Below are 117,213 nucleotides of genomic sequence, written 5' to 3' on the forward strand. Positions count from 1 at the left end.
AGTGAATAGTCTTGGGAAGGTCTCAGTTCAAACTCAGTCCAAACCTCAGACACTTATTAGCTGTCTAATTCTAGGCAAATCACTTAACCTCTATCTACATCAGTTTCCTGAACTGTAAAATGGGGATCATAAGAGCAACCAAGGGCTGTTGCATGGATCAAATGAGATGTATCTGTGATAGCCTAGTGCCTGGCACATGGTAGACATTATATAAATGCTTGCTCCCTTCTTCTCCAGTGTGAGCAAAGTAGATTTTTATTCTATAGACTTGGTAAATTTTCATTCTTGTTTTCAAAGACTTATGAGAGTTTGAGCTGGATATAATCTGCCAGGAATTACAAAGCTGAAATATTCCAAGTTCAAGAAGCTATTGGATTATGAGTAAAACATAAACCTTTTACTATGGGGCAGTTAAGTGGTGCAGTGGCTTGAGTGCCAGGCCTGGAGTCAGAAAGATTCCTCTTCCTGAGTTTAAATCCAGCCTCACATACTTACTATGTGACCCTTGGCATATCACTTAGCCTTGCATGACTCAGTTTCCTCATCTGTAAAATGAGTTGGAGAAGGAAATGGCAAACCACTCCAGCATCTTTGCCAAGAAAACCCCAAATGGAGTCACAAACAATTAGGACTGAATAACAACAAATTGATCCCTCAAACTTCCCACACGGCCTTCTCTCTCCACTAAGCTGAGGCCTTCACCTCACACTTTGCTGCAAAAACAGGCACCATTCATCCTGAACTCCCTCTTCTTCTTCCTTCTACATCTCAACACCTTTCGACATCATCTCCCACACTCTCCCCTCCTTTGCTCCAGTCTCTGACAGTGAACTGGCCTTTCTCCTCACCAAAGCCAACCCATCTATCTTGATTCCATCTCTTCCTAGCTTCTCCAGCAGAATTGCCCCCTCCATTATCCCTCTCCTCTTTAATCTTCAATCAATGTGTCTTCCCTGATGCTTTCAAATGTATTCAAGTCTCCCCCATCTTTAAAAAAACACATTTCCCTGCACTATAGCATGCCGTCAAGCTATTTCCCCAATATTTCCTGCCTCCCTTTCACAAATTCCTTTTTTTTAAAAAAGGGGGGAGGCTATCTATATTTGTCTCTATATCCTCTCCTCTTACTTACTCCTCAATCCTTTGCAATCTGGCTTCCAACCTCATTACCCAATTGAAACTACTCACTTCAAATTACCAATGATCTCTTAATTGTCAACTCTTTTTTCACTCCTAAACCTTCTTGACCCTTCCATAGTGGTTGAGGCTGTGGACTACTGTCTCCTCACTCTCTCTCCTCTGGGTTTTTTTTTGACACTGTTCTCTCTCCAGGTTCTGCTCCTACTTCTCTGGCCACTGCTTCTCTGTATTTTTTTTTCCCGGCTCATCATTCATATCATGCCCTTGAACTGTTGTTCACTTATCCTCAAGAGGCTATCCTGTCCTCTTTACTCTTTCTTTGTAATCTCTCATGACCTCATAAATTCCCATGGATTTAATTATCCTCTCTACACAGATAACTGCCAGAACTATATAGCCAATACCTTTTGTGAACTCCAGTCTTGCACCATCAGCTGTCTACTGGACATTAGAAACTGGATGTCACATAGATATCTCAAGCTCCACATAACCAAAACAGAACTAACTCATTATCCTTCTTGCCAAATCCACCCCTTTTCTGAACTTCCCTATTTCTGTTAAGAGTTATCACCATCCTTCCAGTTGCCCAGATTTGCAAACTGTAAATTATCTTTCATTCCCCAATTTCCCTCACCCTACATATTCAAAAAGTTGTTAAGTCTTGTATTTTATACCTCTACTACATTCTGAAAATAAATTCCTTCTCACTGGTCACTCCACCACTCCATTAGTTCAGGCCCTGATTATTTGCAAAAGGCAGGAGAACAATGGAAAAGGTTGGCTGCCAAGGGAAGCGTCTGAGGGAAGCCCCCAGAGAAAGGGCTAGAACTGAGTACCTAGTAGTATGGGCAAAGGATGAGTCCATAGCCTTGCCAGCCACCTTGTTATAAGACCCTCTGGACCACCAGAATTTACACGTGCCCTTGTGCTGCACCCTCCAGACCACTGCACCTTTCCATCCTCCCTGCAGCTAAACTACCCTATCTATACCTGTCCTCTCCTCCTTTCTGATGGAAGCTACTTGAGAACAAGGTAGTTTTCCATTTGTATACTTAGCCTAGTTCTTGGCATGTAGTAAGCACTTAATAAATGTTTATTCATTCATTCATTCATTCATTCATTCATTCATTCATTCATTCATTCATTCATTCATTCATTCTTGTCTGGACGATCACAGTAGTTTTCTGATTGGCTTTCCTGGCTCAAGTCTCTCCTTACTCCAATCCATCCTCCATATAGTTGCCACAATGACTTTGCTTCAGCACAGATCTGACCATGCCACTCTTCCTCTCCCTCCCCCCACACTGCTCAGTAAACTTCAGTCGTCTCCTGTCTGTAGGATAAAATATAAGCACCACTATTTGTCCTTTAAAGACCTTCACGACCTGGCTTCAACTTACCTTTCCAGCCTCATAATACAGTACTCCTCTTCCTGCCCTTTTTGCAGTTCCTCACACATCATACTCTATCTCCCACTTCTGTTCCTTTGTACTGGCTGTCCTCCATGCCTGAAATACATTCCCTTCCCACCACAGCCTCCTGGAATCACTTGTTTCCTTTAAAGCTTATCTCAAGCACCACCTTCTACATGAGGACTTTACTGCTCACTCTCTCCCAGCTCCTAGTATCCTCCCTCTCAAAACTACCTTGTATTTATTTTGCATATATTAAGTATTCGTGTATATGTATACACATATACATAACATTACATATTTACATATACACATGCATTTACAAATATACTTACAAATGTCTGCATACATATGTTGCATATAGTAAGTATATATGTGTGTGTATACACATACACATACACACATATGTTGTCTCCCCCAAAACAATGTAAACTCCTTTACAATACATAAACTCCCTGACATTTTTATCTTTGATTCCCTAGCACACAGCACAGTGCCCAGCACAGAGTGAGCACTTACTAAGTCCTTGTTCATTGATTATGGAAGTATGTATCTCTGAGAGTAGTATCACTAGTGGCACTGAGATTTTTTTTAATATCACACAATGATTTGTAACCATAATACAAAACTGAAGACGATCATCTCAAAAGCATCCCAAGGATTCAATAAAACCCAAAATGAGGTTATTTTCTGTTTTCTGTGTGAAAAGGCTGTGGGAAGAGTTTCAGAAGAAGCGAGATGGACTTGAGCTGAATACAAAGGAAATTGTGAACTTGATTTGGAGGTTTATGAAGAAAGTCAGAAGTTGGGTTAGGAGACATGTTTGGAGAAATTGGAGAGAAAATTTGAAAGGACACAGTCTCCAGATCCAGATTCTATTTCTGGCTCCTGTGAGAGAAGATTGCCGGAGGAGTCAAGTGAGAGAGCATGCATCTGAAAATTAGGATTCAAGGAAAAAGAAAATGAGAAGGCAGTTGGCAAGGCATGGCAAACGACAAAAGGCAAATAAATTGGTAAAGTAAATTGCTAAGCAAAACCAACTATTGAAACAAATAAGAATGTCACGAGTCCTTAAAAAGGAAGTAAGGCGCTGGCCATAAGTTGTTGAGATTGCTCCTTTAATAAAGGAAAAGAAGTTGAAGGGAGTTGCCAAGTTGTTAAGAGGTAATTAAAGATTATAAAAGTCTTACCCTAGGTGGTGAGGTGCTGTTGATATCTGGAAGCAGTTTAAAAATCAGCAGAGAATCTCAACAGTATGGAGAGGATGAATTTTGTATTCAGTATGAGATGTTTTTATTTCTGTGACAGTCAAGGGACTAATATTTATATTCCAAATCAAGGCTAGGATACCTCCTGGAGAAGGTATTCCTTAACCTCTCCACATTCCAGATTATTAGAGAAAGTATAGCTGTCTTTAATAAAAGTGGCAGAGAGAAATTTACTTTTGTTAGGATTAAAGAGAAAGGAAGAATTTCAGACAGAGAAGAAAAAAGACGAGCTAAAAACTTCACATTTGAGGTTCTTCCTAAAGAAGAGGGAGCTTGAGGCTGTAAAGAAGTAATTACCCTTGGCAAGTCACTTAACTCCATTTCCTAGCCAAAAAAAAAAAGAACTTCAAGGGTCAAAGGAAGAAAAGAAGGGTAATGGTACTTGGTGAATCTCTACTCAGAGGTACTGAGGTATCTATATGTTGACTGGTAACAGTGATAGAAAGGTCTCTTGTCTTCACAGGGCATGCATCCAAGACACAACAGAGAACCTAACAAAACTTGTCAAAATAGATGACTACTACCCACTCCTGACAATTCATGTGGGTGCAAATGATATTGCCAAAGGGGACCTAGAAAGCATTATGAAATATTACAAAGTCTTGGGCAAGAAACTGAAGGTTGTACTATGGTGGTAGTTTCATCATTGCTGCCCACTGACAGCAAGGGATACAGAGGAGAAAAACTGCTTTAGGAAGTGAATATCTGGCTAAGAAGGTTGTGTATAAGGATGGAATTAATCTGTGCTGGGCACTATGGTATATGCTGGAGAGTCAAAGATAAAAATGTCAAGGAGTTTACTTACGTCAAGGAGTTTACACTCTTTCAGGGGAGACAACATGTGTGTGTATATGTATACAAATATATATACTTAATACATGCAACATATGTATGCAGGTATATATGTAAATGTATGTGTATATGTAAATATGTATATATTCAGGACTATGGCTTAAAAGGATACAAGCAGTTTTCAAAAGAACTGCAAACTATAAATGACCATATGAAAGCATACTCTAAATCACTAATAGTAAGGGAAATAAAAATTAAAACAGCTTTGATGTCCCACTTTACACCATGGAGACTGCAACTTTATTTAGATGACAAAGATGGCAAAGGATGGAAATATTCAATGTTGGATGGGCTATAAGATAGACATTAATGTACTGTTGGTAGAGCTGTGGAATAGCACAACTTTTCTTTTATCAATTTGGATATTTATGCAATTTATGTAAGAAATCTGACTAAAATGTACATACTCCTTTGACCCAGTAATCCAAGTCAAAGTCAGAAGCAAAAGTTAAATATATACCACAATATTCACAGAAGCATTCTTTGTGGTAGCAAAGAACTTTATTCTCTCAATAAAGCCTATCAATTGGGTAATGGCTAAAAAAATTGATCTATGAATATAATGGAATAGTATTGTGCAGTAAAAAAAAAACTATGACAAGTTCCAAGAAACATGGGAAGATTAATATGAAGTAGTACAAAGCAAAATTAGACAAACCAAGAGAACAATACACATGACTATAATAATGTAAATGAGAAAAGATCACTAAAAAGAAGTCAAACTCTCAGTGAGGTCCTACAGAACAGATAAAGAAACACACCTTCCTTCTCATTGCAGAGACTACTAGTACAAAATATTGTATGCATTGTCAGATGAAGTTATTGTATCAGATGCTTTTTGCTTAATTGTTTTTCTTTGTCACAAAGGAAGGTGCAATTCAGGTGAGGTAAGATAGGGGTTTGAAATGATGGTGATGCACGATGTGCTCTAGACTAGACAGACACACAGAAAGGCAAGAAAGGGAAGCAGCTGTGAAGAGGAAACCTGAAATCCAGCAGAGTTGCTACACCCAAAGGGAGTTAGATGTGAATGATAGGAAGAGATTAAAGACTTCCAGGCCCTACAGTACCCTGAGTTGTGAACTGACTTTGCTACATGTGTATCCTACATTGTGATTCACTACCATTATATTCTAAGCTTGAGCTAACTGTTCCCATGCATACCATGTATTTGTAGGAAAGTATGTTCCAGGTTTATGAAGGTTTATGAAATTTTAGAAATATTGTTTTTACATCTTGGTAAATGCCTTTTCTAAGAGTGAATTATGCTTACTGTCTGATAGTTAATGGGATGCACACCCTGCATGGGCTTATGAATTATGATATTAGGAATAGAAACCCATAAGGTAGCTCTAGCGCCCCTTCCTCTCCCAATGGATCTAACCAATGAGTTCAAGTGCATGTTGGTGGAGTAACCTGGAGGACTACTGTATATTTTTGTTTTTGTAGAACACATCATGTCTTACTAAACTCACTTCCTTTTTTGACAGGGTTACTAAACTGGTCAATCAGGAGAAAGTTGCAAATATAGTTTACCTAAATTTTAGCAAATCATTTGTTAAAGTATCTGATGTGGAAAAGATGGAGAACTGTGAGCTAATGATAAAACAATTAGATCAATTCAACTGATCTGATGGTTGGACTCAAAAAGTAACCATTAATGATTCATTGTCAACTTGGCAGGAGGTCAACAAAGGAGTTCCCCAAGGATCTGTGCTTGGCTTTGTGCTATTTAATATTTTTTTTTATCAGTGACTTGGATAAAGGCATGAATAAATTCTTGTCATATTTGTAGGTGACACAAAGCTGGGAGGGATAGGTAACATACTGAAAGACAGAGTCAGTAATTTAAAAGGTACTGATAGATGAGCATTAGACTGAGCCTGAGAAAGAAATTCAATGGCAATAAATGTAAAGCGTTATACTTAGGCTCAAAAAGTCAATTTCATATGTAATTGTTGGATAAGCATTGTTGGACAGGATCTTATATTAAAAAAAATCGGGGGGAGGCAGAGTTTTAGAGGGCTGAAAGCTTAAAATAATTCAGTCATGTCATATGGTAGCCAAAAAAGCTAATGTGATCTCTAGCTGCATCAAGAAAGGCCTAGTTTCTAGGAATAAGGAGAGAATAGTCCCTCTGTACTTTGCCCTGGTCAGGCCACATTTAGGGTCTTGTACTCAGTTCTGGGTACCACAATTTAGGAAGAACATTGATAAGTTAGCATCTACAGGAGAGCAAACAGAATGGTAAGAACTTGGAGCCTCTGTCACATAAAAATAAGTCAAAAGAACTAGAAATATTTATCCTAAAGAAGAGACGACTGAGAGGGTGACATAAGAGTTATATTCAAGTACTTGAAGGGCTCTCACAAAGGGAATTAGACTCATGTTTGTCCCCAGAGGACAGAACCAGGAGTAATTCGTAGAAATTGCAAAAAGGTAAATTGAGGCTCTGACATTAGCCACCTTTTTTTCCCCCTTTTTTAGTATTAATAAGAGTATAAAAGGGCAGCTAAGTGGTACAGTGGATGCAGTGTCAACCCTGGATTTAGGAAGACCTGAATTCAAATCTAAACTCAGGTACTTATTAATTGCATGACCCTGGGAAAGTCACTTATCCCTGTTTGCCTCAGTTTCCTCATCTGTAAAATGAGCTGGAGATGGAAATGGCAAGCCACTCCAAGATCTTTGCTAAGTAAACCCCAAACAGGGTCACGAAAAGTCAGATGTGACTGAAGCGAGTGAACAAGAGTATGATTTTTTTTTCTAAGCCTTTACATCTTCCTTTCCTTCATAAACTTTGTGAAGTAATCCCTGAAAGTTCCAACAGCTGTTTTATCTCTAGGACCAATGAATCTCCTCTACATATACTTGATCTAATCCAGCTGCATGTCCTGTCTTTGTTGTCTTTACTGCCATTTTATTTGCTCTGTAAATTCATCTGGGATAGTGATGCTAGAGTTACTAATAGGGGACAGGTAGTCTTTCACAAATAATATTTCACAACAAGCCACATCTTTGCCATCATACATTTCACTTAAAGATGTAGATAATATAAGATCCCACTTTACTGTTTGTTAATTACACACACACACACACACACACACACACACACAAAAGGCACTTGATTCAACGGAGCAAAATGTCCACCTTAAAGATACTGTCACAAGACGAATCCAATACACACATCAAAATAATGAAAAGTTCCTTGAAAAGTCTAACAAACTTGTTTGAGGGATCCCCTGAGCAATAAAAGGAGGGGGACTCAGTGGAGGAGGCACCTCAAGGAGCCCTTCTCCAAACTTCCTACCAATGCCCTCTTGCGCCTTCCTTCTCCTAGCTGGACAATTACACCCCCATTCCTGCTCCTTTATGAGGGAATTCAGATCCCCAGCTCCACTTCAATTCTCAAACTCACTCTCAACTTTAAAGTAGTTGTGAATTGGTACCTCCAGCCCTACCACCGTACAGACATGGTCACTCACAGCACTTGGAGAAAAAGGAAATCATCACCCACAATCCTTCTGGCAAGATGACCCTGCCTCTGCATCTTCTGTCCACCAGGCCTCATAATCATCCTACCACCACATCATCTAGACCCCAAGCATTTTCATCTGAATTGCTAACGGACCACATGGACCTCTGAGACTTGCCATGCTGTGGCAACATACGACTCACCAGGCCTTCCTATCCACTCTGCATCTGAGCCTTCCTTTCTGTGTTACCTCTCTCAATTAGAATTCCTTAAGGTATAGTCTTTCTCACTCTTATTTGTATCTCCTTCACTTAGCTGTGGCTGGCACACATTAAGAGCTAAATAATTATTGGGTTTTTAAAAATTCATTCATTAATTCACTTAGGAATGCTTACCATGGGTCTTTACCACTGTCACGGAGAAGATCCAGGGTACAAATTGAAGAGGGATTCCTTACGCATTGTAAGATTTTTCAAATGATTCTGTTTGCAGATGACACTGAGTTTCCTACATCAAATTGCAAAATATTAGAACTTCTTGAACAATATCCATGGCCATTCATAAGATTTTGGCCTAATTTCCACACAGGAAAAAGTAAGTGGATGAAGAATACCTATTGCTTATATTGTGATTGCAATTGGTTCTTCATTCTGTTAAAGAGACTACCTACACAGCTCGTCCATCTGTGTGCCCTCTGTCCAAAGAGACTAACGATCTCTTAATTGTCTCTTCTCCATTCACATCCTTCTTTGACTTCTCTGACACGATCAACACCCTCTTCTCCTTGATACTTTCTTCTTCCTAGGTTTTTGTGACCCTGCTCTCTCCTGGCTCTCCTCCCACTTGTCTGACTCTTCCATCTCAGTCTCCTTTGCTCGCTCTCCATCAAGGTCATACTCATTAACTGTGGGTATTCCCAAAGTTTCAGTCTGGGGCCCTCTTTTCTTTTACCTCTATACTATTTCACTTGGTGATCTCATCAGTCCTATGGACTCAGCCATTATCTCTCCACCACCATCCCCCAGTCATCTGTGCTTACAATCTATTTGCTATTCTTGATGCCTCACTCTCTCTAACCCCATAGCCAATCAGTTATCAAGTCCTGTCATTTCTACTTTAATGACATTTCTTGTATATGCTCCCTTCTCTCTGACGCTGCAATAACCCTGGTGCTGGACTTCATTACCTCACTGTACTACAGTAATCTGCTGGTTGGTCTCCCAACCTCAAGTCAATTCCCATTCCAGTCCATTCTCCATTCACCGATCAAACTGATCTTACTAAAGCACAAGTCTGACCATGTCTATCAGCCTGTTTGATCAACTACAGGCTCCCGATTGCCTCCAGGATCAAATATAAAAATCTTGGTGGACTTATAAAGCCCTCTATAGCTTTAGTGTAGGCCCTCATCATCTCATACTTGGACTACTATAATAACCTGCTGATGGGTCTGCCTGCCTCAGGTCTCTCCCTACTCCAATCCATCTTCCCGTGATTTTCCTAAAGCACAGTTTCAACCACATCACTCTCTTCCTCTCCCCACCCCAGACAAACTCCAGGGACTCCCTATCATCTCTAGGATCAAATTGAACTTAGGAGTGCAAAGCCCTTCATAATCTAGCCCCCTCCTACCTTTACAGTTGTCATATTCCTTACTTCTCTCCCCTCACTCTGCCATCCAGTAATCCCACATGACAATCCATCTCCTGACTCAAAGTATTTTTTCTGGCTGTCCCCCATGTCTGGAACTCACTTCTCTCTTCCTCCTAGCTTTCCTGGCTTCCTCTGAACCTCAGCTAAAGTCCCACCTTCTTCAGGAAGCCTTTCCCAAGCCCCTGTAATGATGGTACCTTTTATTGATTATCTCCAATTTGTCTTCTATAAATCTTATATGTACATAGTTGTTTGCACATTGTCTTCTCCATGAGCAGGGACTCTGGCCTTTCTTTGAATTCTCAGCTCTTAGCACAATGTCTGGCACAAAGTAGGTGCTTAATAAGTGCTAGTTGACTGACTAAATGACTTAAACATTCAGCATTCCAGGCAACTCCTTAAAGCCATAAGTTACAGTTGAGTTGCTGATCAGCACTGGTGAAGGAGCTTCCACACTGGGAGCTCCCATCACCAATGAAATCAGAGGTCTGGACCAAATATCCCAGTCTACCATTCCATGTGAGTTTCTCCATGCTATGTGAATCTGCAGGCAGAGAGGCTGGTCCTCCCAGTCTGTGATCCTGGACTTTCCCTTCCTATAGCCAAGTGGAGAAGCTTCTGAGAGACTGGGGACCCTGATAAGGAAAGATAGCCTCGGGATTTATCCTTTCCATCTCCCTCCTCCCATCATCACCATAAGCATTACCACTGCAGCACAAATAAGCTGGAACAAAAGAAGAGCTGGGACCAGTCCTGGAGATCTGCGGCAGTCAGAATCTGAAGGTAGGAATAAATGAATTGTAACACAGTTCCAACTGGAGATAAGCAATACTGGCCAGGCACACCATCACACTCCTCAGTGTGATATCTGTGCTAATGTCCACCTAGCACTTCCCTCTCTCTATAACCCCATTTCCCCAAGATGAGCTAATCTTAGTTTCAAATCTATAATCCCTTCCAACCCTTCTTCCCATGTCCCAATCATTCAGAGGATGGAGAAGAGGACCAAAGGAATCCATAGCTCATTTACATTTACTATACCATGTTCCAATAAATCATATGTCTATTGAAATATAAATCGTCTAAGTCTTGAAAGTAGGGTCAGTACTGGGAGGTTTCTCTAAAGTGGGGTAGGGGCTCAGAATGGAACAGAGGTGATAAATGTGCCTATTTTTGTAATTCTTGAGTATATTCCAGGGTATGCTCCTAGATCTATATTAAACTCTGAGATGGCTACAGAAACCCTAAGGATGCAGGAGAGATCAAGACAATGGGAGGGGGAAGCAGTCTAGTGCCTAAGTGTTCTCAAGCAAAAGCACCCTCTATCTAAGAAAACGGAAGCATCTGCACTGAATGCTCTCTGATGTAGTCTCTGGCCTGGTGGCCTAACCATAGCACCACCTAGTGGCCAAAATATACTAAACTTTCTAGCTGGTTAATTAAAAAGAAATTAGCCTTTACTAATTTTTAATTATAAGGATGACACACCCTCATTCGATCCATATGTCAAGTGGTCACATGCCTCATATGGTACATGAAGCAGCTAAGGGAAAAGTGTAAGTTCCATAATATGAAGGAGTTGACACTCATTCTGTAGCGGATGAAAAGTTCAAGAGACATAATATCTGGGTAATCATTTTATTAATTGTGGCTAGTAAATAATTAACAAAAGGATTTATATTTGTTATGTGAACTTACTAATTGTATGATCTAGATTTAACTAAACTAAACTTCACAAAATGGATAACTGACTTTAAAAGATTTCTACAAAGAAACTTTGGGGTAAAGATAACTAATAATGCAAACATAGATGAACAAGAAAATGGCAGAACTGACAATTCTTCTGGTCATTATTAGCTCACACTGCAAGGTAAAAAATAACAGTCTAATAAGTTCTGACATGAAGTCAGCCAAAAAATTTTATCAAGATTATTTGAAATATGAATTTGGTCTTAGCAAATAGTAGCATGAAGCCATTACAATTAGCAAAACAATTAAAAACTAATTTCTGTTGCCCAAAACAAGGCCTTTCATCTATAAAAACTCTTATCTGCACACTTAAAAACTTGAAAAGCATAACTTTTTTTTAAAAAAATCTTCCAAATAAATTTAAGTGGGTTTTTAATCCACTTGTTAATTTAAAAAAAAAAACTCATATCTTTCAACAAAGTTAATAAGAAAAATTTATTGACATCAGGGAAGATGGAAATTTACTCGCTGAATTTCAACAAGAATCTTTGAATAATTATATGGGATTGAGAAATTGGTATCATTATTTAGTAAGGAGAGCCAATGGAGCACTTCATTCACTTTGATCTATAGTATCTTTGTGAGGGTTTCTTTTTAAGCTATTACAGCCATTTAAAACCAAGTACAGAAATACAATAAAATTAGAACCAGAACTTCAAATTTCTGTATCACAAAATAATGAAGATTTTTTTAAAATAATGAAATATATTCAATCACATGACTTGCACTAAAACATTATTAACAATAGTATTTTAGGGAGAGTGAAGGATTTTGCATCAACATATAAAAAAAATTTGAAATATTTCATCTTGATAGCCTAATTTTAATTTCCATTTTTGTGGATGTTTTATAATAGACATATTAGTATAATGACACAAGTAACATATAAATTAACATGTGTTGGGAATTCAAACTCAAATCTTTTATTTATTTATTTTGCTAATAGGAGAATGTGATCAATAAGGTTTTGAGACCACTCTTCTAAAGCCTAGCTACAATGCCACCTTCTCTAAAAAGGCTAACAACTGAACATCATCTCTCCTTTTTCTGAACTCAGTTTTCATGTCTTCTGGAAAAAAAGATATATAGAATCACGTAGATGATTTAAGCTAAGTTTACAACATAAAAAATTTAGCACATTCTGTTATACACTTGAGAATTCATTATATTTCCCTTCCTGCTTATTCATAAACAAGAAATATGAACTTTCAGGTTTTTTGATTCACAAATGTTTTTAAAGTAGTTTAGAGTTTGAAATTCCACAGTGTAATCCTGATCCTTCCACAGATGCCTTAGAGAGGCACAACAGGAAGAGATTAGACATGGGTGGGTCTCTAGAAAGGTTTCAGGGCCTTCTGATTTCCAAATGGCCTTGGGAAAAAAAAAAGATTAATGGAGAGAATTCAAATAGCCACATGGCCAGATGTGATTACTGCTCCAGGATTCCACATGGGGTGGCTGAGGTGGGAGCAGCTATGACCAGCTTATGTGAAGACAGTAGAAATGAGATAAAGCAAGTAAGACCTGGGCTGATCAGGACCAGTAGGGAACAGAGAGGAGATCAGGCCAAAACAGCAGATATATGGTAGGCAAGATGCCAAGATCCAGACCATATTTGCTTTTTCCCCCTTCCTTCCTTAGAAAGTCGCCAGGGGAAACCAGTGTCATTGATGCTGTTTTCCTGTCTGATGCCCTTACTTTCCATTTCCCCTTGGACCAGTGGGAGCATGTACAGCAAAAGATATTTATCCTCCTCTTTACTGGTAGGTACTGATGTTAGGAACTGGAAGCTTAATTCCTTTTCAAGGATAATTTACAATATACTTGAAGCTGCTCTTACATTACATGGCCATTTACTATGTGTTGGCTCAAACCTTTGATCAGCAAGTTCAAGGTCTAAAAAGAAGCTAAAGCAAAAGGAAAAAAAGATTTTTTTTTCCATCACAAGCTGGGGTGGGAGTGAATGAACTGATGAGACAGAGATAGCTATTTTAGTAATATTCCACAACAAATGTATGCGTGTACATCTATTTATGCCAACCAGACAGATTTGTTAACTCTGAGAGAAAAGCTAGTAAGAAAATGAGTCATAAGACAAACTGGGGGGGGGGGGAAGTGGTGAGGGCTGGTGCAATTTTTTGCCTGAGGGCCCCTTTGGTGCTCCTGTAGCTTAGTTAGCCTGGCCTGGAAGTATCTGTGATCCATTTCTTGAAAAAACGGATGCTGATATATCTGAAATGTATTTTGGTATACGTAATAGATGCAGAGCCACATAGAGGTCTCTTGATACCCTGTGTGTAAGAAAAAGAATATTATTAGATCACTGAAAAGAAAAAGATTTGGAGGATTGTAAAATAATTTATAGAAGGGTCAGTTCAGGAGAGACCATGCAGGAGGTCTTTTGGGATTTACCAGATACAATGAAACATTTAAACATTTCTGATGCTATGACAGCAGGAGATAGTACATAGAAACTGATTTCCAGATTTCTTCCTCCACCCCCTGAAGAGCTGATTGAGAGCTCACGTGGGCAGAGAAGGCTTGCCAGTAAAAACAAAACAACAACAAAAATAGAGGCATGATAAGTCAGGGGAAGAAAAAAAAACCTCAAACATAGGTAAGGCCAAGCCTAGAATTCCTCTACCAGAGGGATACTACAAGTTCAAGGTAGGACCCTTCTCAGTAAAGGAACCATGTCCATCTGAGTAAGAACCATGGGAAGTTTAGATTAGCCATATGACAGAATCATTACAGCATAGGCAGATAACTGAACTAAAAAGAGGAACGGCTTGTTAGAGGGCTTTAAAGGAACCACTTTGGGACTTGTTCAGGGCCTGAGGGTTGCCCATCCTAGAATTACATGACAGATATGTCTGTAAAAAGCAGAGGCAATTTGGTAGTGGTGGGATACTACAGGTATGCTACATTTCTCTATTCTACTATTCCATACAAACTTGTAATTTGGGTGAATGAGTTTGTGTTTTTGTTTTGTTTTTTTTTAAATAGATACAAATAGAAAGAGAACAAATAAAACTGGAAGAAGCAGCAGTGGTTAGAATGGAGCAAGAGAAGCAGAGGTATGATATATGGCCATAAGCTGCAGTTGTCTCTCACGAGTCTTGAATTACAGCAGAAGCTGCTCAATTTGGGCCACTTGATGGGAACAGTAAGATTAAGAGCAGATGAAGAGCAAAGAGAGATTGAACTCGGAAAGCAAAGCCTCAAGTAGGTCCAGTTTATCTTCTTATGTGTGGGTCACAGAAGCAAAACAATGGGGCTCTAGTGCAAAAACAGGAATCTACAGAAAACCTGTTGAGAGATGGCATCCTGGACAGTATCATTATACATTGAAAGACAAATGACAAGTCTGACTCAAAAGCATCACCAGCAGGATACAATATGGGAAATATAACTATCTTTTGCAACAGTTGTGGCCTGGATGGACACATGAAGGAACCATGTAACTCAGAGAGGACTGCAGAACTAGTGTGTTAGAGGCTAAATTCCAAAGACTGAGCATTAGGAAATGGAAATGGGCCAAGAAGGAAAAAACCTCCACCCCCAACAATGTAATCATCATCAGTTTCTTATAGATTCATTCCATCTGTACTCATAGGATTTGGCACAGAGGTGACAGTAAAGACCAAGAAGGTGTAATGAACTACGGTCCTAGACAAAGCAACCATTATAACCTAATCATGCTATGGGAGACATTTGAGGGAAGTATCTTTATAGTCAATGAAAGGCCTAGGACTTGGTGGACTAAGTCACAAAACTACCTAGATCTGGGATACATCAGAGTAAGCTTGAAGTCGCCTAAGGCAGTTGCTGCCAACAGGAAGGTGGATGCTGCGGCTCTGGTATGTCCAGCTATCATTGGTGTGTCAATCATAATTCCAATTCTATCCTGTTTAAAGTACTAGGCATGGTGGCACATACTTGTAAAATTCCTGCTCCTAAGGAGGCTGGCAGGTCTTGAGTCTGGGAGTTCTGAGCTACAATGGGCTAAGCTGATTGTGTGACCACACTAAATTCTGCATTAAGATAAGTGAACTCATGGCCCCTCCCACCCCAGGAGCAGGGAGCCACCATGTTGCTTGAAGAAGCAAGGGGGGATATAAACTGTCCTAATCAGAGATGAAGCAGGCCAAAGCTCCCATGCCAATCAGAATGAGATCAATCAGTCCTTGAGTAGTCCTTTCACTTCCAGCCAAGGCAAGACAGGGAGACCCAGTATTTATTATGATTATTAATCATCATCTTCAAATACTAGCAGAATACCACCAAGAAACAAACTGGGACCCAATACTGGCATGTTTTTGACCATCCATGCAGCCTATACAGAAGCTGATTGGAAAGAGGCAAGCAGTCAACATCATGAGAACACTGGCTCTTATAATTAAAAAATTAATCCCAGTAAGTTTTACTTTGGGAATTCCCTAGTACTGAAAGAATGTAAGGAATGGTTGAGGAGAAGCCCAGGAGAAGGACACACATGTTCTCACTGAATAAATGGGAAATGGGATGTGCCTGAGAAGCAACTCACAGAATCTACCTCACTGGCTCCCAACCATTCTGGGAATGATCTAGGAAGCTCCTTTTATCTGTGATGGAAGAACTCAGAAACTATCTCAAAGAACTGATGGTCAATGGTATCATCCCAGAATCCATCACCTACAGTGGTGACAAAGAAGAAAAGTGGAATAATACAAATATTTGTGGACTATCAAATGCTGAATGGGAAAACTAAAGTAGAACAGAATACCACGTCAAGAGATCTTGATGTTAGGCAGCCAGTGGTTCTCAGTATTGGGTTTATTCAGTAGATACATATTCCTGTGGCAGAGAAGGACAATGAGAAGACTATTTTCATACACCCAGATGGATTTTCTGCAGTTCAAATCTCTGTCCCAAGGCATTTCAGGGACACCTGCCACTTTTCAATGGCTAAAAGAGAATAATAATAATAATAATAATAATAATAATAATAATAATAATGATAGCACTTTAAGGTCCACAAAACACTTTACATAAGTTATCTCATTCAATCCCCACAAGACATAGATGACTGGTTTTAGAGTCAAAGGAGCTGGGTTCAAATGCTGTCTCTGTCACTCACTACCTGTGCAACCTTGGGCAAGTAACATTGTCTCTGGGCTTCAGCAGCCTCATCTGTAAAATCAGTGGGTTAGACCAGATGATCTTTGAGGACCCTTTAGACCTAAATCTATGATCCTATAATGCCATGAATGTGAGGAAAGACTGATGAAAGTATTGCATTGGCTAGAGATGACACTGACAAGTGCCAGCCTTCCATAGCCTCTGTGAAGGATATAGGTCACATCACGGTGCAGCAAGGCGTAAGTATCAAATCAGAGAAGACAGAAACATTCCTGAATTGGCTACATGACAGAACCTTCAAGTTCTAAGGATTTTTCTAGCATTTGATGGCTACCACTGGAAACTTTTAAAGACCTATGTTGCTATAGCTAAGCCACTAAATAATCTTGCTTTTAGATATGTAATGGAAGACAAAGAAAGCAAAAGGGCAAGAAAGGTAAATTTACTTGAAACCTTATGAAGCCATTTGGAGATCAATACACACGAGGGCAAATGTAAACAAGCTTTCAAGGACTTAGTTAACTGCCAGCACATTCATGCAAGCCTAGGAAAATCCAAGCAAGTCTTTTGTCCTCCTGCACACAGATGCTAATTTGTAGGACTGGGGAGCAATTCCGGACCACTAAAGCAATGGTCACCAGAAAGCAAATACATTCACACAGAGAGAACTTAAAAACAGTGAAAATCTATACTCCATTCAGGAATTTTTGGTTTTGAAAAAAAAAAAGTGAACAAGTTAAAAAACTATGTAAATGGCACTAAATTTCAAGCATGGATTCATAACAACCCACTGACTTATTTCCCAAGTGCCAAGTTAAATGTTGCTTAAAAAAAAATGAGTAGCAGCACTAGCCAACTATGAATTCATCATACATTACCAGCAAGGGAAGACTAATTTGGGACACAGAGACCCTGTCTCAAATGCCATGTGATGCCTGCGTTATGGTAGTCCCTAACTAAGGAGTAATTGCTATATATAATTATCCAGAGAGCTCGGATTCAATCATGTAGAAGTACAGTTGAGAATTTGGGATTTTTTTCTCAGTTGTCTGCGGACTGACAGAAATAACAAAGATGGCTGGTAAAAGACTTTGAAAAGCAATATAAGCCAAGAAACAAGGAAGTGAAGCTAAGGATCAGGCAGTTTACTATTGAAACAATGGCAGAAGTTGGAGCTATGCAAATGTTATATCAGACCACAATCCCAAACACTGGACCACAAAGCAATTGGTGCTGCCCAGTGCATATTACACAATACGCATATCACTAGAAGAAAGCACTACACAGTGACTTTGGACACATGGGTCAAGAAAGAACCTTAGATTTAGTAAGAAACAGATTTTACTGGTCTAAAATGGCAGCAGATGTCACTAAGAAATGTGAAACTTGCATCTGACGTATTTAAAGAGAAGTGCTACCAACTCCTGCTTGCCACACAAGCTCTACAAGCATAGAGTACAAGCACTAACAAACCTTCGTTAACACATCTTAATTCACTTTCTATCCCTGGAAGGGGACAGTAAGAATATGTACCATATCTAAGTGGTGAATGATCTTTTTCATCAGGCATGCACTGGCACACCCAACCAGAAACCAGAACACTCCCATGGTTGCTAAAGTGTTGTGGGAGAAATATTTTCCGATACGTAGATTTTCCTGCCAGAATCCATATTGACCAAGGCAGAATTTGAAAGCAAGCTACTCAAATAAATACTAGTGTCAGAGATCCAAGAGGTTTAGACTTGACCATTCCCAAGGAAATCCACTCCTTGAGGGTTCTGATCACACATTAATGAACTGGGGGGGGGAATCTCAGTGGAGTCAACATGTGACATTTCTAATATGCAGCCACAATTCCACCAGGAATGATGCCTTTATTCCACACTTATTGATATGTGGTTTAAGAGGTATGCCTTTTTTGTACTTCAGAGTCGAAGAAGATGCAAATATTCACAAGTACATAACTTAACTGAGAGAAGGGTTGAAGGAATGACTTCAGCTCAGAAGACCTCTGACAAAAATAAATAACAGTATGATGCTTCTATTCATTGTTAAGTTGCTCATCATGTATGACAAATGTTTCAAGGGGAAATCTTTGTATTCAGGAAACAAGTCAGTGACTCAATGCATTTAACTCTATTCCAAGCTGTTGAAAGACGTGTCTGCCTACAAAATAGCCCCAGAGAATGGACATGCTATGAAGACAATTCATCACAACCACTGCTTGCCTATAGGAATTGTGCTTTCTGATTGATGATCAGCAGGAAAAAAAGATGGTGAACAATTATATCAGTAAACCTGCAGAAGAGACCACCTACTAGTTATAGAAAGACAGACAGACAGCACATCAGAAGGTGAGCTTTCAAATAAAGACACTGTGTACCGTAACAATACCCAGCTACCCCATTTTACAGATGACATAATCTGAGACTATTTTAACAAAAATATAAAGTCCAAAATGAGTGAGATCACAACCACTATAATTGCCCCCAAACTACATTTGGAGTATTTTGTTGAATATCAGATGCCACATTTTAAGTGAGATATTGGCATACCAAAACTAAAGTACACACAGAAGAGGACAAGCATGGTTGGGAGGTCTCAAAATTATGCCCCCTGAGGACTAGTTAAGGGTCCTAGGAATGTTTTGCCTGGAGATAATGATTATAACAATAACAGTCGTAACATTTAAGTGGGGCTTTAAGGTTTTCCAAGTGCTTTAGATATGCTAGGAGGGACCATATCTTCAGATAGATGAAAGGCTATCAAGAGGGATTAGACATTTTCTCTGGAGACATTTTCTAAGGGCAGAACTAGTACCAGTAGTTGTTAGTAAGGGGTGATAAATTTTTAACATATTTGCAAGAAGCTCCTGAGCCATTCAAATATAGAAAAGGCTGACCTGTGAGGTGGCGACTTTGCTAACACTTGGGATGCCCAAGCAGAGGAGGACCTTCAACCACTAATATAGAACTTAATAGGGAGAATTTATATTTTGGGTAATGGTTAAGTAATGGTACTAGGTAACCTCAAGGTCCTGTTCAGCTAAGTAATTTTAGGCTTCTGTGAATTTTTGTAACACTGCATATTTGGAGACTAAAGATTTCCCAGTTTATGTTGATATATATTTAAATATATTGATCTATATCCACACATGGAACTATGTGATATATTTACATTATAAGTGTGTTTACATAAATTTAAGAAAATTTCATAAATTTCTGAGGGTGACAGACCATTTTCTTGCCAATGTTCTCAATATCAAAGTCAAACAAGTTGGCTACAACCTGAGCATCCAACAATTCATAATACCTATTCTAATAAATTTTCTGTTCTAACATTTATTCATTATTCCTCTTATTATTATTTGTATTATTATTCATCTGCTAGAATAGACTATTGACTCATATTGAGTTTGTAGTGAACTTAAACCCCTAGTTCTTTTTTCACATTAACTGCAGTCACGTTTAACACCTGCCAGGTTTAAACTTGACCTTCCTTAGAGTATCAGACAAGGGAATCTAACTAATTAAGTAATATCATTCTTAAGTTATGACAATAACAGAAAGTATTAAACTAATTACAAAGGATGCCTTTTGGTGTAATTTGTGAGTTGCTATCTATACAATGAAAATATTAGTGGATAATATTAGTGGATTAGTAGAAAATATTTGGAAAGAAGGGCAGTGACCTGTCCACAACTATATGAATTCAAGGTGAAGATTGCCAGCTCTACCAAGCCCCTCTAGTGTTACTAAATGAAGCTCCAAGATTACTTGTATTGATATTAGCTATCAAAGGTTTGATGGAAATAGAAAAAAAATTTACTCCTTCAACACAAGCAGCTAGCAAGCCTGGGGGAGTTCCTGCTGAGGGAATAGTAGGAAGGTGGTCAAAAAGAAAAACTTGACCTCCAGGACTCTGCTAAGCTCCCTCCATGTGACTTAGGTCACACTCACAAAAAGTCAGAACCGTTCAGGGCCCAGATTGAAGATCAGGCAGAGAAGGCTCCTAGAAGCAGTAATGCAAAGGTCCAGTAGATGGCGGCCTAGCAACGCTAGAGCGGGAACCCAGTTCTGAGAGTAGGAGGTGTCTTGAAATGAGGGCTCCCATACTAGTGCCATAGGATTCTGGGTGAGACTGTGCCCCTATGTGCATGTAAGGAATTCTCCTTGTCATTTAGCTTGCTATTCTATTCAATTAAGTGACTTGTGCTTTGAATTAATGTACCATCTAGTTTGCTCTGCTGAAAGGGAAACATGAGATTAAGGGCTCGGGAGAGGTGGATTTGAATGGACACTAACACAAAGAACATCTCAAACTTGGCTGTCACCTTTCTGGGTACCATGCCAAGTAGGAGGGCCTTGACCTATAAGCTGTTTTTTGCTTTGTGGGGTTTTTTTTAAAATTAGGGCAGACCTAATTAAATATTCATTTACTGGAACACGTTCTTTTCATTTCTTGTTCTTTTAATCTAACATACACAGAATAAATAATTCACATTTCTGTAGTCCTTTTAAATGTATATAATGCTGTTCTTTTAACAATCTCGTGAGGGAGATCATATATTATCTCTATTTTATGGCTAGAAAGGCAGTATGACAGAGTGAATAAAGAGCTGGCCTTGAAGCAAGCCTTGCCTGAGACATCCTGGCTTTGTGATCCTGGGCCAGTCACTCAACCTCTCAGTGTTCCAGGCAACTCTACTAAGACAAGGGGCAGCTAGGTGGCTCAGTGGACAGAGCTCCGGCCTCGGAGTCAGTTCAAATCCGACCTCAGACATTTGACACTTACCAGCTGAATGACCCTGGGCAATTACCTGCCAAGAAAAGGGCAAAAAACAAGACTATAAATTGCAGAAAAGGCAGCAACCTACATTGGTAGAGAGAGTGTTCTTATCTTGGAGATTCTTACACCAATGAAATCACAGATCAGGTCCCTATTCCCACTTAATGGACAATGAAGCTGAGGCTCAGAGATGAAATGATCTGCTCAGTTGCTCAGCTAGTGAGGATCAGACGGAGGATCCCATCCTCGGCTTGCCATTCCTCCTTACTTCGGTGTGACCTGGGCCTCAACTTCTTCAGCTGTAAAGTGAGGGGGCTGAACCAGATGATCCCTTCCAACTCAGCATCTGTGATCTTAGGATTCCACCAATGCTATTTGCACCATATTACATTGCCTCTAGGAAAGCAAATAAAGCATTCTTACTCTCTACTAATCACTTAAGTTAATTGATCTATCAGTCAAGAATACTGACCAAACACCCCTAATGTGCAAGTTACTGCACTACTCTGTAGGAAAACAGATTTTTGAAAGTCTTCAGTTGGTTTCCATTTGCAAAACCTTACAAGATCTTTCAATCTGAAAGACCAAATTCAGTTAGTTTTAATGTGCAAATAAAGAAATTAAGCAGATATGGATTTTAAAGAAGATCGTCTAGTTAGGAAGAGAAAGCAAGATTCTGTCCTAATATAGGAGAAAAACTCAAAACAGTTTGTTAATAGCTAAATATTTGTACTTATCAATGCCTGGCATGTATAAGTGCTTAATAAATGTTTTTTCTTTAGTTCATTCAAACTATACACAAAAACTAGTACAGTTATCCCTTCCACACTGTGACTGGGTTTCAATATATCATGTGGCAGCATAAGAAATTAAATGGGAATTTTGGGCGAGTTCTGTGGAAACCACAGATGACACACAAAGGCCAGCAGATGATACAGAGCCTATGAACAAATGCTTAACACAAATTTTACAATAATTACTATAAACACCCCATAAAAGAAAAAGAAAAATTCAAATTTCTCTGGTATAGAGGGCCAAAAAATTTTACGTGAATTCTCCACAGTGCTGCACCACTAACCCCCTCAATGTGGAAGGAATAACCATATAGTGGTGTTTCCATTTCAAAGCAGTAACTATACTAGTCTTTCAGACATAACTACGTAAGTGCCCAGAGAATGCCCAGCAGCTATGATGAAAGTGTATACTGGCTGTGTCCCAGTCTCCCCAGCCTTCTTCAAGACTCAGCTCAAATCCCACCTTCTGTCAGGAGGCCTTTATGGGTCTTATCTCCCCAGCTCCTAACGTCTTCCCTCTGGAACTGCCTTCCATTTCCACTATATAAATCTTGCACGTTATTTGCAGGTTGACTTCTCCATTAGAATGTCAGCATTTTGAGGGCAAGGACGCTGTTTTTCCCTTTCCTTGTATACTTACTACTTAGCATAGTGCTTAGAATATAGTAAGCACTTAATAAATCCTTGCTGACTGATTAACTATTCAAAAACCTTCGACTGTTCCACGATACTGCCTACCCAATAAACTTAATTCTGGCACTGAATGCCATCTAGTGTCTGGCTCTAATCTAGTTTCCAACCTTAGCTGAGGTTACTTCTCATCCTTACTCTGCTTTATAGACAAAACTAACTGGTCCCCATTCCCCATCATCATCCTGCCTCCTTGTCTCCTGTGCCTGTCCTTTCCCCATTTCAGAAGCTGAAATTCACTGGATGTCGACCGATCAGCAAGGCCTAAGGCTGGATCCCCCAAATGGAGCTAGCAATGGCAGGAAGGTAGATTCTAGACCCACGATACCAGAAGGACAGTGAGCTTAGAGAACTATATCTGGATCCTTTGCACTGTAGCAAAAAGCCTCCATTCTTAATAGGTGCCACTTCTATAAGGCCTACTTTCATTCATTCCTTCATTCATTCATTCATTCATTCATTCATTTATTTATTTATTTAGGCTAAGCAATGGGGTTAGGTGACTTGCCCAGGGTCACACAGCTAATAAGTGTTATGTGTCTGACGAAGGATTTGAACTCAGGTCCCTGAATCCAGGGCCAGTGCTCTATCCACTGCGCCACCTAGCTGCCCCAAGGCCTACTTTTATATATGAAGGCCATTCGTAACTAGGTATACTCAAACTAAGCCTGTTTAGGTCAAACATTCATTCTTATTTTTAAGCAGATTATAGTAGTGCTACATATTTGTTTTCTCACCAGAGAACTGAAAATATATGGGAATCAGGATTTATTACTATTGTTTATGTGGTTAAAAATTTATATTTCTTCCTTTGAAGTCCCCCAGGGTTCACAAAACACTCTCTGATTCACTTAACTATGACTTTGTAATGTAGTTAATTGTGTACACATCATAACCCCACTCAACTGTAAGCTCTACAAACAGGGGCCATGTCTTATCTAAACTCTGTACTGCCCCTAATACCTAGCATAGAGCTTTTCACTCAGGAGGTGTTTAATAAAAGTGGGTTGAGTTGAAAACTTATTTCTTCACTAAGGTTAAGTCTTCCCAAAAGCAAAAGGTAAAATATTCTTTAGGAGAGAAAATACAATATAGTATACTATAAAGGCACTTTACTGGTCCTTTAATGGACCACTTCAAAATAATATCAGAGACACAGCAGCCAGGGTGGTGCAGTGTATAGAGAACTGGGAGTAGTCAGGAAGACCTGAGTTCAAATCCAGCCTAAGATACATACTAGCTGTATGACTTTGGGTAGGTCACTTAACCTCTCTTTGCCTGTTTCTTCCACTGTAACATGGAGATGATAATAATAGAACCTACCTCTCAGGGTTGTTGTAAGGATAAAATGAGATATCTGTGAAGTGCTTAGCATAGTACCTGGCACATACTATGCACTATACAAATGCTAACTATCATTATCTTTTTTACTACTACATGTCAATGCAACAGAACAATATCACTCAACAGAGCATTAAAAGCATTGGCTAAATATCTCTGTGTAAATAACCATGAGCAAAAAGATCTCATTTCAAACCATGGTCATTCATCCAATTTCAGTTTTGATTACTTAATACCTATTACTACTGACCTTAGGCATTTGTCTAACCTGCCTACGCTACCCTTTTTAGCTATCTAATCACAATATTAATCTCTCAACTACAGGCAATATAGTTTCACAACCAATGGTTACCATTTTACCAGATTTTACTGGGATGATTCCCTATGTTGCTACAGGATGACCAAAATAATACCAAATAGCTTTTTTAAAAAGAGGATTGTGTTTATTAAGAACTGCTACCTTTAAAAATAACCCAAGTATCAAAAATTCAAAGGACTTGCCCTCAAATCACTAAGCACTTATTGTCTACTGTGTGAAAAGCACTGTGTCAAGACAGATCTATAGCCTAGTATTCTTAGAAAAATACAGAAGTGACCTACACTCATTTGTGAATCTATCCAGCTGCTTTTGAGACAGATGCAGTTTGTATCTTGACTCCTGCTCACAGAAATGTCTTTGGCAGGCAGAGTGATGTAAAAAAAGAGAGCCTTGGAGCATATTTCTACCACGTCACTATATCAAGAAATCAACTACCATGCATTTCTCATGCATGTGCATGGCACCGGGGACATAAAAATGAAATAGTCCCTGCTCTGAAGAGGCTCACTTCCTCTCAGGGGAAACAGCATGTACACAAATAATTAAACATAAGGTAATTTTGTGGGCAAGCATTTGAGCTACATGTTGAAAAAAGGCAGAATGAAGAAGCAATGTGTTTTGGACCAAGAGTATGCAAATGTAAGGGAACAGGAGACAGAACATTGTGTGAGAGCAGCAAACATGCAAGCGTGCATAGATCCTAGAGTGGTGCGAAAGGGAGTAACATGAAATGATAACGTGCCACGTGACATATATGTGTCTTATAATGTGTCAAAAGTCTGGGATGAAGAACTTTAAATGTCAAGGAATTTGCATTTTAACTCAGAGCAAGGATTTCCCACCCTTCTTCTGCCATAGGCCTCTTTGACAATCTGGTGAGACCTGCAGACTCCTTTTCAGAATAGTGTTTTTAAATAACTGAAGAAAGTGCTAAATCTCAGCTAAAGGTCAGTGAAAATAAAGACAGAAATGTTTTGCCATCTTCGTCTACAAATCCCCTGAAATCTATCCGTGGAGCCCTATGGCGAGCTCAGACCCCAAGTTAAGAACCGCTGCCCTAGAGGCAATAGGCCTCAGAGCTGAGGCGTGACAGGGTCAGACCTGTTCTTCAGGAAGGTCACTTTGGCAATTGTGTGGAGCATGAATTGGAAAGGAAGAACAACAGGTATTTGGACGTGTTATTTTGCCTCTATATTATCATGTGTAAACTTTACACATGTGGGGATTAGCGTCAATGGTCTCCAAGGTCTCTTCTACTTCTTGTTGTCCAACTCTTCATGACCCTATTTGGGGTTTTCTTTTCCTTCTCTAGCTCATTTTTTACGAATGAGGAAACCGAAGCAAACAGGGTTAAGTGACTTGACCAGGGTCACACAGCTAGTGTCTGAAGCCAGGTTTGAACTCAGGAAGATGAGTCTTCCTGATTGTAGGCCTGGTACTCTACCCACTGAGCCAACTAGCTCCTTCCAGTTCTAATATTCTATAATCTCATCTTATTACCTTCTGTGATTTGGAATGAGACTTTTTTTCCTTCAGGGAGATCAAATTTCTAGTCAAAATTTATAACCACTTCCTAGTGAATAGGGTTTTTGGAGTTTTTTGGACTGAAAGCCCCTAGGGCAAGGGCATCAACTGCATGAGTGACAAGAAGTCACTGATCGCTTCCTGACTCACTGGCAGCCCAAACACTTCTGCGTACGCTGATATTGACACCATTTTTATAAAATGAAAGTTTATTAAAAGTAGATGTTTCCATACAACCATTTTGAGCAAAAAAACCAAAGCAGTGGGAACTACAAGATGCTGCTTCCTTTGTTTGCAATAACCATGTACAGGCTATATGAAAAATGCACAAGAGCATATTTAATGAATAATGTACTGAGGGTATGATACCTACAAATAGTACTATTAGTATCTAACCACTGTACGTAACAAAGGAATAACTTTGCCCTTCCCGCCCTGAGATATGGGACCTTTTTCCCCCTGATGGCTGACAAGATAAAAAACAGGGACTAAGTATCCAGAATAGAATGGCTAAAGAGGCCCTGCTGCTATCTACCTACAGGGACAATCTTCTGTCAGGCTAATTCCCCAATCATCAGGCTTTGTTTTTCTTCCCCAAATTTACTGGCCTTTCCACTCTCACCACCTATTTCTTCTGACCAGGGGTTCTCACCTTATATATGTTGCAAAAGCATTGTACATAATGCCTGGAATGGTACCTGGCATGGTACCATGGTACCTGGTACTTAATAAATGCTTATTAATTAAAGAAACAGAGGGCAGTCTCCCCTATACAAATGTTTTAATGTTATCTAAGGGTTTTTGTTATTGTTGTTGCTTTTTACTAATAATGAAGGTTTGTTGGTATATTAGTAAATAAAAAGGAGGTCAGCCAGGGTATAATAAGCTTCTTCCCATAGGTATTCCCTCTTTGCTTTCTTCAAAGAACAGGTGTCTGGGTTAGGGGGAGAAGCTAGCCTAGAGGCTCTCTACTGCTAAGGTTAGTACTGAAACCAGGGGAGGTAATGGCAGTACCAGAAGCCAAGAGAAGAGCTGTGGAGGGAGGGTCACCTCCACTATCCCGTCACCTGACTCCACCCTGGACCACTCTTGAGTCAGGTGAAAAACAAAGAGTTGAGATCTAAATGAGAACAAGTCCAGGAAGGAGCGAGAGGAAGGGGAAGAGAGAGAAGAAAGAAGGAAGGCCCAAAGGCTTCCTCCTCGGAGTCATTCCACACCACACAATGATCAGAAGAAAGTCCCTAAGACAGGTTTACCTGTTCCACATTAGTTAAGGTGAAGCTGACTGTAATGAACACTGCCCAACTGCATTCTCAATGGTGTCAGTGTGCTTGACCCTTAGCACTTCGGCAAACCCATCACCAAACCAGCAAGTGATATGTGCCGTGTCCATCGAAAAATAGAAAAGACGGTCCTGACAATGTTTCCTTCGATACACAGATCGGGGATCAGCTGCTAGTACGTCAATAATGGCACACTTCGCCTCTTTCACTGATCGAAAATATTTAAATGAAGTTATATTGACACCTGAAATGTAAAGAACACATTAAAATTTTTTAAAAACTCATCTATACTTTGAAATCACATGTAGGTCAAATTTCATTGTAATGAACTTCAATTTTATTGTACTAAATAGCTCTCAAAATAAATGCGCTGCCATCTGGAGCTTAGATATCTTAATCACAGAGATTTTCCACTCAGTTCAACAGGCATCTATTACATGTGCCAGGCACTATGCTAGGCGCCTCTACAGACAACTGTACTCGCTGCTATGCAGTAATTATAGCCTTCTTCCCTGAAACAAAGCATGACATTTTCTTTTCTGAGTGATAAGATGGGGACTTTTATTTGTTGCTAGCCTTACAATACTAAATATCATACAACTAATAATAAATAGTTAGCATTTATATAGTGCTTTAAGGTTTTCAAGGCACTTTACAAATATTATCTCATTTCTGATCCAAGATAATTCCAAAGGACCCATGATGAAAAATGCTATCGACCTCCAGAGAGAGATTTCATGGAGTCTGACTGCAGATTGAGGCATACTTTTTTACATTTCTTGCTTTTCCTTATTTTTTTTCAACATGCCTAATATGGAAATATGTTTTGCATGATTTCACATGTACACCTGATAGCATATTCCTTGCCTTCTTAAGGGGTGGGGGAAGAGAGAGAGGGAGAGAATTTGGAACCCAAAATATTTTAAAATGAATGCCAAAATAAAGTATCCAAAAAAACCCAACTAAACAATGTTATCTCATTTTATTGTTACAAAAATCCTGGGAGGTAGGTCTTGTTATTATCCCCATGTTACAGATAAGGAAACTGAGAAAACACAGGTTAAGTGACTTGCCCAGAGTCACACAGTTAGTAAGGATCTGAGGATGGATTTTAATACAGGTCTTCCTGATTCCAGGTCTAGAGGTCTATCGTCTGCAATCAGCAGATGCCTACCAAAGACTACTGAACGAAACTCTCACCCAGTCATCCACTAGGACCTAATCAGTACGAGCATCTTGCCACCTGCCTGGCTACTGTTGGAAATAACCTCTGGTGCCCAAACAGACACAGTAAGTTAGACAGACTCAGGATGAGTGAAGCAGTTGAAACCTTTAATATGCTTCCTGCAGAAAGTGGGCTGGAACTTGAGATGAGCACATGTGCACACGTACACGTACACAGATACACACAAACACACACACTCTCACACTACAGAATTGAGAGCAAACCTTGTATCGCTATTCCTGGCTGCAAGTCCCTCCTAGCTGACTTTCATTGGTAGAAGTCACCACAGGTCAATGACTTCTCGAAATGCCTACCACATGTTCCCTTGGTATGTTTTTCCCACCTCTTCATACATCACATGTTTAGAAAACGGCATCTTAACCCCACCTGGAGGTGGAGAAGCTAGTATTCATGAGACTATTAAGCATGGGCACTCTAAGTAAAGCTTAACCTTTGTCCTACTTCCAGCCTCTTTAATCAAACAACCAGTTTCCACCCAATTTTAGCTAGTTCTTGAAGCTCCTGACCCAAGGCTACTTTCCTTTCAGTTTCCTTATATGGCACTTACTTCTCACACTACTGTGCCCTTGTCCCCAAACCAAAAACAGCTTCTATCCCTGATTTTCCGTCCCTGATAAGCTGAATCAATCCATTCAACTTTGGGACTCCTCCTCAGGGCAGAGTTGTCCAGTTTGGAATTTGAGCAAAAACTCATCTAATACCCTAGATTGAGGAGGCCCAAGATCACGCTTCATATCTCATCTAGTCATCCACGAAGACACCAAGGGCTTACTCAGCCCAGCATGGATGTACTCACCTGCCTCCAGCAGTCCTGTGAACAACAGTCAAAGTGAGTGACACTATTACTACAGAAAAACAAGTGATCATCCTAGTAGCTCCACCAGTGACTTTCCTGTGACTGCCCTGCTTCCCAAGCTATGAATTTTGTATTCTCTACCCCACCCCAACTAGAAGGCAAGCTCCCTGACGGCAAGGATGGGGGAAGAGGGAGTGCCATCATTTATTTCCCTAGCCCCAGAGCCAAGTATTCATTAAGCACTTAATAAAAGCTTGTTGATTGATTGCTTACAGCTGCCCTGACAATCCCTTAGGGCTTCCAGCAATAGGAATATATGGAATCCTAAACAGGGAAAGCAGCGGCCAGCATTTCAACAAATGCATATCCTAAAAGAATACTATACTACCCAATACTTCCATATTTTTCTTTCCAGAAAACCACATTGATAAATGCCTCAAACAAATTCCTTATAAAATGGACTCTAAAAATATTACCCTTTGGGGTTTTTTTTTTAACTTTTTAATTTTTTTTTTAAGGCAGTTGAGGTTAAGTGACTTGCCCAGAGTTACACAGTTGGTGTCAAGTGTTTGGTCTGAGGCTGGCTTTGAACTCAGGTCTTCCTAACTTCAGGACCAGTGCTCCATCCACTGCGCTACCTAGCTGCCCCTACTCTTTGTTATATGCCTAACAAAAACACTTCACAACTTTCAAAAGTGAGAAAAGGAGACCTGAAGGAACTAATTTTGTCCTAAGGAGATACATGGAGCAACTAGGTGGAGCAGTGGAGAGAACAACAGCCCTGGAGTAAGAAGGACCTGTGTTCAAATCTGGCCCCACACACTTACTAGCTGTGTGACCCTGGGCAAATCATTTACCCAACTGCCTCCAAAAAACAAACAGAAAAAGAAGAAGAACATACCTGTACTATCTTCTGAACTAAAGTGTTCAAGATCCATTTCCGCATGAGGTGTAAAGCGGACTTCTAAAGTAGTCACAGGAGAATCTTTCACCCAGGATGGAACACAACTGGCAGAGGACGAGACACCCATGCTAGAAGCATGCCGAGTCTCTGAGCTCTTTTCTTGTGTGGTTGCATCTCCTTCCACTACACTTAACCTGTCTCTACCTTCCTTTGGCCGAGGAAGGTCAATCTGGCCTCCATCTCTACTTGAACTCTGATTTGTTCTTGTTTCTAAAACACAATCTGCTGTTGTGCTCCTGCATTTACTTAATGGACATTTCATTTCTGCTGAGTCTTTATCTTTCAAATATTTTTCTTCTGCTGTCTGGTCTTCAGGTTGGTTCCCCTCTGTGGTGTGGTACTGAGGCCTGAAGCCCTCTGTTCCTTGCTGCGGCTCACAAAGACCAGCTGTGTGGACCGGGTGAGGCCACTCTCTCTGTTTCCTTTCTTGGAAGTTGAGCTCATCTAAAGGTTCCACCAGATCCTGCGGCGAGTCATAGTCAGCTATATATGGTTTTATGTCCAGAACAGGTGTACCATTTATCATGTCAACTCCAGAGAGGTATATGGCTCCTCCTAAGATGTTTTACAAAAAAAAAGGGGGGGGGAATCATCTTAAAATTTCCATAACTAAAGAAAAACAAATTGTCCATTCAAACAAATAGCAGTCAAAATCACATTTTTAAAGACGCTAATGCCCAAAAGAGCTCAAAATATTAATCAGAAAGCTAGTTACAACAGCAAAAAATTAAGTGCTGGTGACCAAACAATGCTTAGCATACTGTCCGGTGCACAGTAGGTGCTTAATAAATGCTAGCTGAATAACTGACTTACTGAGGAAGAGGGTATACTTGCAGCTTTCTCACCATTCACAACCACTCAAGCAGGGAATCTTCTACTACTAGTATTTAGCAGATAGGAAAATTCCATTCTCTCCTGTCCTCATGAGGACCTTAATTAAAAGGGAACCCAAAGAATCACAAATGTAAGAAGCTGAATTAATTTGACATTTGACAGGTGGTTCCTTTTGTTTCTGCCCTATTGATATCTAACAGATATTATCTGTGAATTAATTAAGAGATGTCAAGAATATAATTTAGAGCCTCTTACAGATATATCAGTGAATAGAGCATTGGGCCTGGAGTCAGAAAGACTCATCTTCCTGCGTTCATCTGGCCTCACGAGACACTTACTAGCTGTGTGACCCTGGGCAAGTCACTTCACCCTGTTTGCCTAGTATCCTCAATTGTAAAATAAGTTGGAGAAGGAAATGGCAAATCACCGCAGTATCTTTGTCAAGAAAACTCCAAATGAGGTTACAAAGAGTCAGACATAACTGAAAACAATAGAACAACGGTTTTCAGTCCCTTTCCTCGGCATATGCTATTGTCTCTCATCATTACTGTATTTCTTTTATTCAGCCTTGCCAAAAATAAAGCAGCTCTATTATTAAGATATTCAGACATGCCACTTATCCAGAGTGGACTAAGGAAAAAGTGTTAGCCCAAAGCAGATATGACCCACTAATGACCATCACGAAGTTGTATTTGATGTTACTTTCAAATTTCTGCTAAATGGCTTTAAGGACTGGTTTGCTTATTCTCCAAAATGATGATAATGATCTTTGGTTTTCACGAATACAGAGAGGGACTGGACCTGTGATTCCACTGCTGTAGGGAACTCCTGGTGAAAAACTCCTCTACCAACGTAAGGCAACACCTTCTTTGAAACTGAAGAGCCTCTGGGGCAGCTAGGTGGCGCAGTGGATAAAGCACCAACCCTGAAGTCAGGAGGACCTGAGTTCAAATCCAGCCTCTGACCAAATAGTTGACACTTACTAGCTGTGTGACCCTGGCAAGTCACTTAACCCCAACTGCCTTAAAAATAAAAAAAACTTAAGGGTCTCTGAGAGTTGCTGTGAACACTCAGATGGTAAGAAATTTGCTCAAGGTCAGACAGCCAGCATAGCAGAAGAGGACCCTGAGCCTGGGTGGTTTTAGTCCAAGGTCAGCTATCTACCCACTATGCCACCCTCCTCTTCATGCATTAAAAACACTATTTTTGACTCTATGGGAAAATCATCATTAGAGATGGAAAGAATTACAACTAGCAATCTACAAGTGCTACATGCTAGACCCAGAAAACTAAACAGTCCAGCTGTATTTTAATCTCTTTGTTTCTATAACTAGTTTCTGACATCAAAAGTTCACAGAGCAATCTGATATTTGAGAAAGAGGAAATAATATTCATTAGCTGTTCATTGCTAGATCTAGACCAGAAAGCTGCATTCCTACAAATTTACTCTCTTAGCTTCCCCAAAAGATACCTTCATTGAGTTAAGATTTGATTTTATACAAGTCCAAAATACAACACACACTCAAAGAACATTCAGTATCATTCACAAAAACAGAGTCGAAGACACCTCCCATTTTGTCCCCCAAGGCCTCTTATGTTACGTATCTACATGATAAACCCCTCACAGAAAATGCCAGGAAGCCCTCTAGTTGGTTGTCTGGTAAAGCCAAGGGACCCCTTTCAAAATAATGCTATAAAATGCACAGATTACAAAGGAAACCAATGATATTGAAATACAGTTCTAAGAATATCTATTTAAAAACAAAACAAGTTCATGGACGCAAGGTTAAGAAATCCTGCTTTTATGGAAACTTTTCTGACTTCTTTTATCAGATAATAAGAACTACATAAAACATAAACTATAAACGATATAAAATGCCTTTGCTTTTTTGCCTTAACTGGCAGGAAGCTCAGCAGCAGATTCAACAGTAGAATCTCATAAAAATGACAGATTTAGAAACAGAAGTGACCTTGGAAACCATCTAGTTCTGCCCTCCCCTCTTACACATAAGGTAGGGGAGGCCCAGAGAGATTCATCAACTCGCCGAGGTAATGCATGTAGTGACAGAAGTGGGGTTTGAACCGAGGCCCTCTGGTTCTAAAGTCAGCATTTTATTTCCCACTGAATTTCAGGTGCTCAGTATATACACTTCTCTTCTCCTTTGAAACTTTTTTTCTGTTTTTACCTTTAATTGTGTTTTATATGTGTTTAAACTTTCAAAGTTTCTCAAACTTTTTGGGAAGCAAACAGGGAATAAAAATATTATTAAACAAATAAAAATAGTCCCCAATAGTGTATGTCTCTCAGCATTTGTTACATTCTCAGCTACAGAAAACCTTATAACAATGAAGACATAAAATGTTATTGCTTCATACATGATCAACTCCTACAGAAAATGGCTTGTGTCCTGAAGAGAGAAAACAAGAGAACTCAAGCAGTAAAATTTAGGAAAAGATTAGCCAATTTTTTCCAATATGATAACATTAAAAATAAACTGGGTGATAATACATTACATTTTTATATATATAATATATATTTTAATATATATTATATATATATACATTTCCATAGTACTTTAAAGTTTAAAAAATGTTTTCCTTGCAACAACCTAATGAGATAAAAAATGAGAGTATCATAAGCCCCATTTTAAGGGTCTGAAAACTAAGCTGAGAGATTAAATGACCTGCCCATGATCCCACAGCTAGTAAGTGTCACGGTCGAATCCAAGTCTCCACTGCCTCCAAGTCCAGAGCTTGTTTTGTTACCCCACACCACCAAGAAGGATAAACACAACATGGTTTTGTCTTTAGAGCTAAACACAGAAGAAGACTGATATAATTATCTGTAAATTCAAGGCGTGTTTTAATTATGTAAATAAAATAAAGATTGCCCTTTTAGTTATTTGATTGTCTCAAAATTATGCTTATTGAGAAGTTAACTGGATATTGTTTTGACACGCTTCTTTCTGCTGGGATTAGGAATGTAAAAAAGAATTAAATGTCACCTTCCACTTTGTCCAGCTTGGCAAGAGTAAGTCCAATGGCATTAGGGCGATGGGGACTCCTTGTGGAGAAGATTCCAGTCTTTGTACCATTCAACCGAGGAGGCTGCACTTTCGCCTTACAACTCAAATGACCATTTTTATGAAAAACAAACAAAATCCTGCCGGAAAAGCCCAGAATCACTTAGCATGGAAAAAAAAGAAAGTAACGTTTTGAAAACATAAAACAAACACACAAATTACTCCCCAAATAATGATGTCATTAAGTGTAAAATTTAACATAGACTTTATAACTTACTTTTAGAGTGAGAATCACTGAAAAGTGACAATAGTATAAAAAAAGCAACTAAAAACATTTTCTTTTTAAAAGAAAGTAAATTTAAACTTTCAGAAGGAAAAGAATTTTTATTTAAGCTACAGTCTTCACCAATACTCACCCATCTAATTAATAGAGTCAGGCTATTAGGGAGAAGAGGGGAGGGAGGAGTAGATAGAGATGTCTCGGTCTAAATAACAGAGATAGATATTAGTATAATTTCTCGTGGAAGAGATGTGATCTTAAAGTATGATACAATTTGTTAAAAGTCAATGTACAGCCGAAGCTGTCCCAGCTCCCAGGACACACTTTGGTTGATTCAGCATTTTACATTCGGGGCATCCAAAATGACAAACCTAACTGGCTGAAAGTTATACCAACCTTGGGCACTACTGCAGGCCTGTGGGCCTTCCTCCTCCACCAACATGAAGAAGATATTTTAGAGTATGAAACAAGAAAAGGTCTAGAATAAATTATTTGAATCTGCTTCTTTCCTAATTGTGTGCTGTAAGAAGTGATGACAGCCAGTTTGTGGATCCATTGAATAATATATCAGAAAAACAACTTGTGTTAGGATTTCTGTATAGTATCACAGAACGTACAAATAAAAAGTTATCTAAAAAAGGATATCTGCCCACTTTTCAGGTTATATACATCCTATCAACTTGTAGAAAAGTCATTTTGGAACCAGTATTTAATCCAATTGTACAGATGAGAAGGACCTTACTTACATATGAAAGGCATTAACACAGATAAGCAAATTACAAATTTCAATAAAAACTAATAATAATGCCCCCCCTCAAAAACATAAAGTCAATGTATTTTCCAAAGTAACCAATTATTTATTCCCTAGCAAATTCTGGACATAAAAATCTACTACCAGTGATTAAACAACTTACCAAACATGTGAAAACTGTTCTAAGCCCAGGACGGAATGTTCAGGATTGTTAAAGACACTTTTTCTTATCCTCAAACAAGCACGTGATAAACTGCAAATGGTTGGCTGCCTCGGTGTACCATTCTTGGCCGAGAAACATGACTCTATGTAACCAATTGGTTCAGTCAAAATATTACCTAGAGAAACAAAACAGCAAAAACAATTTTCTAATTTGGTGAGACAGCTGGGAGTGTAGTAGTTAGGATGTTAGACCTGAGTCATGAAGACTTGAATTCAAATCCTGCCTCAGACGAGTACTAGCCTGTGAACCTGGGCAAGTCCCTTAACTTTCTTCATCATCAGTTTCTTCATCAATAAAATGGGGATAGCACCAGCACCTATCTCACAGAGTCGTGGTGAGTATAAAATCAGATAACATGCAAAGTGCTTTATAAAACCTTAAAATATTACATAAATGCTAGCTAGTATCATCTTCAATAATAATCTAATAATATTCAACTAAAGGATCATAACAATAATACATACTGCTTTCTTGAGTTTTTTGGTTATAGCCAACTTTACTGCTCATTTCACAGATGACAAAACAGAGGCAAACAGGGTTAAGTGACTTGCTCAGGGTCACACAGCTAGTAAGTGTCTGAGGCTAAATTTGAACTCAAGCCTTCCTGACTCTAGGCTCATTGCTTATCTACTGAGCCACCTGAAAAATCTAAAAGAAAATTATAAGTAGTATATTAAAGCACAATGGGGATCACAACACATTTTTTTTCCTTGTTGAAAAGGGCTTAAGGAACAAAAAATGTTGAGAACCACTGATCTAGTCCAACCCTTTCATTTGAAGAAACTAAGGCCCAGAAAGGTTAAGGTTAAAGAGGTGGTCCATTATACCTACCTCATTTTCCATGGAACTTCAGGTCTTCACCCTCTTCTCCCCACCCCCCATCCCCAACCCAGGATGCTCTTCCCCATCCCCCTTTTTCAGCTTCTTTTTATGTGTTGTTCTCTCCCATAAGGCTGTGAGCACCTTGAGATCACGACCTGTCTTTTGCCTTCTTTGTATCCCCAGTGCTTAACAAAATGCCTGGCACAGATCAGATGCATATTAAGTGTTTAATGACTGATTGAACGATTAAGTGACTTGCCCAATGTTACAACACTAAGACAAGAACTCAGATCCATTAAGTCTCCCTCCATGCTCTTGTGGCCATACCTAATTTTCCCTATATAGGCTGCCATTAATCTATTAATTTTTCTAAGGCTTTCTGTAATCTGTTTATGTTTTATACAGACAACCTCAAAATAAATCCCATCTTTATAAATGCATAAGACAAAAATCTCCCAAATCAAAAACCTTTATAAAAGGAAGTTTCATTCACATTTATTTATTTCTGTTTCAGTTCCTGTACCCAAAGTTCTAGATTAACATGGTACCTATGAGCCTAGAGGCCATAATAATAATAACAGCTAGCATTTATATAACAGGTAGGTGGATCAGTGGACAGAGTGCTAGGCCTGGAGTCAAGTAGACCTGAATTCAAATCCAGCCTCAGATACTTACTAGCCATGTGACCCTGAGCAAGTCACTTAACCCTATTTGCCTTAGTTTACTCATCTGTAAAAAAAGAACTGAAGAAGAAAATGGCAAACCGCTCCAGTATCTTTGCCAAGAAACCCCCAACCGGATCACAAAGAGTTGGACACAAATGAACAACAAAAATTCATATAACACTTTAAGGTTTGCAAAGCACTTTACAAAAAAATGATCTTATTTTATCCTCACAACAACACTGAAAGGTAGATGATATTATTATCCCCATCTTACAGAAGTGGGAACTAAAGTAAACAGCAGTTAAGTGACTTCCCTGGAGTCACACAACTAATAAGTGTCCTGTGCTATGTGCCTTCATGACCATCACACCCAATTTCCATGGCATGAAGAAAAGAGCACTAAGCTGTGCTGGACTTACAGACAAGGCTCAAGTCCCAGTATTGCCAAGACTTTGCATGACCTTGGGTAAAAAATTAATTTCTCTGGGACTATTTCCTAATCTATAACATGAGTGATGAACTAGGGGAGACTTCTAAGGTCCCTACCAGTGATAACAGTTTCACAGAAGCAGCTCACTGACTTGAAGAACTTGAAGGAGCCTAAGAGATTACTAGGAGTCCAAACCCTCATTTTCCACTCTCAGATAGTTGATTGTTTTTCCTGTTATCCCCAGTTCTCAGCACAGTGCCTCCAACATAGTAATGACAATAATATACATTTATATATATATATATATATATATATATATATATATATATATATCATATAACATAAATATGCTATATAGATAGACAGTACTTTAAGATTTGCATAGCACTTTACATGTTAATTCATTTGATCCACAGAACAATTCATTTAACAGATGAGGAGACAGGTTAAGTAATGAGAAAGATTAAGTGACTTGCCCAACTATAAAATGCCTGCGGCAGTATTTTTACTCAAAGTCTTTCACTCTACTCACCGAAACCACCAGGTAAGCATTCAATATATGCTGTTGATTGACAAAGTTGCTGATCACCTCCAATCTACATATACACATATATACACACATACATACACCTTTGACTTTCCACCTAGTTCTGATTTATTCCATTTGCTTTATTATTATTGTTTGCTATTATTTCTAATGTGCTTCCAGCGCTAAATCCTGGTGGCTAGGGGGTTGGAGTGGGGGAGGGACATGGAGTGAGTAAGACCCAAGTTCAAACCTGCCTCAGCTACATACTAGCTGTAAGAGCCCGGGCAAGTTACTTAACCTTGCCGTGCCTGAGTTTGCCATCCGTAAAATGTGAATAATAAGAGCACTTCACAGGGTTGTTGTGAGGTTAAAATGGGATAATATATGGGCACTATATAATGAGTTTGAGAATCAAATGAGTTAACACGTTAGTGGTATATAAAAGCTGGCTTTACGGGCACCATCTAGAGCTTAGCTGAGGATCCTGGTGCAGATGAGCCGATTCCAATAACGGGGGGGGGGGGGAGAGAAAGAAGGAAGAGATGATTTGGGGATGATTTCCCCTCAGCCATTGTACCCACCCTTACCCACACCCCAGTCTTTTCTATACTCTTCAAGCTGGGGTGACCACGGGGGTAAAAATGATTAACATTCTAATTCACTGATTCTATTCTAATTCACCATTCATTCATCACAACAGATGGCTTCCATTAACTGTAAGGAAACAGGTGCGAGAGAGAGGAGGGGGGAGGGAGAGATGTTCTCCAAAATAAATTCCTAAGGTAAAGCAAGCGCCCAGGAGAGAATCTACTATCTGGAGGAAATCCCGCAGGGGAGAAAACGCTGCTCATGTGACCGCTCTTCACGTGACTTCCCGGCACGTGACCTTCCTCCAATAAAGAATCCCTGAAGTTACCTGTTTCTAAAGCCGGTTTCATGCACCCACAGGGGGTCGAGGCGGGAGGGGTCCTAGGCTCTTCGGAACGCTGCATGGTGTCAGTCACCTCGGCCTGCTTTAGAGATTAAAACACGACAAAACTAAAGATGAGGACGACAACTACAAACGCCCGGTTCCGAGCCCAGCAAGATATCCTCGCAGCTTGCCGGGCCCACAGACCCTGACCCCAGCGGCGCAGAGCATTGGCTGCAGTCCCGCGCCTGCGCAGAGGAGGTGGGGGAAAGGGGAGGGGGAGGGTCCTTGCGCGGAGCGCGCATGCGCGCGGCCAGTCCAAGGGCTCAGGAGCCGCTGCTGCTTTTCTGTTGGCGTAGCTTCCCTCGGTCGCTAAGGCTGCCTCCGCCCTCCGGCGTCCGCCGCCCTCCGAGGACAGGTTCACCCGCGGACAGCGCCGAAGATCGGTTGGGGCTTGCACGCACTAGTCCCAGGTATCGTTGCGGGGAGCGGCTTGCCGGCCTGGGGCGCACACACCTGCGATCTGTGTCAGCTTGTCTAGGCTGGGCCTGGGCTGGAAGGTCCCCCGGGGGAAAGTGTCGCGGAGCGTGGAGCCGCCCCGCCGGGCGCCGGCCGGGAGGAGCCCCGCCCGGGCGGTTTGGCCGCTGACGCGGGGCACAGACCCAGGATTTGGGGACACACAGCGTGTGATAGCAGGTTAAATGTTATCCTCGCAGACGTTATGTCCTTTATTCAAAAATTTTGTGCTTCTGTCTTTAAAAAAAAAAATTCACTCCACCATCCACACCTAAGTGCAGTGATAGATACATGAGCGTGTTTGATTTTTTTTTAAAAAAAAGCACCTACTATGTGCCAGGCATTGCTAGACTGGAAAGACAAGTACAAAGAATGAAGACAGACCCTCCAGATTGTCCTAAAAATCTTAGTGCAGGTTTTAAGCTTTAACTTGAGAAGAAGAATAATAGCAAAGATTTATATGAGCACTATTGCGGGCCAGGCACTTTACAATGGTTACGTCATTTGATTTTCACAACCACCTTGGGAGGTAGGTGCTATTATTATCCCCATTTTACAGATGAAGAAGCTGAGGCAAGCTTAATTGATTTGCCTAGGGTCACAGAGCTTGTAAATATCTGAGGCTGTATTATAATAATAATAATAATAGCTAACGTTTATTTAGTGTTTACTATGTGCCAGACACTGTTCTAAGCCATTTACAATTATTACCTGATTTGATCCTTACAACAACCTAGGAGGTAGGTGCTATTAATATCCCCATTTTACAGATAGGGAATCTGAGGCAAACAGGTTAAGTGACTTGTCATGAGTCATAGAGCTGTAAGTATGTGAGGTCTGGGTTTGAACTCAGGTCCTCTTGACTCCAAGCCCAATGCTTCTATCCACTATAACTAACTTAGGGGAAAAATATTATTTGAAAATTTAATTATTTATATTTCTTTTGTGATTATTTAATTTTGAATAATAAGTTTCTAATTTAAATTTTTTGTTTCAGTCTCTTCAATTGAGGATAGCAAATATTGAAGAAAGTCAACTGCATTCTCTGGTTGGCTGAACTCAAGTCCACAACAGCAGTAAGAAGAAAATTCTACCTTCTTTTATAAGGAGGCTTCCCACAGGAATTTAATTAACAACTAGATAAAAAAATTAAAGGAACCTGGCTTATTTCAGTATAAATATAGATTTGGGAGACTCCAAGCAAGCAAAGAAACTGTGGCTGAAATTGAGAGAGCAACATTTGTATATGAAGCACAAGAAGGTGCATGTAGAATTTTAATAAGAAACATCAGTATTTTTAAAATTTAAATAACCTCCAATGTCACTTTTTTGTAAGTTTGTAGCAAGTATTCTTCTTAAGTTATTACAGCTAGATCATGATTACTGCAAGTTCAAATAATTCAGAATTCAGTTTTGTGCACTTATAAAATGAGAGCAATTGAATTGAATGTGAGCCAAAAATCAGTTGATGCAGCGTGTGCTAGTCAGAGGTTTTTACTTGCAGATATGTCATTCTGCTCTTGCCTGTCATAGTTTGCTGATGTAATTTGTTGCTGTGTACCATATTACCAGTAGTTGCATTAATTTTTTTAAAAAGCCCGTAACAAAATGGACAAAAGGAAGAAGACTTCAGATGGAAATGCTGCCAGTGTGAAAAAAAAGAGGCTTGTTATTACATTAGAACAAAAATGTGATGTAATTGAACGGCATGAACGTGGTCATAGTAACTCCAAAATAGGGCGAGATGTAGGAATGCCAGAATCTACAGTACGAAATATCATAAAACATGCAGGTGAAATTAAAAAAAAAGGCAAAGTTGCATCCACTTTTTGTGGTTTACAAACAACTACAAGGAATAGAAGTGTTACAATGATAGAAATGGAACGTCTTTTAGCTGTGTGGATTGATGATTGTAATAAAAAATGCATTCCTCTTAGCAGAGCTGCCATTCAGACAAAAGCCTCAAGTTTATTTAAAGCAGTGAAAGAAAATGGGAATGAGGTAGATAGTGAGGAAACCTTTTCTGCCAGTGGTGGTTGGTTTGACCGATTTAAAAATCGAGTTCATTTGCATCATGTTAAAATTACTGGAGAGATAGCCAGTGCAGACGAGAACATGGCAGCCAACTATCCCGATGTTTTGAAGAAAATAATTGGAGACGGTGGATACACTGATCAACCAATTTTTAATGTGGGTGGAACAGGCTTATTCTGGAAAAAGATTCCTTTCAGAACTTATATTTTTAAGAGAGAAAAAACTCAACCTGGATTTAAAGTATCTAATGATCACCTGACAATTTTTGAACAGCACGAATGTAGTCATAGTAATTCTAAAACAGGACAAGCTGTAGGAGTGCCTGAAGCTGCGGTGCAGAATATTATAAAACACACAAGTGAAGTACAAGAAAAAGACAATGTTGCATCAGCTTTTTGTGGTTTACAGACAACTACAAGGAATAGAAGTGTTACAATGATAGAAATGGAGCGTCCTTTAGCTGTATGGATTGAAGATTGCAATGATAAACACATTTCTCATAGCAAAACAGCTATGCAAACAAATGCTCCGAGTTTATTTAAGGTAGAGAAAGAAAATGGAAATGAAATAGATAGTGAAGAATCTTTTACTGCAAACAGTGGTTGCTTTGATCCCTTTAAAAATCAAAGTCAATTACATAATGTTAAAATTACCGAAAAGTCAGCTACTACAGATGAGAATATAGCAGCTAAATTTCCTGATATTTTAAAGAAGATAATTGAAGAAGGTGGATACACTGATCAACAAATTTTCAATGTGGATGAAACAGGTTTATTCTGGAAAAGGATGCCCTCCAGAACTTATATTTCTAAGAAAGAAAACACTCAACCTGGATTTAAAGTGTCTAGGGATCGCCTAACACTTTTACTAGGAGGTAATGCAGAAGGGGATTTTAAATTAAAACCAATGCTTGTTTACTGGTCCCGAAATCCTCATGCTCTGAGAGGCTACAACCAACAATCACTTCCAGTTCTTTGGAGGTCAAATAAGAAAGCATGGGTTACTAAAGCTATTTTTGAAGACTGGTTTTCAAGTTATTTTAGCCCAGCTGTCGAAAAATATTGCAAGGACAGCAACATTGCCTTTAAAGTATTATTGATTTTAGATAATGCTCCAGGTCATCCAACTACACTTGGTTCATTGTGTGAGAATATAAAAGTAATTTTTTTGCCACCAAACACAGCATCTTTATTGCAACCCATGAACCAAGGAACCATTGCAACATTTAAGGCCTACTACCTAAGAAAAATCTTTGAACAGGCAGTTGCAAAAACTACAGGTGATGAAGTAATGTCATTAACTGACTTCTGGGAAAATTATAACATCAGAGATGCAATTGAAAATATTCATCATGCTTGGCAACAAATAACTACAAACAACATGCGTGAAGTGTGGAAGTGCATTTTGCCACATTGTGCAAATAGTAATGTTGAAGGTTTTCCTTCTCAAAAGCAAGCTATTATAGAAGAAATAACAAACACAGGAAGAAAGCTTGGTTTTGATGAACTAGAAAGTGACAGTGTCCTAGAATTATTGGGATCGCACTCAGAAGAATTGACCGATGATGATTTTCTTCATTTAGATCAGCAACGAGCGTTTGAAGATGTTGACGATGATACTGAAGAAGCAGATAATGTACAAATGAAAGAGTTCACTCTCAAAGAGTTTGAAGATATCTTTCAAGCTTTAGAAGTTGTGAAGCAAAAAATTATGGATGCTGACCCTAATGTTGATAGAAGAATACAAATTCGCCAAGATGTGGATAAAGCTCTTTGCACCTACCAGCGTATGTATGAAGATTTAAAGAAAGAGAAGACAATTCAGTCTACACTGCTAAAATATGTTAAACAAGAATAACATTGTTTCCATCATATCAGTGTAAGCTTATCTTTAGGTAAGATATTCAGTAATTTAATTTTATTTTCTTAATTTTGCTTCCTATAGCTACATTATCACTTTGTAATAAACTTGAATCAGAAGTACATTTTTCTTGTCCTTTGTTGTTGTGTTAATAAATAGTAAAAAAACCCTTATTTTAAATGTTTTCATTGCGTATTTCTATCTGGCTGGAACTAATAACAATATTTTGCATATAATATAGCTTCAAATGCAGCCACTTCACAGGAGTCTATTCAGGATTCGTTAATCAGGATCTAGTTGTGAAGCTTAAAACTGCACTGAGATTTTTGGAACACCATGTATATCACCCCCCTCTCTTCCCAGCCGTCAATCCATCCCCTTGTTAATAAAGAATTTTTTAAAAAAGAGAATACAGCAGTGTAGCAAACTATATCGATTCAGTATAAAAATACATGCAGTATTGAAGACTCGGTGTTCCCCCACTTCTGCAAAGAAGCAAAGGAGATACATTTTTTCAACATTTTTCCAGAGCCAAGTTTCTTGGTCATTATAATTATTTGATGTTTGGTTCCCATCAAAAGGCAAAGTGAGATTCTGAAGAGGCTTATATCCTTTAAACTATTCTAAGGAATAGTCCAAGGGACATGAGATAAAATAGAGATAACATTCAAAGAGTTTACACCCTAGTAGAATACATTGCCTTTCTCAAAGCTCATGTCATGGTCAGAGAACTTGAGTTATTCCTGGGCTTGCTATTTATTGCAGGACCTTGCAGCCAGGTTCCTTGTCCTTGTCTGACCTCAGTTTCCTCATCTATAAAGTGAGGGGTTAGATTAGATGACTCACAGGTCTCTTCCAGCTCAAAATATATAATCTTATTTGAACTGTACAAAATTCCTTTTGAAATAACAGGGGGGTGTTATCCTCATTTTCACAGAAAACTGAAGGGTAGAGATTAAATAGCTAGTAAATAATTGACATAGTCCTGGGTCTTCCAACTAAAAGTCTAGTGTGCTTTCTACAATCCACTCTTCCTCACAAGTATAGTGTATTTACAACTAAAGGAGCACAATGTTTGTTTTTTTTTAATATTACCACATAGGCATTGCTTACAACTGGAAGGTATAGTACTTAAAAAACATTATATAAATCAGAAATTTTCTTGGCATAGCTCCAAATTTTTCAAAATAGTATGTTTTGGTCAAATTTCAAGATAATTTTTCAGGAGATCCTTTTACAGTGACAGAGAAGTATATCTACCAATGAAATGTTTGTGAGGCATAATAATGAATCTTAACTAAAATGTGTAATTGCAGCTAATTTAATAATGCCCGAAGTCCATTTTTATGTACTCTAAGGAATGATTAATTTCAACAAAGGTTTTTATATCAAATCTTCCTTTTGTAAAAGAAGATGATGCTACTTCTATGATACTTCAAGAATCCACCAAGATTTCAACCTTTCTGAGCCTTAGTAGACATCTTCATGAGTTGCTTTGTTGAAAGAAAATCACCTAACAACAAGCATGTCTAAACTTAACTATGTTGAGCTTAGAAGCTTTTCCAGGTTGACAGGACCTGCCCAAGCTTGGACTGTGCTGACCGAACCCAGAGTCATACTCATACTATGATGGGGCATCAGGTCAGTCAACCAAGCATTTGTCAGGCACTTACTGTGTGCTAAGTGTTAGGAATACAAATACAAGCATAAGAGTAGGACTAGTGTCCTAAACATCTTTTTCCATTGAATTTCACATTACCATTTCTACTTTTGACATTGAGAAATTGTTTCAGTATTCTCTAGAGAGGTTATGTGGACTAGTAGGCTAAACAACAAAATGAATGTTGAAGTATTTTTTTCGTAAGGCTGGCATTTTCTCATTGACCATGTAACTTGTAACTTACAGGTAGCTGGTGGCAGAGTGGTTAAAGTGCTGGGCCTAGAATCAGGAATACCCAAGTTCAAATTCAGCCTCACTTACTTGTGCAATCCTAGGCAAGTCACTTCATCTGTTTGCGTCAGTTTCCTCAACTGTAAAATGGGGATAATAATAGCATCTACTTCTTACTTTTGTAAGAATCAGATGAGATAGTATATTGATGAATTAATGTTTTATGAAAAAAGTAAATTTGTTTTTATTTAGCAATATCTATTGGTTACTTGGAACGGTGCTGGAGTATAAAGAGAAGACATGGTTCCTTTCCACTTGGGGTAATAGGGAACATGACAAACAAACCCATAATATTAAGTCAAATGTGAAACTTTTAAGAAGAGATCACTTTTCTTCTAGTTAAAGCATCCTGGACAACAGCATTTAGGTTGGGCTTTGGAAGAAAGATAAGAATTAGAGTGGGGCAGGAGTGGAGGGAGAATGTAAATGCCAAGGTGGAAAAGTGTCAGTTAAAGGAAGAGCAAAAAGTCTTGCTTGGCTTAAAGCTCATTAAGATGAGTAGTATGAAATGTCATGTGCCTAAAAATGATAAATCAAGGCCAAAGTATGAAGAGTCTTGAATCTTAGGCTAAAGAATTTCAGCATTATTTGGTAGGTGGAAGAAAGTGATTGACAGTTTCTAAATAGGGAATACCATGATCCAAATCTATATTTTACAAAGAGAAATGTGGTAGCAAGTAGAATGTATGGGAGGAGGGGAGAGGTAATTGAGAATCTGAACTAGGTTGACCACACTGGTAATAGAGACAAATTAATCAAGAGATTACTAGGTACCAGTTACTGGGGTAAGCACTGATGATAGAAATGGAAGATAACTGTAGAGGAGGAAATGAAGGCACTAGTTTCTGGGATGACCAGGAAAAACCCACAGAAAATAGCCTTTGAATTGAATCTTGAAGGAAGTGAGGGATTGTAAGAGGAACAGTACAGGGGCATGTTGTAGCCAGCTCACAAGGACTCTGCTAAAGCCATTGTTGTATTTTCAGTGGTGAGCATTTATACCTCAAAAGTTAGCAAAAGCTACAGATCAGGACTTGATTTGTTGATTATCTATACTTAAGAAAATATACTGGACAGCACAGTACCTGCAGGGAGTGATAATATTTGTTGTTGTTCATCATTCGTTCTCGAAGAGGACCAATGACATAAGAAGTCTGGAAAGGTATGAAGGGTATGGTTTGTGAAAAGCTTTAAATGCTAAATGAGGCAGTTTTTAATTGATCCGAGAAGTAACGGGGCCACTGAAATTTACAAAATAGGGAGACGCCATGGACAGATCTCTGCTTTAGGAAAATCACCGGCATCCGTGTGGAGAATAGATTGGAATGGGGAGACACTTATGGCAAGGAGAGATATTAGGTTATTGAAGTAGTCCAGGCAAGGTGATGAGGGCCTGACCTAGGGTGGTGGCTGTGTGAATGGAGACAAAGGGCCTCCTGTAAGAGATCTGTGGAAGTAGAAACATCAAGATTTGGCAGCTGATTGGATATATATACAGTGAATGAGAATGAAAGAGGTTGTGAACCTGAAGGACTAGAAGGATGGCAGTGCTCTTTGAAGTAATGTAAAAATTTGGAAGAGCAGTGGGTTTTGGAGGGAAGATAATGAGTGTTTTAGACGTGTGAAGTTTGAAATGCCTACTGTACATCCAGCATGAAATGTCCACTACAAAGTTGCTGATGCGGGTCTGAAACCCCAGAGAGACTGAGGCTGGGTCTATAGATCTGGGAATCATCAGCATAGAGATAATATTTGAACCCATGACAGCTGAGATTATCAGAGAGATAGCATAAAGAGAAAAAGGACCCATAATAGAGTGTTAGGGGACACTCACTCTCTAATCATGGGTTTTGTCATTTTGGGGGGGGGGTTGGCAATTGGGGTTGAATGACTTGCCCAGGGTCACACAGCTAGTAAATGTCAAGTGTTTGGTCTGAGGCCGGATTTGAACTCCGGTCCTCCTGACTTCAGGGCTGCTGCTCTATCCACTGTGCCACCTAGCTGCCCCAATCATGATTTTGACATGGATAAAGATCCAACAAAGGAGACTGAGAAGGAATGGTCAGAGAGTAAACAGTTCAGGTGATATTGTGGAGGCAAGAAATGATAGATTCTAATAAATAATTGAACATGTAGAATGAAGAAGAGGGAGTCCTGAAAGATAATTCCTGAGTGTTCCAGTGTGTGGTCAGGATGATAGCTGTGTCATTAACAAAAATAGAGAAGTCAGGAAGAAGTTTTTAGAGGATCAAGAGAAGTAGCTCTGGCCATAAGGATAGTTGCATTAGGAGGAACGAGCTCCATCTTTTCCCTTTTCTAGATATTTTCAGAAACAACCCTAGAAAATATGAATAAACTAGCCCAACTGCCCTGGGGGGCAGAGTGAACATCTGAGAGTGAGGCACTCCTCCATGCCTTTTGCACTGGCAGGATGGGTTGTGAGTGCTAATAAATTTCCATGAACACACGTGATACTGCAAGAGGAGGTACATTGTAAGATGGAAGGAAAGAACTTTCCTATAGCCCCCAAACCCCTAGTGTGTGAGGCTTAGTCCTGTAGGGGACAGTATGCAAAAATAGGGGTAGACATAACAGGAATGTGTTTTTGAGTCCTAAAACATATCCCAAGTTCCTTTACCATATGAGATACTCATTAAGAACTAGTCCCCCAGGAAAGGGAAAGAACTTCCTGCTCTAATAGAGGTTCTTAACCTATGGTCCAAAAGCTTTTTTTTTTTAGTATATTTCAATATATTGGTTTCCTTTATAATCATCTGTATTTAGCTTCATGCATTTATAAACATTCATAGGAATTCAAAGGAATTCATAGGCTTCACCAAACAGTCAAAAAAGTCTATGACATAGAAAAAATAGTTCAGAGCCCCACGCCTAGGTGCTGAGAATAGCACAAATGCAAAAGAAAAAGAAAGGAGTTGGGGACAATGACTGCTGTCTTCTAGAAGCTAACTAACTGAATTATAGGAGATAGCAGCCGTGGAAGACAGTGGTGGGGAAAAGCAACCAGTGATACCTGCTGAGAAGGGCAGGAGGCAAGACTTGTCAGAGATTCAATTGTCAATAAACATTTATTAAGCACCCACTGTGTGCCAGGCACTGTGCTAGGCACTGGGGATACAAAAAGAGGCCAAAGGTAGTCCCTGCTCCCAAGGATCTCACAATCTAAAAGGGAAGACAACATGCAAACAAATACGTACAAAGCAGACTATATGCAGGATAAATATGAAATAATTAAAAGAGGGGAAGTCTTGTAATTAAGAGGCATTGGGGAAGGCTTGCTGAAGAAGGTGGGATTTTAGTTGGGACTTGGAGGAAGCCAAAGAGGTCAGTAGTCAGAGTGGAGAAGAGAGAGTGTTGCAGATAGGGAGGACAGCCAGAGAAAATGCCTAAGGCTGAGGGATGGAGTGTCTCGTTTGTGGAACAGCCAAGAGGACAGTGTCACTGGATGGCAGAGTACAGATTTTAGGAAAATCACTTTGGTGGCTGAATGGAGGATGGATTGGAGTGGAGAAAGACTTGAAACAGGCAGATCCACCTGCTGGTGGATGCTGGTGACTCCTATAATAATCAAGATGTGAGGTAATTAGGGCCTGCACCAGAGGGGCAGAGAAGGGGGCAGACTGGTGAGATGTTGCAAAGGTGAAATCGACAGGCCATGACACCAGCTCACAGGTGGCTCGGGGGGTGAATCCAGGATGATTCCTAGATTATGAGAGTGAGGGACTGGAAGGATGGTGTTGGCCTCTTCTGTAATAGGGAAGGTACGAGATGAGGGAGGGTTTAAGGGGAAAATTTTAAGCAATACTTGGCAGGCAAAGATGATAGGAAGGGGACTACCAATAGAGAAAAGCAACTGCCAACCATCTGTGCTGGAGTGCCAACCCTAGGATAAAACAAGGTGTCCCAAAAGTCTTAGTGCAATTTTTGGTAATGATCTTAAAACTACACTAAGACTTTTGGGACACCCTATGCTTTAAGTAACTAACTGAAATTACACTGGTGAATTTTACTTCTTTCTATGGCCTCAGATGTGAGTCCTGCTTAGTTCTATTAACCTGTAAATAAAACTGTTCATGTTTTGAGACTTCATAACTATGTATTTGGTGTAAAGAGTATTAGACATTCAAATTCCTACATTGTCAGGATCCAGGCAATGAGCCAGAGAAGTGAGGAGTCCCCCGAAGTGTATCCTATTGCTTTACATTAGGAAGAAGCCGCTGACACAAAGGTTATATATATATTATATATATATATATATATATATATATATATATATATATATATATATATATATCAAACCAAACCAAACAAAACAAAACAAAAAACAAGCTATTACACACACACACACACACACACACACACACACACACACATACACACACACACACACACCCCTACACCAGGTAGGTTTTGAGGATCCTCATAGAAGTAAGTAAAACTGCTACACTAATAAAACAACCAAATTTTTTAAAAAGCCTAAGCAAAACAATAAAATTATTACTATGTTAATATTTAAGTTTACAAGAAAACAAGAAACTGCCAAGAAAGGTTTTAAATGTTCCTAATCATTTAATCACTTAATATCAAGAATTAATTAAAACAATTTCGTTTTCTGAGGTAACAAAAAGATGGTCCTCAGTTTTTCCCCCTTCCCCCCCCACTCCTATCCAATCTGCTCCCACTACCCCCAGTTCCCCAGTACACACAAATTTGTCACCATAGCTGAAGCCAGGTCTTTAAATATATTAAATACAGAGTACATACAGGAAAATATCCCTGAGTCAAGTTGTTGTCAAATACTATAGAGATCTGTAGTTGATTGCATGCAGAGAAACTGTGCATTTAAAATATTAGTATACTATATCTTTAGTTTGAAACTATTATGGTTGAGGTAGTTGTTGAAACCTATAGTAATCAATCTCTGCTTTATTCTCCTGGGAAAGACTCAGAATTGCAGGCTTTTCTGGTTCCTCTGCTTCTGTTATTTTTTTCAGTTCTGTAAAACAAAATAAGATAGACGTAAATGGTTTGCATCAAAATTTCAGAATGTAAATTCTTAGAGATGAGGTATTATCTTGGTTTTAGTTGACTCTAGTTTTATATTCCTACAGTTGTTCACACCTACTTTTTTTTTGGGGGGGGCAGAATGAGGGTATTGCTTACACAATGCTGCAGTAAAACTTCAAAATTTGCATCCAATTAATCAAAATTCTCTATCATGGTGTTTCATTGAATTCTCTTTTTAAAAGCAGCTATCTGACAAAGAAATGAGTCATTATCAAGGGTTTAAAATCCAAGAAATATCATAGGGCCAGTAGAAATTCATCTAAATATTCTACCTCTTCCTACAATATTGAATGAGAAGAACTTATGTGCAGAATGATGGCCACAAGGCACTGTGAGATCACCCGTCATCAAGGAAGGATTCAATTGTGTTCAAAAAACTGTTCACCACCAAAAAAAAAACCCCTTATGAATTTACAAGAAAAATAAACTAAAACACACCCTTCCTTAAGCACTCTGGTTAATTTTTATAATTAATATATTACTATTTTATATATTATACAATATTTAATATCCTATTGTAATATTATATGTTTTGTATAGAATATTTTATATTATAAAATTTATAATATTTTATATATTATTTCTGTTAGGTTACTATCCCTTCATTGGCTAAGACTAAGTAGGTGTTGCAAGCTTTCATTTTTTATCGTTTTCCTCAAGTATGCACTGATTGAAACCACAGATGGAGTGTTTGCTCTGAAATCAACCAGTGCCCTTGAGATGAGGGGGTAAACCCCAGGTGTAAAACAGACAGAAACCTGTACACCTGAGAGTTATAAATAGCCTGCTGTCAGGGACATTTGAGAGTCTCTAGACCAATTGCTCTCCGTGGTACAGTGGTTAGAGATCTGGGCCTAGAGTCAGGATAGACCTGAGATCCACCCTCAGATCTCACACTAGTTGTATGACCCTGGGCAAGTCACTTAATTTATGTTTGCCTTGGTTTCCTTATCTGAAAAGGGAATAATAATAGCGCCTACCTCCTTGTGAGGACCGAATGAGATAATAATTATAAAGCACTTAGCACAGTGCCTGGTACCTAATTAGCTATTATTATTATTATTATTATTATTATTAAGAAACTTGCCCGGGATTCAACAGTACTTGAATATTTTAAATCCAGATAGTTACTCAATGCAAACCTTCACTTCTATTTGAACATCTTAATGAAAGGGGAAGCCTACTTGGAGGACAAATGATAGCCATAGCAGTTTCTCTGTGTGTTCCAGGATCCTGAACTACAGGCATAGCATTTTCTTGGTATGTTTCGGTAGGATATTCTTCCGGACCATCTGTTTTGTGGCGTATTTGAGCCAAGAGAGTTGTGGGCGTAGCTGCTTCTTGGTATGTTTTAGGGAAATATTTTTCAAGCACAGATATTTTCTGGCTTATATTAGGAGTGAGATCTTTGGCCACAGCTGTATCTTGGTGTGTTTCCATAGGATACTCTTTAATTCCATCACTTTCTTGGCATTTTTTAGGTAAGAGATCTTTAGCCACAGCCCTCTCTTGGGACATCTTCGGGGCATGTTTTTCAAGCACATTTTTCTCCTGACATGTTTTAGTAAAGAGAACTTCACGTACAGCTGTTTCCTGGTATGTTTTCGGAGTATATTTTTCAGGCATAGGTCTCTCCTGGTGTGTTTTAGGAGGAAGATCTTTGGGCACAGCTGTTTCTTGATATGTTTTAGAGGTATGTTGCTCAAGTGCATCCATTTCCTGGAACGGTTTAGGAAAGCTACTTTCACACACAGTTGTTTCTTGGTACATTTTAGGGACACCTTTTTCAGTCATAGCCCTTTCCTGGCATGTCTTAGGAGAACAATCTTTAGGCACAGCTGCTCCTTGGCATGTTCTAGAGGTATGTTTTTCGGGCACAACTGTTTCTTGGTATGTTTTAAGGGTGTATCTTTCAGACACAGCCATTTCCTGGCACAATTTTGGAAACAGCTCTTCAGGCACAGCTGTTTCTTGACATCTCTTAGATGCATAGTTTTCGGCGATCACTGTTCCTTGATGTGTTTTAGGAAAGCAATCTCTAGGAACAGCTGTTTCTTGATATCTTTTAGGAGAGGAAGATTCTGGGACAGCTGTCTCTTGGCATGTTTCAAGGGTGTATTTTTCAGGTGCAGCTCTTTCTTGGCATGTTTTAGGAGAAAGTGCTTCATAAATGGTTGTTTCTTGGCATCTTTTAGGTGAAGAATTTTCAGTTATAGCTCTTCCTTTTAATGTTTTAGGAGAGAGATCTTCAGGAACATCTGTCTCTTGGTATGTTTCAAGGGTGTATTTTGCAGACACACCTATTTCTTGACATGTTTTAGGAGAAAACTCTTCAGGTAAAGCTGTTTCTTGGCATCTCTTAGATGCATGGTTTTCAGTGACAGCTGTTTCTTGACACATTTTCGGAGAGCAATCTTTAGGGAGAATTGTTTCTTGGTATCTTTTAGGAGAGAAAGATTCAGGTACAACTGTTCCTTGGCATGTTTTAGGAGACATCTCTTTAAACCCAGTGGTTTCTTGGTATGTTGTAGAGGTATGTTTTTCAGGCACAGTTGTTTCTTGGCATGTTTTACGAGAGAGATCTTCAGGTACAGATGCTTCTTGGTATGTTTCAAGGGTATATTTTGCAGACACACCCATTTCCTGGCATGTTTTAGGAGGAAGCTCTTCAGGTACAGCTGTTTCTTGGCATCTCTTAGGTGAATAGCGTTCAGTGATAGCTGTTTCTTGTCGTATTTTCAGAGAGCAATCTTTAGGAAGAGCTGTTTCTTGATATCTTTTAGGAGAGAAAGATTCAGGTACAACTACTTCTTGGCATGTTTTAGGAGGCATCTCTTTAAACCCAGTGGTTTCTTGGTATGTTGTAGAGGTATGTTTTTCAGGCACAGCTGTTTCTTGGCGTGTTTTAGGAGAAAGATCCTCAGGCTCAGATGTCTCTTGGTATGTTTCAGTTGCATAATCTTGAGTCATAGCTGCATACTGATATGTTTTAGGGGCATGTTCTATCATAGTCCCTTCTTGGTTTTCTGTAGAATGAAAGTCCTCGGCAGCAGTCACCAGTGGCTCCTTCTGCTGCTCTAGAGATGGCAGTTCCTTCTTTGCTTTTTCTTCCTTTTCCACTCTCACAACTTGTAGTGGAGGCTCCTTCTTTGTTTCTTTAGTTTGTGGCCGGCCTCGGCCTTTTGCTGTTCTTTGTCGTTTGCTTTGGTTCTGTGATCTGTTAGAACAACAAAAGAAGATTCAAGAACATGATTTCAATTTGAAACCTAAAGTTTTAAAAACATATGTTTAAAAAAAATGTTTTCACATGCTACTGGGAAATAAATATAGGAAATGGGGTACAGAAGTCTATCCTGCCCTACAGGAAAATAGAAGGGGAAGGGGATAAGAGAAGGGGAGAGAGATAGAAGAGAGGACAGAGTAGGGGAAGGGATATTCAGAATGCATGACATCTTGGGGTGGGGGGAAGGGTGAGATGGGGTGAAAATTTGGAACGCAAAAACTTGTGGAAGTAAATGTTGAAAACTAAAAATAAATAAATTTATATTAAAAAAAAAAAAACATGATTTCAGCATATGTGTAAAAATATAGCATCGCAGTATAACTAACTCTGGGAACTCTAGTGCTCATGGCCAGCCCACTGGAGAGTCAGAGTCCAGGATCTGCACACCTAAGGAAGTAATTAGAACACACTTTCATCCAGGATTTAGGAGTAGAGAGGGTAGGAAAAGGTATTTTAGTATACTGTATTATTAGGTTTAGAGCAAGAAGTGATCCTAGAGGTCATTTAGTCCAACCCTTTCATCTTACAGAGGGAGAAATAGGTTTTGTGAATTTGCCCAAAGGTGCAGAAACTTAAAATCAAATCCAGGTCCTCCGATATATCTAAGGCTTTTTCCACTGGGTCTTTAAGAGTCTCAGATAATCTGTCCATGCCTACGTGGTATCTAACGTGAGTTAACTGGGAGATATTTGAAGGGCACTAGGCATAAATTGATGCCTTCTCTCATTCTAGTAGGTTCAAGAAGGGATTAGAGAAGATGACTTCTGAGTCTAAATTCTATTATTTCCATTTATGTTGTCCTGTGGAAGGAAAAAAGTGATGAGAGAAAAAATGTAGTAATAGTGACTTGGTCAGATTCAGTTCAATCAGACACTGGGATTGAGTTGCTGTGATATAGCACCTCTTAAGCCTTCTGTTAAAGTAGCTAGGTGCTGCAATACAGAGAATGCTTATCCTGAAATCAGGAAGACCTGAATTAAAATGTGACCTTTGATCTTTACTAGCTGTGTGACCCTCGGCCAGTCACTTAGTTTTCTCAAGTGTAAAATGGGGATAATGATAGCAGCCACCTCCTAGGGTTGTTCTGAAGATCAAAAGAGATACTATTCGTAACATAAGTCCTTAACAAATGCTTGTTTTTCTTTTCTAACCTGGGAATAGTCGGTCCTTGAGAAGTCAGTCCAGCCATACTAGGAAGAAAATAAGAAGCTTCCTGTATGAGACAAATTGGCTTTAATTTCAAGATCCTAAAATCTCTGGCATATCATATCTCTTTGCTGGCCACACCACTTGACAGATCAGAAGCCAATAATACTGTCTTTATCTCTGTCTTGTCCTATGTATTCCCTGGAACCTGACTACCAGCCAGCTTTCCCTCATGGTTACATCTTTATTTCTGGCTTCCATGCAATTTCCAGCTTTTGCTTTGACTCTCTTGATCCTGCTTACAGCCCAGTCTAGAACAGCCCTCTATTTTGGTGTCTTATGTAAAGGAATGGGCAGCTAGATGACACAGAGGTTGGAGTATTGGGCCCAGTCAGGGAGACTCCTTTTCCTGATTTCAAATCTAGTACTGTAGTAAGAGTAAGAAAACATGGTTCCCATCTAGCCTCCATCACTGACTACTTGCTAGTCTGTGGACCAGTCACTTCACCTCTAGGAAAGTCTATTTGTTCATCTATAAAATAGGAATCAGAGGATATAGAGCTGAATGGACATCTAAAGATCATCTCATCCAGCTCCTTCATTTTGTAGATGAGGAGAATGAGATCCAGAGGAGTAATGTGCAAACTCATACAGGCATTAAGAATAAAAGCTAGGAGGCAGGTGGAGGTGGAAGCAGGTGCAGTGGATAGAGTACCAACCCTGGAGTCAGGAGGATCTGAGTTCAAATCCGGCCTCAGACATGTACTAGCTATGTGACCCTGGGTAAGTCATTTAACCCAAATTGCCAGTCAAAAAAAGAATAAAAGATGGAATTTGACTTCTGACTCCAAATCCTGTGTTCTTACTACTAAACCACTTGGCCGTCTCCACATAAGAAAATATTTGCTCGGCGGCAGCTAGGTGGCACAGTGGATAGAGCACCGACCCTGGAGTTAGGAGGGACCTGAGTTCAAATGTGGCCTGAGACACATAATACTTCCTAGCTGTGTGACTGTGGGCAAGTCACTTAACCCCAATTGCCTCACTAAAAAACAAACAAACAAACAACAACAACAAAAAGAAAATATTTGCTCTTTCTACCACATGTAGTTTTTATGAACCTCAAACAAATAATACATGTATATGTCACCTTAACATTTACAAAGAGTTTTATATCGTCTTATTTGATAGACCAACTCTGAGATAGATGTCATTATCCCTACTTTTTGTTGTTCAGTCTTTTTCAGTCGTGTCTGACTCTGCATGACCCCAGCTGGGCTTTCCTTGGCAGAGATGCTGGAGTGGTTTGCCATTTCCTTCTCCAGCTCATTCTGCAGATGAAGAAACTGAGGCAAACAGGCTTAAGTGACTTGTCCAGGGTCACAAGCTAGTAAATGTCTGAGGCTGGATTTGAACTCAGGAAGATGCATCTTTCTGACTAAAGATCTGAGTGAGGCCTATCCACTGCATCACCTAAATTCCCCACTTTCCAAATGAGAAAACTGAGGCTCATAGAGGTCAGCTGACTTGTCCAAAATTACATGGCTAGTAAACATCTGAGACGGGATTTGAATCCAGGGCTTCTTGGCCCTAAGTCCAGCATTATCGACTATACCACAGTGTCTCTCTATGTAAAAGCACTTTGTGAACTCTATATACAAATATAAGCAATTAACGTTATTCACACTGTTATCTAGATTCCCTCGGGTGCCACCTGCTCTCTTTACAACGTACTCATATTCCACTTTCACTAATTTACCCGAGCCATTGTGCAGTTTGTCTTTCTTGGGCTTCAGCTTTTCTTTTCCTCAGTAGCTCTCGGTTCCGCAAACATCGAGTTCCTGTGATCTCTGTAAGACCAAAATAAAAGATCTTCATCAAGAAAATGCAATAAAATTCAATTGGCCGGTTCTGAGGAAAGAGATTATAGAATCTCTGTACCTAGTAGTCTCAGAATACAATAGAAGCTTTCCATTTGGGAGTAATTGGGATCCATTCCTATCTTTACCCCCTAGATCAGATTTCTCTCTGCAACAAGTTCTGACCTCAAGCATTACTTCCATCCTAAGGGTGAAAGAGGAACAATTCTGAGCACAAAGGAGATCTCAGTCTCCAGCTGTCTATGTCTGTGTCCACACAATGGCTCCTTCAGTAAATGTCATTTCACTGGATCTTCACAAAACCATAAGCGTACTGTTTGGGCCAGGGGACCATGACCAAAGAAACACAGCTACCTCTTAGCAATTTACCCTATATAAAACTTCAATTCTTTTGAAGAGTGAATCCTCTGGAAAGTTTAATCTGCAAACCTAAAATAAAAATGTCATACTCCATTCAAGGCTATTTCTCTCTCCTTCCTTTCTCTGACAAACTCCTTGAATATCAATCATCTACCAGAGGGGTCCTAGATAGAACATACAGCCACAAGTAGTCCACAAAACTCTGTTGCAGCCTGAATCAGATTAAAATGTAATTTTTAAAAAGTAATTGAAAAATGTGTAATAATAAAGCAAAACACAATATAGATAATTTTAATTTGTGGTTTTCTAAGTAACATGCAATTCCCAGGGTTTCATTTCTATTTGAATTTGACACCACTGCTCTACATGCCTGCCTGTACTTCCTCCCCACTCATTTCTTCCTTAACTCATTGCAGTCTAGTTCTTTGTACTGTTTACTAGCTGTGTGGCTTTGAGCAAGTCACTTTATCCCTTTGAATTCAATTTACTCATCTGTAAAATGAAGAGTTTAGCTTCTCCATAATCTGGCCTGCATCTGTCTTCAACCTTAGTTTTAACTTTTCCCACTATAATCAGTGTGATCTGTTCATTGGCTCATTGTTCATTTTCATTTCTCTACCTTAGTTCATGTTGATTCCCATCATGAAATGCTTTCCCCGTCTTCTCTGCCAATCTGCATCTTACCTACATTTCAAAGTTCACCTCAAGTCCTATCGCCTCCACAAAATCTTTTGCCCCTCTACCCAAAGTGATGTATCCCTCCTCTGAACTCCTATAGTATTTTCTGTGTATATCAGTCATTTTGAAATTATTGAATTATAACCCATATTCTTGCTTTTTGAATGCATATGGCTTATCTCTATTATATTCCCTGAGGAAAGGAATCAATACTTAATTTAAGGAAGTGTAAAACTTCTTGACAAAGTATCACAGGACTATAAAATCTTAGCGTTTAGAAGGGACTTTACAGGTTCCCTGGTCCAATGCAATCTGAAGTAGAATTCCCCTCTACTACATGCCTGACAAGTGGCATCCATTTTCCCCTGAGCCATGTGCTCCATGGTTTGGTTTGGTTTTTTATAGTCATATTGTCATAAAAGTTCTGTGGACAAATTCATCACTTGCATGCACCTTTGCAAACAAATTGGGGTTACAGCCATTTAAAGAAATATCATTCAGCAAGCAGATGTGCTTAGTATATAAAATCCAAAATAGCAAAGCATTTATAAACTCAATGGATGTTATTTTCTACTAAAATTATTTTTCACTAAAATAACAAAATGGTGGGTTTGGGGGATCTTTTTTTTTTGTCAAATGACAAATTATCCATTTTCCTAGTCTCCAATTTATTCTTTGAATTCTTTGAGCAGTTGCAGAGATCTCACCTGTTATCTTTTAAGCCTTCAGTTTCTTCTGAAACTTTTTCCATATTGAATATGGAATTTGGTCAAGATCTATGGTTTTCTCATTATGGCCACATAAGCTATTTCTAGTATAAAATAACAAAATCCCAATATTTTCTACCAGAAGTCCCAGATATTAAAAATAAAAAAAAATCCTTGTGTTCTGAAAGAATTAATAGTTAATAATAAATAATAAGGGTAACCATAATAATAATGGAAAGAAAACAATTTACTCAAAAACTTTTAAGATTTGTTTTTATACTGCCAAAATGCCATTCTTCAAAATTATTCTTATCCTTAACAAGCATGTTTCTCAGTCTGTTTTTTTCCCTCTTCCTTGTCTTCTCAAACACCTACATATACATAGAAACATATTCTAAATAATTAATATTTGGACACACCATTGCTTTTTAGTCATTTAGCTTTAATTTTCTTCTTCCTCACCCCCTTTCTCAGACTCAAGGAATAATTCTTTTATTATTTCTTTCTGTTTCTTCAGGTTGTAAACCGAAAAACTCTGTAACAGCTTTTAGAATCATAGGGCTAGAGGAGACAACAGGATGCCTAATGTCCTGTTTCCCACAATTATTAGTAAATATTCATCAGTGGCCTATGCAAGATCCACAGAGAGAGAGCATGGCAGAAAATATAATCCCTGGTGTATCCAACTGCTAGCACCTCACAGTCTCTGCACTAACTCTTTATTACCTGGAACACTGTCCTCTTTCTGGCCAAGGGCAGGCATCTCATTAGCATCCAGGTGAAGCTGGTTCCTTTTCACATCATTCATCCTGCTTCAGTTGGTGACTGCAGTTTAGTGTGACTACCACAAATACCAGCCTAGCAGCTGATTTAAGACATTTGGAACAACTAGTGCTCTAAAAAAAAAAAAAACCAAACCCAAACATTAGTGTTCCCGCCCAAATGTTTTATCTGGTCAGACCACAACTGCTTGGCTGGTTCCATTTTCTTTATCACGCTCTAAAGGTGTGTAAAGGGGATAAGTGTTTGGTGATGCATCCTTGCTCTTCATCATCTTACTCTTTTTACAGTGAGGCCCTCTGATAACACAGTGGCTTACAAACATTCCCCACCATTCAGCATCTGTTTGGGTATATCTGCCCAAGAACACACTTACATGTTCTTCCCGCTTACATAGTTTTCCCGCCCAGTGCATTTTCTCTGCATACTCTTGCTAAATGATAGAAAGAACTTTGCTATTTAAGTGACTGGCCTCATTTAATAACTGAGACATAAGAAAAATAATCAGCTGTTGGGTTTTTAAAGAAAGAGCTCCTTTTAAAGTACTGATAATTTATGAATGACCCAAGACAACTGGTAAAGCATACAGCTTTGTATCTAGTAAGAATTAATAAGCATTAATAATTATTATTAGTTAATTAAGTTTTAAATTAAATTTATTAATAATTAATTCATAAGATGAGGGTGTCAGTACCAGGTCAGAGAAATTAGGTTAGCAATATCAAATTTGCAGATATCTTAAGAGATCATCTGGTCCTTCAGGAAGGTTGGGCTTAGTGCCTTTTGTTTAAAAATCACAGCCATTTCTAGATCTGTCTCCCTACCCTCACACTGAATCCTCTTTTGTCTCAAAAACAAATAGTTAAGTAAAAATGACTTACAGAGTGGCTACATCTGACAAAACATGCAATGTTCTGCCTCAGTTCCTCCCATAATCTTCTGCCCCTCCCCTGAAAAAAAGAGAAGGTATGCTTCATTATCTGCTCTCTCAAAGCTAGGCTTTCTTTTCATATATTCTTATAGTTGTATAGAGCCTTCTTCTGGTTCTGTTTAATTTACTGTAGCTCAGTTTCATACACATTTTCCAATATTTTCCCAAATCCTTGTATTTGCTCTTTCTTATTGCATAACAATATTCCATTAGAGCCATACACCACAGGTTGTTCAACCATTCCTGAACAGATAGGCATCCTCTTTGTTTCTAGTTTTTTATTGCTACAAATAGTATTGATATAAATAACTTGGCATATATTGGACATTTCTTTCTGTTTTACTTCTTCGGGGTATATGCTCAGTAGTGAAATCATTGGGTCAAAGGATATAAAACAGTTTGGTCTCTTTTCTTGAATAATTGCAAATTGTTTTGGTCAGTCCTTTTCTCAAAGTCAAGAATGCAGTCAGTACAACACTGTTTCCCATACTGTTCTGGGGAACCCTAGTGTTTTGGGAAGCTCGAATAGTTGTTTTGTGAAAAATTAGCCCATGATAGCCATCATTTTCCAAGGATAGGAGGAGAGAGAGTTTTCCCTTCCTGAAGTCTGAGAAAGGGAATGTGAGAAGAAGAATCCTTTTAGAGAGCTGCCCAGCATGCTGAGAGTTCAAGTGACTTGCCCCACTTTACACAACCAATGTGTCAAAGATGGATTTTGAAGCTGAATCCTCCTGATTTTGAGGCTGCCTCTCTTGATGATGATAATGGTGGTGATAGTGATGGAAGGAGGAGGGGGAGGAGGAGAAGAAGAAAAGAAGAACGAAGACAGAGCCAGGTATGTGTGAGAAACTGGGGTGGGGGAAGAGGACGAGAGGAGAGCTGGATGCAACCTGATCCCCACATGAGTGAAAAACATGGCCATAGTTTTTTGTGATAAGGGTCTTGTACAGAGTGCAGTCGGATTGGGAGACTACCTTCGCCGGCAATAGAGGCATATTCTGGTCATGAAGTTGGAAGATAATGTGCAGTATTAAATCCTCCCAACCCAAAAATCCAGTCTAGTCCCAAGTTTCAAGTAAGTCTAGTTCCTATTTGCATGCATCCTTACAGGCTTACACTGCCAGAGACCTATTGTTGCCTGAGCAATTTTTGCAGCAACCTAATGATATTCTGGACTATATTTTAAAAATGCTTATTCCATGCAGTCATTTTTTCTTATGAAAATACCCTCAATTTCTTCTTTTGTTTCAGAATTTCCCCAATCACTTTTCCCCCATGGGATTTTCCATATTTCAACCTCCCCAACCTATCCATCTATATATATATATATATATATATATATAGGTTCTGTGACTATTGTTTGAAATTTAAAATCATTCCTTTATCAGATTAGTCTGGGAAGCTGTGACAGAAGACCTATTTCTGCTTGTCAGGGCAATGTTGTAATATGTCACTGAAACCCCAGCCAGTCTGAAAAAAAATAATGTTTAGTGTGTACTGCTATAGAATAGCTAGGTACCTAAAGAATTGTGCTTGAATCCACTATATGTAAATCAGGTCATACTTTGAATAGACTAGAAATGCAAAGAAAATCTATAAGGATTCCTTTTTAAGACAAAGAATGCTTTTGTAGTGAGAATGACCACCCTTTCTCCCCCTATCTCTGTAAATTTGGATTTTCACATATTCTGTCTTCTTAAAGAGTATGAACACTGCATGAGGCATTTTGATGACAAAAAGCATAAAATAATAATGATGGTCATTCAGAGATGTGGTTTAAAAACCTAGGCCCACTCTTTAGTGGCTTGGATGATGGCAGCTTATTGGAATAACATCATAAACATTCTAAGAGCACTTTTCAGAGAATACATAATGCTTCATCAACATCTTGCTGATCACCTCTTTATAAAAGAAGCTTCTCACAAGGAAGAGCACACTCTGCAAAAGCAGGGAATGACACTTTGTCTAATTCACTTTTTCTTTCCCAATCAAATGCCATGCATAATTGGACAACTTAATGCTAATAAAGATATATGGACTGGACCTTTGGGTTTACTCCTCATATAGAGTATTCTCTGGTAAGGAAACTCCTTCTACTACCCCAGGTCAACAACAGTCTCAGAGAGTTGCCTAGTGCACTGAGAGGTTAAGTGACTTGTCCCACACCACACAGCCAATGTGTCAGAAATAGGACTTGAATCTGAATCTTCCTGGCTTGTCCTGCTGCTGCTGATGATGATAATGGTTGTGGTGACAAAAGGAGGAGGAGAAAGAGGGGTAAAGGAGAAGGAAACAAGAGGAGGAGGAGGAGGGGAGAAGAGCAGGAGGAGGAAGAGGAAGAGAAAGGAGTAGGAGGAAGAGGAGGACATGGAGAAGGAGAGGAGAAAGAAAAGGAGGAGAGGGGAAGGGATGGGGGAGGGGAAGGAAGAAGAGGAGGAGGTAAAGGAAAAGAAGGAGAAAGAGAAGAAGAAAATAATAACAATATGGATAAGCTAAGTCTACCATTCTACCTCTAGGTAAGACTATACTTAACTTTGTCCTAAACAGATTAGAATTCATCTTCTTTTCAGAAAAAATCCAGGGCTTAAATTTTTTTTCACTAAGGGAAATTTTTTATTTCATTGTATGTATAACTTAGATCCGTCAGGGTGCAGCTGAAGTGTATTTAGGGTCATATGATGCATTTATGATCAAGAAAAGATAGTGATTCCTATTTCTCTCAAATCAAATTTCTGAAGTTGCCCATTATTGGTGTCTTTAGCTTCATCGTCATCAATCATCAGCAGCCATGGAAATCAACATCAGTACCTCCAGGAGAAGGGATATTTCACCAGAAATTATATTGTCAGTCAGGTTGTATTTATAATGGATTTCATGGTGCATCTATCCAAAATCCCAAAATGTGATTTCATCATAACACTGAATTACCAAAAATCACATTCTCCAGCTCTTCCAAGAGCTCAACCCAGGCTCTGTGTAGAGGCCTTCCTTGCTTTTTCCCTTCCTCCAGCTTTACTGATTGACACCCATGGTGCCCAAGGATCTAGCACTAGTATTGCTCCCTTAGGAAGACATGAATAATTACTAGCTCTAGTAAGAGTTCTGTGTATCATAAATTCACAGTCAATGCAATTCAAGCAGGACATACCAGAAACTTCCTGTTATTTCATATGGTGATTTCACCTATATCATTTTCAGACTTTCATGGCTATAACATTGAAATGTATTTTTTGAGCTCTTGTGTTGAGTAGAATAATACTAATGAGAAATAATTTTTTTCTGTCCTCTACTTTTTGGAGACCATCACTAAAACCCTATTCATATATCTCATTTTCCTATGGAGGTGAACCTGGATTCTTCAAGTCTGTGTCAGGGGAGCAGCAGATCATACCAAGCCAAAATGACTTCGATTACTCCAGAGATGGACTCTGTGTCTGTCTTCTCCATTCTAACCTACTTAAGTGTTGAAAGGATCGTTAGTAAAAGGAAACCTCAAGGTAATGATTTTTTTTTCCTTTGGGTTCTTCTTATTCTTGAGTTCAAAAAGTCAATTAGTTAAGTGCAAGATGGAAGAGACATGACAAGATAGTCATTTATCCACAAAAGATCATAATTTTAGTGAAGTGAAAGGTCAATATGATTCAACAGTGTGATATTAAAGAAAACTAATGAATTCATGAGCTGATCAAGAAAGGGATAGTGTCTAGGACTAAGAAGGTGATAGTTCCTCTGTATGCTGCACTGGTCAAACCATAATTAGAGTACTGAGTTAGTTTCTAGACATCCCGTTTTAGGAAGGACATTGATAAACAGCAGAGTGGCCAGAGGAAGGTAACCAGGCTGATGAAAGCCTTGAATTCATTCCATAGGCCAGAGGAACTTCTGATATTTTAGCCTGAGTAAGGGAAGATTTTGGGGGACATATAATAGCTGTCTTCATGTATTTGAAGGGCTATTGAGTGAAAGACACATTTGACTTGCTCTGCTTGACTCCAAAGGGCATAACTAGGAGCAGTGAATAGAAGCTGAAAAGAGCCAATTTAGGCTTAATATTAAAAAAAAACTTGATGATCAGAGCTATAAAAAATGACACAAGCTGGTGGGGATCCCCTAGATTGGAGGTCTTCAGACAAAGACTGGATGACCACTGGATGTCTGATATAGACATGGATGGGACAAGATGACCACTGAGGTCCACTTCTGTAATGGTGTATGGAAATTCTGTAATAGAATATGGTTCATACAGACCATCTACTTGGGAGAGGGTATGATCCCCATAGAAAATACCCACATCTATGAAATCATGGATTTAATGTCATACTAATTATTACGAAAGCAACAATAACATACACTCACATGTTCACAACTATATGTACAATTTACAAAGCATTTTATATTCATTATTTTGTGTGCTTTTCACAGTGACCTTTTAAAACAAATCTAGCAGGTACCATTTACCCCTTTTTAGAGATGAGCAAATTAAACTCAGGGCTATCACTGCCCAAGGTCACAGGGCTAGTAAATAGCTGAGCTGGAACTAGAACCCGGTTCTTCTCACTTTTGGTCCAAGTTACTCTCTACTACACTACACAGTGTTTTTTCATTATCAACGTCCTTTTTATTTGGTGTATATTTTATTGAATAGCAATGTTTCATACAGATTTACTTTGAATGAATGAATGGAAGAGCATTAAGCACTTAATATGTGCCAAACACTGAGGATACAAATAGAAAAGGCAAGATAATCCCTATTCTCAAGTAGTTCACACAGTAATTGATGGAGACAACACATAGAAGAGGGTTCAGCTGCAGGGCAAATAGAAAGACCCAGAAGTCCTAATGGTGGAGTAACAGAGCAAATGTCAAGACCCAGAGGTCTTTAGGATAAGCTCGTCATTTGGTAAAAATTAATGCCATTTGTGTTAGGTGCTAGGTTAGTGCTCATGCTATTGACCAGACACTGAACTGGGAATCCAGAGATTGGAGGTCACGTCTTGGTTCTGCCACAAACCTGTTCCATAATAGTAGACACGTCACTTCTTCTCTCTGGGTCTCATCTATTCTAAAATCATTGTCTTTGGGAAGACCTTGGAAGAATATGAAGAAACGCTGATAGAGGTATTGGATGTCTAAAGAACAATGGCTTAAAACTTGCTACTTGCAACTGACAGTTTTGTAGAGCCTCAGTGAAGGATGTGGGTCATATCGATGTGGTTTCAGTAAGGTGGAAGCACTAACTCAGAGAAAGTAGAAGTGCTTCTCACTTGGCTATACACAAAGAACCTCAGAGAACTAAGGATTTTTCTAGGATTTGGTGTTTATCAAAAATGTGTTACTGCTGCTATTGCTAGGCCACTCACTCAAGCATACATAATGGAAAAGGTGCAGAAGGCAAGAATTTTTTTAAGTTGTCTTAAAATGAACAAATTCCTTCAGAGACTGATGAATGGAAAGATGTGAATAAGCTTTCAAAAACTTGGTTAACCTCCTCACACATACAGTTGTGTTAGCCTATGCTGACCCAAAGAAGAATTTTGTCCTTTACAGATGCCAATTTGGGGAGAGTGAGAACGAAAAAAAAAATTGGTTATATGAAACCAACTGCATTTGGCAAAAGAGGCCTGAGCAACAGTGAGATTTCTAATCCTTTTCATAAGCTAGAGTTCCTTTCTTTGAAATGGGTAGCAACTTAGAAATTCAGACTATCTCTTTCTCTCTCTCTCTCTCTTTCTTTATCTATCTATACACACATATAATATATGTACATACATATAAAGAGAAGGGGGGGGAGGAAGAGAGAGAGAGAGAGAGAAGTTAAAAGTCTAAGAATCCATTGATTTTCATTCTAGCCAGTGGCAAGGTAGGAACTATTTGCCAAAGGTGGGTAGCAGCACTAGCCAACTATGAATTCAGTATTCACTACAAGCCAGCAAAGACTAATATTGATACAGATGCCCTATCTAGGGCATGACACATAAACTGTAGTAATACCTGAAAAAGAAATAACTGCTATGTGTAATACCCAAGGAGTTAGATACAAACCAATGACAGTCAAGCTGAATGTTGAGGGCTTCCATCAGACAGCATGTGTGCAGTGTATGTCAGCCTCACTCCACGGAACCAACCTTCTTTACCTTAGTTATCTGTGGCAAAGACAACACATGGCCAATGAAGAAATGCATGAAATAATGCAAGCCAGGAAACAGGGCCTCAATGCCAAAGGCTTCAAACACCAATCCCTTGAAAGCATTTTATTGTTGAGACAATCGAAGAAGTTGGATATTTGCAATGGAGTTCTGCACCAGACTGTCACTGGTACCACACATGATATCAGGAAACAGTTGGTACTACTCAGGGCATATCACTCTGTAAGGGAGGAAGTGAAGGAAATAAGCATTCATATGGCACCTACTATGTTCCAGGCACTGTGCTGAGAGCTTTCACTAATATAATATCATATGATTCTCACAACCCTGTGAAGTAGGTGCTATTAGTATCTCCTTTTATAGAGGTTAAGTAACTTGCCCGTCACCCAGCTAGTCAGTGTCTGAAGCCAAACTTGAACTCAGGTCTTCTTGATTCTATGCCCAGTGCTGTATCCACTGAGCCACCAGCTGCCTGCAAATTTCCTTAATTGCTCTATGGCAAAGAAAACCCTACATGATGACTTTGAACATATGAGTCAAGGAAAGACCTTAGAACTAAGAGAAAAAACATTTATTGGCCCATTATGGCCAAAAGAAAAGTCACCCAGAAGTTTGGTGTTTGTGCTTGGTATTTGCAAAGAAAAGTACTACCAACTCATGCTCCATATTGGGAGAATGTAAGCACCAGCAAACCTTTAAAACTTATGTGTGTTATCTTTTTTTTTTCACTCTCCAGAAGTAGAAGATAAGAGCATAAGTCATATATTGGTGGTGACTGACCATTTCACAGGGTATTTACTGGAATACCCAATCAGGAACCAGAAAGTTTCCCTATGCTGCTAAAATATTGTGGGGGAAGTATTGAGAAATACTTGAGAAAAAAAAATTGGACTTCCTAAGACCAAGGAAGAAACTTTAATTGCTCAAGAAAATATTAGCACTGAGTGGTATTAAAAAAAAAAGTCTTGAATGGGTCTTACCATCTAACTTCAAGGGAACCCATAACCTGAAAGTTTCAACCATACGTTGAAGAATATGTTAGGTACACTGTGATAAAGTCAGAAATCTCAGGGAAGTTAACATGTGGCTTTCCTGTACATACATAAAATTCCCCAGGAATGATGGCACTGGCTTTACCCTTATTTATTGGTGTTTGGCTGTGAGCTACATTTACCTATTGATCTATATTTTGGAGTCTCTGAAGATGAGATACTTCAGACCACTCAAAAACCAATACATCTCTCAGCTGAGAGGAAAAATCAAAGGAAACTTACCATCCAACTACAACTTTAGCCCAGAAGAATACAGAATGAAAGAAAGAAAGAGAGAGGGAGGGAGGGAAAGAGGGAGAGAGAAAGAAAGGGGGGGAGGGAGGGAGAGAGGAAGGAAGGAAGGAAGGAAGGAAGGAAGGAAGAGGAAGGAAGGAAGGAAGGAAGGAAGGAAGGAAGGAAGGAAGAAATAATGATACGATGCTGAGTTGGTTGTCAACAAGGTGACAGTTTTCCTGAATAATCTCAGTGTTCATGGAATATGCAAGTTAGCAGATGGATGGAAAGCTATTCCATACTTAGTTATGGAGAGACTAGGCAACTTGCCTCTTTAAAAAATAGTCCCTGAGGATTGGAGAGGGGGACGGAGTGGGGGGAGGTGATGTAAAGACAACCTAACACAATGACCTATTGCCAATAGGTAAGTTATTTCATCTCTTTGATGGGCAAACCAAAGTGATAGACATTCATCTCAGGGGACTGTAACAGAGAGACCACTTGCTATATCATGCAAACTCTGCCTGATCCAAATAATGGCTCAGAAACAGACATTTCAAATGAAGAAGTCTTTGAATAATGTATCCACAAAACTACTTCAAACAGCCAGTGAAGGCTGAATCCAGAGGTGATACTGGTATATTTTTACCAAGTACTTCAGCCATACAGATTCCAAGAGTATAAATACCCTGCCACAGAATATAGCAGCTCTACTAGCTAGCCTAGGTGGGCCCTTTAGTAGTTTAGGTTTAGGAAAGCAGTACTATAGTTTTGATGAGAATTGTGATTGGCCCATTTCATCAACTAACACTGCTGTAGGTAAAAAAGGGCCACTAAGTCACAGAAGAGCAAGACTTATCTGACCAGCAACCAAACTGACTTAAAAACTTATTACAGGTCAAACTGATGAAACAGTCACACTTGTAGCCACACAATACAATGTGTGCCTTGTATATAAATAATTGCCTGTATTAACTGATATGTGTTCATTTCTGTGTATTCAATAGTCTTTTATTATTTTTCTTATTTACATGTATTTGCTTTGTATTAGCATCATGCAGTCTTCACACAGTTCATACAAGGACACTCTCAAGGTCTCTCTTAAGAACTTTGGAATTAATTGTGTGATGTGGGAGACGGGCACAGGACCACTCAGCATGGCGTGCACGTCACAGAAAGTGCTATACTCTATGAGCAAAGCAGAATTGAAACAGCTTGTGCCCAACCTGTGGTAGAACATTCCAAGCTCGTATTGGTCTGATCAGCCACAGTCAGACGCATTGTAACTTCACTCTAGTGTAGTGATATCATTTTCATCCTCTTCTAGAATGAAGACAACAATTAGTATGTGCACATAATCTGATTATTTTGTGTAGTCTACCAATGTTATTGGGGCAGGTAGGTGGCAGAGTGGATAGAGAGCTGGCCTTAGAGTCAAATCTGGTCTCAGACACGTATTAGCTGTGTGACCCTGGACAAGTCACTTAACCCTGTTTGCCTCAGTTTCCTTATCTGTAAGATGCACTGGAGAAGGAAATGGCAAGCCACTCCAGTATCTTTGCCAAGAAAATCCCAGATGCGGTCGTATAGAGTCAGACACAACTGAAAAACAACTGAATAGCAACAATCAATGTTAATGTCATTGAGATAATTTTTTTCCATCATGTATATTTGTTTGTGTTATATAGATATGTATGTACTGCTGGGACGAATGCATGTAACACGTGCTGCATGACATTCCGACCTCTAGTTACTGAAGCATCCTGTTAAGTGACGTTCTGTGGTGTTTGTCTGTAGGGGTGGTAGAAAATAAATAGGTGTGCTATCCCTTATCTGTTTTATACATTGAACACCTTTCCAGAAGAATTCCTTTAATTTAATTCTTGTTAATTCCTTTGGGGGAGGCCATGGCCATGAGCTAACCCTCAGCTTTATTTAAGAGGTTATCCCCAAAGTTCTGCTCTGGAATGGAAACAATAAACCGGAGCTGATGAGAAAGATCTCATCCCCTCTCTGTAGAGGATAGGTTCCCTCAGGTCTTAACCTTGTTCATGTGAACCCAAAGATGGTTCTCCTTAGTGAAAGATGGTGCCCTACTCCTAACCCTTGGCCACAGGGTCTTTAAATAGGCAATAGAAGGAATTCGTCCAATACAGAAATAGCAACTGAATAACGTCATAGCATACATCTTATTATCTCCACGAATGGGAAATACCAGAGCTATCATGAAAACGTAAAACCACATTTTAAGTTTGTCATAGCATGACTTGAAACAAATGCTAGAAGAGAAAAGTGAAAGAACTCACACTGAATTCTTGTCTTTCTATGTAAGGCCTATGAAGTAAGTGAGGAAGAAATGGTAGAAATAGTCTATGCATTAGACAGTTAACATAGTATTAGAGGCAGTTAGGTGACACAGTGGATGTAGTGTCAGTCCTGGAATCAGGAAGACATGATTTCAAATCTGGCCTCAGACACTAACTGAATGACCCTGGGGACGTCAACTAACCACTGTTTGTCTCAGTCTTCCCATCTGTAAAATGGGGATATTAATAGCGTCTCCCTGCCACAGTTGTTATGAGGATCAACTGATATGATATTTGTAAAGTGCTTAGCACAGTGCCTGGGTCATAGTGCACATTTCATAAATGCTTGTTTTCCTGCCTGCCTGTTAAGAAGGAGAATTGTCTCCCTCTGCCAACATCCATGTAGAACAGTTCAACATATGGCTGCCCCACCCACACTGTCTGGGGACTGGACAGCCTTGATAAGGGCTAAGCAATGCCCAGGGCTGAGACACAGAGGCCATAGAAGCGCTGCTCCACGATGTCTTAAAACACCCCCAGAAGGATGTATTTCCACACACACCTTTTCATAACTCAGATATTTTTCCTGGTCTTTATGTGGCCATAGCTTAGTCATAGTCTTCACAGTTGAAAGACACTATAAAGACCCTCCTATCCAGCCCCCTCATTTTACAGATAAGGAAACTGAGGCCCAGAGAAGGGAAAAGCCATTCATGGGGTCCCAGACTTAGGGCTGGGGAGGATCTCAAAGCTCATCTTATGCATCCTCCCTCATTTTTTTTTTCCAGAAAATGGAAGAAGGAAAACACATTGATGAGATCTTAGAACGAGAAGAGTCCTCAGAGTTCACTTAATCCCATACCCTCTCATTGTGGATATGAAAAACTTGAGGCCCAGGAAGGAAAAATAAATTCCTAAGATCATGTATTTGGAACCGGAAGGGACTTAAGAGGTCACCTAGTACAATCTCTTTCATATCTATACACACACATATATTATACACGTGTATATGTGTATGTGCATATGTATATGTTTGTGTATGTATATTTGTTAATGTAATAAAAGTATTCACATTATAATTATAGTGGGTATGCCCAGGCATTCTCCTAGATCCTCACTGCACCCATTGATTACAACTTTGTGCTGGCACTGATGGCGTGTGCCTTTACAGAGGGAGATACCAGTGCTCTACCACAAGTGTCAAACTCAAAGCCTACAAAACTCCCAAGGGCAGCTAGAACCAGATTAAAATGTAATTGGGAAATGTTTGACAAAATAAATAAAAATACAAAATTTGTTGTTGTTCAGTTTTGTCTGACTCTCTGTGACCCCATTTGGAGTTTTCTTGACAAAGATACTAGAATGGTTTGCCATTTCCTTCTCCAGTTCATTTTACAGATAAGGAAACTGAGGCAAACAGGGTTCAGTGGCTTCTCCAGGGTCACACAGCTAGTAAGTGTCTGAGCCCAGATTTGAAGGGGAGTCTTCCTAACTCCAGTCCCAGCACTCTATCCACTGCATCACTTAGCTGCTGTTACAATATAACATAGATAATGTTAATTTGTGGTTTCTAAGTCAGTATGTGTCCTTTGGGGATCCATTTCTATTTCAGTTTGACACAGCTGGTCAACACTGTCTTCCTTAAGGTCCAAGTCTTCTCACGAGCCAGGTCAGGAGTAGGGCTCTCCGTCCTGTCAGTAGTCATCTTCTCCAAGAAACATTCTATGAAAACATAAAAGCTTTCATTGCCATCCCCTGACTCTTTGGCATTTAAAGCCCATCATAATTTGGCTCTAGCCCATCTTTCTAGACCATGACTCTCCTTCACACATCCTATGTTCCAACCAAACTTCCAAAGGCTCACTTGCCTTTCTCTCTCCATAGCATCCATGTCACTTCACATGAGGCTTTTGTCCCCTCCTGCTGCCTGGAATGTTTTCTCTTTTCACCTCTGTGTCTTAGAACCCCTAACTCCTTTCAGAAGGCCTCTGCTGGTCTCTCTCACTGTAAGTGCCACCAATGCCCCAGTTGCTTTATATTTATTTAGTAAAGAAACAGCAAGTGACAGGAGACAGAACACTCATTGGCTCTGGGGTCAGAAGATATGCATTCATATTCTAGTTCTGTTATTTACTACCCAAGTGACCTCAGGCAAATCATTTAAACTCTATGGGCTCCAGTTTTCTCATATATGATATGAGAGATTAGGCTAAATGTCCTTTGAGGTCCCTTCCAGTTCTACATCCATAGTCCTATTTTGCATTTACTTATATGTATACATGTTGTACCCCTTTAGTGGAATATGGGTTCCTTAAGGAAAGGGACTTTTATTTCTGTCTTTGTATCCCCTCTACCTAGTTTAACAACACCCATAGAGCCACTTCTGACCTGAGGTGGGATAAGGGGGCTTTTCCAATAAGAACCCATAACTCTGGACTTAGTAACACAGACTGTCCTCAGCCCTGGGGGAGTCTAGCCTCTAAAGAGAAGTATGAGGCAGTCTTTTTCTCACACTTTGTGGCACCTTATACCCCCATTCTCAAGGACCAGGAAAAAAATCACTTAGAATTTAATTTGGCTCCAAATTAAATTATCCCCAAAAAGTAGAAGAAGAGAGGTACTAAATATAGGAAGTAAATCAGGTAGGAGACAAATGTTTATTTTTTCCACACAAAAGATACGTTTAACACAAGAAGACAAGCACGCATTGACAAAAATTTAAAAAGCAGTAACTTTTAGCTACTATTACACTCTCCTGCATGGTTGATCCTTAAGACATCAATGTACACACTGTTTTGTAGAACTGCCCATCTAGGATTTTACCTTCACCTTAACTGAGCACTGTCTTCTTCAAGGTCCAAGCCAGGCAGCATAGGGCTCCTCCTTCTCTCAGTGGTCTTCTTCTCCAAGGAGCCCTGTAATGGATAGCAGGGGTACCTATTGACTTAAGGACTCAGAGGCCCCCAGCCTCTAGAATTCACAAGATTTGCCTCCAAACCTAGAAATGCCATTCTTGGGATTGCTGTTCAGTCACCTATGATCGGGAAACAAATGCAAAGCAGAAGTAATTAGAACTTTGAGACCCAATCTCAAGCTCACCTAGGCTGGTTGCCATGTGTGAGAAGTTTGCCATATTTTCCAGAGTGAGAAAGAGCATCCACTCCTCACGGAAATCCCAGAGAGAAAGCATTCCTTGCCACATGCTGCAGAGAGAGGAAGGAAGAGAAAGAGCCAGAGTGAGGAGTCACTTCTTTTAAAGTTTCCTGTGTGGGCATCTCTTCCTGATTCAATAGCCAGTCCTCTCTGACACTGTTTTGACAAAGGCTCCCCCCACCTCTGAAGTAATGGGGATAGAAGGGACCACCCAGAATTTGCTGCATCATCCCAAACTGACAAGCCCTTCAACATTGAGATACATCCCCCTGGGACTTACAAAGGGAGCTCAATGCAAGCCCATTCCCATACATGCTCCATGGCGTATAGTCCCATCCAACTTCCACTATACTAGTACAGTATCAGACACAGAGAAGGCACTTAATAAATGTTTTTTGATTGAGTGGTTGATTTTATAGATGAGAAAATGGAGGCCCGCAGAAGGAAGATGAGTTGCTGAGATAAAGCAGGTGGCAACATTAGGATTTGAACCCAGGAAATGAGTCCAAAACTAGCCCTCTTTGCACCACATCATGACTATAGACAGTAGCCATATCTTTGTTTTGGGTGCATAGATTTGGTTACTGTACACTAGGCATTACATAGATAAGATGATATAACAGGAGAGTGCTAGAATGGAAGCCAGAAGACCTAGAATCTTGCCCCAACTCACTGAACCACTCTGACCCTCAGTTTTCCTGTTCTGTAAAATGTGTTGTTTGGGCTAGATCAACTCTGAGATTCTATCCAATTCTAATATTCAAGGTTTCTAGGATTCTATTACTTTATTCAAAGTGGTTGATGATATGGAAGCTACAAGCACCTAAGAGTTGACTTTCATCTTAGAGACTGTGTTAGCAAGGGAGGCATATACTGGACACTGACAAATAATCTAAACTTAAGGGAAGCAGCTTTTTTTAAAAGATAAGAGAAAATTTGGCACAATCTCATAACTATAGATTCTAAAAGTAAATGTAGATCTTTTAAGATAGGAGATTCTAAAAAAGTAAAATTGTGGCTCCCCAATTACCTACTCCATTGCTTCAAATGGAGTTGACCTTGGGTTCTCAAAGGCTATGCCAGCTGAGCACAAACTCTCGCCAGTTGTGCCATGCTGGAAAGCCCTTGAAATTGGCCCAAGTGATAGTCCACATCTTCTTTATGAACACCAGTATAGCTAAATTTGGACAGACTCAACACCAGTAAACTGACCACTAAGCGATGAAATCTTTGGCCATGGCAACCCATGGGGAAAATGTTAAACAGGCTATGGTCTTGTGTGGTTCCTTTCTACTACTGTAGTGATGATGACACAGCGACTAAAAAGGGGCAGAAGATGTTAAGAATCACACACTTTTTAGACCTTCTATTAACATTAACTACCAGTACTCTAGATGTGAACTCCTTGTCCAACAACCAACAAATACATTACCAAGTTGTATCAAAATTGACATGCTTATTATTAATGAAACCAGAAGACAAAAAGAAATTGAAGCTGAACAGAAGGATAGCTCAGAGATCCTCCTTGGAGAAGCAAATAAGAGGTGGAATTGGTTTTATTTTGCATCCAAAGGATGCAAAGGAAACGATGTCAGAGGATGCTTGGTTCTCTCATGTTGTTGACGAAGTGTTGTAAGACAAGACCGTAAACACTAACACATGGTCACAGGATCACAGATATAAAGTTGGAAAGGTCAATCAGTCCAGCCCCTTCGTTTTACATCTGTTACAGAAGATAAGAAGGTAGAGAATTCTATGAATAATTTGATACTACCCTCCAAATTAATCAGCATGCACCTTAGTACTTGGTGGTTTAATGCAAAGGTGGGCATAGAAGAGGATGGCAAAAATATATTGGAAAGTATGGCTCTGATGTAAGAAATGAGAAAACAAGGCTTAAATAAACCTACTGGTATCCATGTGTATAATAAATACTGTCTTCATGAAAAGAGTTTGATGGGGGGTGAGTGGGTTGGGAGCATGCTAAGTATATTAAGCACTGAATTACATCACCAAAAACTAAAATCCATTATTTATATAGTAACTGACAGGAAATGACTGGCTACCTTTCTAGGAGTCATTTTTAAATTACTTGTCAATGACAGACATACTTCTGTTGACATCTCCATTTTATTATATGTATGTATATATATATGTATATATATATATATACATATATATATAGTATATGTATATAATCTTGTTTGTAAATAGGTATTTGCATGTTGTCACCTTCATTAGATGGAAGTCCTTGGGAACAGGAATTATCTTTTACCTCTCTTGTATCTCCAGCACTTAACACAGTGCCTGGCACATAGTAGGAGCAAGTTGACTGACTGACCACACCATTTTTACATATATAAAACTGTAACATCTAATGGAGGAAGATACTGGAATCTTATCAATCATCGGTGTGATAAGTGCATTTTCTGTGATGGATTAATGGAAGAACATGGACAACAATAGCAGAGGACTAGAGGATGTGATTGAGATTCAGTTTGTTCTTTGGGAGGAAGTGCCCACATTGATGAGATTACCAATACATCAAAGCATCAAATCCAGTGAAAAAGAAAAGATTCCTAAAGAAAGTGGTATAGCCACACAATTTGATGATCTTGGATTTTTTTAAGGAATGTGCACAAAACAATAGGAGTAAAACATTTCCAAGTGAGAATACAAAAGGATAGCATACACTTTGGAAGAATATTGTGGAGGCTTAATCCCAGAATACCATGAAGTTTAAAAAAATGTAAACGGAGTTTTAAATTATGTTCTGAGCAAGAGCTAAAAGAAAGAACAAAGAAGTAGGCCTGCTGTTGGAGGAAGATTATGAGAATATAGCACTCTCTTAGCATTACTGAGAAGCTGCACTGACCCTGTGACTTGCAACCAGAATTTCTCTGATAAGCTCCAGGGGTGGGGAACCTGCAGCCTCAGGGCCACATTTGGCCCTCTAGGTCCTCAAGTGTGGCTCTTTGACAGAATTCAGGCCACAGGAAGAGCACGTGAGGGCCTACAGTTGGATTCCATCAAAGGACTGCACTTGAGGACCTAGAAGGCCACATGTGGCCTTGAGGTTGCAGGTTCCCCACCCTTGAAAGCCCTCCAATCCTAAATGAGGGGAAAAGCAGAAGTCATTTTTAAAAAGAGGTATACCAGGGCGAGTTCATAGAGATAGGAGGTCCCTTATATTTTCAAACAGTCTGTCACTGTTGAGCCAAAATGAAAAAAAGATGAAATTTAAAAGTATAGATGTGAAGTCCTTAGGTCTCTAATTTAGTATATCTAAAGGGAATTATGGAAAGAAGGGGCTGGGAAATGGGCCTTCCTCTGACTTGAGGGAAAGGGAGGAGCAATTTGTTCTTATTACCATAAAATTTTGAATCAAATGAGTTCTTTTAAAGGGATGAGCTGAGTTTTATTTTCCTGCTCAGTAGCTCCTTAGAACCTGATGATAAATAAGTGATAAATGAGTCATGACTGCTAAAATATTACCAGGTTATACAGTAAATGTAAAAGATAAAGTTTTCTATTTTAGAACTATCACGGAATAAACCACTTTCCTTCAGGGAAGATTTGCTCCAAGTTTTTATTTAAAAGATAGCTGGCCAATCCAAGGGTCACTACTTCTTGGTAAATGGTTTCCATCTCTTAAAAGACTGAAGTGCTTTATATCTAACAGAGAATAAGGAAAAAAACCTTACATCTGAGAGAGGGTCAGGATATCTGTCAGATCTAGATTTTTTTTCATAATGTCTCTCTTTAAACATCTTGTCATAAAATACAGTTTGAGGAAGGATAGAAATCTAAGAGTCAATTGGATTAGATTGGTTTTAACAATGGACGTCTTTCTGGCAACGGTATACAATTTAAGAGAAAGGGGAAAGTGAGGATAGAGTTGTATGTGCTTGCTTCAAGTGACAGAAAAGGGACAACTAAAAAACAGAAATAGCTAAATAGCTGGCTTTTACACCAATGTGGAATTGCCATAAGCATCCTTCTTTAAGACTGTCTAGGAGAAGCACTGTTGATGATACATATGATTCTCAATTAGCCTAAGAAATAAAACACTCCATAGATAACTGCTACTTATTCCAGCTTTAGTTCTCTCTCTCTCTCTCTCTCTCTCTCTCTCTCTCTCTCTCTCTCTCTCTTTCCACACACACACATCCCCTCCACCCCTTTCAATGATAAACTTCTGAAAGAAGCTGTTTATATTCATTACCTCTACTTCCTGATGCATTCTTAATTAATCACATCCATTCTGGTATTCTGTTCCCATCACTTTGCTGAAAATAATCTCTCCAAAGACTAATGAGTTTTAAGTGGCAAATCCAATGGCATGGAACTTACATATTCTACTCCCACTGAAAGTTCTTCAGGTTACTATGTTCAAAATAGTAGTAATCTATATATGACTTGAGGCCCCCTCTAGTGCCCATTCTACAAATCAACCTGGCAGAAACCATAAATTAAATAAGAAAGTATTGAATTGGGACAGAATAGCAAAGCAAAATAAATAATGGGAAAATCAAGACACTGAGTTATCAGCTACCGTTCATGAAGGAATACAGTTTTCCACAGACTCATGCACTGAAGTTTAAGTTTTTAAGTCTTCCATAAGCAAACCATTGCAAAACTTACACTCCAAAGAGGGGGATAATTTAGGTTTCGGTGTCATATGCCTTGTATCACAACTGCAAGACTTCTCTTTTCTGGGTTTTCACAACTCCCTATAGCCAACTGTACATCACTACTTCTTGGCTACAGATATTGCATCCCCTCGGCATGATCTATTTTCACTATTTTGATGTGGAATGATGTGAGCAGGACCAGGAGAATAATTTATACAGTGACTACAGCATTGTAAAGGAAAAAAACTTTGAAAAACTTAAGAACTCTGATCAGTGCAATGACCAGCCATAACTCCAGGAAACTGATGGTGAATCATGCTTCCTACTTCTTGTCAGAGAGGTGATGGGTTGGAGAAGAAGTCAGGAAATTAGAGCCTGAGGGCAAAATCCAGCCTATCACCAGATTTTAATACAATAAAAAAGGTCAATATCATTATGTATTAAAGTTGTTTTCCTTTTTTTTTTTAGTTCACAGGTCTTACAAAAACAGGGTCTGACTGGATAGTTTGATGACCCCTGGCTTGGAGGTTCAGAATAAGACACAGATTGTCAAACACTATCAATGTATGGATTTATTTTACTTGACTGCAAAGAAGGACTTTTATTGGGGGGAAAATGAGGGAACACAGAGTGATAGTAAAGCCATAAATATAAATACAAGAGAATAAAGTGAAATAAAATAAAATAAAAATGAAATAAAATGGTTTAAAAATACACAGAAGGCAGAAAGGAATTCAGAAGAGGACATATACAAGTAGAGAAGTATTGGAATGACTATGTTTAATATATATGTAATAGGACTTTGGTTTAGGGTCAAACCTCTCCCCCCGCCCCATGTATATCTCATATGGGATCATCACTCCTTAACCTGCTGCTTGATTTATTACCGCAGTCATTCTCATCATCCCAAATTCTAAAATAATCCAAGGGCGTGTTTTGACATTTCCCTATTCATTCCTAACATTACAACATAAGATCTGAGCCCCTACTCCAAGTTGTTAAATATTACTTATTTAATAAACTGGAGGGACACTTTTATCATAAGCAGTTGTTCCCCCCCCCCTTTTTCAATGGCAGTTAAACTGTCACTGTTCAAAATCCAGAGCCTCTTAAAGGCATAGTAATAGTATCTATGGTCTACATAGGAAAGGCTATTAAGGCTACTTTTACATTTACTTAAAAAAAAAAACCCAAGTTGTATATGATAGAAATTCAAGTTTCATATACAGTTCTCTGTACACGAAGTCTGTTCTTCTTTGAACATGGATATGTTCAGATCTGTTGTTGCTTATCAAGTTCATAATAACAATAAAAACATTTTTAAAGAAAGTTATCTAAGTTTTGGCTGTCTAAAACTTCAGTTCACAGGGCAGCTAGGTGGTGCATTGGATAGAGCACAGGCCCTGGACTCAGGAGGACCTGAGTTCAAATCTGGCCTCAGACACTTGACACTTACTAGCTGTGTGACCCTGGGCAAGTCATTTAACCCCATTACCTAACCAAAAATCAAACAAACAAACAAAAAGCTTCAGTTCACCAAGGTTTTCACTTGTGTTGGTACTCCCTCAAATGATTCTAATTGTAACTGTGTCCACACCTTGGAAAATAGCATTCCTTTGTCCCTGTAACTGAAGGAAAAAAAAATCACCTGGTAGCCAAACAAAGGTTCATGTTTGATGATGAACCTGATCACCAAAGGTTGATCATCGGCCATAGTGACCCATTATCAAAATTTTTACAGCTTGGTAGTACCTCCTTAGGTTACCTCCATGCCACAGAGAGTTCTCAGAGTAAGACTCTAGTAAAGTAATTACTTAATAATTAAATTTTGAATCGAAACATTTGAAAATGCATGCTAATTCTTTAATCTCTTTCCAACTCTCTTGTACTCTCTTGCCCAGAATGTGTCAAGATATAGTGGATGAGGGGAACTGCTAATTTAGGTGGTTTGAGCTGAATCAGTGGGCACGAGCTGGTTGATCGTGGTTTGGTAGCACAGTCAAGGCATAAGGACCAATGTGTAGTCCTAGTGATCACTGTGGGACTAGATGAATGGTTGGTCTGGAACTGTCAGCTCAGACTGGAGAGATTCAAACCTGCCCTGGGAAAGGGCAAGGCAAATCGAGTCCGGAATAGCCTGTGTTCCAATTTCTTACTGAGACGTATAAACTAAGTAATAGATAAGTTGAGAGGTGGCAAGGTAAATGTCATAATGAAGTTAGAAGCAACAGCCAGAAGTGCTATAAGGAAAATTATTCCAATAGAACATTTCATTGTAAAGTATATATTTTTGAGAAGATGCCTCAGCACTTTTCAGTCAACCTGATTTTGAGAGCTACCTTCCCAAAGGGATTTGGATCTTATTGGTACTTACGTTTCACTATCTTGACGCAATGAAGAGTCCTCTCTCTAGGTTAAAAGTCAGTGGAATATTTTTGAGAATGATGCGAGATTCTCTAAACTCCAGGGACAGGAATAATGCATCCACAACTTCTAGTCCTCTGGCCTATACGCCATCATTTGTTGGAAAAGATGACCAGAGGCCTGGCCTGCCAGAAGACATGGACCTGGGGAGAATTGTTTGGACAGTTCAGAAGCAAGGTGAAATATAAAAATTTCTTCAACAGTACTGCAAGTTGTTTTATATTTCAATATTTGGCTTTCAGTTCCCAGGGAAGGTCTGTTTTCTGTCAACATGCAATGGTGAGAGCCTTTTGTGTTTACCACTCTTTCGTGTATAGGAAATAAATACTTATACAAAAATGATTTTAGTTATACACTACGTACCTTTCTACCCTCTCCTTTGGGGAGATGCTAAACATGAGACAAAACCTAAGCCCTAAATAATTTTCTCCTAGTATAATATCTGAGATTCTCTAGAAGCAAGTATGGCGGAAAGAATTGGATTTGAAGTCAAGATAGCCAGGTCCAAATCCCAGTCCCACCACTTATTACTGGTAACCTTGTACAAATCATTTCATCTGTGGAGATCTCACCTTTCTCATTTGTAAAAATGAGGGGGTTGGATTTGTGAGCATCTAACATCTCTTTCTGCTCCAAATGCTATGGCCTCTATAGAAGTGTCAATGAGAAAGCAAAATCAATAATGCTATCAAAAAGGACCAGCCTGATTGGAGGTCCAAAGTGTGGGGTCCTCCTGGGCAGCCAAAGGGCAACTTTAGAGAGAGGTATCACAAGAGGGAGGGTAGGTAGCACAGAAGACAAACGTTTTGCTGATGCACATAGTGTATAGAGATCATAGCGCTGCTATTTCACTCATCTTAGAGTGACACCTAGTGGTTGACACCTATAAAGCAATCTGCCGGGATGATAGACAGGAGGCCAGATAGTCAAGTTGGAATTTTGGAACTGGAAGGGATATAGGACCTAGGGATCTAGCTCTGGTCCTTTTCTCTTTTTCAAGAATCTCATCTATTCCCCGGGCTTACTTATAGGTTCTATGTGGATGACTCGTAGAGCTATACACGTAGGCCTGACCTCCCAAGAGATCCAGTCAAATTGCCTCTTGGATTTTTTTTTCCATTTATTTAAATCATGTACTTGATAGACACCAACAAATACAATCATGTCCATACATGAAGAACATGAGAAAAAATTGTATCTGAAACCATGAATGCCAATTACATATGGCTTATTTTTCCCAAATATATAATAAATTCCACATAGTAATTTTAATACTGCCTTACTTGTCTGTCTCTTTCTGAGATGCCTTCTGCTCTCTTCTGTGTATTTTATAATAAATATTTCATTAATACTTATTTTAATTTTTCTTCTTTTTTAGGACATTATCATTACTCCCTCTCCCCAACCATGGACTCTCCTTGACCAAACAAACAAATGTTATCTTTTATGACAAATAATTGCAAATAATAAAGCAAAACAGATACTGTTTTGCCTCTATCAGAAAATGTATGTCTCCTTCTGCACCTCTAGTTTATTATCATCTTTCTTCAAGGGATGGGAGGCATGCTTCATCAACAGCCTTCTAGAGTTGTGATTTATCATTTCATTGATCAGAGTTCTTAAGTCTTTCAGAGTTAGATTCCTTTACAATACTGTAGTCCCTGGTCTCAAGGAGCTCACAGTCTAATGGGGGAAATATGGCTGTTGATTTCTTTTCAGAAATGCTTAGTTATATCCTTGGGCTATTTATCTATTGGGCAATGATGCTTATTCTTATATATTTAAATCAATTCCCTCTGTATCTTGGATATCAGCTCTGTATCAGAAAAGTTTGCTGAAAATGTTTATTTCCTGTTTAATTGTCCCTTTTAATTTTAACTTCATTGATTTGTTTGTGCACAATATTTTCCATTTTCTATAACGAAAATTTTCTGTTTTATCTCCTGTTATTGCCTCTAACCTTTGTTTGGTCAAGAACTCTCCCACCATCCATAGTTGTGAAAGGTATCTCCTTCCTTCTTGCTCTAATTAGTTTATGAGATGACCTTTTATCCATCCATTTGGAGCCTACTGTGGTATATAGTATAAGATGTTGTTGTAAACCAATTACCACAAGACTGCTACTACTTTCCAATTTTTGTCAAATAGTGATTCCTTCTACCAGTAGTTAATAGTACTTGGGTATGTCAAATACTGTGTGATTACATCCATTTTCTTCTGTATCATCTGAATCTAATATGTTCCATTGTTCAAATTTTTAATTTTTTTAACCAGGACCAAATAGTTTTGAAAATAACTGCTTTTTAGTATAGGTTCCCTTCCTTTGCAAATGTGTGGATTTGTTTTGTGTTACTATATATATATTTGTTACCAGGGAGAGTAAAGAGAAGAGGGCAAAGAGAATTTCAGAAGGGAACACAGACAAGAAAGCATAATACTGTCTTTGAAAATATATGTGTGCATGAGCCTTACAAAGTAGGTGCTACACAGGGAAGTGTTGGAACTACCATGTTAAATCTGAATTATACAAAACACCAAGATTTATGAATTAGGAAAAACCAAAGTATTCATATTCAATCCCATTTGAGAGTTTTTCTTTGTATGTTGAAATGTCAATGTGTGTTGATATTTATTAAGTTCACAATAAAAAAGTAAATTTAAAATAAAATCAATCAAAATTTTACTACAGAGGCTTGAGAAGCTAAAAAAAAAACAATAAAAAGCAAAAAAGAACCTTCAAAGAAGGAAGGTTTGGAAAATGTCTGGTAATTTATATGGTTGCAAAAAATCCAAAGGAGAGGAAGGATATTAAGCATTTGTATAGAGCCTACTATGTGCCAGGCACTGTGTTAAGCACCTAACAAATATCATCTCATTTGATTCTCACAACAACCCCAGGAGATAGATGCTATTATTACCTCCATTTACAGTTAAGGAAAATGAAGCAACCAGGGATCAAGTGACTTGCCCAGGGTCATTCAACTAGTAAGTTTCTGAGATCAAATTTGAACTTAAGTCTTCCTGACTCCAGGCCCAGTGCTTTATTCACTATACCACCAGCTGTCTCCAATACAACAAATATGCAAGCTGGATCAAATAAAAAACAAAAAGCTTGTGCACTATTAATATCATAAACAAGAGAGCAATTACATCAGAGGATCTGATTGAAACTCCAGCTTTTCTGCAAAACTGGAGCTGGGTAAGAGTTACAATCACAGACTCAAACAGTTCACAGTGGTGCATACTAGCAAGTCACTTTACTGGGTTCCTCTTAGTTATTAGCCTGATCCAACCCTTCTCAGCAGAATGAATCATGCATGTATTGCCAAAAGATGGGAACACTAGTGACCCCTTCAGTAAAGGCCAATTATGTTTTATCTATGGTATATGAAGCATTCACAGCCTACATCACTAAAAAAGAACTCTGTGACACTTATAAGAAAACAATACATTGGCTGAGCAAAAAAGGATGTACCCAAAAGTTACATGGGTGCAAAGAGCAACTTTCAGATGATTCAGTAATTATTGAAAAAACTGCCAGAAAGTACTATGGCATTTATGCTATTTTTGTTGATTATCGCCAAGCCTTTGACTCAATTCTTATTTAACTCAATGCCTTATTTATGTATTGAAAGCATCTAAAATAAAGCCAGGTATTGTGAGAATACTAGATAATTTTATGTCCACATAGAAAAACATTGTTTATTTAAAATATATCAACAATACGATATTGAAAACAATTTTTTGAAAGTAGTTTAAGCCCATTATACTTCTTCTTTGCCTTAAATCCATTATTATTCCTCCTTAAAAAAACTAAATATGGCATATAATTTAAATAGGGAATTGAACAAAAACAGTTTATTAATCATTTAATATACATGAATAACATCAAGCTATTTGGCTTCTCTAAAAAACACATTAAATCCTCTTTCATCCCCTAGAAGCTTTCTCCAATGATATCACATGTCATTTGGACTCCTAAGTGCAAAATTCTTAACATATGCCAAAGAAAGAAAAAGACTGAATATTCTAGCCTTAATCCAGCGATCACATTGAACCAAAAGATGAAGGAAACAATTTGCAAATACTCTGGCCTCTTCCAGGCAAGATAAATCCTGTATAATTGTATCAAAGAGAGGACCATGGCCAAATATGTTAAGAGACTTATTGGCATCCTGAGATCAAAGTTCAATGGAAAGAACAAGTTTAAGTCAATTAACACTTATGTGATAAAAATTTTAACATACGCTTTTAGAGTTGTAAAACGGACCATAAAAGATTTGTAAAATATGCTGACAATACCTCATATAATGCTGTTGTTGTTTATCCTTCGTTTTCAAAGAGGACCAATGACATCACAGATGATGTCTTGACTCACTAGTGAATTGGATTTAAGTGAGGCAGAATTGTACAAGGTCATCAGCCTCACTCTCTTCCAGAGTCATCAAAGTCCAGTGGCAGGGCAAAGGTCAAGATGACTGATGATGGCCAAGGATGCAGTGGATGGATGACCTTGGCATCTTTGATGTCTAACCAGACTCTAAACACTCCCCAATACCTACTTCAGTTGCCTTTTGGCCATTGGAACAAATTGTTCTCATCTGCACATTCTATGGAAAGAAGTCTTTACATGCTTGGGGTAGACATCCCCCTGACTCACTCACTGATAGGTTTGAGGTATGTCAGTTACTCTCAACCTGGTTTAGCCATTCTGCTGAGACAATTTTACCAGGATATAGCCACTGTACATCCTACAGCTTCTTGGAGCCATACGATATAGGAGCCATATAATACTAATGAAATATGGAACCTGTAACCATGAGGCAGCTATAGAAAAGTTAACACCTCACCAAAGGAGGAAAAAGATTGACTGACATGCAAACAAGTCATAAACCTACAGAAATACTTTTGGAAAAATCACCACTTTGACAAGCTGTAGTTAAGTCTGAAAACAGGGATACATAACTGGGTTTGTTGAATGTAACCAAAAATGGTTTGCTATGAAATGGCTAAGGTCAAAATAAAAAGATTCTCCATGGATGACTTCTACATGAACTCAGCCAATGTCATGTCTTTGACAACAAAAACAGCAAAAATCAAACAAATGACTGCGTCAGGGGGATTTGTTCATGGAAATAGAATTCAGGACCAGGTCATCAACACTAGAAATTTCAGAAGAGTTATTCTTAAGGAGGCCTGACTTACTGATCAATTTAGATTATGTAAGAAAATTGTAGAAAGATGGCAACATATTACTATGTCACAAAAAAATTAACACCCAGCAAATACCTAGCAAGACATGATCCAGTGGCTAGAACTGTTCATCAGAAGTATGCTTTCTTCATAGATAGACAAATGATGAATCTCCAAAATATACATATAGTCCTGAAGATATCCTTGAGAACTCAACCAATAAACTGCATTGTGATTGGAACATTTTCATAGACCACCTATTGCCCACCTTCACCTAGATATAACATTAGTTCATGAAAATCCGAGAACAACATTTGTGATAGGTAGCACCATGACAGACATTCATAATCTCCAAGTTGTGTGAAATAAAAAGGTTTTGAAATATAGAAAGCTAGGAGAAAGAGTAAAAATCACATAGTGACCAGATGAGGAACATACCATCCTTATTCTGTCAACTATGAGAGCTGTACCAAGGATGTTTTCAATGAGCCTACATAAGACAAGCTTACATGCTAATACTTTTACTCAACTACAAAAAGAAGCCAATTTATTTATCTGTGCAAGAATCCACAGAACATTAAACATAAATAGGATAATAGAGGATATCTACTTACTCCCTAGCTTTCCCATTCTGTGTCTCCTATTCCATTTCCTCTGGGTACTCTTACAGTCCCTGCGGCCAGGGTATTTTTTTCTGAGTCTTTACCTGTACTTGTGGTGTTGCTATTATCTTTGGTGCTTATTCCCTGGATGTCTCTCAAAATGAGGTATTTCTTCATTGACTTGGGGGAGCGGGGTGCTTGGGTCAGGTTCAGCAAATGAATGGTAGAGGCAGGGGCCTGCCTAATCCTGAGTGCAGTGATACAGACCAGGCCCTTCCTTCAAGAGACTCCTCAGGTTCGGGGCTCCGCCTTAGAACTCCCCTCTGTCCCTGGGCTACAGGACCTCTCCTAGAGGCTCTACCCAGGGTCTTTCCCCCACTGCTAGGATTCTGTCATAAGCATCAGGGATTATTTGGCTGCTGGGGGTCTTTTTCTCTGAACTTGGCTACTCAGTGATTGGTTCCCCATGGACCTTCACTGGAATGCTCAAAAACTGCCTTGTAGCTAGTCTAGGCCTGAATTGGGCCCTGTCGGGAGTGTGATGGCATCAGGCTCCATGCTGGTTGTATCCAAAATGCTGAGAGGCTGTTCCGTCTCGTCAGTCTCAGGCAGCCAGCTGGTTTCATGAAGACTTGGGCTGGGCTCTGGCACTACCCAATTTGGGCTGAAAGTGCCTCATTGGCCTTCCCAGAATGCCCCCCAAATTGGTCTCCTACAGCCACTGACCTCAGTGAAGGGTCAGGCTACATGGTGCCTGGGCATTTCCAAGCTCAAGCAGGAAGGGCTGGAACTGCCCTGAAGGTTCCAAGAACAACTGCCTGGACTCCAGCCTCTACCCTCTGGGCTTTGTTCTTGACCTGCCCCAGGTTACTAATCCCAAGATTTCTGCAGTCCCTCTGTTTCTGGGGTCTCTCTATGAATATCTGGTTTGGGTGGAGGAGTGTAGGGTGATCTTACCACCCAGTAGAATGGTGCACCTTTTTTTTTCTTTTTTTTTTAAATTTTATTAATTTATTTTGATTTATCAACAATCACTTCCATATGCTTTTGAGTGGAAAATTTTTCTCCCCCTTCCTCTCCCCCACCCTCCCCAAGACGGCGCACAATCTGATATAGGCTTTACATTTACATTCCCATTAAACATATTTTCACATTAGTGAAGTTGTAAGTAAAAATTAAAACCAATAGGAGGAACCATCAGAAAGATGAAACAAAACTCAACAGAAGGTAAAAATAAATGATAGTGATTGGACTTCCATAGTTCGTTCTTTGGATGGGGACAGCATTTTCCATCCTGAGGCCTCTGGAGATGTCTTAGATTCTTGTAATGCTGAGAAGGGTTCAGTTTAACAATATTAGTCATCGCATAACATGGCTGTTATTGTGTACAAAGTCCTCTTGGTTCTGCTCACTTCACTTAGCATCAGACCATACAAGTCTTTCCAGGTTTTTCTGAAGTCAGCCTGTTCATCATTTCTTATAGCACAATAGTATTCCATTACATTCATATACCACACCTTGCTCAGCCATTCCCCAATGGGTGAGCATCCTCTCAATTTCCAATTCTTTGCCACCACAAAAAGAGCTGCTATGAATATTTTTGTACATGTGGGTCCTTTTCCCATTTGTTTGATCTCTTTGGGATATAGCCCTAGAAGTGCTATTGCTGGATCAAAGGGTATGCACATTTTTGTAGCCCTTTGGGCATAGTTCCAAATTGTTCTCCAAAATGGTTGGATCATTTCACAACTCCACCAACAGTGTATTAGTGTTCCAATTTTCCCACATCTTCTCCAACATTTATCATTTTCCTGTTTTGTCATGTTAGCCAATCTGACAGGTGTGATATGGTACCTCAGAGTTGTTTTGATTTGCATTTCTCTAATCAATAACGATTTAGAGCATTTTTTCATATGACTATAGATGGCTTTAATTTCTTCATCTGAGAACTGTCTGTTCATATCCTTTGACCATTTATCAATTGGGGAATGGCTTGTGTTCTTATAAATTTGTCTTAATTCTCTAGAAATGAGACCTTTATCAGAGAAACTGGTTGTAAACATTCTTTCCCAATTTTTTACCTTCCTTCTAATCTTAGTTGCATTGGCTTTGTTTGTACAAAAACTTTTCAATTTAATGTAATCAAAATTATCCATTTTGCTTTTTGTAATGTTCTCTATCTCCTGTTTGGTCATGAATTCTTCTATTCTCCATGGATCTGATAGGCAAACTATTCCTTGTTCTCCCAGTTTACTTATGGTATCAGCCTTTATATCTAAGTCATGAACCCATTTTGACTTTATTTTGGTATATGGTGTGAGATTTGGGTCTATGCCTAGTTTCTGCCATACTCTTTCCCCAGTTTTCCCAGCAGTTTTTTTTCAAAGAGTGGGTTCTTGTCCCAGAAGCTGGGGTCTTTGGGTTTATCAAATAATAGATTACTATAGTCATTGACTATTGTGTCTTGCATATTTAACCTATTCCACTGATCCATCTCCCTATTTCTTAGTCAGTACCAGCAGTTTGGATGATTGCTGCTTTATAATACAATTTAAGATCTGGAATTGCTAGGCCACCTTCCCCTGCATTTCTTTTCTAGAATGGTGCATCTTAAGCCCTGATGAAGTGTTTGAAGGGGATCTGGGTTCCTCTTCAGTATTTGCTAGCATGCCATCTTACCACAATCCCAAGGCCTTTTCTTCACTAATTATCACAGCCTATTATATTCCTCAAATAGTCTCTGAATAGTAATTAGCACATTTTTATTACACAACATATTTAAAAGTTAATTTTCACACCATCATTACTCTAAAGCCCATTTTTCTCAGAAACTAAAATTATATTGATTTTCTGGGTGATGTGAGAGGTTTAAAGAAATAATTTGTCCTAAGACACACAGATAATAAGTGGCAAAGGCAAGATTTGAGCCTGTGTCCTCTGATTTCCCATCCAAAGCTCTTCTCCCTTCACCAGGATGCTTCTTTTTTCTAGGATTTCTGCTCTGTGACACAGTGGACAGAGTGTTGGGTGTGGAGTTAGGAAGTCTCTTCTTCTTGAGCTCAAATCCAACCTCAGACATTTACTAGCCGTGTGACCCTGGGCAAGTCACTTAACCCTGTTTGCCTCAGTTTCCTCATCTGTAAAATGAGCCAGAGAAGGAAATGTTAAACCACTGCAGTATCTTTACCAAGAAAATCCCAAATAGGGTTATGAAGAGTTGGACTCAACTGAAAAACAACTAAACAACACCAACAACTGTTCCTTTAACTTGATATAGCCTATCAGCAATGGGTTTGATTCTAAGTCAACAGTGTGGTCTTGGCAGCTAGGTGGTGCAGTGGAAAGAGGGCTGGATCTGGACTCAGGAAGACATAAATTCAAATCCATTCTCAGACACTAACTAGTTTTGTGACCCTGGGGAAATCATTGAACTTCTGCCTGCCTCAATTCCCTCATCTGAAAAATAGGGATAATAACAGCACTCAATTCCCAGGGATGTTGTGAGGATCAAGTGAGATAATATTTGTAAAGCATTTTGAAAACCTTCAAGCTCTGTATAAATACTAGATGTTAATATTAATATTATTATTATGGATATAATATGTTGAAGTTAACAATCTCATTTGACCATGACAACAATCCTGTAAAATAAGTACTGTAATTATTATTATACCCATTTTGTGGTCGAGACAACTAAGGCTAAGAGAGATTAAGTGACTTGCCCAGGGCCATACAATTAATAAACTCTGACACAGGATTTCACCCCAGGGCTTCCTGACTCCAAGTCAAACTCTCTATAAGACCATTTAGCTGCTTCATTAAAGATAATGGTGACAACTGACAGTTAAAGAGGTTTAAAGTTTGAAAAGCACTTTTAAATCCACTATTTCATTTGAGCCTCACCACCCCATGAGACAGGTATTGTACAGCTATTATCCCCATTTTTACAGATCAGAAAACAAAATCAGAAAAGCAAGATTTGAAACCAGGTCTTTCTAACTCTGAGGCCAGCACTAATTTTGTCATTTTATTCCCATACAACCTCCATGTCCTTCAAATTACATACTCTTTAATGTATTTCCTGATCTTCACAAAGGTAAACAGTTCCCCTTTTGAGGGCCTCTAAATATGTGGCCTCATTTAATTTATAAGTTCTGCCTCTAAGCACAAAAATGTCATTATTTTTGTTAATTGTACTAATTAAATACATTTGGCTTTCATCATGTCAAAAGACTTTAAGAAAAGAAACCTCTTGCACCAACCAGAAAGTCAATATAATTTTAGTTTCTGAGAAAAAATAGGCTTTACCATAATGATAGTGTGAAAATTAACACTTGAATATGCAGCATAATACAAATGAACTAACTGCTATTCAGAGACTATTTGAGGAAAAAATTAGGCTATGATAATTAATGAAGAAAAGGCTCAAAAGTTCATACCATATACATAAAAAATATGCAACTTTGCACATAGGTAAAAGATAATATTGATAATTTTAAAAGTGCATAATGGTAGATATTCATGGTCAAGTTTATAGAAAACCAGAAACTGTTTCATAGGTTCGTTCCTTTGGTTAGCTGTGACATTTCTGCGAACTGCTTAAAATAAGAATCCTTTGCTACCTTATTAATTACAACCTGGAGTGGGGAGGAGGGAGGCTGCAACATTAAATGATTAGAAGGGACTTGTGTTCTCTTCTCAAGTCTCCTAACTTGCTACTTGTCCTGTGGAAAATCACTTGTCCTCCACTTCTTCATGGGCATGTTGCAAAATCTCTTAATAAAAAATCTCAGGAAGCCATCTGATAGAGGCTATGTGTGTCTCCCTTATATGTCAAAAGGGTGGCAGTAGCTTTCTCTCCCACTGCTCAGCAGGTTCTCCCACCAGGAGAAAGGTCCGTTGCACAAAATTGCCAAATGTGCCCCTTTGATTAGGATAAGTTGGGTCTTTGTTCTAATGACCATTCTCTCCTCTACTGTTGCACTCCAAAGGTAAACACTATGTTGGTCTTCAAGCCTACTGTTGGCAAGAAATCAACATCCCTTTTCTGGGATGAAATTGAAGGATAGCTAGTTGCAAGTCAAAAGACAAGCTTGAAGGGTAATTGATGCTTATACCTATAGATGTAGAATTCTTTGGAGACAGATCTGCAGGCACTATAAGTTTCCTGGGACTAGCTGTACGGAGCTCATTGTATCAAAAATCAATTTTCCTAGCCCAAGAAGAAATGGAATCTACTACAATTATTCCTTCCACATTTCAACTTCCCCCATCAAGATTTCAATATATCGCAGGTTGACCTAAGAAATTAAATGAGAATTTTTTGGGAGTTTTGCAAAAGCCACAGACTACACATAGAGGCCAGTAGATGACACACAAAAAGTTTAGAAACTCAGAAATGCATAAAATATATATAATTGTATTGTATAATATCGACCCAGATTTTACAAAATGCTACTACAAACACCCCATAAAAGAAAAAGAAAAACTTCAAACAAACTTCTCTTGTATGAAGGAAGGGCCAAAAACTTTTATGCAGATTTTCCAGATTTCAAGGGGGTACCACACCCCTAACCCCAGAGATATGGAAGGAATAATTATAAATAGTTTAGACAAAATGGAAATTGAACTAGTCTTTGAAGGGAAGAGTGACAACCACTGTAATATCTATCAGCATCAGCAAATGGAGGATGCATGGCCTCCAAGGACAATGATAAACTACTCAAACTCATTCCTTATAATAATAATAATAATTAATTATACTGCCATCCTCTCACACCTTCCTCCATACTCCTGATGCTGAGCACCTATCCACCACTGTCATTGTTCAAAACCCATTCTCTATCCCCCAATAACCATTCTCTTGTTCTCATCCCTCTCAATCTAACTCCTCCATGCCCAAATATCTCAGATATCTTCCCAACTCCAGGCCTGCAATTCTAATCACTGTGCCACCTAGCTGCCTATGTTAACTGTTTGATTCCAGGCAAGACACTTAACTTCTGTTTGCTTCAGTTTTCCCAGCTGTATACTGGGGATAATTATAGTTGTAAAAAGCACTTAGAATGGTGCCTGTACAGACTAGGCTCTATATAAATGCTTTCCTCCACCCTGCATGCACAAGTGATCCCATTTTATCCCATCTTCTCTCAGTAGATCACCCCCTTTATTATCCCCACTCTTTGTCTTATCATCAATCTTTCCCTATATGCTTCCCTATTTCATTCCAAAATGCCTATGTCTCCCCTATCCTCAAAAACCTCTTACTTGATCCATCCATCCTTGATAACTATCTTACCATCTCTTCCCTCCTTTTTGTGGCTAAATTCCTTGACAAGGCCATCTACAATTGACCTCCACTTCTCACTTTCTTCTTAACTCTCTACAGTCTGGCTTCCAACTTCATCATTCAGCCAAAACTACTCTCTCCAAAATTACCAAAAATCTCTGAACTGCCAGATCTCATTTTTTCCCCTCAATCCTCTTCTTTCTTGATGTCTCTGAAGCCTTTGTCACTGTTGATCACCATCTTCTCCTCAGTATTCTCTTCTCTGTAGGTTTCAATCATGCAATGGATAGAGTGCCAGGCTTGAAATCAGGAAGACTCATCTTCCCAAGTTCAAATCTAGCCTCAGACACTGACTAGCTGTGTGACCCTGAGCAAGTCATTTAACCCTGTTTGTCTCAGTTCTTTATCTGTTAAATGAGCTAGAGAAGGAAATGGAAAAACATTCTAGTTTCTTTGCCAAGAAAACCCCAAATGGGGTCACAAAGAGTTGAACATGACTGAAAAATGACTGAACAACAACAAAAACTCTCATCTTACCAGTTCTCAGTCTTCTCTGCTGGATCTTCATGGGAGTCCCACAGGGCTCCATGCTAGGCTCATTTCTCTTCTCTCTTTATATTGTTTCACTCGGTGGTCTTGTCTGCTCTCATGGATTCAATTATCATCTCTACACTGATGATTCTCAAATCTACTTATCCAGCCCTAACCCCTCTGCTGAACTCTAGTCTTATATGTCCATCTGTCTTTTGGACATCTTGAATTAGACGTCCTGTAGACATTTTAACTCAACATGTCCAAAATGGAACTCACTACCTTTCCCCCCAAATCTTCCCTCTTCCTTACTTCCCTATTACTTTTGAAGGTACCACCATCCTCCCAGTCACACAGACTTAACTACCTATGTGTCATCCTAAACTCCTCACTATCTTTTGCTGCCCCCCTATCCAATCTATTATCAAGGCCCGTTGATTTCACCTTTGCAAACCTCCCAAGTACATGCCCTTCTCTCCTCTGACATTGCTGCTATCACCCTTGTGCACTCCCTCAACACCATATATGGTGATGGATTTATCTGCTATTCACCGTAAGGAAAAAAGAACCAGAAGCTCAGATTGAATCTGAAAATGATTTCCTCTAGTATGGACTAACAAAATAGAGGGATGTCATTCTCCTTCATTTCTCTGATGAGAATGGAGCTTTTGGCTCACCTTCATGCCTCCCCTTTCGGCAGGAATCGAAGTCTGCCTTGGAGAAGAGTGGGTAGAAGAGATTCTAGCATTGTTTCTTCATGCTTCCATGTGAGTCAAATCTAAATAAACCCGTGTGGACACACATAACCTATAGAAGCAAAACAAAGTACCCAACCCTCTTACATATTTTTGCACATAAGGTGCCTCTCTTCTTTCTTTGATTTCTTTGAAGGCATAGAACAAATAGGTATGTAGCCGGGTCAAAGGGTATGCACAGCGTAGCAAGTTTGGGGGCTTGGTTCCAAACTGCTTTCCAGAATGCCTGAGTCAATTCACAGCAACACCAACAGAGTGCTGGTGTTCCTGCTTTCCCGCAGGAAAGAAATTCACTCAGTCTCATATCTCTGTCCAGTTAAACAAACCGCATAATGGCAGTGAAAGTACCAGCGTCTTAAACGTATTGTAGCGGTATACAGTCTCTTCAGGAAAGTTAGTTGAAGCCTTATATACGATTCTTCTGTTATCCCTTTACAGAACACAGAGTCCAAGGGATTCATCTCCAGTCGTCCTGATCTGTATCTTGTCACTGGACCCAGATGGCTCCGGAGGGGAAAGTGAAGCTGGTGACCTTGCACAGCCCTCTCTCACTTAAATCCAATTCACTTGCAAATCATTGCATCTTCTTCTTGATTTCATGGTCCTCTTCAAGAACAAAGGACAAATTACAACAACAGAGCAGTGAGAAGTTAGCCTTTTACATATTCCTGGACCTCAAGCAATCTTTGCAAATGGCAAAAGGGTCAGCGCACCAAACAGCTCACGCCTTGTTTCTATCTGCTCTTGCTTCTTATTATCAGTAAACCAATAAAAAGTATGTATAGGTATAAATGTGTTAATCCTTTAGAAGAATAGTAGGCTAGAGAAAATATGCATTTATATAATGTGTTGAGCATTACAAATAATTTTCCTCATCCCATCCTGTGAGGGGGTTAGGGTTAATAGTTACTATCTTCATTTAAGAGACAAAGAGACGAGGCACTGAGACCCTGGGACTTAGCCCAGGTTACACAGCTAGAACGTGTGAAAGGTGGAACTGATGCTCAGGTCTTCTGAGTAACATGTCAAAGCTCCTACACATTGCTGCCTATAATAGGATAATAGGAAAAGACTGGGTGGGACTAGGTACACTTCAAAATGCTGAATTTGCTCGTTTTTTAGAGGCAGCAGTAAATTTCAGAGTATGGAAATGATTTTTGACTTTGTTTCTGTAGTGTCAGGTCCTAAAGTTACATCTGACCAAAAAAAAAAAAAACCAGGTTACACTGAGGGCCATATCTGCTACTGATAAACCCACAAGTGACAAAATTTTGATTTCTGGGTTCTTGCTATTCACAAGGGAAATAATAATTATAGTTAGCATTTTATATGTCTTTAAGCTTGTATAACTTTTAACATACCTCTCACATAAGCCTCATAACAATCTTGAGGGTAGGTAATACAAGGATTATTATAACCATTTTACAGTAGAGGAAACTGAGGCTTGGAGGTTTAAAGACCTACCTATGGTCACAAGTAAGTGAATAGAGGTAGAATTTGAACCCAAGTCTTTCTGACTCCAAGTGCAGCACTATATTAGCTATGCCATGAGGAAGACAGACCATTCTCATTAAAAATGTTTCATAGTCTGGCTCCAGGCTACCTTTCCAGATTTATTTTCTATTGCTCACCTTAATGCATTCTGTATTACTGCCAAACTGAATATGTTCATATCCATCATGATTTTGTCAACACAGTTATAGACTTTGGATTGAAATTAGCATGTGATGTTCCTACCTTTATCACTGTAATGTTTTCCACAATCACTTGTAACTAGTCTTCATCAGAAAAATCTGAGGGATAGGGGAAGGTGCACATATGTTGCTAAGCAATGCAATTCAGTGAACTCTTGCCCTCATTCACATTTATAGTTAGGAGTTTTACACCTTTAGATTTAAGAAAATGTTTGAGAGAATGAAGGGGGGGAATAAAAAAAAAAAGAAAGAAGAAAAAGATGTAAAAACTTTTATGCACCAAGAAAAAGGATAAAAAAGCAAAATCTTTTTTAAAAAAAATCTTAAGAAGGAAAGGTAACAATATAACTCAAAAGACAAAAAGTCTAAGTTATATCTTGACTGGAATCTAGTACAATTCTATTAAAAGGGTTTGTTTTGGTCTATGAGAGGCAATGTGGTATAATAAATAGAGTCTTGGAGTAAGGAAAATCTACATTCAAGACTGGCTTCTAACATATACTAGATGTGTAAACAGGAGCAAATCATTTATTCTCTTAGTACCCTCAGATAACTTCCCAAAATTGTGCATAAGTTATAGGGTTTCAGACCATTTTTGGTATAAGGAGTTTTCACACCAATATTGGATACACAGGTCTGCCCTTCCATACCCTCTCCCTCCCCTTTGAACAAAACCATCGATTAAACTTGGTCCATATAATGCAGTTAAGCATTATATCCTATTAGAATGATTGTTTGGCATTCTTGGTTGTGTTTTTAATTTTTTTAATTTTTATTACGTACTTTCTTCTTGCATCACCTTCATTCCCTATTATATTTCTTCCAATTTCCCTTGCCAGAGAGCCACCCCTTATAACAAAGAATAAAAAAGAGGAATAAAAATAGTTTCTTAAACTATGTAATATATCAGTCAAGTCTGACATTATATGCAATTACACATCCATATCATACTACACCCCACCACCACCTCTGCAAAGAAGAAATTGTAAATTTAGAGCTGAAAGGAACCTTTAAAGACATTTGTCCCACCCTCTCATTTTAAGGTTAAGGAAATTGAAACCTTGAGACCTTTCTGGGCAAGTCAAGTAACTTGCTCAAGGTCACAAAGGTAGTAAATGGCAGGGTCATGATTTGAACCCAGCACCTCTGACTCCAAATCCATTATTCTTTCTGATGCACCATAGAGGGAAATGCTTTCTCATACCTCTTCTCTGGGGCCAAGCTTGTCCTTATAATTTCCCAGCATTCATTATAGGTATTTAATAAATTATTATTGAATTTTTTAAAAAAGTAATTCAGATGAGGAGTACCCTCAAACCATTTCTATACAACCCTAAATCAAAATGAGATATGGTAATTATTTGCCTTATTTAACCAATGTACTAATATTGTTCAGTTGTGTCCCACTCTTCATGATCCCATTTGGGGTTTTCTTGGTAGAGATACTGGAGTGGTTTGCCATTTTCCTTCTCCTTGCCATTTTACAGATGAGAGAACTGAGGCAAACAGGATTAAGTGACTTGGCCAAAATCACACAGCTAGTAAGTGTCTGAGGACAGATTTGAACTCAGGTCTTCCTGACTCCAGGCCTAGCACTCTATTCACTGTACCACCTACCTGCCCCAACCAATGTACATAGTACCAAATAAACAATTAAGACAGCAAAGTGATGCAATACAGACAGCCCAATTTAACAAATGCATCATCATTTTTAAATTGTGCTTTGGATGTAGCTTTTACGACTTGAATGAATAAAGTTTAAGGTCTCATGCTTCCTTCAAAAAGTGAAGATACCCATCATCTTCGTTATCCTGATCTACACTTTTTCTCCCTCACTTTATTCTAACAAACTTCAGATTTTCATATACATCTAAGATTGGCACATTGAAGCAGATATTAATAAACAGAAAGGCATTGCAACATAGTAGATAAAAACCCAAAGTAGGGAGCAGGGAACACCTGAGTTTAATTCCTCCCTCTGACACACTCCAGCTATGTGACCACAAGCAATCCACTCAATCTTTCACCAAGATTTTAAACTATAGAAGAGTTACTGACCTGAATTGGTGGAGAGTGTCCACACTAGAAACATACCCAGATGAAATCATAGCTCTGGACCCTGTAAGTGGAAGCACAAAATTGGAGTCAGATGTTAGAGGGGCACACTCTGACATGGGTGCCTTTTGCCCTGCTCCATGCTTTCCATGTACCAGAGACTTTTGTGAGCTGCTGCTATAGGACAGTAGTATAAAAGGAAAAAAAGTGAATACTAGTACTCTGCAATTTAGGCTCACATTTGTGAGAAACAATTTTATTTAATTTATCATTCATCTATTTCCAAGCCATTTTTAACTTGGAGAAAGACAGACAGACAGACAGAGACAGAGACTTTAGAGAAAAAGAGAGACAAAAAAAGAGAGAAAGAGAGGAGAGAGGGAGGGAGGGAGGGAAGGAGGAAAAGGGACAGAGGAGAGAGAGAGAGAGAGAGAGAGAGAGAGAGAGAGAGAGAGAGAGAGAGAGAGAGAGAGAGAGAGAGAGATGTCTAAATTGGCATTGTCTCCCATGCCCTTTGACCTGACTGCCCCAAAAAGATTTCAGCCCCTATCGCATTTATAGGAATCTTGAACAAGAAAAGGATGTCTTAAAATATAGTTTGGGTTAACATTATAAAATTTGTTGGGTAACCAAGTTGCCATCCCATCCTTTCTGGACCACTCCCTTCAAGAAATAAATGGACTTCTCCATGGGATCTAAATCAAATCTACACCGAGAATCTAAAACTGAATAGGATGTAGATAGGATATATCCTTTCAAATAGAAGAGAGCACTTCCCTTGAGTGGGAAAGGCAATGATATTGTCTAGATAAGAGTTAAGTGTGGTTATCACCTTCAGTTTATTTCTCTAAGAAAAACCTTTTTGTCCTTGACCCATCATCACCCACCTTTTCCAAGAGTATTTTCTATGAATTTTGGAAAGGACTTTTAAAAGAAAAATATATTTTTTAAATATTTTCAGTCTGAGCAAAGAGGAGGTTTTAAAAATATGCTTCCACAGCAACTATCAGAGATGTGGGAAGTCAGAAAGACTACTGAAAGCTGAGTGGGTGTTGGTGAGCCAAGCAAACACTGAAATCTCTGACATCTTCCCATCCTCCACCACTGTTTGCAGTGAAAGAGCAGCCACTACTGCCGTCAGCATGATCTCCACTAACTGCCTACCTCATCCAGGTTCTATCTTCCCTTCCAGAGGGAGAGAATTTAGAACTCAAAATTAAAAAAAAAAAGTTAAAATAAATGAAGTATAATTATAGAAAAAGAAATATAATCATAGAGCTCCTATAGGAAATCCAAACTGGCTCAATGCTAACTCCTATCCCAGTGTTTCTATCCATGATCAAAAGGGAATAATGCCTTAAATTTCTTTTGAAGGGTCAATATTTCTTCCCAAATCTTTATTTGATGCTCGAACTAATAACACAGAAAAAGGATTCAGGTTCATTGAAAGTTTTTCCCCAAGGGGAACAAAGTAAAAAGAACAAAAGGACAACCAGGAAGGAAGTTAGTTTGGGTAGGAAGTCAATAGCTCTCACAGAATAAGTTTCTCTTCACTTTAGCTCTCTGGAGACCTCCCTCCAGCCTCTCCCCTCCCCCACTGAGAAGGCAAGCAATATGATATGTGATTTTATTTCTTAGACTAAAACATGCTATCCATAAGAGAGGGAATAGAACTCAGTCGGAAAGAAAGCTGGGGAACTTCGGGGATCGGAGCTGCAGGGCAGGGTGCCACTTTCCACTACGCAGCTGGTGCTACAACTTCACCAGAGTCAGTTACTTTACTAAGCCTGCTATAAGCTGAGAGTGTTCTAGTACTTGCTCAGGTTATATACTCAGTTATATGCTTCATTCACGCAGACTCTCCTTGACTCTTTTTACCCCTGAGGCCTTACTTCAATTTCACTCCAATTTAATTTAATCTTGAGTCTTCTTTTTAATTCGCGGTGTGCACTTCCTTATTAGTGCTATGAGAGTAAACTTGATACATTCCACGTAGCCAAACTAATAGTTATGCTACTCTATATTCAAACGCCAAATTCTACTTCTAAATAAATAGCTCTTAGTAGAGTACCTAGTATCAGTTGGTTTAAGCTCAACTGACCTGATCTTTTGGAATTCAAAGTCATCAATTTCACTGAGTAGTTATTTTGAATTGAATGTCTGAATTAATTATTGATATATATTAATTTAACCTAATATAATTGAAATGCCATATGTATTTTATCAAGGAAAGTATTGAAATACAAACACTGCATGTCATTGAACTTGTCTTCTTTTCCCTAGTTATACACACATAATTTTAGCTACCATTAATGATCACATATTTATTTCATTATTTTATGAAATAGTGGCTACAATTTTACTCATGATTATTCATTTGTCTATTCTTATTTCCAACATAAAAATTTCACTAGCACATTGTTTACAGATATTCTGCAAATCCTGTCCAGCAACATTTATATCTGTAATGGACCAGCACAGATGGGAAAATAGGGTCTAGAATCAAACAGGAGGAGAAAATTACAATACATTTCTTTTGAAAAATTGAAAAGTAATTTAACACCCCTATGAGTCCACTCTTCCAGTCTCTATTTATACCAGCAGCTTTAGTTCCCAGAGGGTGGCTGCTACTTCACTCCTTGAGGTTCTAGAGGCAACTTTGGGGGCTTGAAGGTAGATTCTAGTGCTATTACTCAAGAGCCCCAATCTGATGTACTCCTCACTGATTTCTAGCCAGCCAGAGTTAATTAGCTAACAGAAATGGTTATTTCCTAGTGTAGTCTATTCCTTAATATACATTTGCTATGAAAACCAACCCTCAAAAAGTGTAGGGCGCACTCTCCCACCAGTACATACAGAAGCCAGAAGAAAGTGGGCTCAAGTTTAGAGAACAGGGACTGAAAATTTTTGGTTCTAAAAACAAACATATTCTTGTTCCATCAGCTTCAATAGCCTCTCCCACAGAAACCACAAAAACTGTTACTATATCTTTAAAAGTGAATGGAATCTTAGAATGATAATTTAACTGTCATTCTTGAGGAGACTGAGAGTTTAATTGCTGTTCTGGTGAGACTGTTAACTATCATGGCTGAAGAAAGGACAGAAAAAAGGACAAAGATGACAACGGAAAGAATTGTATTTAAGTCTTATCTTGTGAAGAAACAAGAAGAGAATTCTTGAGAAGAGAATTTAATTGGTATCCTGAGAGAAGTGAATGATTGGTTCCAGAAATGAGACATCAGCAGTTGTAGTGATAGTTAAAGGTGATTTTTGCCTGTAATCTTTCTCATAACCAGTATAGTATAAAAAATTTTGTCTTTGTTTGTTGTAGTGGATAGAGTCCTAGGCTTGGAGTCAAGAAGACTCATCTTCCAAAGTTCAAATCTGGCCTCAGACACTTACAAGCTGTGTGATCCTGGGCAAGTCACTTAACTCTTTTGCTTCAGTTTCCTAATCTGTAAAATGAGCTGGAGAAGAAAATGGCAAGCCACTCTAGTATCTTTGTCAAGAAAACCCCAAATAGGGTCTCGAAGAGTCAGACACAACTGAAATGACCGAACAACACAAAAGTACTGTTAACAAATACCATAGCCAATAACCCTGATATTTATTTAAACTCAAGAGATTAGGGGGTTGGTAAAGAGAGATGAACAAATACTTATGAAAAAAAAAGTTTTCTCCATCTTACTAAATAAATAATCTTAGTAAACTTCAGTAGGATCACATAATTAATCATTTACTTAATGAAAAAGATGCAATTTTGGTAATTAATGTGGAGATATAAAAACACACCCCTCAATTACTTTAGAACCCAGGATCAGAATAAGTTCAGAAAATGAATTAGTAACCAGTAAAGAGATATGATCAACCTACCTAGGTTACATATGGGAAATGATGACACTAATCCTTACTATACCCCTAATAAGGACTGCTGACTATGTGGGGATAGAGAGGCTGAAGATCTTACTGGTATTGATACTTACCCAAGATCTGGCTTTGCATTTGCAAACCACTAAGCCACATGAAGAATGACCAGTGGGAGCTAATAGATTGCCTAATATACTATCTTAGAAATTCAAGCTCTGTTACTTCCTTGAACACTTGATCTGTTGCATTTTCCATCTTTGTTTTCTTTTATGCTATCGATATTTCCTTAGGCATCACATCAAGGGACTTTGATCTTAGAATCCAAATGTAGTGGTTGCACTGAAGTGGGATTCCACTTTTCTGCTAAGGAAGTACAAGTATAGGCCTGAGAACATAGGATCAAAAGAGATTACCACATATAATATCATCCTCCAGTAATTGGCAATGCCAAAATGAACTGTTTAAAACTCTAATGAATTCACTTTGAGGAAGTGAAGACCTACAAGACAGAAGAGATGGTACTGAAAATACTAAGGTTTATGTGTTTAATTAATGAATAGTGATATGATACTTTTCCTTTGGTTGGGATCATAGACATTCATAGAAGGTAAGAGAAGGGACCAATGGGAATGTTTCCTGGAGCATACTTGCAAAAACAGCCTACATCTTGCCTCTGTGCACATATATGGTTAAGAAATGTGGGTCTTGGAATCAAGGGGTAGAGAACAAAAGAAAAATAACTTACCCAAGTATTAATTATTCACAAAATATTTTTTAAAATTTCATTCCCATATCCATTTCTGCTAGGGTTGACTAGAGTCTATCTCGCTCTGTACCTTATAGTGACTACCTAACTGTACGGCTGCTCTATACAATTTTTCTGTCTTGTGCACTAGATGGCACTCTGGCTATACAATACTCATTCTCTCCCATACTATGGCAGCACAAGAGGTTGAAAATACACCCCAGGGCATAGGACTCCAAGATGGAGGCTGTAAGGATAAAACAATTGCATGAGAAGAGCATTTTGGCAGTAAGGGTAACCCACTGGCTCAGATAATCCTCCTTTAATACTCAGTCTTACTGATGTGGAATAAAATCTCATAGAAAAGCCCACATCCAAACATCAGTAAGAATGATGAAGGTGGAAGAAAAATTGGGTGACATTTAGAGGAATGGCACCACAGAAGATAGATGTCATGTCAGAGACCACCTAAAACCACTGGGACTTGATAAAGAAGCAGAGACTTTACTATCATTTAATGAATTGCCTTCTTTAATGTTTAATTTCTGATGTTTGGGAATAAACTCTTTATAATGGATTTGGTTATTGTGCTAAGGTCCCATGATATTTCACATTCAGAATTAACTTTGTTTCTAAATTTAAATGGGGGAGGTAATTAATCTATTGTCTTACTTTTGATAAATATTTAACATAAATTTTTGCCTACAAATCAGAACAGATTGTTGGTGTGGATACTGTGACTTCCACTGGCATAATGTAATAACACCAATAGGAGTTCATTTCCTACTACTACTACTTCCTACTTGAACCTTCCAGAAGCAACCCTGTTTATGCCCATTGGCATGGCCAGGCCCCAAAATATCTCATATCTGGTCCTGGGTCATTTCCCATGCTGGCAACTTCTTGTCGTGTTTGGGGAAATGCTACTTTTTTGTTGATAGAGACGCTATGTTGCTGTGATTACTCAAAGCTTTACTTTAAATTCCATGAGGATTTGGGTGTACTGAAACTTGGGTTTAGGAACCAGTTGGATACCTGAGGTTAACTCACTTGAGGCTCTATATAGTTTTGGTAATAAAAACGAATAGTAATTTTTTAAAGAACCATTGTTATCTTCTATTCTTCTGGTTATCTTGAGAATTGATTGCTCAATGCCTTCAATATTGTGTTGCCTCCAGTTTAAAGATCTTTTTTATATAATTAGTCTAATCTAAATTTCTTTTTTACTATGTCTACTTCTTCATGCAGTATAGCAAGGACCTTGATAAGACCAAATGGCTCAACTGTCATTGAGGGAGAAAAGAGTTGTAATTTTATTGTTTTATTATTTTTTATTTTATTATTCATTGTAATTTTAACCACTAGGTGTCCTATACAGCAATTTTAGCTGAGCTCTCAGTCTTTTTAATCCCCTCAATAGGCATCCCCTTCTATAAGACAAACAGCTCTTTTCCTGCCCTTTCTCTCCTTCCTCACTAAAGTTTTACCTAAGGCCTCCTGCAGTTTGATCAGTTTGACCTGGCTGCAACAATGAGCTCATTTTTTAACCTTGGGGTAAATAGCCTAGAATTCCATATGTATCCTTTTTGCTGCCATTTAAAAGAGCTTAAAAATATGGATAATTAGTAAAAATCATGGCCTTTAAGTTCTAAGATTAGAATCAAAGTCCTATGACTAGGATGGAGTTTTGACTCCTGACCTAATTTTTTTTTAAATGTTCGTGTATCCGGGCTAGTTACTGGATTTCTTAGTCTCTCCCTGTTCTGAGGTATACAGGCATACAATTCAAGATTCATGATCTGTCATGAATCTTTACATTAGGCAAAAGATACAGAAAAAAGAAACAGCTTAACAACTAAGACAGATCAAGTGAAAATACTTATTAACAAACAGGCATGGAGAGAGGAATTTAGGGAGAGTTAAAAACAAGAAACTTTTGGAGCCATTTTTTGTGTTATTGTCTTCCCATAGTCTCTTCACAATCAGGCTCTTTGTGTTATGTTGTCTCAGTTTCATTTGTCTCAATGACCTCTTGAAGATTTCTTTTCCTTTCTCAAAATTTATAGGTATGACCAAAGTCCTTCTCCCTCTTTAAATGTCATGATAGTCCCAGTCTCTCTCAGTGCTAGAAAAGGAAAGCTTATTTCTATGAACCACAAAACTTGGACCGCCACTCAGGACTCAAAATCCTGCAACGTAATCTTCACAAATCTTTTCTATTTTTTGTCTGTTGTCCTTTGTTCAATATCATCCATAAGCACCCTGGGGATGATCCAGCCTAGGTGGGTCTCTTGCTAATCTTTCAATAAATTTGCTTGTTTGTTGTTTTTTAGCCACTGCTTCTTGCTATTTTATGAGGTGTGACAACATCGCATAAACCTTCTAGTATGCTTCTTTGTAAGATTTTATAAGTTTGTATTTCTAAACTGGCATCGCCCTTGGCTTCTAGAGATGCTTAGCAAAGTCAATGAACAAGTATCCATGAAAAGACAACTTGCTGCCTTTGAAAACACAATAAAAGCAAATTTACTAACTCCTTTCTTTGCTTCTCCATGGAGAAACTATTAACCCACCTTCCATCCAGCTACAACTTTCTTTTGTCTTCTGGTTTTATTTATAGTGAGATGTAAAGATATTCCCTATGGATATATAAAAAAGCATCTGATCTAATAAAGTAAAAACTCTCCTCCAACAAAGTTTCTACATGTATGTGTCAAAATCAAAATAAGATTCTTTGAGATAAAACTATCTTCATTATTATCAATGTCAATATTCTGATCATTAATATCATGCAGAAGTCTAGGATATGAGATTACTTTTTAACCTTTCCTCACCTGTAAAATGAGCTAGAATAGGAAATGGCAAACCACTCTAGTATCTTTGCCAAGAAACTCCAAATAGGGTTGCAAGAGTCGGACACAACTGAAACAACTGAACAACTCTGCCTAGTATTCTCCTCTATCAGCAAGTCATCATTTCCTCCCAATGTTCCAGTTCTCTCTACTTCAGTTCTTACTTATTGGGCAGGGTTAGGTCTCGCAATTCATTTTGTTTCTTCCTTTACCATTAAGGCAAATCAAGAACTTAGCAGCTCTGCCTGCTGGACAGTTCCATCAAGATATCCCATAGGCATTTCAAACTCAACATGACTAAAATAAAATTCATTATCCTTGTCCCTAATCCATTCCCACTCCTCCTAGTAACTCCATTTCTGTCAAAAGTACTACCATTTTTTCCAGTCCCCTGGTTTACATCCTCCTTCTTCTTCCCCTCCCCACATATAATCAATTTCCAAGTTGTTGTTGTTATTTTAATTTTACTTCCAAAGCATCTTTCATAACCAAACCCTTTATTTCACTCACACTGGGGGCTACTTCAGGTCCTCACCACCTCTCATAAGGACTATTGAAGTAGCTTCCTAATTGGTATTCCTGCTTCTTATCTCTCCCTTCTTTAATTCATCCTCCACACATCTAACAAAGTGATATTTCTAAAGCACAGGTCCACCAATTGACAAGTATTTATTAGGTACCTATTCTGTTCCAGGCACTGTTTTTAGGCACTGGGGATACAAATGCAAAGAATGAAACAATCTCTACTCTCAAGAAGCTTGTATTCTAACTGTGATACTCCTTTGCTCAAGAAGTTTCAATTCCTTCCTTGGATAAAATTCCATCTCTTGGATAAAATACAAATTCCAGAATTTGGCATTTAAACCCCTTCAAAATCTGGCTCCAGCCTATATCCCCAGATATATTTCACAAAATTATCCCTATTTGTTCCAGTCAAAGACTTATGCCCACCATAGATGACAATCCATCTTTCATCTCCTTGCCTTTGCATAAACTGTCCCTCCTTCCTGGAATTCTCTCTGTCCTCACCTCTGCCTCTTGGGATTCCTACCTTCCAGAAGCAAGACAGCAGTCATTTCCTATAGGACACCTATCCTAATCCTACAGGCTGTTAGTGTTCTTTCCTGAATCCCAAAATGTGTGTGTGTGTGTGTGTGTGTGTGTGTGTGTGTGTGTGTGTGTGTACTCTCCTAGTAATGAATGAATGGACAGCTAGGTGATACAATGGATACAGTGCCAGGTGTGGAGTCAGGAAGACTCCTCTTCCTGAGTTCAAATCTGGCCTCAGACACTTCCTAGCTGTGTGACCCTGGGCAAGTTTTGCCTCAGTTTCCTCATCTGTAAAATGAACCAGAAAAGGAAATGGCAGACCACTCCATTATCTTTGCCAAGAAAACTCAAATAGGGTCTCAAAAGAGTTGCATACAACTGAAGCAATTAAACAACAATGAATGAAATGTTGTTAAGAATATTTCTGAGGACACTTATCAATGGAATATATTCTCTTTATTAAAAGAAAGGAGAGAGGAAGAGAAGGGAGGGAATAAGTATTTATATATGGCCTACTATGTACTAAGTGCTCTTACAAATATTAACTCATTTGATTCTCCCAACTTTGTGAAGTAGGTGCTATTATTATCCCCATTTTTTACAGTGAGGAAACTGAGGCAATTAGGTTAAATGTCTTGCCCAGGATCACACAGATAATAAGCGTCTGAGGACACATTTGAATTTGGGTCTTCCTGATTTTAGGTCTAGTGCTCTATCCACTATACTACTAGCTGCCTCCAGAAGCATATTTTTTTCCTCATTTTAAAAAACTATTTAATTTATTTTTAGTTTTCAACATTCACTTCCACAAGATTTTGAGTTCCAAATTTTCTCCCCATCTCTTCCCTCCCCCACCCCAAGATGGCGTACATTCTGAATACCCCTTACCTCAATCTGCCGTTTCTCTATCACCCCCTTTCTCTTATCCCCTTCGCCTTCTGTTTTCCTGTAGAACAGGATAGATTTCTATACCCCATTGCCTGTATATCTTATTTCCCAGTTGTGTGTAAAAACTATTTTTTAACATTTCTTTTTGAAACTTTGAGTTCCAAATTCTCTCCCTTCCCTTCTCACTACCCATCCTCATTGAGAAGGCAAGCAACTCGATACAGGTTATACGTGTGTAGTCATGCAAAACACTTCCAGATAGTCATGTTGTGAAAAACTAAGTATATTTCCCTTCATCCTATCCTGCCCACCATTTATTCTATTCTCTCCTTTGACCCTGCCTCTCCTCAAAAGTATTTGCTTGTGATTACCCACTCCCCCAATCTGCCCTCCCTTCTATCATCTCCCTTCTCTTATTACCTTTCCCCCTATTTTCCTGAAGGGTAAGATAGATTTACATATCCGATTGAGTGTGTATGTTATTCCCTCCTTAAGCCAAAGCTGATGAGAGTAAGAGTCAATGATTCCCTCTCACCTTCCCCCACTTCCCCTCCACTGTAAAAGCCTTTTCTTGTTTGTTTTATGTGAGATAATTTACTCCATTCTACCTCTCCCTTTCTCCTTCTCCCAGTATAATCTTCTCACACCCCTGAATTTTATTTTTTAGATCTCATCCTTTCATCTTCAACTCACCCTATGCCCTCTGAATATATATATATATATGTATGTATGTATGTATACACACATATACATAAATATATATATATGTATGTATGTATGTATATACACATATACATACACACACACACACACACATATATACATATAAATTTTTCCCTCCAGTTAACCTAATATTGAAGAAGATCTCATGACTTAACAAACATCATCTTTCCATGTAGGAATGTAAACAGTTCAACTTTACTAAGTCCCTTATGATTTCTCTTTCCTGTTTACTTTTTCATGCTTCTCTTGAGTCTTGTATTTGAAAGTCAAATTTTCTATTCAGCTCTGGTCTTTTCATCAAGAATACTTGAAAATCCTCTATTTAACTGAATGTCTATTTTTCTCCTTGAAGGATTATACTCAGTTTTGCTGGGGAGGTGATTCTTGGTTATAATCCTAGCTCCTTTGACCTCTGGAATATCATATTCCAAGCCCTCTGACCCCTTAATGTAGAAGCTGCTAAATCTTGTGTTATCCTGATTGTGTTTCCACAATAATTGAATTGTTTCTTTCTGGCTATTTTTCCAATGAGATATTTCAGTCTTCTACTTTTTTCATTCTTTTCATTTTGTGTTATAATATCTTGTTTTCTCATAGAGTCATTAGCTTCCATTTGCTCCATTCTAATTTTTAATGAAATTATTTTCTTTAGTGAGCATTTGAACCTCCTTTTCCATTTAGCCAATTCTGTTTTTTGAGGCATTCTTCTCCTCATTGGCTTTTTGGACCTCCTTTGCCATTTGGGTTAGTCTACTTTTTAAGGTGTTATTTTCTTCAGTATTTCTTTGGATCTCCTTTGGCAAGTTCTTCATGATTTTCTTGCACCACTCTCATTTCTCTTCCCAATTTTTCCTCTACTTCTCTTACTTGATTTTAAAAATCCTTTTTGAGTCCTTCCATGGCCTGAGACCAATTCATATTTTTCTTGGAGGCTTTAGATGTAGGAGCTTTGGCTTTGTTGTCTTCTTCTGGTTGTATGTTTTGATCTTCTTTGTCACCAAAGTAAGATTCTATAGTCTGACTCTTTTTGTGCTGCTTGCTCATGATCCCAGACAATTACTTTTTAACTCTTTGTTAAGGTACAATTCTGCTTCCAGTGTGGAGGGTGTACTGTCCCAAGCTTTAGACATTTTGTACAGCTGTTTTCAGAAATACTACTAAGGACCTATAAATTTTCAGTTCTTCTAAGTTCTATGATCAAAGGCAAGGTGTTTACTCATTTCCTGACCTGTGCTCTGGTCTATGAGTGACCACAAATACTCTTTTCTGCCTTGGAACTGTAAGAAGGATTTCCTCTCACCACCACTACAATCTCCACCAAGCCAGCGCTTATCCTTGCCCCAGGACCACCACCCAGCACTGAGACCCAGATCCAAGCAAAGCAAAAGAATCCTGCCTCAGCAAGGACAAAGAGATCACTGCAATACCCCTCTAATCAGCCACTGGATGCCCCCTCAGTCTGTGGGCCAAGAGCTCCGGAAGCAGCTGCCACTGCTGCCCCCAAGCTGCATGAGGGCTGGGACCGGACAGTGCTCCTCTCTCACCCAGGTCCGACAGACCTTTCCTACTGACCTTCTAAGTTGTCTTTGGTGTTTGTTGGTTGAGAAGTCTGGAAACCACTACAGCTGCTAGTGATTCAGTCCCCTGAGGCTGCTCCAAGTTTGCTGAGGCCAGTCTTTGCCTGTGTGGCCCGCATTGAACTGTGCTTCTCTCCCAGCCCTTTGCAACAGACCTTTCTCATCAACCATCCAGGTTGTCTTGGGCTGGAAATTTGTTTCACTCTGTCTTTTTGTGGGTTCTGCTCCTCTAGAATTTGTATAGAGCCATTTTTACAGGTATTTGGAGGGGTTTAGGGGAGAGCTCAAGCAAGTCACTGCTTTTACTCTGCCATCTTGGCTCCGCCCTCCCCTGCCCAGAAGCATATTTTTAGAAGTAATATGAGATTGCTCTTTTTATATTTGGTTGTCTTTGCTTTATTTTTCTTTGTTCTGTCTTGGTGTCAGATAGATTTATGTTTGGCTAAAACAAATTAATTATGCTATGACTTGCTATATAAACAAACATTTACACACATTAGAGTAAAGAAAAATTTCACTTTTCATAGATATTATTTACATATGTATTTAAATGCACATTACTATATATGTTTGTTACTATGTCTGAAATATATGGCTTTCATAGTTTCTGCAGGATCAAGTGGATAACATTTTTATTCAAATTTTTGAAACAAAGTATTTTGAGATGTACTTAAATTCACTTTGGTCATTGACTTAACCTCATGGATGAATAGATAGATAGATATAGATATATAGACACACACATACATGTATATATGTGTATGTATGTTTTTATATATACATACATATACATATATATAATCAATTATATTATTTCCCTTGAGGTATTCAGTTGACCAACTATTGACTACTAGGCAGGCTATGTTTCTTTTACAAACAATTATTTATTTGATAGAACTGAACTAAGGTCAGAGCATAGTTCATAGAAGAAACTGACAAGCCCTTATTGGGCAACTTTAACCCTCAACAGTGACAAGAATGTCTCTCTCTGCCCTACTCTTTATATGATATTCTAGCCTGCATGCTAGGCTTTATTTTTTTTTAGTGGTGTTTATTTAAGGGAGCTTATCTCATCTTGTATTCTTCTCTAAGTATTTCATGTTGGTAAGTCTGCAAATGCCAGATGGATCCTATGTTTATCTCTGGCAGTGGTTTACAAACTTTTTTGGCTGAACACACCTATCCATTAAAAAAAAAATTGTGAGCACACATATTTACATTATTTATACATTATACACATTGCATGTTTCTAAGTTTAGCTTATTTTGAATTTACTTTTAATTGTCATAGCTGAAAAAATTTCTTACAAAGATATATAGATTCACATAGGGAAAATGCAGAATTGCCTGCACTAAGTCATGATAATCATTTTTCAGTCTCAGTCACCAATCATGCAAAGGTTTCAATTATCCTTGAAAACTAATTTGCTTTTCTATGTTTTTAATACTTCATATTTTTGACACACAAATCATTTTTGGCAACAAAATATCATAATGATAGAAACATTTCCAAACATCCATTTTCAAAATCCTCTCTCTATAACATAAATTTCTTTTTAAAGCAGTCACTTTCTTACTTATTGTTAAGCTATCGCCTTCATGTGATAGTCAAAATATATGGGGGGGGGGGAAACATTCATCCATAACATAAAAGATCATTCCCCAATGGATAAGTGGTTAAAGGATACGAATAAAGAATTTTCAAAAGAATTGTAAATTATCAACAATCATATGAAAGACTGCTTCAAATTACTAATAAGAGAAATGCAAATCAAAACAACTCTGGAGTTTCACCTTACACCCAGAAAATTGGAAAGCTAACAAAAGATGGGAATAGACAATGTTGATAGGATTGTGGAAAAATAGTTTCACTAATACATTGTTGTTAGAATTGCAAATGGTCTAATCATTCTGGAAAGCTATTTAGAACTATGCTAAGACAGTGGCTAAAATGTTCCATAACCCTTTGATCTCACCAAAAGGCACATACCCCAACTAAGTCAAAAATAGAATGAAAAGCCCAACATACACCAAAACATTTTTAGTGACACTTGTTATATAGTAGCAAAGAACTGGAAACAAAGTAGATGCCCATTATTTGGGGAATGAGTAAACAGACTATGGTTCATGGAATGGAATGTACTACACTGTAAGATATTTTGAATATGAAGAATCCAAGGAAGATTGGGAAGATTTATATGAAATGATGCCAAATGAAGTAAGGAAAACCAGGAAAATAATGATATGCAATGGTTACAACAATGTAAATGAAAAGAACACCAAAACTGAAAACAAATGTTATGTAATTATCATGTAAGCTCAGCTCCAAGTTAGTCATTCAATAAATATTCATTAAGCCTCTACCATCCAGGCACTATACTAAATGATGTGCACTAGGCCAAATAAGAAGTATAAGAATTTACCTCTTCATTCTTTGCGGAGTTGAGTGACTGTGGGTGTGGAAAAGGGTATAAACTGCTGGGCTTAACAGATGCATTGGTAAATTTTTCTGAACAACTTATTTTTCCTATTATTTGTTATAAGAGATGGATCTCTGGTTGGGGAAGGGGTAGAAGACATATTGGGAAGTGAAGGTGATATAAAAAGAAAAATATTTTTAAATTTGTCACTTTTACCTTGAAAGGACAGGTGTTGTGTTTATATATGTTTTTAAATATCTGCTATGTAGCACACTATTGGCAGCTATTTGTCAATAAATTCAGAATATTCAACTTTTTGTAAAATAAAATGCAGACACCTTCAAATTTTACAGCACTCAACCATTTTGCCTGGCATTAAGCAGAAAAGTTTTTTGTGGAGAAAATGTTGGCCAAATCTTTTGGAGATAAAGGTCTTTTATTTGTTTCTTGTTTTGTTTGTATCTTTCTGCCTTTGTTTTTCTTTTCAAAGTCAGAGTAATTTCTATTTACCTAAAACAACTCAAATGCTTTCTAAAAAACATTTATCAATGACATTTTTGATAGCATATTTAGATATAGAGTCATTGATTAAAGAAAATAAACCAAAAATATTTTTTAAAAGTTTTTGGCACTTGCCAAATAAATACTTCATGGTAAAATTTTTTTTTTCTAAGATTGAGCCTAGAACTCTTCACATTTTTTCCAGTTTATTGCATATCTCTTCTATATCTTAATTTTTTTCAAATAAGTTATCTTATTCCTCCTATAGCTTATTTCATTAATTCAGAGAATCAGCTAAGTTTGTACATGCTGAAATCAAACAGGTGAATCTCTCAAGATATAGAAATGGATCCATAGTTTCAATGACTTGGAAGTTCCTCAAATATCAATCAGTTAAGAAGTATTCAGGCAGCTAGGTGGTGCAGTGGATAAAATGCAGGACCTGTAGTCAGGAGTTCAGACTTCAGACACTTACTAGTTGTGTGACCCTGGGCAAGTCACTTGCTATCATTTTTAGAGGAGCACTTACTGCAGCCAAGAAGTAATCTGGGAAGGGGTGAGGAAGGGATTGCTTCAACAGCGTGGTTACTACTGATGCAGGAACTTTGGTCATGGTTAGGTTATAGGCTTCCCAGGCTATAACTCAGTGGGGTGGGGGTGAGGGGTTGGGAATGGATGGTAAAGGTGGTGATAGGGTCATGTTGAAGATAAGCTCTTCCAGTTGCTATCCCAAAGAGGGTGGAACAAAACCTATTTCTTCACCTTCCAATTGGTTATTCCAACAACCCCTCCAATTGTCCCACCATCCCTTGGGAGTACAGAGCCCCTGTTTTGGAGATCATTGCTATAGCCTAGGGAATATGCCATATTTGTTTTGTATTCCTTCCCCATTTCCACTCCCCCAACACACAGGACCTAGTACAGGTTTGGGCACATAGTTGGCACTCAATAAACATTTGAATTGAAATGAAAGGTTTTCATAAAACATTTCACAAGGCAAAACTGGTTCCTGGAAGATTAAAGACTGCATTTGTTTCTCAATTTGCATGTGTGTGTGTGTGTGTGTGTGTGTGTAAAATATAGAGTACCCCCACAAATTTGATCTATTCCTTCTATCCACTGGAATATATATGTCATACTTTAAAATTTAAGATGTAGCAAAAATGAAATAATTCTACCACATTTATTTTTCTTGTTTCTACAGGCCTAAAAAAATTCTAAGCAAGATATTAGCAAATTGTTTTGAACTTGAAATTATTTACAAGTCATACAGACAAAAATATTTTATATTCTTTGGCATTTGTCAACACAAAGAGCAGACTCATCAAAAACAAAGACTATGGGGTTTTTTTTAAACAATTCCATAATACTTGTTTGGTGGATTTTATAGTCTAGCAGTGGATTCTACCCACTTTACTCTTGTGGTTTATACTTCCTTTCTCCAAAATTCCATGATTGCATTTGGGTGGGAATTCTCATCACCAATGTAGATCACATTAGGAGATAATTTAATGAGTTGCTATAACCAAAAATATCATTCCCTGGTGGCTAACCTTCATCTCATGATGAGTTTTTCTGAATTAAGGTTGGTCTTTGGAAGACAGACCTTAGGTCAACTATTTGACTGAGAACCTGCAGCCTTCATAGAGTTTACAATCCATCACCAAAGCCTTGAAAAATCCATGCTGTGATGAGGCATCAGAATAGGTCTTCAGTGGAGGCTTAGATGATATATTAGTATAGATAGGAAATAACTGGCAAAGAGGAAAGACATATAGCAAATGTTTCTAATTCTTCTCAGAAGTTGATTGGGGATAACTAGTTCAGAGATGACAATGGGCAGCATAGGAAATCATACATTTTCCAGCATCTCTGAACCTCCTCTTTTCCTTCTTAAGAGTCTTCCAATTCACTATGCAGGCCTTTCCCAAGTCTGAATTCTTCCCTTTTTTTCCTCAAGGCCAATAGGTGGTATCCTTTTTCAACTATTTCAGCTACTCCTAGTAATTGATGAGGCCAATCAGAGGAAAAAGTGATGGGCAATATGATTTCTTTAGAGTTTTGCTCTGGGGTAGCTTTTTTCCAGTTACTCCCCCTACTGTTATTAATAATATGGCCACTAAATAGTCAATTGTCTACATGTTATGAATGAAGTTAGTCAACAGAGAACAGAGTCTTAAGTTTCAGTTGGCCCACACATACAAAAATATTTATAGCAGCTCTTATTGTGGTAGCCAAGAATTGGAAATTAAGGGGATGCCCATCAATTGGGGAATGGCTGAGCAAGTTGTGGTATATGAAGGCAATGGAATACTATTGTACTATAAGAAATGATGAGCAGGTGGATTTCAGAAAAACCTGGAAAGACTTATATGAACTGATGCTGACTGAAGTGTGCAGAACCAGGAGAACATTGTACATGGTAGCAGCCACACTGTGTGATGACCAACTTTGATAAACTGGCCTCTTAGCAATACAAGGCTCTAAGACATCTGTCATAAAAACAATAGCTAATAATGGCTATTATTTATATAGCACTTCGAAGTTTGCAAAGTCTTGTATTTTCTCATTTTATCTTCACAGCAACCCTGGGAGGTAGGTGCTATTACTATCTCCATTTTGCAGATGAGGAAACTGAAGCAGAGAGCAGTTAAGTGACTTCTCCAGGGTCACACAATTAGTGTCTGAGGTCTTCCTGGCTCAAATCATGTGCTCTATCCACTGTGCCACCTATACATTATGTACAGTCATGCAGATTATGTATTGCATATATTTTAAAAATATTGGATGTTTTACACATTAATAGGATGGCATATTCCATAGAAGCCTTGAATTTAACATAATTTTATTCAGCAATAGGGTTGTTTGCATTATTTTAATTCTGTCTTAACTCACCAATTTTTCATTGTCTTTTCATTGTCCTCCAAACGTACAACAATCATTCCTAAATGATCCCTTTGCTCAGAATCTCAGGGTCTTCTATCCCTAGAATATCCTTCTCACTTTTATCCAAATTCTACCTGTTATTCACAGAGATTATCACAAGTCTCTGGTACATCAGTTTCCCTTCCTCTTTCATGACTCAGTTTCACTTTCTGGTTCTTATGAGCTGGGAGCTTGGCATTTACAGGGTGTGGTTCCCCACCAAGTTCATGTGGTTTGTAATCCTTTCTTCAAAATATTTCAAGATTTCCTTCTGACTCTAGGACTAGTTGTAAATATAGAGAAACAATTTGTATTTCCTTGAGAGATGCTAAATTCCAAAGTTGTTGCTTTGCTTCTTTTGTTGTAGGGAACCCAGTTACCCAAATGCTATTTCAGTTGGATCAGAGAGTCTTGGACATGGCTAGATTTAAGGGGCCCTGAACTTGTGTGGGAGGAAAAATAACATCTTTACTTCAAAGCAGTTGGTTTCTTTTGTAATCCTATGTATTTTATTTTGTGCATTCGAAAACATTCTGAGAAGAAATCCATTGTCTTTACCAAACTGCTAAAGGGGTCCATCACAAAAAAAAAAATAAAAAAATTAAAGTAAATGTTGCTAAAAGAGAGACAGAAATGGACTTTGTTGGATGCTTCTTTTACCCACAAGTGGAAGATAATAAAATATGCCTAGCAACCTCAGAATACCAGGCAGGTTTTTTGGCTGTTTCTTAAGAAATTTTTTGTGGCTATGTAAGGGCCTTTCTTAGAAGCTGAGAAGGTAGACTTCCATAGGATTATAGAATAGAGTAGACGTTCACTTATCCCAGTCCTATAGCAGAAATCTACCTCATCCTCTCTCTTTATTGGCACAAGTAATCAAACAATTTATCGATGGAAGGAGCCTTAGAGACCTCCTTTTACATAGAGGAAACTGAGGGACAAGGTCATAAAACGTTTCTAGTTCTGACTGCCACAAAGTAGCTGTGTGACTTTCAGTAAATCACAATTCAGCAATTCGGGCCACTTTCCTCATCTATAAAACTAGGATGAGAGGTGGGGCGTGGGAGTGGGGTACTGTTATATCTCGTTTACCTTCCAGCTCTAAGATTGTTGAAGTCTTCACTTTCTCTAAGATACCTGCTTCTTCAGCTCTCACTAATCTGCCTCCTCCTTTGCTTAAGCCTAATAGTACTGTCTGTACCATTTCATTATGTACATACAGTACTGCTTTATATTAACTGTTTCTTGGGGGCCAAGGACTAAATCTTAAACTTCTTTTGTATATTCCTCAGTTCCTGGCACAGTGCAAAGGCAGAGTATTCAATTCATTTCACTCAATAAATGCTGTATTTGTTCAATGCATGAATGCACCCTTACCAAATGTATTTGTATTTAAACAGAACCCTCCATTTTAAAGGATTGTACGGGAACTTCAGTGCCACTCCCTAGGTTAGATTACATTGAATTTTGTTACATACTTTTATGTCCATTTTATTCTTTTTATATAATTTCCTTTCTGCTAATTAATGTTCAAGAAAACAGTGAGGCTGACCTTGCAGGATAAAAAGCCAATGAGCATAGTAATATGCTCTATAGAAAATTAAAATGAATTCTTAGATCATAAGTATCTTTTCATTCCCAACACAATGGCTAAAAATATTTAAACTTCTCTCAAATACTTTTGATACTTATATAATAAACGATTTTGTTCCTAGCAGTAACAGTAGGCTAAAAACCAAGAAAGAGTATTTGGGAGGCTCCCATAAAGTCGTGAGACATGCTTCGTGCTTGAGTTAGAGAAAGAAGTCATGATGTTAGGCATCCTAGCCACCTGTTAGATAGGGACACGCTGCTCCGGCGGCACCTCCTTGGCATCACACATCGCCTGTAAGGCACGGAACTCTTTCTGCTAGTCTGCTTTCGGAAAAAAAGGCTCCCCCCTAGGCAATAACTTTGCAATGTAAATTTTAGTCGTGAAAGATTTAAACGTGCAACTCGGTTTAAACATTACATAGCGTCTGGAGCAGAAAACGATTCTGTATTGTTATGCAATTAAACACGAAACCACACACAGACAATGCCAAATCCGGCTGTCTTTACTGAACATCTCACAACTAAAGTAAAGGAGATACGGTACAAATTTCCTTCTTTTTTGCTATCGCCTCCTTTTCTGTTATTGGGAGGATGGGTGCAGCTATTTTATTGATCTCCCTCCAGATCAGACTCATCTAGCTGGGTGAGGCGGGGAGGCGAGAAACCTTAGTTTGAGCTCACTGTGCTCCATTCACATTTGCAGTTCTCCCTCACATTTTACTAGCGTGCCAGAGCCGTCGGAGCCCAATTTGGGGGGAAGGGGGACGGGGCACGTTATTGATCACCTTTCCCGGGAGGACGCCTCGCAAAATCGCCTATCTCGTTCCCTAGTTTTCTCCCCTGGAAAATCATTGGCTCCAAACTCTCAGGAGCCCGACGCTTTTCTCAGAGGTAATACATGTGCGCCTACATAAGCAGGCGGTTTTAAGCTGT

General features: G+C 38.7%; 2 protein-coding genes and 1 long non-coding RNA gene across 6 annotated transcripts; all 3 read right to left on the bottom strand.

The window, feature by feature from the left end:
• Positions 1–11,435: 11,435 nt before the first annotated feature.
• On the bottom strand, positions 11,436–39,121 carry TRMO (tRNA methyltransferase O). Of its 2 annotated transcripts, XM_021004544.2 has the most exons (6): positions 38,889–39,121; positions 35,467–35,641; positions 34,255–34,412; positions 30,353–30,970; positions 27,383–27,653; positions 11,436–13,840 (listed from the first exon to the last, which is right to left on the bottom strand). In XM_021004544.2, the coding sequence occupies exons 1-5, from the start codon at positions 38,962–38,964 to the stop codon at positions 27,397–27,399; spliced, it is 1,284 nt and encodes a 427-aa protein (XP_020860203.1). In that variant the 5' UTR covers positions 38,965–39,121; the 3' UTR covers positions 11,436–13,840; positions 27,383–27,396. The 2 variants fall into 2 exon arrangements, with proteins under 2 accessions (XP_020860203.1, XP_078009174.1); XM_078153048.1 differs by lacking the exon at positions 11,436–13,840 and having other exon boundaries at positions 26,324–27,653.
• A 10,784-nt stretch (positions 39,122–49,905) lies between these two features.
• HEMGN (hemogen) lies at positions 49,906–59,277 on the bottom strand. 3 transcript variants are annotated; one of them, XM_021004467.2, is made up of 4 exons: positions 59,109–59,277; positions 56,517–56,607; positions 51,513–53,545; positions 49,906–50,257 (listed from the first exon to the last, which is right to left on the bottom strand). In XM_021004467.2, exons 1-4 carry the CDS (start codon positions 59,188–59,190, stop codon positions 50,142–50,144), a joined length of 2,322 nt encoding a protein of 773 aa, XP_020860126.1. In that variant the 5' UTR covers positions 59,191–59,277; the 3' UTR covers positions 49,906–50,141. The 3 variants fall into 3 exon arrangements, with proteins under 3 accessions (XP_020860126.1, XP_020860125.1, XP_020860127.1); XM_021004466.2 differs by having other exon boundaries at positions 51,471–53,545; XM_021004468.2 differs by having other exon boundaries at positions 50,202–50,257; positions 51,416–53,545.
• Positions 59,278–72,457: 13,180 nt separating this feature from the next.
• Positions 72,458–77,300, bottom strand: LOC110220461 (uncharacterized). The gene is made up of 3 exons (XR_002327873.2): positions 77,189–77,300; positions 72,910–73,013; positions 72,458–72,725 (listed from the first exon to the last, which is right to left on the bottom strand). It is a non-coding gene; the product is annotated as an uncharacterized LOC110220461 (long non-coding RNA).
• Between the last annotated feature and the right edge of the window lie 39,913 nt (positions 77,301–117,213).

The sequence above is a fragment of the Phascolarctos cinereus genome, unplaced genomic scaffold (assembly GCF_003287225.1).
Source record: "Phascolarctos cinereus isolate Bilbo 61053 unplaced genomic scaffold, phaCin_HiC Scaffold_4;HRSCAF=312, whole genome shotgun sequence".
Classification (NCBI taxonomy): Eukaryota; Metazoa; Chordata; class Mammalia; order Diprotodontia; family Phascolarctidae; genus Phascolarctos; species Phascolarctos cinereus.

What these genes read in the sequence shown, in the direction of transcription:
- TRMO (XM_021004544.2), bottom strand. Translation starts at nt 38,964, where the DNA reads ATGCAGCGTTCCGAAGAGCCTAGGACCCCTCCCGCCTCGACCCCCTGT. An exon ending in GAAACCGGCTTTAGAAACAG is followed by an intron (nt 35,642 to 38,888) that starts GTAACTTCAGGG and finishes TTGTTTCTCTAG; the next exon opens with GTAATATTTTGACTGAACCA. An exon ending in CAAGCTGGACAAAGTGGAAG is followed by an intron (nt 30,971 to 34,254) that starts GTGACATTTAAT and finishes AAAACATCTTAG; the next exon opens with GAGGAGCCATATACCTCTCT.
- HEMGN (XM_021004466.2), bottom strand. Translation starts at nt 59,190, where the DNA reads ATGAATGATGTGAAAAGGAACCAGCTTCACCTGGATGCTAATGAGATG. An exon ending in CAAACTGCACAATGGCTCGG is followed by an intron (nt 53,546 to 56,516) that starts GTAAATTAGTGA and finishes TTGTTCTAACAG; the next exon opens with ATCACAGAACCAAAGCAAAC. An exon ending in ATGTTCAAATAGAAGTGAAG is followed by an intron (nt 50,258 to 51,470) that starts GTTTGCATTGAG and finishes TTTGTTTTACAG; the next exon opens with AACTGAAAAAAATAACAGAA.